At 36.2% G+C, this 108,611-nt stretch overlaps 1 protein-coding gene across 2 annotated transcripts; it reads left to right on the forward strand.

Annotated features, from left to right (window-relative positions):
• The first annotated feature begins 13,745 nt into the window (after positions 1-13,745).
• Positions 13,746-71,829, forward strand: TRIM36 (tripartite motif containing 36). 2 transcript variants are annotated; one of them, XM_027869158.1, is made up of 10 exons: positions 13,746-13,929; positions 16,924-17,161; positions 41,921-42,264; positions 45,005-45,151; positions 48,766-48,861; positions 55,693-55,946; positions 56,277-56,401; positions 62,515-62,808; positions 67,348-67,645; positions 69,406-71,829. In XM_027869158.1, exons 1-10 carry the CDS (start codon positions 13,903-13,905, stop codon positions 69,758-69,760), a joined length of 2,178 nt encoding a protein of 725 aa, XP_027724959.1. In that variant the 5' UTR covers positions 13,746-13,902; the 3' UTR covers positions 69,761-71,829. The 2 variants fall into 2 exon arrangements, with proteins under 2 accessions (XP_027724959.1, XP_027724960.1); XM_027869159.1 differs by having other exon boundaries at positions 41,939-42,264.
• The last annotated feature ends 36,782 nt before the right edge of the window (positions 71,830-108,611 follow it).

Consider the following 108,611-nt stretch of genomic DNA (forward strand, 5'->3'; position numbering starts at 1 on the left):
CGTATATATTTATAATCATTTTGTAATGTTAATAATTAAAAGTCATCTTGAAAAATCTCACAATAGCTACTATTGTATAGCATACTATAAACAATATATTTTGTATGTATAGTAAAAATACCCTAATAAAAAACATCTTCAGACTATGTGCTAAGGCAACATAATTTCTTGCCACTCATCATGATAAAACTGTAAATTAGTCTTCCTCTCAGCAAACTGTGATGAGAAAGTAGTTGCTAAATGAGGCTTTTTTAAAATTTAAATCAACTTTGAGGTAATGTGTGTTGTACAACTAATAAAATACTGGTCTACACTAGGAGTGCTTATAGGCTTGTACACCTTTGGGGTTGATCTGTTCTGTCTTTGATGAGAAAAAGGGTTCAGAAATGTCTCAAAGCTTATCAGAGAGGTATATGTAGCTCCCCACAATTTTGGACCATATTTATTCCTCTTCCTTCCCCAAAGAACCATATTAGAGAACGAGCTATGAGAAATAGTGTGTGCTAATGTGTGCATGAGCACATAATTTTGTTAGTGTGGGAAACTCCTCATGTAGAAAATCATCCAACTAATTCAGATCATTAAAGAGTTGTGTGTGTGTGTGTGTGTGTGTGTGTGTGTATGGTGTGTGTGTGTGTGTTTATGCTTAAGCTTGCATATGGGGAAACTGAACTTTACTTATCTGTGGTCAGAGAAAAGACTTGTGGTCTTTTTATTCTAGGGCTGACCACTTACTAAGCCATTTTGTCCTCTTGTAATTTTAAATAACTTGAATATTGAATACCTCTTTGGGTACTTATTATGTAAATAGTATTTTATTTTTTCCAACTACATGTAAAGATAGTTTTTAACATTCAATTTTTATCAGATTTTGAGTTTCAAATTTTTCTCCCTCCCTCCTCTGCCACCTATTCAAGATGATAGCAATCTGATACAGGTTATACATGTATAATCGTGTTAAATGTATTTCCACATTAGTCATGTTGTGAAAGAAGAATCAGAACAAAAGGGAGAAACCATGAGAAAGAAAAAAACCAAAAACAAAAATAAAGGAGAAAATAGTATGCTTCGATCTGCATTCAAACTCCATAGTTCTTTTTGTGGATAGCACTACTAGGTTTGTATCCCAAAGAGATCATAAAAAAGAAAAAGGACCCACATCAACAAAAATATTTCTGTAGATGTTTTTGTGGTGGCAAAGAATTGTAAATTGAAGGAATGCCATCAATTTGGGAATGACTGAACATGGTATGTTACATGAATGTAATGGAATTCTATTGTGCTATAAGAAATGATGAGCAGCTAGATTTCAGAAAAACCTGGAAAGCCTTACATGAACTGATGCTCAGTGAAGTCAGCTGAACCAGAAGAACATTGTACATGGCAATAGCAACATTGTAGGATGATCAACTATGATAGACTTAGCTCTTCTAAGCAATGCAATTGTCTAAGACAATTCCAAAAGACTCATGATAGAAAATGCTATCCACAAAAAGAACTATCCAACTATTCTGGAAAGCAGTTTGGAACTATGCCAAAGGGCTAAAAACTGTGCATACCCTTTGATCCAGCAATACCACTACTAAGTCTGTACCCTAGTAGCTGGATCAAAGGGTATGCACAGTTTTTAGCCCTTTGGGCATAGTTCCAAACTGCTCTCCAGAATGGTTGGATCAGTTCACAACTCCACCAACAATGTATTAGTAGAACAACACATTATTAAAAAAATAACAATTCTCCCCACCAACTCTGTACAAAAATAAAAAAAAAAATCCTGTCTTAAGAGGCTATGTGAATGATACTACCAGCTTCCACAATAGGATCTAAGACATCTCCAAAAGTCTCATGATGGAAAATGCTATCCACATCCAAGAACTATGGCGTTTGAATGCAGATGGAAGCATACTATTTGCTCTTTTTTTCTTTCTGTTTTGTTGTGTTTCCTCTTTCTTGTGGTTCCTCCTATTGGTTCTAATTCTTCCTTACAACATGACTAATGTGAAAATATGTTTAATAGGAATACAGAGCCTATATCAGATTGTGCCGTCTTGGAGAGGAAGGGGGGAGGAAGGGGGAGAAAAATTTAAAACTCAAAAGCATATGGAAATGATTGTTGAAAACTAAAAATAAATTAATAAAAATAAAGAAATAAAGAAATTCAAAGATTTCCCTCAAAATGCTTACAATTATTAGTCATAATGATTGAATAGCTTCCTTTAGGAAGCCAAAGTGTAGAGTGATGTCTTAGTGTGTGACTAACTTTCAAGAGAAACCAGGAATAAGTCCCAATCAGTCCGATAGCTTCCCTGGCATTTGACTCTGTAATAAAGAGATTCTAAACTAAAATACCAAGCTCTGTGCCCTGCAGGCTCTGTTTTCTTTTCTATGCTGCTTTCCCTTCCCTTCCTTTGCCTAAAGGCATTTGTCTAAATTTGGAATTTTTGTTCCTCCCTGGTCTGGGTTTTATTCACCACCAGAAGTCAGATTCCTCTTGTCCTGACTTCAGATGGAGAATAAACTGAGGGTGGTGAGAAACTCCAAAGGGACAGGTCACCCTGTCTGTCCCAGGGAAACATCCCTAGAAATATGACAAAGAAATAAAACCTGACTGGGATGGGACTAGCAGGATGGCTCTTTGAAGTGACCTTTGCTTGGGGCAGGTATAGGGAGGACAAACTCTGTACAGAATCATGTTGAGGTGATGAGTCATTGTCCAAGCTCCTTTGTTTTGACCAGCATGTATTAATGACTAAAAGAAGCATGCCAGTTGAATCCTAATGTTAATGGCTCTTCTCTTTGTGAGAAATGCCTATGGACTTCCATGGCCTACTGCAGGCCACCATCTCCAGGGGTCCAAGGCTAGCTTTCATTTTGAACTAAACACTCAACTATCTCATTTCCCTTAATACCATCGAAAAAAGAAGAAATTGTGAGGAGGGTCCCTCTGAGGTGGGACCTTCACAACTTCTTGTCCAAATACCCTGCCAACAACTGCACAAACTGGTGCCATCTTGGAAAAGCAGTAGTTGACAAAGTCATCAGGAAGCAGATCAGTGCTCATTCCAAGGGACTTAAGCAGTCAACTGAAGCAACAACCCAGAATCCTCACCATGAGTATGTGACTCAGGATCCTACCTTTTATCTGTATGATATTTCAGAAACACTTGGAGCAGAAAATAATCACAAGTGGTCCTTTTGAAAGCTATCTTGGCCTTGTTGCCGCCCCAGTCCACCTCTACAACCACCTGGAAAGGTCAGAAAACCCTTTCTTTTTGCCTATTGCTTCTTTCCTGACTGGCCAACATGAGACTTCTAAATAGTATTTTTTTTTAGAAAGGAAAAAAAGTTACAACAACTGATTAATATATTGAAAAAAGTCTGAAAATATGTGCTATATGTAACACCTGTGGATGTCTCCCACCTCCATGAAAGGATAGATTGTGGGTGTTTTCTCCTATCTTGTCATTCAAGTCCTATTTGATCTTTATACTCATTATATTTACTTTTGTTTTTTTGGTGTGTCATTTATAACAACTTACATTGTTGTAATTTTTGTTTATATTATTGTTTTCACTCTACTCACTTTACTCTGCGTCAGTTCATGTAGATCTTTCCATGTTTCTCTGTATTCATCACATACCTCATTTATTACAGCTCCTTCCTTCTTTCTTTCTGTCTTTGTCTTTCTTTTTTTCCCTCTGTCCACATAAGGTATCATACCCTTACCTGCAGATGCTCTGCCCAAAAGGAATGTAAATTTTGATCGTTGTAACCTCACAAGATATCTTAGGGTTTGCAGGCTAGGTTTTTTTCTTAAGTACCTTGTCCTGACCCCAGATCACTCTGCCTCTCATTGATTGACCAACAATAGGTCCCAGGTCAAGCCCCACTTTATCATTGTTTAGGCCCTGATTGGTTCAGAGTGAGTATAAATAGTAATTGTTTCAGTTTTGGCCAGAAACCCTGAGGGTCTTTCCGTCCTAGATGGATTTTTATTTTTTGACTAGGAAATACAGACTATTCTCTGCCTCCTTTCTCACCTAGCCTTAATAGCTGAATGGGTGTTATCTCAGTCAAACTGAGACCTGTTAAAGATCAGTGACTTTGCACAACTCTCCCTCACTTAAATCCAATTCACCTGCATGTCATGGTGTCGTGGTTTCATGGTGTGTTGTGAGAGTCATCTTGAAAGAATTCACAGACTTAGACCATCTCCAATCCAAGCAGAGGCATTTATTGAGAATTACACTCTCTAGCAGCTGAGTTCCAAGATGAGCTGGCAACTTCAGTTAGACAAGACAAGCAATTTTATAGTTTAATGATGCTGATTACACAACAAAAATTATGAATATTAAAAATCAGGAGGGGTTTGTCAAGGGATTAGGTAATAGGAGAGGGGTCCCAGCCTGGTGGAACTGTGCATGAGATTACCCACAATGCAAACAGAGAAACCCTTTTTGGGGGGGGCATATATTTATGATAATGATATTATAATAGGCCTCTCTATGTCGGAAGTTTATCTAAAGGACAGCTTTTGCTATTACTGTGCAGGTTCCTATTTAGGGAAAGTCCCTTCTGTTGTTTTGGGGTACATAATCATGCTGGGGCATCCTAGTGGTGCTGCTTTCTGATTGGCTGGATATTGTGGTCCTGTCTGAGATTAGATGGATATGGTTGCGGTTGAGTGCATGGTCATGCCTGCTGTTTCTATGAGAAATATGAGGAATAGAGAAATATGAGGAATGGATCTGGGGGCAGTGGCTAGCCAGAGGCAGTGGCTGGGATTCCACCACATGGATATACCTGCTGTTCTAGGGAGGCAGTGAGGTATATATGAGGAAGTTAGGATATTGAGTGGGAGGGGGCAGTGGCTAGCTAGGGGAAATGGGCCTGCTTTTCAGTGAGGCTCATAGGGAAGTTAGAATATTGGAGCTGGGGGCAGCTTTTTTTTAGTAAACCATCATATCATCAGCAAACAGGGATAGTTTACATATCTTTATTCCCTTAATTTCTTTATCATGTCTTATTCTTTTCTTTTTTTTTTGGCTAGGCAATGGGGTTAAGTGACTTGCCCAGGGTCACACAGCTAGTAAGTGTTATGTGTCCGAGTCTGAATTTGAACTCAGGTCCTCCTGAATCCAGGGACGGTGCTCTATCCACTTTGCCACCCAGCTGCTCCGTATCTTGTCTTATTCTTATTGCTAGCATTTCTAAAACTATGTCAAATAACAGTGGGGATATTGGGCACATTGTTTCACTCCTGTGTTTGTTTGAAGAGGTTCATGTGATGCTTGTTATTTGTTTTAGATAGATGCTTTTTAAGAAATTAAGATATTAAAAAAGTTCCCTCTAAAGGCAGCCAGGTGGCACAGTGGGTAGAATGCCTAGCCTGGATTCAGAAAAACCATCTTCCTGAGTTCAAATCTGGCCGGATACCTTGTTTGCCTCAGTTCCTCATCTCTAAAATGAGCTGGAGAAAGAAAAGAAAAACCACTACAGTATCTTTGCCAAGAAAACCTCAAATGGGGTCATGAAGAATCAAATATGACTGAAACAGCTGAACAACAACTATGCTTATATTTTGTAGATTTTCTAGTGTAAAAGAGTGTTGTACTTTGTCAAAGGATTTTTCTGTGTCCACTGAGATGTGGTTTTGTATAAAGTTTTGGTTTTTAGTATGCTTATGTTGATTGTTTTCCTAATGTTGAACCATCCTTGTATCCTTGGTATAAATCCCAATTGATCATACGAATGATTTCTTGGATAAATCACTGTAGTCCATTTGATAGGATTTTGTTTAATATTTTTGAGTCAATGTTTATTAATGATATTGATTTGGGGTAGCTAGGTGGCATAGTGGACAGAGCTTCTGCCTTGGAGTCAGGACGACCTGAGTTCAAATTCAGTCTCAGACACTTGACACTTACTAGCTGTGTGACCCTGAGCAAGTCACTTAACCCTGAAAAGCAACACACACACACACACGCATACACACAAAAGATATTGATCTATAATTTCTTTCAGTTTTTTCTTTTTCCTTGGTTTAGGTAGTGGGACTATATTCGTCTCATAAAAAGATTCTGGTAGGGTTTCTTAATATCTTAGTATAATTTGTGAAGTATGGGCACTATTTTTAAAAAAATTAATAGAAGTCTGTGACTTTATCAAGACGAAGAGTTTTTTTTCCCCCTTTGGTAGTTCCTTTACAGCTAGATCTGTTTCCTTTTCTGAGATTGTGTTATTTAAGGTCTCTATCTGATCTTGATAGTTTGACTATTTTGTGTTTGAAGGTGTGCCTTTATTTCGTGTTCTCAGTTTTGTTAACAAATAACTGTTTGTTTTGATTATTTTTAAAAATTTCTTCTGTTTTTGCTGTGATTTCACCTTGTTCATTTGCTTTTTTATTGATTTGATTTTCTACTCTCTTTTTAATCAGATTAGCTAAGGATTTAACAATTTTACTTTTTTTTAAACCAGGTTTTAGTTTTATTTATCATTTTATGTGTTTTTTGTTTCTAATTTATCTATTTCCTCTCTAATTTTTATTATTCTCTTATTTTGTGCTTACTTAAGGTTTATTTGTTGATTTAAATTTTAAAAAATTTTAATTCTTTAAAATCCATATTCAGTTAATTAATTCTCTCTTTATCTACTTTGTTAATGTATGATTGTAAGGATATTATTTCCCCACTGAGGACTGCTTTAGCTGCATCCCAGAAATTTTGATATGCTGTTTCATCATTATAATTTTATTTTACATAGCTCTTGTTTCTATGATTATTTTTACCCACTCATTTTAGAAAAAAATGCATTGGTAAGTCTTCATTTTGGCCTGTATCTTTTGTTTTTGGGCCCTGAATCAATTTATGTTCTTATTGCATTATAGTCTCTAAGGGATGTATTAACTATTTCTGCCTTTTTTTACATTGCTTGAAATATCTCTGTGCATGTCCACATGATGTAGAGAAATATGTGTATTCTTTTGCTGTCCCATTAGAAGATGCCATAAGTCTTTTGACTTATTTCTCTAGAAATTTATTCAGTTTCACATTTTCCATTTTCTTTGTTTTTTTGTTAGATTTCCTATATGGTCTGCAGGATAGGTTACCCTAGGCTGCATCCTGAGCTCCATTGCTCTTCAAAACACATTATTCCATTCACTACTCCTTTTTCTATAAGTTGTGAAAGAATCTTGCTGTATTCTAACGTCCTTTCTTTTGTATTTTAATATCATTTTCTTGATGGCTTTCAGAACTTGTCTCTGATTTGTATTGTTAAATTTAACCACTATATGTTTTGGAGTTTGCAGCCTTGAGTTTTTTTGTTTTTTTTTTCTGGAGGCAATCTGAATTCTTTCAATTGGAATTTCATTTTCTATATTCAAAGTTCTGGGCATTTACTTCATTATGATGTTAAGGTTTTTTGCCCTTTTGTGTTCTTCTGGGAGACCTATCATCCTTAGGTGGTCTGTATGCATCCTGCCTTTGAAATCAGTATGATTTGCTTGCATAGTGAGCATAGTTTCTTTTAATGTTATTGTTTTTTGCTTCTCTTATTCTAGGTTGTCCTTTACTTTTATTTGCATTCCCACTTAATCTGTTCTCTCTTGTTTTCCGGTGAGTCTTACCATTACAGATTCAAGTTTTTCTATTCTGCTCATATTTTTGTTGTGCAGGACATAAATTCTGCTCTCATAATTTTCATTTCTTTTACACCACTCAGGAATAGCATGTTGTATTTCCACATTCTCCTCAAAATTCCACAATATCCTCTGTCTCTTCAGGTGTTGGATCATTTTCCTTTTATTTTACAGTATTTATTCATAGATGCCTGAACTCACTAGATCTGGAGGCCATATTTCCTTCAGTTGTTATTGTTTCTCCAGTTGATTTATCTGTTTATGTTCCAGGTCTTAACATCCCCCCCCCCATTTCCATTATCATTTTCTGATTCCCTCCCTTCTGTGGTTTCTTTGGGGGCTGGATCTCAAAGTGTCTCAGCCTCCTCCCACAATGGTATTTCACAGTTCACCAGCCTGGGGTCTCTACCCCAAGTGACTTTTGAGTGGTCAAAACTAGCTACACCTGGGTGCTATGCTTTTTCCCTCAGGTTTAGTAGAGCGAGCCCCTCCTCCACATGGTGTCCTGTTCTGGTGATTTATCCCACTCCCTCTGTACCTTAGTTCTCTGGCCTGGCACTGAAGTTCAGAGGTCATATTTGTCAGCACTGGCAGTTCAGAGCTTTGCAGCACACTTATTCTGATTTTCAGTCCCTGGCAGGCTTTTGTCTCTGAAGGACTTTGGCCAAGCTGGCTGTCAAGGCCTTAGCCAACTTCCTTAGCCTGCAGCTGGGATCTCCACATCACTGGAAATAGAGAGGGTTTACTGAGGTATAGCAATGGGTTTTGATGTAAACATGTGTCTGCTAGTGCAGCCTTGTTGCTGGTAGTGGGGGAGGTAGGGGAGGGCTGCTGAGAGCTCAGAGTCAATGAGCATCAGTTACTGGGTTTGTTTTGTTTTTTTTTTAAATTTTACTTTCTTTCGGATTCTGGGTATCCTAAACCATGGGAACATCTGAAGTTGCTTTATCTTTGGCACATAATTTCTGTTTTGGACAGACCTGGGAGATCATGGGAATCAGAGAAAATGTAGTCTTCTATCTTGTTGCCCACAGACATTCTATCTTGTTGTGACCCAGAAATCTCTTTCCATAAACTTTAAAAATTTATTAATTTTTGGCTACATTTTGAGTTCCAAGTTTTCTCTCCCCCTCCCAACTCTGTATTAGAGGCCAACATTTGATATAGATATATATGTGGAACCATACAATACATACTTTGATATATCAGTTCTTTCTCTGGAGGTGGATAGCATTTTCCTTCCTCAGTCCTTTGCAGTTGATTTCAATGATCATGTTATTCAGAATAGCTTAGTCATTCATAGTTAATCTTTGAACAGTATTACTGTTATTATATACCACTTTTTCTTGGTTCTGTTTATTTCACTCTGAGTTATTTCATTCAAGTTTTTCCATGTTTTTCTAAAACCAACCTGCTTGTTATTTCTTTTAGCACAATAGTGTTTCATCACAATCATATACCACAACTTATGCAGCCATTCCCCAATGGATGGGCATCTCCTCACTTTTTAGTTTTGTCACCACAAAGAGTGCTGCTGTAAATATTTTAGAACATATCAGTTCTTTTCCTTTTGCCCTGATCACCCTGGAAAACAGACCTAACAGTGGTATTGCTGGGTAAAAAGGTATACAGTTTTTATGACTCTTTGGGCATAATTCCAGATTGCTCCCCAAAATGGTTGAATCAGTTCACAATTCTACCAACTATTAGTGTATTAGTGTCCCAATTTTTCCACATACCCACCAACATTTGTCATTTTCCCCTTCTATCATTTTAGCCAATCTGAGAAGTATGAGATGAGACCACAGAGTTGTTTTAATTATCATTTCTCTAATCAACAATGATTTACAGCATTTTTATAAGGCCATATATAGCTTTGATTTCTTCTCCCTCAAACTGTCTATTCATTTCCTTTGACCATTTATCAATTGAATGACTCATATTCTCATAAATTCTACTCATTTGTATATTTGAGATGAAGCTTTTATCTAAGAGACTGGCTATAAAATTTTTTCCTCCAATTTTCTGCCTTCCTTCTAATTTTGGGTACACTGTTTTTATTTGTACAAAACCTTTTTGACCTTAATCAAAATTATCCACTTTTTATCCCACAATGCTCTCTACCTCTTTTTTATTCACAAATTCTTTTCTCATCCATAATTCTTATAGGTAATATGTTCCATGCTCAACTAAGTTACTAATATCTTCCTTTATGTCTAAGGTATATATCCATTTTGACATTCTCTTGGTAATTGGTGTAAGATACTGATCTATACTTAGTTTCTGTCAGACTGCTTTCCAGTTTTCCCAGCAATTTTACAAAATAGTGAGTTCTTATCTCCAAATCTTAGATCTTTGTGCTCATCAAACACAAAGTTACTACTACAGGTCATTTACTACTTCAAATTGTATACTTACTCCATTCCACTGATCCAATGTTCTATTTCTTAGCCAACACCAGATAGTTTTGATAAGTACTGCCTTATAAAAGATCTGGTATTGCTAGACTTCCTTTATATTTTCCCCCATTAATTCCTTTGATATTCTTGACTTTTTGTTCTTCCAAATGAATTTTTTTTTCTAGCTCAATAAAATTTTTTTGGTAGTTTAATTGGGACAGCACTAAATAAATAATTTAAATGGAATTGTCATTTGTATTGTATTGGCTTGGCCCATGAACAATTAATATTTCACCAATTATTTAAATCTTACTTTATTTGCATAAAGTGTTTTATAATTATGTTCAGATAGTTCCTGGGTTTATCTTGGCAGGTATCCATAAACTGTTAAGAATAATCCATATCATCTAAACTATACAGTTCAAGCTCATTTGTTAACCTAGGATGTTTGGGGATTTATTAGATCAGCTCATTAACCCTTCTTCTACAAGCTATATAATAATTCCTATCCTTCACAAATCCTGCTTTCAAATTTTTTCACCAAAGAGATAAGAAAAGGTGGATTAGACAATTGGGTGGAGACATAACAGAATTCTGGTTAGGTGTCTCTTTAAAAATTTAATTTTTACATAACTCCTACTTTTATTTTTATTTTGAAAATCCTGGGAATATGATCAGGCAGAAGTGTGCTTTTGGTAGTAGAAATACTTGGATGTTTTGAGCAATTCTTATGAACAAGAGGAATGACTTCCCTTGATTAAGAGATGGAAACAGGGCAAATAACAGCGTTGGTAATAGTCACTATCTAATTTACAGAGTGAAAGCTGAAAGATATCATGGAGGTCATCTTGAGCAACCTTCTCATTTTACAGATGAGAAAACTGAAGCCTAGAGATGATTTGTCCAAGGTCACACAGGCAGTTATTGGTAGCTCCAGCACTAGAGGACCCAGGTCATCAGGACTGCTAGTCCAGTGTTCTTTACAATACTCACATCCCTAATTGCACCTGTTTCAGAGGCCTTACCTTTGGGGGGGGAGCAAGAAATGAGTGGCACATTAAACTCCCATAGCATTTAGCCAACCTAAGTAAGATAGTAGTACATAGGTTAGCTATATGTTAAATTGCTGTATTGTAGGCCAGGTTCTTCTGTAGTTCGGTTTTGATATTGGGATGAAATGGATCACTTGTAGAACGTGACATTTAACAAAAGGGAATTTACTTAACCATAGCAAGGGAAGACTATTCAATTGATACATGATTGATTTATGTTGCAGCCCTGAATTTCTCTGTTGGTCATTTTTGTCTGCCACTCAGAAGCTTGAGAGAGCAGGTTTTTTTTTTTAAATTTTGTCTTGTTTTAAGGCCATCAGAAAGCCAAGTCAATACCAAGTCTTAGTATCCTGAACCAATTAAGTCTCAAGAACAGGTACAGTACATTTTAAAGTAAAATTAGTCTAACTTAGCTGACAGGTATTGCCCCTACCACATCAGGTATGTTAAAAAAGCATATGAAAAATGAAAAAGTGTAATAAGTGGGGAAATTTTACTTGTATTTTATGTTGATTGATTAGGTTAAATAGTTCCCACTGTCTGTGCCTCAACAAGACAAACTTGATAAGGGCTGTGAAAACCAGAAAACAAAACTAGAGGTAAATAAATGCAAAGAAAGTATCTATTTACATGAACTAAAACAAATAATAAAATGAACACAGACAGTACTGGAGTCAAATACACTTAAGTACTTCAAATAGATCTGTGATCTCATAGATGTTGGTACTCTTCCTACTAGTACAGATCATAACTGCATCCAAACCTTCTGAGAAATTTCTAGTTTCTCAGGTTCAAAATCCTAGAATTAATGTTTTTTTTTTGTTGTTGTTGTTTATGGTATTTAAAAGTTCTTTGTTTTTCCCTTGACCTATCACTGTAGCCCCTGATCCTGCTTTTTCTTTCCAATTGTTCCTAATTTCCACAATGTCTCTATTTCCATAGCTTTTTGACCCTTATTTAGAAATCTAATGTTCATAGAACTAGAGCTGATTTGGTCCAACCCCCTATTTCATAGAGGAGGTAATGGAGGGCCAAAGAGGTATGGTGATTTACCAAGGTATGGTGACTTACCAAGGTCACACAGGTAATAAATGTCATTAGAATTTGAACTCAGGGTCCTAGAGCCTGTGTTTTTTCCACTGTCATGCCTGAATTAGTGTAATGAGTATCCAAAAATACTTCTTGAGCACTTTCCACATACCTGGAACAGTGCATAGGAATAAGCAGTTTGGGAGACAAAATATACACATGTGAATCAATTGGTGAAGAATATATATCAAAGAGTCTTCCCTGACTTATCATTTTGCCTCAATGCTGATATCAATCAGTTGTCAAAATTTTACCTTCACAATTATCTTTTGCCTTTGAATCTTTCTCTCCATTCACACAACCAACAGGCCCACATTATCTCTCACCTGGATTGTTACAATAGCCTCTTAATTGGACTCTTTGCCTTACCTTTCCAACTAATACTTCACACAGCTCCTAGGAGTCCTCAAGGAGGGTATTAGTAGAGAACAACAAACACCTTTTCATAATTGAAATTCAATGATCGAATTTCGAATTTCAATGACCAGTTGAAAAATGAATTGAAATGGAGAATGGAAAGGTCACATTAAGCCCAGGGTTCCTAGGAAGACCAATGACAGCCCCCCCCCCCCCAAAAAAGAGAAGTAAGCTCCTCCACCCAATCTAGAACTTCGGAAAAAATCAGTGCAGAAGGGTCGAACATAAAGGCGACGTTAAAAAGTGAAAAAATACCAGAAACAGAAAATGGGGGTCTGTTCTTGGTGAGGAAAGGAGGGTCTGAAGATGGTGGTGGTGCTGTTTTCTCTGGTTTGATCTACTAGTCTACCTGACTCTTCCCTATGCATTGAAGAAGCATTGGGGACCCTTGGGGGAGGGGGGCAGTAGACTTGGAATAAGAAGGGGGTTTCGGAGAGACCGAGGAAGGGCTGTCCGGGAGGGGGCGGGGAGGCGTAGCGCTTTGTGGATGTAACACAGACTAAGGTCTAGCGCTCCTATTAGTCCTGATGGACAGCTCCAAGCTCCGGGAAAGATCCATATTGCCAATAGAAAGGACATTGGAGAGGGGGAAATCCCGAGTTGCCGAACCTTCCTTTCTTCCCTCTTTTGGCTTTGCCCGGGGAAGGGGGAAATGCCCTATAATACTCTTGGGGGGGAAAGGAGGGAGAAACTAAGCCAGACTTCCCTCGGGTCCTCCTTCCCCCAGGTCCCCTTACGTGGAGGGCAATCCCCTCCGGGGACTTAACAAGGCTTCGGGCGGCCCCGCCCTCATTATGCGGTGGGGTGCCGGTCGCCTAGGCGACCGGATCGCTTGCCCCACCCCCTCGCGCAGCCCCTCCCCCGTCGGCCATGCCAGGCTCCTTCTCCCTCGCCCCCGCCCCCCTCGGCCGCAGGAATAGCAGTTAGCAAGCAGCTGCAGCCCTCGCCGGGGAGCTGGGGCTCTCCCCGGGAGCCAGACCCACGGAGCTCGGCCTCGAGCTCTGCGCTCCGAGGCGGCTCCACTTCCCTTTCTTCCCCGCTGCCCTCCCCCCCGGCCCCCGCCCCTCGCCCCTCCCTGCGTCACTCCGGACTCATCCACTCCCCAGCCTGCCCCGCCCCCCACACCTTGGACTGACCGACCACGAGCTCGCTCCCGGGCCTCGCCCTCTTCCCCCGGCCCCGGCTTCGGCTCTTCTTGGTCCACGCGTGTTTAGCTTCGCGCTCCGGGCTTCGACCTCTCCCCATCTGGCGCCGCTCCCACAGCCCGGCGCGACCTCCCTTCATGACACCCGGCTGAGGGTCGGCGATGGAGGGAGATTGTGCCGAGTCTCTGGTGAGTACGCTCTTGTGGAGGAGCCGCCGCGGCCGCTCTCGGGGGAAGCCATGGCCGCCCGCTCTCCTAGCTCGGCGGGGCGGCCTCAGCGGGGCTGTGGCTCCTGCTCCGGTGCCCGCGAGTCCGCGCTCGGCCGCCGCGCCACACCCTGGGGCGGGGGCGGCCGCACCTCCCGCTGCGGTGCCGGAGCCCCAGGTTCCCCCTTCCCGGCCCGGCGGGGGGTGGGGCCGCCTCGGGGCCCCGGGGCGCCTCGAAATAAAGAAATCAGTGATGGTTCGTTTGGTTTGACTTTGTGTGAGCCTCGGGAGCCGGCGAGCGGGGTCGGAGCGCACCTGCCGGGGCTGGGCCGGGGCCGGCAGCGCTTCGTGGCGCTTTGGGGAGACTCGTGCGGCCCCCTTCCCCCGCCCGCCCCGGCCTGGGGCTCCCCCGAGCCGCCGCAGCCTCCTCCCTGGCCGGGCCGAAGGCTTTCATTACTGCCCTAGTTCTGGCAGGAGTGCCGGCATTTATAAACAATAATGACAATAGCTAACAATTTTCTGACTCGGCCGGTGTGGCGGGCTGAGCCCCGCAGTTAGTATCCCGGTGGGGCGTCACGACAGCTCTGGGAGATAGGAGCTGTTATTCCCATTTTTCAGACGAGGAAACAGACGAAGTAGAAGAAATGCAGGGCCTGGAGTCGGGAAGAGTCATCTTCCTGAATTAAAATCTGGCCTCAGATACCTGATAGCTGTGTGACCCTGGGCCAGTCACTTAACCCTGTCTGTCTCAGTTTCCTCTTCTGTAAAATGAGCTAGCAAAGGAAATGGCAAATCATCTGTTTCTTTGTTCAGAAAACCCCAAAATGGGGTTCGACTTAGGAAGAGTCAGACGCGACTGGAAAATAACAGCAACAGATGAGGAAACTAAGGCAAACAGGCTAATTGACTTGTTCAGGCCCAGGGCTCCATCCACTGCCCCGCCTAGCTGCCTATTGGGGAATGTCAGATTGAGTCAAACAGGAAATTAAACAAATTGAGGTAATAACTAAACCGCATTTCTTTCTTTCTTTCTTTCTTTCTTTTTTTTGACAAACCACATTTCTTGTCACTTAAGCAGCAGGTTGCATTATAACAGTAATTTGTTCTTTCAGATCTCTAATTGGGAAAAGACTTTTACCCTTGGATAAGATTGTTTTGTCACTTGGGATAAGTTACTTAACCTCTTTGGGTCTCAGTTTCCTCATCTGTAAAATGAGGGTGTTGGACAATGCCCTGATTTTTGTAAGGTAAATAAGCTAAGAATGGTTTTTACTTTTTTAAATAAAGTTTTATTGTATTTAAAATTTAAAAACCATTCTTAGCTCACAGGCCTTAGAAATAAAAAGGCAGTAGCTGCATTTTGCCTTTGGCCTATAGTTTGCCTCCTCTTGGACTAGATGGACTTTAAATTTCCTTCCTGCTTTAAATGTAGGATCGTCTGACCATCATGATAAAGAATTCAAATTCACATCATTGACTATCCATTAGAAAAAATGAAGTGAGTTGAAATACATTTGTATGATATGTATGATGTATGATAAACTGTATGTATTTGGGGTTTTAAAGCATAAAGCAAACATTTCAAAGTACATTTGAAATTATTAATCAAATCCTTTCTGAGACCTAATTATTCCTCCACACCCCATATTCAATGGGGATGGATTTTATTTAACATCCAGATGATATAAAAATTCAATAAATACATTGAAAATTTCTGTTGAAAACCAGGATCCAAGTGATTGTGCTATTTATTAGATAGTGAATTATTTGTTTTAATACTATCCTGTTCCAGAAGGGTGGCATGTTTTCTTGAAAACAAATGTGTGCATTAAAATTTTGGGGGTACATCATTAAAAATCAAATACTAAGAAGGTTACTAGTGTTAATATTTTAATGTTTGACTGTTACTGACTTTCTGGTCTATTGAATCTTAGAATTTTAGAGCCAGAAAGGACCTCAGTGATTAGTCCATCGTCATTTTACAAGTGAGAAAACTGACTCAGAAAGGTTAGTTATATCCCCAAACCAGTTAATGACAGACAGAACAGAAAATATCAGATAGAACATAGAATCATAGTGTTTGATATTTGAGTTCCTCATTCTACATATAGATGAAACATAAGGACAGAATACTTGTGTAAGGTCACCAAACATCTTGTACTAATAAAGACTTAAACTTACTAATTGTTCTAATGAAAATATCATTATACTTATGAATCTTTCTAATTTTTGTTGCTCTTCCTTTTTTATAGAATACTTTTAAAATATAGTAATTTTTATTTAACCTAGGAATATACAATATATGTAAAACAGTGGACATAGTTCTAGGTCTCAAAGATGTGTAATTACAGAATTCAGCCATATAAATATTCAGCCATATGAACAGATTTAAAATAAAGATTCTTAAATATTTTAATGGATCCAGAAAATTGTCATGTTAAGTGTTTGGCGGTCATAGAAAGGCTGAATCTAGTGTAAAGAAGAATAGTTTATTCATAGTGCTGTTCATTTTGCATAGGTTTATAATCTCAAGTTTTCTGCAAAAATTTTTTACCTGTTTTTCCTAAAGTCATGCAAATCAGCATTAGTTTTATAGTTTATTGGCAATTTATTGAATTTAGATTGTGGTATAATCTACCCTTCCCAGTAAATTCCTGATGATGTTGCTGATTTATTTTGCCATTGTGTACTCAGTCCTTCAATATTACCTGCTTTTGCCTCATTTACCATATTGTGTGCCCTTAGACCATGAGTCTTGAGGATGGTAAGTTGCTCATGATAGAGAGGAAGATTCAGATTTATTTTTTAAAATTATGTTCCTTGGTGACTTTTCTGGAAAGATATCGGAAATAGGTGTGTAACATGCATGTATGTACACATAAGCACATGTGTGTATTTGTAAACGTGTTATATGTAAGCACCTATCTACAGCTAAGTGCCTTTTTGTCTCTGACTTCTTTTTCTTCCTTCATTTAAGGTTACTATTAAGAATATTGAACGAGAGCTCATCTGCCCAGCATGCAAGGAGCTGTTTACCCATCCGTTGATCCTTCCCTGTCAACACAGTATCTGTCATAAATGTGTTAAAGAACTTCTTTTACTGACACTTGATGATTCATTTAATGATGTGGCATCAGAGAGCTCCTGTCAAAGTAGCCCTAGACTTCGGGTCCAGTCTCCTAGTATGGATAAAATTGACAGAATTAACAGAGCAGGTATGTGCCAGGATATCTGGACATTTAGCTTCTGTTCTGACATATGTTGAATGCTAACAGATAGGAAATTTTCATTTCATCATATTCAACTATTGTAGCCAAATGAGTAAGTAGTTATCAAGGTATTTTTTTTCCTTTCGAATGTAAGTTTATACTTGATGAAATGGCAGTTTATTAGAATGCTGTCCATTCATTTAACTCATATTGAACACCACTTTTTCCAGAGCACTCTACTAAGGTCTTTGGGACAGGTGGTTTATAAAGTTAGGGGTAAATAAATGTATTTTTTATTTTTTTTTTCTTTGTAGGCAGTGGGGTTAAGTGACTTGCCCAAGGTCACACAGCTAGTAAGTGTCAAGTGTCTGAGGCTGGATTTGAACTCGGGTTCTCCAGACTCCAGGGCTGGTGGTCTATCCACTGCGCCACCTAGCTGTCCCTAGTAAATAGATATATTTATGAGATTTGATCTTTTATAGTATTTTTGGAAATGAAGATAAATATGAACAGGAGCTTTTACAAGAGAAAATTATAACTTTTTAGATCTTTAAATAAATGCTGAGGAATAAATAGAATCAATTACATAGTTGGGTTATTGCTAGTTTTGAAGGCTGTAAATCTTTAGTATCATCAATTCCCACTGATTGCTTTCTCCTTAACTTAATCACATTTTATTTTTGTGTAGGTATAGAGACTTGACTTCTGATTTCATTGGCATAGGGAATATCTGTGTCACTAAACTCTCTCTATTAATACAGGTTGGTGACATATTTGCCTCATATAGTTTTAGAGTTGCATAGAGCGCTAAGTACTTAAATGAATTGCTCAAGATCACACAGACTGTACGTAACAGAGCTAAGACTTGAGCAGAGATCTACCTATCTTCCAGGAAGGTCAGCTCCATCTGCTACTGCACTGTGCTGCCTTGCTATATTGTTGCAAGAAAAGCAGTTTGAAAACTTTTGCCATAAATTTGATCTGTGTATCACTTATGCATTGATACAGACATAAAATTTTATATCTGGATATTGTCAAAACTGTGATGAATGAGGAAAAATATATTAGCTACTTTCAATATGCAAACTACAGTAGAAAAGGCCCATTGAACTGTAATGCAATAATTGGTTCCTGTCAGGAGGTAGACTAACCTTTCTTAGGCTAATTTGGGTCAGGCCTACAGTCACGAAATGTAGAAGTCCAAAAAGAAGTGATTGCTCTTTTCGGGAAAAATATGAGATTCCTGCAAAAATGAAATCAGTATCAGATTACCTAGCACAGAGGTAAGGATTTGTGAGGAAGAGGGTGCTAAAGGTTCTACATAGGCTTGGCAGATCACCAGTGAATAGAATCCTTTGGGGTAATTGGCTATAGTGCTTTTCCTTTGAACCTTGCTTCAAGGTTAAGTAGTCAGGATACTATTACAGTCAGTTCCAACTGCTCTTTGAAGGTTGTTTAGATGAAAATTCTTCACTCCAAACAAAAATTTTAGCAAGGGGGTGCTAATTACCTTTTGTTAATTGCAAAATAAACAGATTTCCAGTAGAGAGTAGTAGCTCTCCTCTTTTGTGTGTCTCCCTGTCACATAGGGCTTTTATATGAAGTATTTTTATGCTTATATTCTTCACCTGAGGCAGCTAGGTGTGGCAGTGGATAGAGTATTGGCCTGGAGTCAGGATGACTCATCATCTGGAGTTCAAATGTGGCCTTAGACACTTACTAGCCATGTGACCTTGGGCAAGTCTCTTAACCCTGTTTGCCTTAGTTTCCTCATCTGTAAAATGAGCTGGGGAAGGAAATGGCAAACCATTCCAGTATCTTTGCCAAGAAAACCCCAAATCAGGTCATGAAGAGTCAGATATGACTGAAACAACTCAACAACAACAACAACAACGACAGTAATCTTCACCTACAACAGCAACAACAACCATCATGTACCCACTGACCATGGGTGGCTTGTAAGTGTGCTCTTATACTATTATAAAAGAAAGCGAAGGGTATGTTAAAATTTATTAAAGGTTTGAATGCCAACTGGCTTGCTGAATATATTCTGCATATTTTTTAAGCCACCAAACAATAAATGTGTACAATACGCAGTGTGCTGTGCTAATTGCTAAGAGTTATAAGGACAAATAAGGAACGTTTACTGCCCTCAGAGTATTTATGACCTAGCAGGGAGTTTAATATTTACACAGGCAAGTATAATGCATAAAAGGAAGATAGCACCAGAGTAGTACAGTATATCATGGGCAGTTAGATGTTTTAGTGGATTGAGTCAGCCTTGGATACTTTACTAGATGTGACCTTGGGCAGATCATTTAATCCCTGTTTGTCTCAGTTTCTTCACCTGTAAAATAGGGATAATAATACTACCTCCGAAGATTGTTGTGAGGATCAAATGAGATAATGTTTGTAAAGTGTTTAGCACAGTGCTGGCACATATTGGGCACTATGTAGTAGCCACTACAGGTACTGTGATAGTCATTATTAGTATTACATCAGACAAAGTAATCATTCCTTCAAACATTCGAAACAATCAAGATTTCAAGAAAAATAGTACTTGAACTAGATATCCATTGTACACTTATTTTATCTTTAAAACTCTTGTAATGTGAAGTATATATATAGTAGAGTAGTAAATAGCTATGCTAACATTCTTTTTAGTGTATCGCTACATCATTACCAACTTTTTTTGCAAGAAAAAGCTACTTAAATACTTAAGGTAAATTGTAGACAGTAAGAAAGACTTTGTTGACATCAAAACTATTGAGTTAGTACTATACTACTGTGCTAATTCTGCTGGGAATTCTTAGAAAAAGTAGAGAAGAGCAGCAGTAGCATCAACTAATTTGGAGATCTATTAGGCATGACTTAGATCGCTACTGGTAAATCTTGATAGACTGGTTAGAGGCCCTTGATTTTCTATGACTAAGGAAGTTGGACCATCTTTAGAGGCTGAAGGAACAGGTTATTGAGATATTCAAATTTTTTAGTTTATGCTACCAGTTATGATTCTAGTTAGATATTAATTCTTCATTTCCTACCTAGATTTATTTTATGTAGACCTCTCTTCAGCATATTTAACTTAGCTCTTCAGTTTTAAGTTTGTCAACTTTCATTTGTGATTAACATGAAATAACTTAATCATATCTGTCTTAATAGCTTTGCTATTTTTCAGAATCTACCCACTACTGTTATGAATGTTTTTGAATAAAGGGTATATAATTTGGGTTAAACAGGAAAATTCCAATCACTTAGTGACATAAGTATAAGTTATTTTAGGCCAGAAATGATTATTTTTTTATCTTTGAGGTGCCTAGAATGTTGCTTTATATATATTACACACTTAAGAAATGCTTAACTGAAATAATGAATGTCTCCCATGTGCAGAGGATTGTAAGTACCAAAGGTAACTTTGCTTTAAATGAATGGTGCCATCTCTGTCATCAAGGGAATTGTTTGGAAGATAGCACATAACATTTGTAAAGCAGTATTTCAACAAATATTACAAATATAATACATCACATTTATTTAACAAATATCTTGTTCTTAGAAGGTTTCAGGTGGTCTAGTTGTCCAGTGGTGTACCAGCCATGAACGTTTAATTATATAAACTTAGCAGCTTCTTGCAATAGATATTAGAGAGTCTGTTAAAGTGCTCACTATAATGTAGCCTAAGTATCAATATTGCTACTAAACTTATAAAATCTTAGAGCTTGAATAGAATATAGAATAAATAGCTTATAGGATCATAACCTTGACGATTATCTAGTCTAATATTTTCCAAATTGATTTGTTCACAGAACATGTTTGGGCCTAAAATATGTTGATATAACTCATAAATGCTGGTCTAGGGGATGTGGAGGTAGATATGAAATAATCCCAGGAAAAGAGGAATTAGGAATATTTTAGAATGTATTAGAGGAAATTATAAATATTGTAATTATGTAATTATTTTATGTATTATTTATATTCAGTATATTAAAGGAGGAAATTGATTAGCCTTAGATTTTTTTCTTATGAAACCTCATTTCACATCATGTGGAATATCAAAATTCTGTGGAATGTATTTTAGGAAATAAACTGATCTAGTTTTTGTCCATTGATCTTATGATGGGAGATTTGAAACCTTTTTCAAGGAGATGAGTGCATTGAACAATGTCTTTGATAGGTCTGGAAAAATTACTTGTAGAATTGTGTTCTTAGATGATGGAGTGGGGAACAAAGGCAAAAGTATTGAGAATTTATTTGTTTAACTTTCAAAGTCTAGTTTTTCTCATGATGATTTACTAAAAGATCTGGGTTTAAGTCCTGCCTGTGGCAAACTGGCAAACAGCTAAACTGGTTATATGCCCTGGTCAAGCCATTTAACCAATCACTGTTCTAGACAACTCTCTAAAACTGTAAGTCGCAGAGAAGATGCTGACCTAGATTAGTAGTGGGGTTTCCTCATTAGGAAATTTCCTGTGACATTTTAAATCACAAATCCATTTCCTATGCCTTAGATTGTTTTATTTCATAGTTTTAGATCTGTATTAATCATTCAACAGGTATATATTAAGCACTTGCTTTTTGCCAGGCACAGTGTCAAGTACTGGAAATACAAAGACCAAAAAAAAAAAAAAAAGGAAATATTCCTTGCCCTTAACAAGGTTAAATTCTGTCAAGGGAGTTACCATGTACATATAAAGTAATATATAGAATATATGCAAAATAAATATAAAGGTCTTTTTTGAGGGGCACTAGTGGTAGGGGAGTGATCAACAAAATATTTACTTACCCATTATCAGTAGGGCATATACTTCAAATTGTCTTTTTTTTTCTTTTCTAGCATAGGGTTAGATTCACAAGGATCTTTCATCTCTTCCCATCTCCTTCATTTCTCTAGTATCATACAGGCACACATTATACCATTTAGAAAAATAAATGCATATAGGAGTTCTGTCACTGCTTATAAGAATATTCAACGTGTACAATTTAGTTTACATAGAATCTTTTTAGTATTTCTTTTACTGCATAAAGCAAAGTTTATGGGAATGGTGGAGGGTGAGTAGAACACAGGTCTCGATACAGTATTGGAGGGAGGGTGGTATATGTTTGTGTATTAGACAGGAACCTTATAATGGGTTTTCTCTGGGATTAATGAGAACAATAGACCATTTCTCTGAGCAGAGGGTTGCATCCAGTTCATAAGAGGGTATATGTGGGTTTCCAGTGTCAGTCTAGAGTGGTAGTGGGGAAGGGATAGACATAGAAACAAAGGTAGGAAATAATACGATGTGACTTAGTGGTGTAAAAACTTTAGTTTTCGTTTATGAGGGAGAGAGAAAATAAAGCAGTAAGAAATGTATGACCTTTGGAAAATAAAGCAAAGTTATGACCTTTGGAAAAGGAAAAGAGAAATCAGACTCCACTAGAAGAGGATAGAAATAAGGAGTAAAAAGTAAATGAAAACATCAAAAAAAAAAAAAAGGTTTGCAACAAGCATATTACTTAAGAGTTTGGGGAAGAGTGGGAAGATTTTGAACCACATACCTTACTTGGCCAGTGAAAAGGAAGGCTGTAAAAGGGGGTAGAGAAATAAAAAGAAAAGTTAATAACTCGGCATTTTTCAAAGAACTGGGGATAGGGCAAGTAAATGGAAGTGGGGGAATACATGGGAGATAGAGTTCTATATTAATAGACCATCATCTAGGTATCATGAACCAAATTGATCATGGACACAGTGCTTATTTAAAAGAGGAAGGGGACAGCAATCAATACACAAGAAATAAATGGAGGAAAACACAAACCCGACAATATTAACTTTATGTGGGAATGGATTAAACATTCAAATAAAAAAAAAATAATGGCAGAATAGTTGAAACCCAGCAATGTACTGCATACAAGAAGCATAAAAAAAGAAATACAGAATGAAATTATGTTTGGAACAGCATTTACTACGTATCCGATAACAGCAAAAAAGCAGGAATTGTAATTATGAAATGAGACTACAGCGGAAACAGGGAAATTACATTGTGCTTAAGGCTACCATAGTCAATGAAACAACGTCAATCTTAAATTTGAATGTACCAAATAATATAGTATCTAAATTCATAAAGGAAAATTTAACTAAATTGCAAAGAGAAATAGCTAGTAACATAATTATAGAAAACTTTAATGTTCTTCTTAGAACTGGAAAAATCTAACATATAAAAAGGAAAATATATAACTGAATAGACTCTAGGAAAAGTTGGATTTTAGATTTGAGAGACTTATTTGAAAGACTGATATGAATAGATACAGATAGAATCCATGTTCTCAGCATCAAATGGTATTTTTACCGATCAGAACATTGAAAAATTATGAATATAAAAAGCCAGAAATATTAAATATATTCTTTATGGGTATGATAATAAAACTAGTAATAAAGGGAACACAAATCAAATATATACATCATTAGTGGAGACATAATTACATTCTAAATAACAAACAAGTTAAAATACAAATAATAGAAATAAACATGAAGAATGATTATGATAACATAACAGACTTTAGCTAAGGGCGGAAAAATTATGTGTCTGAAGACATAATTAGCAAAATAAAGAGATTCATAAGCTGAGAATGCAATTAAAATCTATAGTTAACACATTAAAAAACTGAAAAGAAACAAAAGAAATGTTTAAATTTAGAAGAGAAACAGATAAAATAGAAGACAAAAAGACTATCCAAATGATTAAAAAATAAAAGCTAGTGTATGCAAAAACTTTTTTTAAATAATCAGTAAATCTTAAGTAATCTTAAAAAAGAGGAAAATCATTTCCAAAGTGAACAAGATAAATTCATAGCGAATCAAGAAATAAAGTGATCAAGAATTTATGACCTACAATTACATGCTAGCTAAATTGAGATTTTGAAGGAAATGGAAGATTACCTAGAATAATATAAATTATGCAGATTAACAGAATGTAGCATAGAAATGTTAATCAACCCAATCTGAGAGAATGAAAATGAATAAGAAAATTGTTGGTCCAAGTGGATTTACAGAAAAGTGCTACACAAATTATTGTCAGTAGTTTAAAAAAGACCCTATTGAACTCATTTTAATGACACAAATTATAGTCCCAATACCTAAATTCAGAAAGGATAAAGCAGAGAAAGAGAAACACTAGCTAATATCAATAATGAATACTTATGTAAAAATTTTAAATTAGCAAAAAAAGCAATGTTTTAAAATTATTCACTATAACTAAATTGAAATTATACCAGGAATGAAGTGAAGTTCAACATTAGGAATAAAATTAAATATAATTTATTATATTAAAATGTGAGGCTTTTAAAAAATTTAATGCTTATTCTAAAAAAATTAAAAAGTATAGTTATAGGCCATTTTCAATATGATAAAAAGTATATATCTAAAAAAACTAGAATAATTAATTATACACCAGAAGCTTTCTCAATAAATATAGGGAAAGCAAGGATGTGTCCCTTCCCCATTTTTATTTGACAGTTATAGATGTGCTGATAATGGCAGTAAGCAAAAAAAAAAGAAGAAATTAAAGACATGGATGATGGTAAAGAGGGACAGCATTGTCCCTAGTTGTAGATGTCTTTCTTAGAAAACTAAAGATCATCATTAATTAAGTTGGGACATCATTTCAATAAAGTGTGATACAAAATGAACACACAAAATGGTCAGCATGTGTGTATAACATTAACAAAACCAGGAAAAAATCATAAAAAAGGAATTCCTATTCAAAATAACTATAAAATGCCTAAAATACGTGGCAGTCAATCTAACAATTTATACTGGAGACTTACACAATTACAAGACATTCTTTTAAGAAGTAATTAGAAGAATATTAATTGCTTATGCTTGGGTGCCACCCATTCAATTAAAATGATGCTACTATCTAAATTGATTTAATGACTTCTGAGGTATTACCTTGCAGAGCTAGATAAAATAATAGCCATATTCATTTGGAGGAACGAAAGGCCTAGAGAACCTGAAGTATTGGTGCTAATGGAAAAAAGGAGGAATGAGGTGCAAACTGAACTCACAGCACTTAACTTCTATTACCAAGTATTAGTCATTAACAATTTGGTGCTGGTTAAAAAATAGGAAACTAGATCAGTTTAACAGACTAGATAATCAAGAACCAGAAACAATTAAACACATAATCCAGTATTCTCTAAACTCAAGAATATAAGCTACTTGAGGAAGAATCCCCCATTTAAATCACTAGGAAAAAACTAGAAAGAAATGTCTCCAAATAGGTTTACACCAGCATTTTATGTCATGTACTGTAGTACCTTCAAAATGTATAAGCAATCTAGAGATATAAAAAGTTACATTATTTTTTAAAATGGAAGGAAAATGGATGATGGCATCTTTTATAACTGCCTAAGAGAAGAATTATTAACCAAATAAGACACAGAGAGGATTACAAAAGATGTACTATATAATTTTGATTAAATGAAGCTGTAAAGCTTTTGTAGGAATATAATCAATACAGCTAAGAAATCAGAAGGGAATCTGTCATTAAGGAAACAGTCTGATATCCAAGATAGAACGGAAATTAACCAAAACATGTTAGAGCAAGAACCATTTCCAAATGGATAAATGTTCAAAGTATAGGAATAGTTTTCGAAAGCATTACACACTGTTAACAGCCACGTGAAGAACTTTTGCCATATAAAAGAAATGAAAATTTAAACAGTTGTAAAAGTTTGATCTGACTAACCAGCAAATTGGTAAGGATTGTAACAGATGGAAATTGTAATATGGGAGGGCCTTTGGGACAAGACTGAGGTGTCTGACTCTACAAACAATGACTATTTCTGAAACATAAGATAGCTTGTTAAGTGGTCAGGAGCAGTGTAACTACTATTTGTACAAAGAAATAACACATTTCTTGCTGTTAAATAAAAAATTGCCATTGTGCATAGGGTATAATTACGGCTTTGTCTTTTGTAAACCAGTTGTGAATCTTCTCTTTGAAATTAAATTCTAAACCAAGCTTCCTTTCTGCTCACTGTTTAGCATTACAATGGAAGCCTTTGAGTTGGAGAGGTAGAAAAGTGATATTATTGCTTTATGTGGCTAAGATAGCCTAGTATGTAGATATAAATTAAAATTCCTTTCTTAGTCCAAAGTTCTAAATATCAGTCCTTTAATCTTCAAAACTATTTAGAAAGTGGACAAAATTAATTTAAAATTTAAAGATCAGTGATGCTAAATTTTTCACATGAATTCTAACTTTTTTTCATAGATTTAATTTTTCTTGTGATAGCAGGCACATATATAATGAGTATATCCTGTGGTAAAGAAGACAATACATTTTTCATTTTTTTGTGTTAAAAAAGTAACTTTATACCATAAACCTTCTTTAATTTTAAGCGTTAAATGTAACAATCATTCAGTTGCTTTAGGGTAAAAATATGGGTCAATACTTAGGTCTGTTTTCAATTCACTTAAATAATTTTTTTAATTTTAAATTTTTGTAGTAATAACCTAACTTGTTTTATGTTGAGATAAAAATTATCTGAGGATAACATTGGTCAGGTACTTTTGTCAGTCACCATATCAGTGATACAGAGATAATTAACTACCTGTTTATTATTATACTTAGAGTGCAAGCTCAGCTGATTGTGTACAAGAGTCAGTGAGCCCAGAGCATCAGCTTCGATACCCTTACATAGAATATGAACACGTAAGTAGTAGAGAAAAATGGAATTTTACAGGAAGCAGGAGGGAAAGATAAGGGTATACACGTATACATGTCTGGAAACAAGTAACAGGAGAAAGACAAAAATGCCTGCCAGCTGGTCAGAACCAAAGGTGTGACTTGTTTCCCAATTTTGATTCTGCAGGTGTTTTGACCTTCTAGCTTCCCAGAACAATGTTGGAAGCTCAAAATGGAGAGTTGGCAGTGTCTTCTGCTTCTCATAGTGGTGGGAAGAAGCGTGAACTAAAGTTTCTTTCCCATCACAGTCTTTCTCTTATCACAGTGGCAGCAAGAAGCCTGAGTCAGAAATTTTCTTGTCACAGACCTCCCTTCTTTGTTTGAACATCACATATGTGCATCTCTGGCTACAGTTTTATACATCCTATCACTTTTTTTTTTCATGATAACCTTTTATAAGTTTTCTGGAAGGCATTTCCACAGGCGGCTACAAGTATTGGGAAGCACTGAATTCCATGATAAAGCAAAATTAATATAACAATTATTAGTATTATAAGACATTTTATAAACTTCCTAAATCCAGCGTGACCCTAGCAACCAGTGTCAAATGTCCCAGTCAAATATTTCTTCATATTTAATCTCCTCTAGACCTTTCCCTAACTCCCCAATGCAATTCCAGTTCCAGGTAAAATTAAGGGTTTGGTTGAACATATATAGGCACCATTCAGTTAATATTCATTTAAACAACAAATTTCTTATTCTGTCATCTTGGGATGAACTGTCTACTTCATGAAGTCATCTGCTTCTGGGAAATGTTTTTCCTTGGAAATTTGATGTCAGAGGGGTCTGTCGTTGACCACTGTCCAAAAATTGTCCAGTTACATCACTGATTCAGAGACGTGTATCTCTGAATCAGCCATCTCAGTCTTTAACTTAAATGTGTAAAGTTTAACTAAACTTTAAATAATTTTAAAGACTTAAAGTCTTTAACTTTAATTTAAATAAAAAACTAAGTCTTTAACTGGGATCTCAGTTAAAAAGTTCCAGTTCCAGATACTGATAACAGTATCTGGAATGGGTCTTGTTTTCAGTGAAGATTTGCAGAATTGTTTCTTCTAGGAGCCTGATTTACTAGGTTCTAAACCGCTTTTAATGCTGCTTAAACCAGCTAGTGCTAAGATTTAGTATGACTTAGGGCTTCACCTAATCACATTGGCCTTCCAGTAATTAGTTCATATGGTGAAAGCCAGTTCAAATTTTATATCGTTAATCTTATAAATGTCAGAAGTATAGAAGATCAAATTTAGCTGTAACTCATCTGAAAGTTTGGAATGTTTTAGTCTTTACATACCATTTATTCTTTCGTTATTTACCTGAAACCTGCATGTAGTAGAGGTAGCGCTAGCTATAGCACTGGCATAGATAATGCTGGCTGTAGATGACAAAAAGAATCATAAAAAAGGATCACTGAGGATATGTCTCTGTAAAATAAGTCCTTTTGTCTCTTGTGTTTTTTTACATTTATATAAATGTATGCATGTGTGTATATGTGTATATATATATGTGTATATATATACATACACACATGTAGATATATGTATATTGAGAGAGAGAGAGAGAGATGTCAATCTCCCATTGAAGAAGAGCTCCCAAAGGGAGATGCAACTGGAAAAAAGTTTTAGTGAAAGTTCAGCTGCAATATTAAAACCCAGTCTTCAGTACTGGTAATTTTCAAGTGATATCCTAATTTGAAAACTGGATTTTAATCAATCAATTAGGCTACATTGAAGACTTTTAAAAAATTTTACATCCTTTTAACCATCTTAGATATACTGAAGTGCTTTGGGCAGCCAGTCCATTTAATGTGTGTGTTTGGAAAAATTGAGACAAACGTTTTTCTAAAGCTAAGTGATTTAGGATTTTGTGACTATAAAAACCTATTGTTTTTAATAATATAGATCTGATTGGATTGTTCAGTATAGATCCAACAATTTTGTATGCAGTATAGCTACATGTACTAAGAGGAGGAGGGGAAGTGATCTTTGGCCATTTACTTGGGGCAAGCAGCAATTTCTAATGAGAGATAAACAGAGAATTTACTTGTATGTATATCCCCTTAGACTGGTAAACTACTGAATTTTTTGTTTTTATTTGTAAAATCATAAAAATATATTCCTTGCAGAGAATGATAGTATTTGATTGAAACATCCTTTGTTTTTCCAGAATGTCAAGTTAATGCTTTAAAAGTCTCATTGAACTCTTTCTGTTATGTTATGATATTATGTTATGATAAATGGCTCTGTTACTGGTCATCCTGGAGACAAGAAGTATTTCCCTTCTCTTTTCCCAAAGTATATACATATATTTATTGTGTGTACCTCCAAGTATTATAGTATAAGTTGTTTTGTGGAGGAGAATGGGTAACATTTTTTTCTCTTTTCTCTTTTCCTTCGTAAAAAATCTTGATTTAAAAGTTTCTTGACAACTAATGAAAACAATTCTATATGTGAAAGCCTAAATCCAACTTGTGACATTATAAGCAATTACTAAAACGTATCCAAAGCCTGTATATTTAGGTAATTGTATGGATAAGCATTTGTGGATATTCAAATGAACCTGAAAGAAGTTCATTAGTTCCCTATTACCTGCAATATAAGATCTGAAATATATTTTTAGAACCGTCGTCTTTACTTGGCCTTTTCCATTGTTTTTTACCGGCATAACAGCTGCAGCTCCCAGGCTACTAATACAATTACTTTTGTCATGAGTTCTTTAAGTATATTCCTTTACCCATTGGAAGACACTTGAAAGCCAATCACATACATCCTAGATCTCAAGTGGAAGCAGTCTAATCTTGTTGCCTCCCCCAAAGTGAAGTTTACTTAATCCATTAAAAATGAAAACTTTTATATCTTTATCATGTCACATCTTTATTATATCACCCTTTGAGGATATATGTTATCCTCACATTGTTTAGAATGGATGTGATACTGTATGGACCTAATCTTATATATTAATATGTAACTATTAAACCAATAAGTAAGGAGACAGCAAATCTAAAAACTGATCTTTCTCTAGTCACCTAGATAAGGAAGTTTAGACAGTAATGGTAAGAACAGTACAATCAGAACAGTAAATACAGAACAGTAGAATCAAAGCAATAGAGTCCTTTATACTTGCATCCCATGATAGTGATTCAGAGATACTTGATCAATGCAGACAATAAGATCCATTATCAAACATTGCAGATTTCTTCCTTTGGTCAGAGAAATTTCCTATAAATCCAGGAAGGACCTGGTTATAACAAAATCCAGACTGTTTCCTCAGGCCTAAGCCTAAAGTCACAGACTGACCTATGATTGGCATGCCAGGACAAAATTCCCTTAACTTTTTGATTTCAGGTAAACATTATAGATATTCTTTGAAATCACCAGTCATGAAACAAGAGTTCCACAGGCTCAGAAACAACCAGGTAGGAAACATTCCTGTTCAGAAAGAAAGAAAATACCACAGTAGAGAAACTGAGTCAAGAGAATCCTGCCATTACCTTTGTTAGGCTGTCTCCTCAACCTTCCCATATACTTAACAGCTGTCTGTAGCATTTCTTAGATCACACTCCTTTTGAGTAGCTTATGGCATCTCCCTTGAATGATGGGTTACTGGCTCAACAATAATTCAAATAATTATACCTGAAATCAAAACTCAGAGCAAATAAAATTACAGTTTTTCCTCATGTAGTAAATTATTCTTACAGTTTAGAGCAGGGTATAGTTGATTTTCTTGTTGTAGTAACAGTACATAATAAATAATAAACATTTATCTTCAGTACTTACTAAGTACATATAATGAGTTTCCAAAAGAATTCAGTCATCATTTTACTTCTTTAAACACCCTCTGATATAAAAATTAATCATCTGAAATTAAGAAAAAAATCACATTCTTGAGTTTTATATATGAAGTTCACTCATATCCCTGAAAGATACTAGCTTCTGTTAGCCTGTATATTTTAAAGCATTTCACAGCAACCCCAGGGTAAAAAGAAGCAAAATCCTTTAAACTGGAGTTTGTTGATTCAAAGATGTAATTTTAACATACTATTCTAGGTGCAGTTATATGATTTTCATAATCCGTAGTCAGACAGTTCATCATATAAATCACTTTTATACTACAAGCAAATATAGAAGTTATCTGACATTTTGGCTCTGTTTGTGTTGAGGGATGGGAATCTCAGTTTCTTTATGAACAGATTCACTATTTTAGAATTTACGTGACTTACCTTAGTCACATATATTCTTGTAGCTCCTTCTTTCACAAGTCTTATAAAATTGTATGACCTTGCCAAGACAGAAGATCTAGAGAACCTGGGAAATCCCTAAAGAACTTTGCAGATAATGAGAATTTATAAGATCTTTTGTACTTTCCCCAACTTTAGTTGTTATTACTCATTTTAAGGCAAAATATGCCCAAGTAAATATTTAATACAGTATTTTTAACCATAAATCTAGTGATAGCTCAGATTCTATATTTCCCAACATTCAGATCAAAACAGGAATTAATCTTCTAATGTTATATGTCACACTATTAACAGCATTTCTTATACCATGGTTTCCCAAAAATCAAAATGCAAGAGATTATAAGCATAATACTAATACAAAACTATCATGGATTTTTAAAAGCATAGACACAGTAGTCACTAACAGTCAAATAACATTAATCTAGTTGAATATATATATGTCTGAATTCTTTTTAAAAAATAATTTCATTTTCTATCAGTTGGATCAGGGAAAAGTAAAAGTTTTCCATTTAATTGGTATTAAGAAAACTTGTGCTAATTTGCAAAGGAGAGATTCAGTGAAGGAAAGCAGTTCTAAGGATAGGTTTGGGATATATATAGGAAAAATCACGAGAGACTGAGGAAGTAGTGAAGGTTAGTGAAGGTAAGTGAAGACCAGCAGAAAGTAATATTGATCCAATTACCTCTATAATCTTATTTTTATGGTCTCTAAATGTTTAGCCTCAATGCCAAATTTTAAGTGTATTTTCCATCAAAGTCTTATTTACTTAAAGAGGGTCAAATATTACAATTGTCATAATAGGAAAAACACATCTCACTTTAAATGAGGCTGCATTACAGTTTTGTTTAGGATAAACTCAAATCAAATCTGGATCTATAGTTCCAGATGGTACTTTACAGAATCCCAATTTTACCAAGGTCCATTCACTGCTAGCATTTCAAATTATAGACCTTATTGCTACCTTCAGTAAAGTCTGCCACAAAAACTTAACAGGGTAGTGTTGTATTGTCATCGCCCTGTGTGTGTGTGTGTGTGTGTGTGTGTGTGTGTGTGGGGGGGGGGGGGGGAGTCCGTTTGGCCCTTCTGAAACTTGGATATTGTAAAATAACCTCTGTTACATAGTAATGAAATTGTATGAATGTGTATTTCAAGGACAGAATTTTTAGCATGCTATACTCAAATAATTTCATGCTGCAAATTTATTTCTATATTCTTCCCTTGGTAAATGTTGTATCTAGAAAAATACTGTGAATTTAAAATGTACTACATGATTCCAACTATTTTTCCACAACAAGAATATCTGAATTGATGAAATAAATGTCATCTAACAGGCATTTCTTCAAATAGTTCACAAATTTATAGGCATGGAAATCCTCCCACACTGCTCTTATCTGTATGAAGTCTAACACCTCCTCAAATCAGTCTTTCTACACTCTTAACACTTCACTTACCTTTACTACTTCCTTGGTGCCTCATGATTTTTCCCAATCATATCCCAAGCCTATGCTGAGAACTGATTTCCTTCACTGAATCTCCCTTTTGCAAATTAGCATAGATTTTCTTATGTAGTATCAAGTAATTGCAAAACTTTTTACTTTTCCCTGATGAAAATTGAAAATTCACGGTTTACAGATAGCTTCCTATTTTGTCAGGTAAAACTTTTCCAATTTCAGTCTTTAAGAGCTTGCAAATGCACAGTCTGTTTATTTCCTTTTAGGTGACTTTGCTTCTGATTTATCCAGGCAATCAATTTCTGTTAAATCATTCACAGAAGAAAAAGAGATATAGTAGAACATTCTTAAAACTAAATTTTACTTAATCTAGAACATTTGCTTCCTGATTTAAACAAGCAACTTTCTCACATAGAAGAGTTAGTAACAGGTGGTTCTTAAGTGCCAAATAAGGCTTAAAAGCTGCAAAATAATGTTTCTTCTCTGTTTTTGGACTTCATTAGAGATACAGTTTTTAATTGGCATCAGTTTTGTTTATTCTCTAGTTGGTGAAATCACTCCCTTTCAAGAGTGATAGAGAGGTGTGCTATTGATATGAGAAAGTCCTGAGTGCTTTTGCAAATTGAAAAAGCTGACAGGATATTTTAGCATTTATTAAAAGAATTCAGATCACATTTCCATCATAGTTTGGAGATATGCACCAAATATGTATTTAACAAATTCAGTCTAATTTAGAATGCTATACATTTCTTCAAATTGGAAAAGGATCTCCTTCTTCCCATTCCCAATGTGGTTGGAATTAGGAACACAAAAGATGAGATCATTTCTTTTGAAAGCTTTGAAACTCTTTAAAAATTATGTAATTTTACATTCTTTTCAAATTTTGAGTTCCAAATTCTTTCCTTCCCTCTCACCACTCCTTCACACACTAAGAAGGCAAGCAATGTGATATCAGCTATACATGTGAAATCATGTAAAACATATTTCTGTATTAGCCATATTTTAAAAAAAAAGCAGGAAGAATAAAGAAAGTGAGAAAGTTATACTTGAGTTTGCACTCAGAGTTCATCAGTTCTCTCTGGAGGAGGACAGCATTTTTTCATCATGAGTCCTTCGGAATTGTCTTGAATCATTGTATTGATTAGAGTAGCCAAGTCTTTCACAGTTGATCATCACAGTTCAGCTTTATTGTTACTGTGCACAATGGTCACCTGGTTTTTCTCACTTCACTTTGCATCACTTCGTATACATCTTGCCATATTATTCTGAGACCATTTCCCTTGTCCTTTCTCACAGCACAATAGTTCTGTATTACAATCATATGCCACAAGTTGTTTAGTTCTTCCTCAATTGATGAGCATCCTCTCAATTTCCAGTTCTTTGCCACCACAAAAAGAGCTGCTCTAAATGTTTTTGTACATATACAATGTATATGTACATGGAGGGGAAGGGGTTGCAGGTAATGTTTGAACCTTACTCTCTTTGGAATTGGTTTGAAGAAGGAAGAATATGTATACACACACACACACACACACACACATACTCAGTTGTGTATAGAAATACAACTGTTTCCTTTTTCTTTGATCTTGTTGGGGTACAGACTCAGTAGTGCTGGGTCAAAGGGAAGGCACAGTTTTATAGCCCTTTGGGCTTAGCTCTAAATTGTTCCCCAGAGTGGTTGGACCAGTTCACTACTCCTCTAACAGTTCATTAGTGTACTTATTTATCCCTCATCCATTCTAGCATTTGTAATTTATGAAAGGTGTGAGGTGGTAACCTAGAGTTGTCTTAATTTACTTTTCTCTCATCAATTGTGATTGAGAGCATTTTTTCATATGACTACAGATAACTTTGTTTTTTTCCTTCTGAAAGCCGCCTGTTTATGTCCTTTGACCATTTATCAATTGAGGAATGGCTCTTATTTTTATAATTTTGACTCAGTTCTGTACTCAGTATTTATTTGAGAAATGAAACCTTTATTAGAGAAACTTGTAAAAATGTTTGACATTACTTCATTGTTTATATCTTTTAGTAAAATGCAGTTTCCCTGATTATCCCTTTTAATTAGGTCTATTTTTGCTTTTGATTTGTCTGAAATAATGATTGCTACCACTGCCTCCCCTCCCCCCCCCTTTTTTAACTTCAGCTGAAGCTTATTAGATTCTACTCCAGCCCTTTGTTTGAAATCTATATATGTGTGTCTTTCTGTTACAAGTGTGTCTCTTGTAAACAACGTATTTCCGGTTTCTAATCCATTATGCTATCTGCTTCTGTTTGGTGTTTTATGTATCTGATTTTTTGTTTTTTAAGCTCATCCCATTTACATTCACAGTTGTGATTACTAACTGTGTATTTCCCTGAACCATGCTATTTTATTCTATTTCTTGTTCGTCTTTCTTTTTATCCCGTCCCAACTCAAAGATCTATTTTGCTTGTAACCACTGCATCCATTAATTTGTCCTCACTTTTATCACCCTCACTTTTATCACCCTCACCTCCTCTTTGTCTTATCCCCTTCCCCTTCCTGTTTCCATATTGGGTAAGTTACATTTCTACACACAACTGAGTGTGTATATATATTCTTCCTTCTTTAAGAGTAAGGTTCAAACATTACCTGCCAACCCTCCCCATTTTCCCCTCCACTGTAAAAACTCTTCCTTGTGTGCCTTTTTTATGTTAGAAAATTTTCCCCATTCTACTCTCTCCTTTCCCACCTCTCCTAGTGAATCCCTCTTTCTCAACTCTTCATTTTTTTTTTTTTGAGATCATGCCAACATAGTTGATTCACATCCATGGCCTCTATATAAACTCGGCCTCTATATAAACTCCTTTTAACTGCCCCAATACTGATAAAGTTCTTAGGAATTACATGTAATGTCTTCCCATTTAACTTTATTGAGATACTTTGGATTACTCTTTCATGTTTACCTTTTTATGCTTCTCTTGAGTCTTGTATTTGAAAATTTTCTCTTTAGCTCTGGTCTTTTCATCACGAATGCCTGAAGGGGCAGCTAGGTGGTGTAGTGGATAGAGCACTAGCTCTGGAATCAGGAGGACCTGAATTCGAATTTGGCCTCAGACACATAATATTTGCTAGCCGTGTGACTCTGGGCAAGTCATTTAACCCCTATTGCCTCTCAAAAAAAAAAAAAGAATGCCTGAAAGTCCTCTATTTCATTAAATATCCATTTTTTTCCCCTGAAGAATCATATTCATTTTTGCTGGGTAGGTAAGTCTTCGTTGTAATCTTAGCGAGCGCCTTTGCCTTCTTGAATATCATATTCTAAGCCCTCTACTCCTTTAACATGGAAGACACTAAATCTTGTGTAATCTTGATTGTGGCTCCACAGTATTTGAATTGTTTCTTTCTGGCTACTTGACATGTTTTCTCTTTTGACCTGGAAGCACTGGAATTTGGCTATAATGTTCCTGGGAATTTTAATTTTGGGATCTCTTTCAGGAAGTGATTGATGGATTCTTTCAATTTCTATTTTACCTTCTGGATCTAATGTGTTGGGGCAGTTTTCCTTGGTAATTTCTTGAAATATGATGTATTTTGATCATGGCTTTCAGGTAGTCCAGTAATTCTTAAATTATCTCTCCTCGGTCTGTTTTCCAGATGTGTTGTTTTTCTGATGAGATATTTCACATTTTCTTCTATTTTTTCATTCTTTTAACTTTATTTTATTGTTTCTTGATGTCTCATTAGCTTCTACTTGCCCAGTTCTAGTTTTGAAGGAATTAATTTTCTTCAGTGAGCTTTTGTACCTCTTTTATCATTTGGCCTGTTTTGTGTTTTTTTAAGGAGTTCTTTTGTTTAGTGATTTTTTTTTTTTTGCCATTAAGCTAATTCTGCTTTGTTACATTTTAAGTTTTGAACTGTCTCCTTTTCTCCCTTCCCACCCTGTAGTAGAGAAGGCCACCATTTGAGATATATATGTATATACACACATACATATGTACATATGTGTGTGTGTGTATGTAAAACCTTACTATGCATACTTCTATTTATAAATTCTTTCTCTGGAGGTGGATGCCATCTTCCTTCATAGGTCCTTTGTAGTTGATTTGAATATTTATAACACTCAGCTTAGTTATTCACAGTTATTCTTGAAGTAGTATTGCTGTTATTGTATACAACATTTTCTTGGTTCTATTCATTTAACTCTTTATTGTATCATGCAAAACTTTCATTGTTTTTCTTTTTTTTTTTTCTTTTTGGTGAGGCAATTAGGGTTAAGTGACTTGCCCAGGGTCACACAGCTAATGTTATCTGTCTGAGGTCAGATTTGAACTCAGGTCCACCTGACTCCAAGGTTGGAGCTCTATCTACTGTGCCATCTAGCTGCCCCCGTTGTTTTTCTAAAATCAACTTGCTCATCGTTTCTTATCTCATTTCTTTTCCAAATTTTTCCTCTATCATTCTTCTCTCTTTCTTTAACTCTTCCAGAGATTATTGTTGTGCTTGTGTCCCATTAGCATTTTTCTTCGAGACTTTTTTGGTATTTGTTTTCATATTGTTGTCTTCTGAGTTTGTGTTTTGATCTTTCCTGTCACTGTAGTAATTTTTTAAGGTCATGTTCTCTTTTTTTGCTCATTTTTTAGCCCATTTCTTGACTTACAATTTTATGTTAAGTTGAGTTCTGCTCACCTAGGGTTGGTTAGGCACTGTCCCAAGTTTCAGGCTTTTTTCATGCTGTAGTTTTCAGGACTAGTTCTAGGGTTCTTCAAGTTTGGGGTGCTTCCAGGATGGTGTGTGATCCTGGGAGAGGTACGGTCACTGCTCTCCTGGTGTCTACCAAGGAAGGCTGCTAGTTCCTGCTGCTTCACATGTGAATGCTCATGTTTGTCTTAGAGCTGCAACCAGGGCTCCTGCTTCCTTGCGATCAACCCCTAGTGCCATGGAACTGTGACCCAGAACTGCGTGTGGGCAATAAAGTTGCCAGTCATTGCCTGCTGTACTCAGTGCCAGCAAAGGGTCCCCTGTAATTTCTTTCTGATCCATTGTCTGACCCCCTTACAGTCTCTGGACTAAGAGCCCCCAGAGCTGCTCCTGTGACCGCTATTAGCACCACCATATGTGTGTGGGCTCTGGATAGGCCTCCACTCTGGTGACACAGACTTCTGCTGATCTTTCAGATTTTCTTGGGACAGAAAACTACCTTACCCTGAGTTTTTGTTGACTCTGCTATTCCAAAATTTTTTGAGGCATCATTTTAAAGTTATTTGGAGGGGAATATCGGGATAATTTCAGCAGAGTAGCAGTCGCTAGTCCTCCATCTTCAGCTTTGAAACTCTTGGCAAAAAAGATTCCCACTTTTTTCCTGCCTGTTTTAAAAATGTATCTTCCATTGAAAGTTTAATGAAAGGGTCAGTAGAAGTCCCTGTTTATTGAGAAGCATCAGTATTACAACAATTACAGATGTTAGGGAGAGCTTATTTGGTATAAAGCTTCAACAGTTAATCTAAGCATATACAGTATTTCAAAATCGGAAGATCCTCCCTGAGGTCAAGGATGATGTATTTCAGCCATTACTACAATCCAAACAGTTTTTTTTTTTAACAGCTTGACTAGACCAGAGTTCCCATATAGGAAATATATTCAACCAGGAATAATTTTGTACTCCAATCTATAGGCAGTTGCCACAGACTAGACCAGAATTATTGGAATTTGAGGATTCCATAATGATATCCAACTACTCAGGGTGGAATTGAAGTTTATGTCAGATTTATATCCTCAATGATAGGTACTCTCCCCACTGCTGGCTGATTTTTCTCAGTTCTAAACCATACCAGATGGGGAGGGTAGTTAAAACAGTACAGTAATTATAAATAATAAAGAACCAAATGTTCAAAATACTAACCTTTATCTGCAATTTTTCCTTTTTATCTCAAGATAAAATCTACCTTGTGGAGGGTTACTGGTCTGGAAAACTTGATCTTGATTGACCTAGTTTCTCCTATCTGGGATCGATAATAAATAAAAATTATTCAGGTGTCCATTGATTAGTTACTTTTGTCAATCACCAATTAACAATGCAGAGATAGTAAATTGCAGTTTTATTATTATGCTCACAATGTAAGCTCAACTGATCGTATACAGGAGTCAGTGAGCCCAGAGTATCAGCTTCAGCAACCTTATCTAGAATGTGAATGTGTAAACAACATAGAAAAATGGAATTTTGCAAAAAGTAGGAGGGAAAGATAAGGGTATACATGTCTGGAAACAAGTAACAGAAGGGGAAAGATAAGGTGGTCAAAACTGGAAGTGTGACTTGTTTCCCAACTTTGAAAAGTTCTGCAGGTATTATGACCTAGCTTCCAGGAGCAATGTCTAGAAGCTTAAAATAGAGAATAGGGCAGTGTCCTCTTCTTATAATGGTGGGAAGAAGTATGAACCAGAATTTCTTTATCATCACAATCTATCTCATATCATAGGGCCAGCAAGAAGCCTGAGCCAGAAATTCTCTTTTTACTATGTATATAATGTACAATAAAATATAATAATATTAGACCTAGAATCTCCAATATAGTTAGACATTTAATTTGTTTTAAATTGAATTAATTTCTTAGTGTCCAGATTATTGTTTTATGTGTTAAAATTGGGCGAAAGAGTATTGCATGTCTTAATTTCAACAAAATTTTATTGTGTGTTTTGTATCTTGTTAACTTATTTGTGCAATGTGCACAAATGAAAATGAAAAATGAATAGTCATTGCGCTTAAAGGACTTAATCTAGTGGAAGGGATTAATAAACTCACTTTTATAATATTGCTTTAAGGTATATTATGAAGAATATCAAATGAAGTGTATGTTGCCATCTTGTTTAAAGTACCATAATAATTTCTAAAAGGAAATAATAGTGGAAATTTCTATAGTAGAATTATTGCTCTTTTGCTTCTTCCATATTCTTTTTAGTCTAGACGTCATTACTTTTGTTGTTCACTATATCATTAGTACAAGATATTATAGGTATTTATAGTAAAACAGATGGAATTCTCCCAGAAGTCAGTCCATCCCTTTAAAGCCAGATTAGGAAAGAAAGTTAGAATGTATGTGTGTCTCTCTATGTGTATATAATTTCTTGATTGACATATTGCCTAATTTTATTGGAGCTTTTTCCTCAATGCTTTTAGATCAACTCTGCTGCTTTGAGGGTCCTGAAAACATGATTTGGTATGCTTATTTTTATTCCTGAATTATTAAATATATAGTATAAAATAAATTATTATAGTGGAAATTATTTTTAAAAAATTTTAAGTGATATTCAGAAAGCTACTAAAAATGTTTCAAAGTCACTATATCTTGATCAAATATATTTTTCACTTATAGACTGATGCTTCAAACATTATGCCATCCTATTATGCCATCTCAACTATACCATCTTATTTTATAAAATGTTAGTTTTGTGCTATAATCTTTAATTTTGGGTGACAAAAAATTAGGCACAGTAGGAGAGGCTTATGGAAAAGGAATGATACACATTTATAATAAATTCTGACTTTTTTGAACATGGAGTGAAATAAAAGCATGGTGTGCTGCATGCACATGTTGTTTAAAGTATGATTTCATTATATTTTTTCTAATTTTTTAATAAAACTTTGAGCTTTAACAAGTAATTATTTTAAAGCTATTTATTTTGCACAATTATCCATTTCATTTTCATGTGTGATCTATTCTACATGGTGAAACTGTGAAACTAAAAATACATTTCTTGTTTCATTTCTTGAAACTGAACCACTGCACCATAAATTATATTTTCACTGTTGTGTTGTGTTTTAAAGCTTGCATTTATCATTTGTTTTATTAATCTGATGTTATGAAGCATGTTTGAATGAATGCCTTTCTCTGCCTTTAACTTTTTAGATTTTTTCCCCACATTTTAAAAAAGTTGCCACCACTTTGAAATAAGGTTAATCTCCTCAAATTATTATGTATTTATATATTTATATAGTTTTATTTATGTAAACTATTCCAATACAGTTTGTTTCCTTTATAATTGTATATATTTTATTTTATGTACTTGAAAACATTATTCTGAGAAAGAGTCTATAGCTTCATCAAATTGCCAGAAGGGTCCATGGCACAAAAAAGGTTTAGATACTCTGACTTTAGAACAATCCTTCTCCTGCTCCCTCATTTTACAGATGAGGGAACCAAAACCCAGACATGTCAAGTATCTTGCTCAGTGTCAAAGCTCAGAAAAGCTAGAATTCAAAGCCAAGTTCTCTGACTCCAAATCTAGAGCTCTTTCCATTAATATTGTTCCTAAATGTTGGGAACCAGAAGGTGCTATTCCATGTATTCTATATTTTATGACATTTTAAAATTTTCGTTTGTAAAATCCTTTTTTTTTAACGCTCATAGGAAAATGTTTTGTGGCCTTGTTAAAATTATTAACTTTTATGATTGTGAATGTGTTATACAACCTTCAGTAGATTGTACTTTAAAAATAGCACGCTACCTACTGAAATTTTATAAATATTTTATTGGCTAATGAATGGGAGTCAGTACTTACTGTATAATATTAGGAATTCTGAACTAGCGTAGGGCTATTTTAGGATGTTTTGAGGATCAGTACAATGACCATTAATGAGTACTCCTTTGATACCTGAATTCCTTTCAAAGCCAAAACTAGTGGGATTCTGGGCAAATAGGGGAATATGCATTAGGAGTGCTGCAACTACTTTCTAGAATTTTCTGTTATGGGGCTGCATATGCAACCAAGTAAGGCTCTATTTTACATGGCTATATATTTATGTGGTAGATTTAGTTTGTGTGTGTGTGTGTGTGTGTGTGTGTGTGAGAGAGAGAGAGAGAGAGAGTGTGTGAATGAGTGTGAGTGAGCTGAGGACTTCAGTGAATCATTAAACATTTATTAACTGCCTACTTTGTGCCAGGCACTGTGCTAAATGCTGGGGATACAAAAAGTGGCAAAAGACAGTCCTTGCCCTCAAGGAGCTTACAATCCAATTGGAAACTATGCAAACAAGTATATACAAAGCAAGCTATATACAGTATATACAATGTGTGCAGGGCTTGTAAAGTTTATTCAGCATCATCAAAAATATTTATCAAGATCCTTCTGTGAGGATATTTCAGGTGCTCTTCCTTGACTCGAAGTGTTTTGGAAAATACAGGTGTTTTTTGTATTTGATCTTTTGCATAGAAGGAAAGTTCAATAGAAAGCTATTTTTTAAAATGTTTGCATAATTTGCATTGACTTATATATGTTATTCCTTTCAGTATTTTGTATTTGGTGTACGCAGTGTACACACATTTTTCTCTTGCAACCTTTTTCATTCTGTGTTTTGTCATTCTAATCATCTTCCCACTACTATAACTAAACATTAGGAATGATCAATTATTCAGGCTGGAAACGCAACTCATTGACTCCTAGGACGACCACTTTTCCTTGTCCTGGTTGTGAGCATGATATTGACCTGGGAGAGCGTGGAATCAATGGTTTGTTTCGAAATTTCACTTTGGAAACGATTGTGGAAAGATACCGACAGGCAGCTAGGGCAGCTACGGCCATTATGTGTGACCTCTGCAAACCTCCACCTCAAGAATCCACTAAAAGTTGCATGGACTGCAGTGCAAGCTACTGTAATGAATGCTTCAAAATATATCATCCTTGGGGCACTGTAAAAGCTCAGCATGAGTATGTAGGCCCAACCACTAATTTTAGACCTAAGGTAAGTGGGATTTTGATAAAGGTGGGAAGGATAACATAATAAATTGCAGTGTTAATCAGTTTTTTTGTCTATATTTTAACAAGGACATGACATATCCTAAGTGTAGGGATTGGGATTTGGGACTGGAAATATTTAGAGACTTTTTTGGGGTACAGTTGCATGCCCAGTCACTACAGAGGAATTAAGAGTTAGTCATAATTCTTAGTTTATTTGCATGGCTCATAGGTGCATACATAATAGGTTTAGAATTGACAGGGATGGATGAGGAAACTGAGTCACAGACAGGTTAAAAGACTTGTTCATTGTCATACAGCTAGTAGTATAGTAGATACGATTTGAACCCGGGTCTTCCCAACTCCAAGTCCAGCTCTTTAATCACAACACACTGTTCGATTTCAAGTGCTTGACATAAAGCTTCATTTCCCTCTGTAAGCCTATAGGTGATCTATCATCATTATAATAATAGCTGAAAATTGTATAATACTTTAAAACATTATTTAACTTGATCTTTAGAACAGCCCTCTGACTAGGTAGTATAGTATAAGGATTATATACCCATTTACAAAGAAAAAAGAAGCTTAGTCAGCACCACATTCTTTCCTGCTCTTCTCAACTGTTCCCTTTCTAACTACCTTGTATTTATTTGGAATTATTCTTTTTATATTCTGTATATACTTATTATATACTTATTTTTTTCCCTCAGAATTCCTTGAGAATAGGGATTATTTCATTCTTTGTATTTATGTCCCCAATACCCAGCACAGTACCTGACACAGAGCAGGTGCTTAATAAATGTTTGTTTGTTGATTGATTGATATGTGCAAAAAATTTAGTAAGTGATAGAGTCTGGGTTAGAATCCAGGTAGTCTCTCAAATCCAGTGCTTTTTATATCTAAACTTATTGGCTTTATCAGTATAATTATTGCTAAAGTATTTAGGGGTGTGTATACATGCATACATATGTATATGTGAGTATATATGTATATGTGTGTATGTATGTATATATATATATGTGTGTGTTCATTTATAATGGTGTATATATGTATAATTAAAGTAATATACTTAGAACCTGACAGAGGTACTGAAATTGTCCCTTAAATTATGGGGCATATGAAAAATTTACTTTGAGTAATGTAGGGTGAAAAAAAAACCTGACAAGCTTTGCTTTCAAATTAATCAAGCTATTTTATTTAAAAACAATATCCCCACCCCCACCCCAAACTTGGGCAATAATAGATCGGTTAGCACTTTGTACTAAATCAGGTAAAACTAATTTGTCCTTCAGTCAATTGACAAGCATTTGTTAAGCCTTTAATGCTTAAGAAAGCACTGTCGCAGGTGTTTGGGATACAAATGCAAAGAATGAAACAGACATACTATTGGTCTGGGCCTTCACCTTAAAACGGAGGTTCTAGGAAAAATGAGCCAATCAGAGGTAGAAGCCACAGGGGTGAAGGATACTTTCAGTATGTAAAGTCCAGGTGTGGACAGAGCTTTCAAGATGAAGTTTCTCGGGGATTGAAGACGAAATCTGGAAGAATCAGGAGTATAGTAAATATGTTGACTTCTCTGCAAGTTCTTTTCCTCAAGTATTTTAACATTATATGGCTAAGAGGTTCCCATTTTAAAAGCTTTATTGTATGTCAAGCTGAAATTTTAATTGTTGCCCATTTATTCATAATTTTAGATTTTCTTGGTTCTGTTAAAAAAAAAAAAAAGGTTCACCTTATATTTTGAAAGTGAAGGTTGTTTTTGTTTTTGGCCAGGCAGTTGGGGTTAAGTGACTTGCCCATAGTCACACAGCAAGTAAGTGTTATGTATCTGAGTTCAAATCTCAGGTCTTCCTGATTCCAGGGCTGGTGCTCTATCCACTGTGTCACCTAGCGGCCCCAAAAGTGAAGTTTTAATTCTTAGCAATACTTAGGGAGGAACTTTGGAATGCTGAGGACTTTCTAATTAGATATATTCTTTTCTTCCTAATTTTAACTTCACAACTTTAAATTTGAGTAGTTTATTATGATTGTGTCTATTTAAAAAATAAAAAGGTCTGGTAGTTAAGGTTGACAATCCTAGATTATATTAAATTATTTCTATTATATTTTAAACTATGAATGTTTTAACTTGTTGGAAATATGCTGATCAAGTACAATTTGGGTCTGTTAACTGGTTTATTTAAATAAGACTTTTTTTTTCTAAGAAAGAATACAAATATTTATGTAGAAAACACACCTGTGGCTGAACTTCTTTCATCTACCTCTCTTAATTTCAAGTACCTTCTAAATAATCTGTTCATTTATTTACATGAATTATTTTATTATTGTAAAAGAATTATTCTCAGTTATTAATGATTGTCTGCTTTTTGTGAGAGGTAATATGGAATAGTAGATAAGAATGCTAGTCTTGGAACCAGGAGAAATCTGGGTTCAAGCACCCCCTCTGACACATATTGTTTGTGTTAGCTTGTGCAAGTCAGTGAACCTTTCAGCGCAGAGAAGGTATTTACTTGCATTGGTAGAGAGAATCTCCTCATTTGGGAGTTCCTTATATCAAGGAAATCATAGGTCCACGTATAGGTTTTGTGAGGATCAAATAAAATAATATATAAAATGCTTTTTAAAACTTAAAGCAATGTGTGTAAATAGCTACAATTTTGCTTGGGTTTTATAATGTTTTTGCTTCTTTTAATTTAGGTAATTTTAGACAACCTTTCTTCATGTTTATGCTTCATTTTTCTCAACAGATTTTAATGTGCCCAGAACATGAAATGGAGAGAGTAAACATGTACTGTGAATTATGTAGAAGACCAGTTTGCCATCTCTGTAAGTTAGGTGGTAATCATTCAAACCATCGGGTAACCACCATTAGCAGTGCCTATAAAACCTTAAAGGTAGGTCTTGACTCTTGAATGAATGGAAAAAAAAACATTCAGTGCCAGTCACTGTGCTAAACGCTGCGGATACAAATAGTCACAGCCCCAGCTATTTTGCTCTTGAAAATACAGTGTTCCAAGACTTATGGTCTTTTAGTATAGAACCTGCTAGATCTTATGTTATTCTGATTGTAGCTGCACAGTATTTAATTTTTCTTCCTTATTGCTTAAAATATTTTCTCCTTAACCTGGGAGTTGTGAAACTTTGCTATGATATTCCTGTAAGTTTTCATCATGGGATCTCTTTCAGGTGGTGATCAGTGGATTTTTTCTATTTACATTTTATTCTTTTGTTCTAAAATTTAAGGGAATTTTCCTTAATAATTTTTTGTAATATTGTATCGACTCTTTTTTTAATTATAACTGTCAGGTGGTCCAACGGTTCTTATGTTGTCTGTCCTTGATCTGTTCTCCAGATCAGTTGTTTTTCTAAGGAGATGTTTCACATTCTCTTCTATTTTTTCATTCTTTGGATTATGTTTTATTATTTCTTATATTTCTTATTTATTATTTCTTATATTTATATAATATATATTATATAATATATATATTTATATAATATATATATTTATATATTTATATATTTCTTATATTATCTTATGATGTCATTAGCTTCCCCTTGCCCAGTTTTTGTTTTCAAGAAGTTATTTTCTTCCTTATGTGTTTTTTGATCTCTTTTTCCAGTTGGTTGGCTTTTTTTCATAGTTTTCTTGATTTTCTAGGATTGTTTTTATTTTTTCCCTAATTTTTCCTCAGTCTTTTTTATTTGATTTTTGAAGTCCTTTTAAAGTTCTTCCAAGAACTCTTTTTGGGCTTGTGACCATTTGACATTTCTTTTTAAAGTTGAAGTCACTTTTTTAACTTCACTGTCTTCCTCTGAATAAGAACCCAGATCTTCTCTATCCCCATAGCACCTGTCTATGATTGGGTTCTTTCTCCTTTGCTTACTCATCTTTATTTTTATTTTGTTTTATTTTATTTTTAGCAGTTTCTTATTGTAATCAGATTCTAGTCCAGAGATGTGGGGAACGGGGCCGCAGGCCTCAGGTCCTTCTTACTGTTATTTTCTGAGCTCTGTCTGAGGCCTAACCTTAGGCACTCCTCTCCGCCCTTAAGCCATGGCTAGGTCCCACAGCCATACTGGTTCACAAATGTTCTTGTTCCATGTAGTCCCTCCCTCGGGTGCAAACTTCAGCTCTCCCCTCTACCCTGGAAATGAAACAACAGGAATTCTGCTTTCCTACAAGTGCCCAATTCCAGCAGGGTCCCTGCCCCTCTGCTACCTCGTTAACTGGGTGTGTGCTTGCTCCTCCTCACCCACAGCTATTGCCCAGGACCGGTCAGCACATCTGGGCCTGGTGTCCAGTGATAGTGGATGGTCCTCCCGTCTTCCCCTGTTCAGCTGTGTAACCCTTCACCCTGTCCATGAAATGAGAGTTCCTGAGGCAGAGGCTGCCTCCTAGACCCAGCTGCCCTGAGGCTTGTTGTTCTTTATTCAGTGGAGTCTTCCCGGAGGTTTTTGCACTTTAGTATGGACAAACTTATGCCCCTGGAGGTCCAATCTTTCCTTAGGTCCTCTTAAGTTATCTTAGGAGGACAGCTGCTTTACCCTGATTTTAGTTTGTTTTTGCCACTTTAGCCTGGGTATTTTCTGATGTACTCCACCATCTTCAGACACTGCATACTCTTTCTGGGTTTTTATGACATTACTTTCTCTTCCTGTCACTTTTAGCTTCCTTTAGTGGCTTGTCATCCATTGGCCACCTGATTGTGGTGTTTTCCAGCACCATCCAATAGGTGAGATCATTAGCTGTCATAGGTTATCCCTATGGAACTGACTTCTTGGTATAACCAGGCCATTTCTCTCCTGAGCTTCAGTCCCATGTCACTAGTTGCCGTTTCAAACTGTATGTCCCATAGATATTTCAAAATCAGTATGTCTATAACACAACTCATTATCACTTACCTGAAATTTATCCCTCTTCCTTAATTTTCCTGTTTCTGTCAAGGACAACACTCTCCTAGGTTTACAAACTTGGTGTTCTCAAATCCTTATTTTCACTTACTCCACATATCCATTCCATTGCCAAATCTTGCCCAGTTTACCTCTGTAACATCTCTTGTATTCATTCTCTTCTCATTCATCACAAAACCACCACCTCAGAATGCCCTTGGACTATAACAATAGGCTCCTCATTGATCTCCCTGCCTCAAATCTCTCCCCACTCTAGTCCATCCTTTACGTAGCTGCCAAAGTGATTGTCTGTGGGAAGAGTGAGCTATATAAGGTATACTGGTAGTGAGGCAATGTGTAGGGAACAAGGACCAAGGCAGTTCACAGCTCCAGCGTGCTAGGGTCCCAATTTCCTTTACATTTTCTTGATGTGTCCTCATTTTTCATAGCTAGATTCTTCTGTCAGGGCTCATTGTGTCTTGAATCCATAGGTAGCTATCTTCATTTCTTCCAGAGACACTCTCCTCCATGGTGCCTCTGCTGACTTTCTGTCTTTAGAGACTGTATCCTTTTCTTTTTGACCATCAGGGATGTTACTTGTCCTAAATTCTTCACACTTCACAAAAGGGTAACAAAATTAGAACCTTTCTTTGCACATTCTTTAAAACATTAGCACCTTGTTATTTTTGTTTCCTGTCCCTTTTGTTCCAACTGCGACAGGAGGTGAAATCAGTTGCTTAATGGGTGAGGACTGCGGCCTTGAGGCCACATGTGGCCTTCTAGGTCCTTGGGTATAGTCTTTTGACTGAGTTGAGTACAAGTTTTACAGAACAAATCCTTTTATTAAGGGGATTTGTTCTGTAAAGTTTGGATTCAGTCAAAGGGCTGCCTTTGAGGACCTCGAGGGCCACTTGTGGCCTTTAGGCTGCAGGTTCCCCACCCCTGGCTTATGAATATCCTGATCAGCTCCTTCCCCTGTATATATATATATATATATATAGTGTGTGTGTGTGTGTGTGTGTGTGTGTGTGTGTGTCTCCACGAGCTAGATTGCAAGTTCCTTGAAATCAGGAGCTGTTTTTGATTTTATTTTTTTAACCCCAGAGCCTAGAACAGTGCCTGGCATTGTGGTGCTTAGTAAATGCTTGTTTATTGATTGGTTAATAATTCAACTTTAAAAATGTATCATAGGCTGAGGTTAACTCTGGGATGCCAGCAAACCTGGTTTTATAGAAAAGAAATATGTTTTTTTTTTTTTTCCTTCACTTAAAAGTCTTAGAAGGTAGAGCTAAGGAATTAATAATTGATTCTTAGTAAACTGAGACCTCTAATAAAATGCACAGTGCCTGGCACATAGTAGGTGCTTAATAAATATTTATTGAATTGAATTGATTTGAACATTTATTTTTTACTACGTTTGTTTTTTTAAACATCTATGACCCTGTGTATTCAGGGCAGTGATAGATTTTAATAGGTGAGTAGTTGATTTTTATTAGCCATGTAATACAGACTTCTAGGGGAAGGTAAATAGATTATCACCTGTTTTCTTTTATCTCTAAGACCTTTTAATTATACTTTTAAAATTTTGTTAATTTGCAGGGTATTTATATTTTAACAGGAAAAGCTTTCAAAGGACATTGATTACCTTATTGGCAAGGAGAGCCAAGTTAAAAGCCAGATATCAGAATTGAACTTGCTAATGAAAGAAACAGAGGTAAGTTTTAAACTACTTTTGGCATCTTATTTGGGAAATGGATTTTGATTGTACCCCTTTCGTAAAAAAACTCCACCACAGATGGCATTTTGAAATATAATAGAAGTGATCAGTACAGTTTATTTACAAAACTATAAATGTTGTTTTTGCATCTATTGTACACTCTACTTCCTTTTAAAAATGTGATTTCTCCTTTGAGATGTGAAAACTCTATACTGATCTCTGCCTGTTAAGAATAGGCTGGATATAGGGGTAGGGTTTTTTTTAATAGAATAGAATCTTATCTCATAGGATAGAGTAACAGGTAGTTGTATGGGGTGATGATTGACATGATACCATAATGAATACTGTACTTACCCTACCTATCTCAGTTCATACTTGTCATGAATTATTTAAAAAAAAAACTTTTAAGTATAATTTTAATTTTCATGTATTTATCTGATTTCCCAAACTAGATTTATAAATCCATGAGGGCACATATTGTATTATAATTTTTGTATGCACCAAACACCTAGTATTGTGGTCTGAGAGGTTCAGACACCCCCTCAAAGACCGGAGTATAGGACAGGATTGTCTGGAATGAATTCACAGACTCAAGCATTTTTTAAGTTAAGGTGGCAAAGATTTATTTTTATGCTATATAGTGGGTAAGGATTCTCAAGGAACTGCCATGGTGGGCAGAGCTTCTTAGGGAATTCTGCAACCTAACAGGAATGATGCTAAAGCTTATGTAGGAAAAGCAGTGGATTATGTGTCAAGTATGCTAATTAGGTGATAACATACAACCTTGGTCACAGGCATCATTCACTACTGGAAATGGGGGGAGGGCAGAACAGTGGGCAAGAGGGGGTTCCTAAAGGGTATATTTTTGATCTGTTATGTCTGTAACAAAATAGTTTCAGGAATTGATGTCTATAACTTGACCTCTGGATCATACATGATAATAGGAAGTCAGTACATGATAGTTTTATTGATACAAGATAGTACAAGGGAAATTCTATAGAAGCCAGCTTGTTCTTGTAACAGGGAGAGATAGTTTGCCTCACTGGGTCCTCTCATGGATTATTAATAGCCAGAGATAGGGTCCTTGGGCTGGAGGGAAACTGCCAGGGATAGTGTTTCTGAGGCCAGGGAGGAATTGGGGTCCAAGCACAGACACTCACGCACCCCATCACTAGCATATTGCTTTTTAAGCGCCATGTATATATTCCCTTGTTTCACGTTTAAACCCTTTCAAGTATTTCCACCTCCACATTGGACATTTTAGACTGGATATACTGCAGTCATGTCAGGTCCAATATGTCCCAAACTGAACTAATTATATTTCCCTTAAATCTACCCCTTTTCTAGACTTTCTTGTTTCTGGCCCAAAAGTACCTCCCTTTTTCTAGATTTGTAAGTTAGGAGTTAAATTTGACTCCTTACTCCTCCTCCCCACCATATGTTTAATCTGTTGACACATTTTCCCCATTTCTAAACTCTTGCATCATTCTCTTCTTCTCTCTACTCACATGACCACTATACTTTAATTCACGTCTTCAGTACCTTTTGCTTGGACTATCGCAATAGTTTCATAATTGGTCTCCTTGCAGTTTATCTTTCCTCTCCACAATCTATTCTTCACATACCTGCCAAAGTGATTTTCCTGAAATGTAGATCTGATTATGTCACTCCTCTATTCAGTATGTGCCTTTGGATTTTAAAGCCCTTCACAACCTGTTGCTAACCTATCTTTCCAACTTTAATTATACATTATATATTATTTTTTAGAACTCCATGGTTCAGTAAAATTGTTCTACTTGCCATTCCCCCTCATTATACTTCATCTTCTATGTCTACAACTTTGCATTAACTGATCTCCATGCCCTTCTCACTTCTGCCTTTTAGAATCCTTTATTTCTTTTAAAACTATGTTCATGCATCACCTTCTACATGAAGTCTTTCCTAATTCCACCAGCTGCTCATACCCTTTCTCTGCCACAAACCTCTTTTTACAGTGTATTTATCTTGTGTGTTTTGTAAGTGCTTATTTATGTACAAGTTATCTCCTTAAATAGAATGTAAGATGCCTGGGAGAAAAGATTATTATCATTTTTGTCTTAGTATTTTTAGGCTCTTTGCCTGGAAGATAGCTGTCAGTCCATGAGCATGTATTAAGTATCTGCTATATGCCATGCACAGTAATAATCAATGTGTGTACCAAAAGACAAAAGACAGTACCTGCCTTCGAGGAGCTCACAATCTAATGGGGAAAAAAACTAGCAAATATATACAAACAAGCTACATATAGGATAAATAGGAAATATTTAACAAAAAGAAGGCACTAGAGTTAAGAGAGATTGAGAAAGACTTCCTGTAGGAAGTGAAAATTTAGCTGGGACTTGAAGGAAGGCAGGAAAGTCAAAAGGCAGAGATGAGGAGGGAGAGCACTCCAGGCATGGGTGACAGCTACAGAAAAATGCCTGGAGCCAAGAGTTGGAAGTGTCTTGTTCAAGGAATCGTTAAGGAGGCCAGTGTCACTGGATTGAAGAGTATGTTGAGGGAGGAGGGAGGGTAAAATATAAGAAGACTGGAAAGGGGTGGGGCACTCTAGGCTGTGAAAGGCTTTGAGTGCCAAGCAGAGAATTTTGTATTTGAAACTACAGTTGACAGGAAGCCATTGGAGTTTCTTGAGTTAGGAGGGTGACATGGTTGGACTTGTGCTTTAGGTAAATATTTTGGCAGCTAAATGGAGGATGGACGGAAGTGGGGAGAGACTTGTGACAGGCAGATCCCCCAGCAGACTAGTGCAATAGTCCAGTTGTGAGGAGATAGGAACCTGTGTCAGAGTGTGGCAGTGTGCGAGGAGAGAAGGCAGTATATTCGAGAGGTATTCCATGAGAAACAACAAGACTTGGCAAATGATTGGATATTGGGAGGGGTGATGGGAGAGAGTGAAGATTTCAGAATGACACTTAGGTTGAGAGCCTGGGTGATGGAGGATGGTGTTGGTGGCCATAGTAATAGGAAAATTATGAAGAGGAGAATGCTTATGTGTGGGAATAATGAGTTCAGTTTTAGACATGATGAGTTTAGGATGTCTGTGGGACATCCAGTTCAAGATGTCCAATAGGCAGCTGGAGATGCAAGACTGGAGGCCAGCAGAGAAGTTAGGGCTGGATAAGTACATTTGGGAATCATCAGCATAGAGGTGGTAATTGAGTTTGTAGGAGCTGGTAAGGTCCTCAAGTGAAGTAGTACAGAGAGAGAAAAGAAGAGGACCCAGTACAGAGCCCTGTGGGATATCTGTAGTTAGTGGGCAGTTAGTGGGATAAAGATCCAGCAAAGGAGATAGAGAAGGAGGAGTCAACATGTAGGAGGAGAACCATGCAGCAGTAGAGTCCCAAAAACCTAGAGAGAAGTATCAAAGAGAAGAAGGTAATCCATAGTGTCAAAGAGAGGTTAAAAAAAAAAAAAGAATAAAGATGGGGAAAAGAACATTTGATTTGGCAATTAAGAGATCACTTTGGAGACAGCAATTTCAGTTGAATGGTATGGTTAGAAACCAGATTGTAAAGAATTAAGAGAAGAGCAAAGGGAAAGAAATAGTGGCACCAATGTAGACAGCCTTTTCAAGGAGTTCAGTCACAAAAGGCAGAGGAGATATGGGATGATAGCTGTTGGAGAAAAATGATCAAATGAGAATTTTTTGAAGATGGAGGAGACATGGGCCTCCAGTAGTTAGCAGCCCATCTACTGAGAAGTAGATAGGAAGAGATTGAAGATAAGTGAGAGAGTGAGGATGATAGAGGTGACAATCTGTTGGAGTAGAAGGGATAGAATGAGATCATTTGTGCAGGTAGAGGGGTTTGCCCTGGCAAAGAGAAGGGCCAATTGTTCATGTGAGACAGAGATGAAAGAGGTGATAGTGGCAAAACGTATCTGAATGATGAAATGAGGGGGTGGGGAGAAGAGGGAGTTTTTGGCAAATGCTTCAGTTTTTTCAGTAAGATATAAGGCAAGGTTTTCAGTTGAGAGGGTGGGAGCATGGGTGGACCTGGGAGGTTTGAGGAAGGATGTAAAGGTTTGTAAGAACAGCTATGATTGGGATAGTGAGTTAATTAGGGAGATGTGAAAGGATTGCCAAGTAATGGTGAGGGCCCAGTTGAGTTTATATACATAAATTTGCAGTGGATCCAATTAGAATGGTTGTGTGATTTTCTCCTTCAATCAGCAGCACATGTAGGAGCACAGACAGCAGATGATAGGAATTATCCAAATATGAGACTTGGTAGGGCATAATTGGCGATATGATAAAGAGGCAAGGGACTTGATAGAAGAGGATAGTATAAATTTGAAGTGGTTCATCAAAGGGCCAAGATGGGGAAAGCAGGAGAATGAGATAGTGAAGACAGAGGTGATGATGGCCTGGGAGAGAACTGAGGAGTCAAAGGGATTGGATGAAAACCAGGATTTGGTATTGGAAGGCAGAGAGGCCAATAGATGACACATTAAATGCTTAATAATTGATTGTATATATCAAATATTCAATAAGCATTTCATTAAATGATCTTTTATCATAAAACTTTTTTGTTTTTGTTTTTGGTTACAGTGGGTTAGTTCTACTTGCATGCTGTGTTCTACTTTAGAGAAATTCATCAACCAAGAGATTGAAATCCAGAGAATTTGTTTTGATTCTCTACAAATTATTTAACCTCTCTGTACCTTTGACTTAACTGCTTTTGTAGGTTATATTAGTAAGGATTGTTTCCCATTTTATATAAGAAAAAAAATTATTTTCTAACCCTGATTAGTAATTATAAAAGAGTCCCACCAGGGCTCTGTCCTAGGCCTTCTCCCTCTATGCTTCTTCACTTGGTCATCTCATTAGCTTCCATGGTTTAAATGATCATATCTATATTGATTTGCAAATTGATTTATCCAACCTTAACCTTTCTTCTAACTTCCAGTCTCACATCTCCAGCTGCCAATTAGAAATCTCAAACTGGATGTCCTGTAGACATCTTAAACTCAACATGTCCAAAAATGAACTCATTTCCTTTCCCCCTAAAGCCTCTCCCCTTCCAAATTTCCTTATTACTGTTTAGGGCACCACTATCCTAGTCCTCCTGCTTGGTATCATCTTACTAGCTGTGAGACCTTGGGTGAGTCATTTTATTATAGTTAATTTTGGCAGCTGCTAAGATTTATTGATCTGGGAATGGCTGAACAAATTGTGGTATATGATTGTGATGGGATGCTATTGTGCTATAAGAAATGACAAGCAGGATACTTTCGGAAAAACCTGGCCTTATATGAACTGATGCAAAGTGAAGTGAACAGAACCAGGAGACTGTACACAGTAATAGCAATATTGTGGGATGATCAAATGTGAATGACTTAGCTATCCTCAGTAATACAATGATGCAAGACAATTCCAAAGAACTTAAGATGAAAAATGCTGTCCACCTCTAGAGAAAGAACTGATAGAGTATGAATGCAGATTGAAGCATAATTTTTTTATATTATTTTTCTTGGTTTTGTTTTGTTTTTTAGTTTGTGTTTTCTTTCACAACATGACTAATATGGAAATGTATTTTATATGATTGCACATGTATAACCTATATCAAATTGCTTGCCTTCTCATTAAGGGGGGAGAACGTGGAGAGTGGGAGAGAATTTGGAGCTCAAAATGAATGTTAAAATTATTATTTTTTTTTTTTTTGGTGAGGCAATTGGGGTTCAGTGACCTGCCCAGGGTCACACAGCTAGTATGTGTCAAGTGTCTGAGGCCAGATTTGAACTCAGGTCCTTCTGACTCCAAGGCTGGAGCTCTATCCGCTGCGCCACCTAGCTGCCCCCCCCTTTTTAAAAAAATTTATTTTTATTTATTTATTTTAGGCAGTTAGGGTTAAGTGACTTGCCCAGGGTCACACAGCTAGTAAGTGTTAAGTGTTTAGTCTGAGGCCAGATTTGAACTCAGGTCCTTCTGACCCCAAGGCTGGAGCTCTATCCACTGCACCACCTAGCTGCCCCCCTTTTTTTTTATTTTTATTTTTTTTTAGGCAGTTGGGGTTAAGTGACCTGCCCAGGGTCACACAGCTAGTAAGTGTCAAGTGTTTGGTCTGAGGCTGGATTTGAACTCAGGTCCTCCTGACTTCAGGGCCGGTGCTCTATCTACTGCACTGCCTAGCTGCCCCCTGGTAAAATTATTTTTACATGTAATTGGAAAAAAGTAAAATATTTGGGAAAAAAGACTAATTGATCTGCTCATCAATAGGTTGTTGACTTTGCATAGGTCCTCTCCCTCTCCTCCCCCACCCCAACCTCCTGTCCCCCCATTAAGGGAAGTATCAGGTCAAGGGTCTAAATCAAAAAGTTAATTGTGGTGTTAAAGAAAAGTTTGCAGTGTGAATTTGGATTAAAGGAATGTTCATGACACACTGTTCAAAGCAAAATATAATTTTCTCATCATATACATCATTTATAAAGAATGTATTGTCTTGTTAGATTTTGATTATGGAAAATTCAGAGATGGCAATAGAGAATTCAAAATTATATATAGTAAAAACTAAGCAGCAGTGTCACCTTTGCTTTCTTGTTGACTTTACATATCCTACTTCTGTATGATGCCGAAATACTAGTTATTTTAAAAATCATAAAGTGTATTATATTGCTTTTTTCTCTGCCAAAGAAACTTCTTAGTTTGATCTCCTCTCCCTCTGTAATGTTAATTCTTTTGAAAATAGTATCATCTGAATTAACTAGTACTTTTTTTGACATTGTAGACCAACTGTAATTTAATTCTTTAGGATCTTTGCAGTGTTTTAATAAAGTTTTGCTTTCAAACAGTGCAACGGAGAGAGGGCTAAAGAAGAAGCAACTTCACATTTTGACAAACTCTTTGAAGTTCTGGAGGAGAAGAAATCTTCTATTATCAAAGCAATTGATGTTTCAAAGAAATTAAGATTAGACAAGTTACAGACGCAAATGGAAGAGTATCAGGGACTTTTGGAAAATAATGGGCTTGTAGGATATGCTCAAGAAGTGCTTAAAGAGACAGATCAGTCTTGCTTTGTTCAAACGGCAAAACAACTGCACCTCAGGTATCATTTTTACATTTAACTTTAAAAGCTTTTGATGAAGGTTTCAAAGTAAGTGTTTCCTTCAACATTAGCATTGACATATTTTATCATGTTGAAGGAGCAAGTCATTTAATTTCCATCAGTCTTAATTTCTTGATCTATAAGATAGGTGTGATACTTTGCCTTTCTCTTTCATAGTTATGTTTATATTTTTGAAATGTTGTACACTTAATTTTAATTGTTCAGAGGTTGAAAAGGGGCCTTTCTTATCAAAGATCCTAAGCAAACTTCAAAAAATATACTTAGTTTTAAAACATTTTGATATTAAATTATTTCTGAACATTTCTGTAGAATCCAAAAAGCTACTGAGTCTTTAAAGACCTTCAGGCCAGCAGCTCAGACATCTTTTGAAGACTATGTTGTTGATGCATCTAAACAAGAAGAGCTTCTTGGAGAATTAGCTTTTTTCTCTAATGGTAAGTTTTTTTTTATATTTTAATGTATTTTTATTTGTTTTGTTAAACATTTCTCAATTATATTTTGCTGGCAGTACTGGGGAGTGTTGCTACATGGTTTTCCTACATATGTGCTTCACTACCATTCAAGCTTACTTTTCCTGCTCCCATCCCAAGAACTCTGTGTGTGTGTATTTGGAGAAGAACATACCTCAGATATTTTGGGAAAATGTTATGTAACTATTGTTTTTGCTATACCATTTGAGTAAATGTCTTTTTTAAAGAGCTAGTAGAGTCTACTACTGATTGTTAATGGGAAGCACACCTTTGTGGGCATGTAAGCTCCAGTGTTAGGAGTAAGCCACCTACAGGATTCTTGAATTTGGTTTTACAGCTTGTATTTCTCAGTTTTTTTTTTTAACGTTGAAGTTGTTTTCTGTAGTATCTAGCTTAGTGTATAGTCATAGGCAGTTTTAGCACTGCCATTTCTGTTCAGTTCAAAATCTTTTTCATTGGATTTGCTCTGGTTGAATATCCTTCCCAGCCCTTGTTAGAAGTAGTTTACTTCAAAAATCTGGGCTGGAATTCTGTGATAGCCAAAGTATAATCCAAAGCTGCTTACCTAAAGCCTTTTGACTGAAAAAAATAAAAATAAAACGCCACTGTCACAGAGTTGAAATATTAATCAAAAGTTATGAAGTTAAGTGACATGGGGGGGATGAACATACTATCCAAAGTCTTAGGTATATATACATATACATATATGTGTGTGTGTGTGTGTATAAATATGTATGTATGTGTATTTATATGTATGTATATAATAGGTATATTAAAATTAATTAGGTTACAGGCCTAAATTGACTAAAATTCATGTAACCCATCACACCCCAACCCTACATCTTGACAGATACTGTTAATGAAACTTAGTTGCCATTTAAATATATTGTAGTGTTTATTGTTAATAAGACATATGATTCCATTCTTATATTCCAGCAGTTACTTTTTATATGTTAATGAGAAATACTTATTTTCTAGATAAAAGACTTAGTTCATATGCTTTCTAGCTAAAGAGTTATGGGTTAATTCCCATAGAATTTTGTCTAAGACATATATAGACATTTTAAAAACTAATTATTGCTAAGAAAAATATTTTCAGTAGTACATGAGAAAAAAATCACAATTTATTTTATATAATATGTAAGCCTTTTACTAGTTTCCTAAACTACTAAGTAGTTTTTCCTTCCTTTTTCCCCTAGATAAGTCTTTAGTAAAATAATATCTTTTGTATAGTAATGTTTACCATATTAAAGGATCCTTGCATTTGCTATATGTAAAACTAATATCTCTGGTATTGTATTGTATAGACTATTTGACTTCTAGTTCAGAGTTGAGAAGTACATTTAACTGTCATTCTATTGTTCTTCCTCCACCTTTTTCATTAGTAGGCACTATTTATAATTGAGCTGTATGGCAAAAGTTCCTTGTGTACAGAGGCCTGGGACCTCTAGGACACAAACAGGAAGTCTAACTGTCTGTCTAGCCATATCATGCTTGTCTTACAATCCTCGTCCCTATGTAATTACTTAATGCTTTGAAAAAGTATGAGCCACCTCCTGTGTAGCTTCTGATATCATGGAAAGCTATCTTTTATATTCTTTTTTTTTTTAAGCTTTAGAGAAGTAGAAATGGTTGAGGAGCAAGAGAAGGAATAGCGTAGGGGGAGAGAGAGATCAGAAGGGAAAAAGACAAGAAAAGATTATAAAGAAGCTCGTTTTCTGTTTATTTTTTTGTTACTTGCATCTTTCTTCCCATTTCCAGTCATTGTAGGCATTAATTTTAGAACAGCTTTAGCAAGTAGTATTTTGCTAAAACTATGTATAAGATAGCATAAAGAGACGGAGGATCTTAAATCAAGAACACATCTTTAAAGGTCATTAATCCCTTTATTTTACTGAAGAAACTGAGACTAAGAGGTAGAATGATTTGCTTTCTGGATCTTAGCTAATTATGGGCAGAGTCCAGATAGTAATTCAGAACTTTGCACTCACAGTCTCATTAACTTTGCTCTTTACATTATTCATGTGGCCTCATCATTATCTCATACTTTGCCCCAGAACCAATACTGTTTACTTTTTAATTATTCTGCATTTAAACACCAAAAGGGAAAAATGCAGCATTTTTTTTTTTTTTTTTTTTTTAGACAGGGTTAAGTGACTTGCCCAGGGTCATACAGCTAGAGTCAAGTATTTGGTCTGAGGCCGAATTTGCACTCAGGTCTCCTGACTTCAGGACCGGTGCTGTATCCACTGCAGCACCTAGCTGCCCCCAAAAATGTAGTATTTTAATATAAGTAGTGGAACCTAAAAAGGTGATTGTATATGAATCTGTGGAAACTCTTACATATGACCTTTTTTTTTTTTAAACAAATTCAGCCAGTTACTTTCAAAACTCCTCATTGTTATACTTTTGAACTTTTCACTTGCTCTTCTGTACATTTCCTTTAAATGCCTTAATGGCTTTCTTGGGGGGGGTGATTATTACAAACCCCACCTTCTGAAATTTCCTACTCCCACTTAGAAAAATGAGAAACCCTTATAACAAATAAGCATAATTACATAAAATTAATCCATAATTGGTTGTGTTTGCTTCTTGAATCCATCACCTTTGTCAGCAGGTAAATAACCTGCTTTATTATTGTTGGTCCCCTGGAGATGTGAGTGTTCTTTCAATTGTTCAGCATTCTTAAGTCTTTAAAAATTTTTTTTAACAATGTTGTTATTGTATTATTTGTTTGCCTGGTTCTGTTCACTTTATTCTCTATTGGTTCTTACAAGTTTTCCTAGGTTTTCTGAAACTCTACCTTTCGTTATTTCTTATAGCACAATAATATTCTAATATATCCATATGTCATAGTTTGTTTATCCATTCCCCAATTGATGGCAATTTCTTTTAAGTTCTTTGCTATGACAGAAAGATTTCCTATAAATATTTTTGTACATACAAGATTTTTTCCTCTCCTGATCTTTTTTGAGGCATAAGTGATATTGCTGAGGCAGAGCGGTATGCATAGATTAGACATGTTGGGAACAGTGTCAAATTGCTTTACAGGATGGCTGGACCAATTTATAACTGCATCAGTAAGTACACAAATGCCTGTTTTTCCTCTGTCCCTCCAACATTTGCCATTTTTTCTTTTGTTATTTCTATATTTTTGCCAATCTCATAAGTGTGAGGTAAGACCTCAGAGTGATGTAATTTAAATTTATCTTATTACTTATTTAGAGCATCTTTTCATATATGTGTTGATCACATGGATTTTTCTTCCTTTGAAAACTCCCTGTTAATATCCTTTGACCTGTTAATATCTATTGGGGAATGGCTGTTATATATTTGAGTGAATTCTCTGCATGTATCTTAAATATCAGATATTTATCAGAGAAATTTACTGCAAAGATATTTTCTCAGTTAACTTTTTTCCCTTCTAATTTTCCCTTCACTTCAAAAATTTTTCAGTTTTATGTAAAGAAAAATTGTTCATTTTATCTTCTGTGAACTTTTATCTCTTGTTTGGTCATAAATTCTTTATAATTACTAAAGATATTTTCTTTATTGCTCTTTTAATTTTTGAATGTATCCAGTTGGAGATTATATTGGTTTATGGTCTAAGACATTGGTTTGTACTTCATTTCATTCAGGTTGCTTTCCAAATTTCTAAGAAGTTTTTGCTGAATAGTGAGTCCTAGTAACTGGGTTCTTTGGCTTTATTGAAAACTGTGCTACTGTATTAATTTGCTTTCTAGCAAATTAGTTTTGTAGCTCATCTGTTCTATTGACGAACTTATTTTTTAACCAGTATGAATGTAGTATAGTCTGATATATATGGCACTACTAGTAAGTCCCCTTTCCTTTGCAAAACTTTTTTCCTTTGAAATATTTGAAGATGTTTAGTTCTTCTAGATGATTCCCCCCCCCCCCAGCTCTTTGTCTTTTGGTAGTTTGATTGGTATGGCCCTGAATAAATGAATTAATTTAGGCAGCATTTTCATTTTTGTCATATTGGCATGTCCAAATCATAAGGAATTTATTATATCCAACTTTTCTGAAATTTTATTTGGGTCCCTCACTGCTTTCTTGTTTATCTTTTTATTACATTTGTCTAGGTGGTATATTAAGATGTTTTATCTTTATCATTGTTAATTTGTTCACTTTTCCTTTAAGTAGTTATATGCTATGCCATTTGGTGCTTATATATTGTATTATATTAATTTATTGTCTGAGATGCCTTTAAGCATTATATAGTTAACCTTTTTATCTCTTTTACTCAAGTATTTTTACTGTTGGTCTTGTGTAAGATCATGATTGGTATACTTACTTTTTTGGAAACATAGATTTAGTTCTAGTCTCTCAATGTTTGTATGACTCTTTCTGTTTAAAGTGTGTGTCTTTTAAACAGCATATTGTTGGATTCTGCTTTCTAATTTGTTCTACTTTCCTCCTCCCTTTTATGGATGAATTCATCCCATTCATGTTCATGGTTATGATTGTTAATAGCGTGTTTCCTTCTATTCTATTCTCTCATTTATACCTCTCTTTAATTGCCCCTACCACCTCAGTAGTAATCTATAATTAATACACACTGCTTCTCTTTCACTGCCTGTTTTCTGTTTCCATTCCCCATTCCCCAATCACAGGTTCTTACTTTTTCTTTCTTTCCTTTTAATCCCCACTTTATACTCCACTCTCCACATTTGGAGGGTTGTGTGTGTTCAGCTCTCCCTTATCCAGTTCAGATAAAAGTGAATTTTTCATGTGATTCCTGCTTCTCCTGCCCCTCCTCCATAGTCTTCTCTTTCACTGTGATTATTTGAGATAAAGTTTTACACCCATTTCTCCCCTAGGATAGTCTTTTTTTCCTTCCTTTTTCTCCTTTTAAGATAATGAATATATTAAAAAAAAACTCAGATTTACTTTATATTTCTGATCCTTAAAGATATTAGGGGTACTAAGGGGAAACTTGTTTCGCTTGTTAGTAATTCAACATTATATCGTCCTTTAAACGTTTCTATGTTTCTCTTGACACTTCTGTTTGCATTTCAGAGTTTCTATTCAGCTCTGGTCCCTCCATTAGGAATGCTTGGAAGTCCTCTATTTCATTAAAGGGATATTTTCCCCTGTAGTATTATACTCTGTTTTGATTGATTGATTGATTGCACTTAATGTTGTATCAGGATTTTTCTTTCCAAGAATTAAACAAATTCAAGATATCAAGCCAAAAAAAGAAAACTCTATAAATATAACATCAATATTTCCTCCTCTCTTGAAAGTAAATGTTGATTTTTATATTTCCTGATTAAATGATTTTTTAAGAAATTAAATTTATTGAAACATTTTATTTGGCCAAAAACAGACTTCTCTTCATTATTCATATACAACTCCACCTACAAAATAAATGCTCCCAGTTTATCAGTTATTAATTGAAAAGAGGGATACATCCTTTACCTTTGGTAGCAAAATATTAACAGATTATCCTTTTTTTTCTAAAAGCGAGTCACTTTTCATGCTTATTTGTATGTCTTTCTCAAAAGCCCAAATTAAAATTTTTTTCTAAGTATGTTTATCCTAAGTTGAAACGCTTTTAATTTTTATTTAAGAAGAAAATGAATGGAAATTATGCAATTGTTGTTAAAACTTTTATTTTGAATTTATTCAATATGTTCTGGTGATTTTATTTTCATTTTTTAAAAGTCAAATCCCCAAGGTTTGGTCTTTGAATTGATTAAAATATATTTAAAGAAACAACACACAAATTAAAAATTATCTCTAACCAAGAAAAAATAGAGTAGATGGTATTCAGAGATTATTATATGTATATCATTATAAGTATGATATATGGTCTTTTTTACTTCAGTCTCTCATTTCCCAGATATTTCTTTCATTTCTTTGTTTTTTGTTCTTTTAATTGTAATAATAAATATACATATTTGTTTTCTCTAATGTCAAAAACTCAAACAGTTTTTAATGGCAATGCAGGAAACCATGGAGAAGCATGATAGTATGTATAGTTGCTTTTGAAGAAAAAAAAAAACTTGGGCCCAAAATGTATGTATTTAATATTCCTTTCTGTTTCATTCTAGGTGTAGATATACCAGAGATCAACGAAGAACAAAGCAAAATATATAATAAAGCCTTGATATGCTGGCATCATCCCGAAAAGAAGAATAAAGCTGATAGTTATATTCTTGAATATCGAAAGATTAGTAGAGAAGAAGAAATGTTAACATGGAATGAGATAGAGGTCCATAGCACCAACAAAGTAATTTCTGATCTTGAAAGTAACAGTAGCTATGCCTTCAGAGTGAGAGGATATAAAGGTTCTGTCTGTAGTCCTTGCAGCAGAGAAGTTACTTTCCATACTCCTCCAGCACCAGGTATTATGAAGTTTCAATCAAAAGAAACACAGAATTAAAAAGGGTCTTGATAAATAATCTAATTACAAATTCTCCCACTAGTTAAGACTTACCTGAAACGATTCTAGTGTGATGATATCTATCTTTTTTTGGGCAGCATACTGATTTAGAATTGACAAAAATTACCTGAGAACTAAATGTATCAACATTTTTGTTTGAGGACTACATCTGAAATTGAGGAATGAAACTAGATGTTTGAAGATAGCTTATTCACTTAGATCAGAAAGACATAAATCCTTTCTTAAATGAGTTTTATGTTCTTAAAAGTACCCTGTTTCTATGATTTATTGGTAAGCCTAAAGAAAATTTATTGGACTTGGTTATCAGAACTACCATTTGTATATCCAAATGGTATTTCTCCCTTCCTCTTTTGTCTCGTGTCTTGAAGTAAAACTTGTGTCTGATACTGGTTTGCATGGCCTTTATAGATATTTATTTAGCTAAGTAATTAAAATTATTTTGGTTTTCTTGGAGATTAAAAAGGTATAGTTATAGAAAAGGAGTGAGCATTTATTAAGTACTTACTGTATGTCAGGTACTGAGCTTAGTGCCTTACAAGTATCATTTCATTTAATCTTCACAACAACCTATATTCTAAGACTAAATTTAGGCAGACAGATTAAATGACTTGCCCAGGGTCACAAAGCAAAAAGTGTCTGAAGGCAAATTTGAAGTCTGGTCTTCCTGACTCTAGGCCGAGCCCTCTAAGAAGAGATGTAAAGAGTTTGGGACAGATTTGCAAATCTGAAATGCACTTTACCCTCCTACCATTTTAACTTTTGTTCAGTTAATTAATGAAAATTGCTTTGTCCAAATAGTCTAGTTGACCTAATCATTTACCAAGCCTTTCTTAATCAATCAGAAATGATCTCTTTCTTCTGAGGTTGAATGCCACCTAACTACTTTGTAATGTTGTTTTGGAGGTACATAGTCATATCTCCTTTACTAGACTGGAAACTTGTTGATAACAGGGACTTGTCTTTTGTGTGTCAGTGTTTCTCAGAGTAGCACCTGGTACAGTGAATGCTTTACTCATGAATACTCAATAAGTGATTGTTGAATGAAAGAAATAAACATTTTAAAATCCATCTTTCTGTTTTGACCTCGCTGGTTTGAAGGGGAGAATATAAAAGTAGAAGTTGGTCATAGATGGATGGGGAGGGAACATTTGGGGAATGGGTATAGAAAGAACACAGAGAGAAAAAGGAATCTTATAGTAAGAAAGGAAGGCTCTTACTACTTGGCAGTATAATATAGAGAATGTTAGATTTGGAGTCAGAACAGTTAGGCCATTCCTTATTCTATCACTTGACCTTGGGCAAATTTGGGCAAATCTCAGTTTCCCCATCTATCAAATGAGGTTAGACTAGATAGCTAAGGTCCCTTCCTCAGCTATAAACTAGGATTGTGAAAGTTGGTCAGTTCTACCATATTTTAATCTGTTAATATTGGTAAGGAAAAATTTGTAATTCTTAATTTAAAGTTTTCAAAATCACAATTATGAAATTTCTTAAGATTTCTTTTTTAAACATGTAGATGAGGGATAAACAAAGTACTCTAAAATAATTCAAATTGAACTATCAGTTCTTCAGGTCTGGGCTTAAATTAATTGGTAGATTCACTTATTTATTGTCATATAAGGTAGAAAACTATCTTCTTCTATGCTTTGTGAATTTATATTAACTCCTTTTTTTCCCCTCTCCCCGCTTCAAACCTGGGTTTCTTAGAATTGACATCTAAGTGTCACTAAATAGGTCAGATACCTTCATTTCAGTGTCTTTAAAAAAAAACCTTTATTGTGCCACTTATATTTTGTCTCATTTTGTTTTTTTTAATTTAAATTTTATTTTTATTTTCAGTTTCACATTCTTTCTTCTTTTACCCCTCCCCCACCCATTGAGAAAGCAAGAAATATGATAATCACTATACATATGCAATCATGTAAAACATTTCCCAAATTAGCCATGTTCTGAAAAAAAAAAGCAAGAAAAAAATGCTTCAATCTCTACTCTGAGTCCATCAGTTCTCTATCTAGAGGTGGATAGCGTTTTATATCATGAGTACTTTGAAGTTGTGGTGGATCATCGTATTGATTATAGTTACGAAATCTTTCACAGTTGCTTTCCCTTACCATATTGCTATTACTATATAGATTGTTCTGGTTTTGCTTACTTTACTTTGCATCAGTTCATATAGATCTTTTCAGATTTTTCTGAAACCATCTGCTTTGTCAGTTCTTTGGGCATAGTAGTATTCCATCTATGTTAGTCAAGTACCACAGTTTGTTTAACTGTTCCCCAGTTGATGGACATCCCCTCAGATTCCGATTCCTTATGACAACAGAAAGCTGCTATAAATATTTTTGTATGTATGGGTTCTTTCCTTTTCCTTTCATCTACCTAATAGCAGTATTGCTGGGTCAAAGAGTATGCACAATTTTATAGCCCTCTGGGAATAATTCTAAATTGTTCTCCAGAATGGTCGTTAGACTAATTCACAGCTCCACTATTAGTGCATCGATGTTACCCATTTTCCACACATCTCCTCCAGTATCTGTCATTTCTGATAGGTGTGAGGTAGTACTTCAAAGTTGTTTTAATTTGCTTTCTCTAATTATTAGTAATTTAGAGCATTTTTTCATGTGATTAGCATTACTTTGGTTTCTTCATCTGAAAATTGTATTTTTATTCATTCCCATTCATCAGTTGGGAATGACTCATATTTTAAAAATAAATTTAGCTTAGTTCTCTATATATTTGAGAAATGAGATGTTTATCAGAGAAACTTGCAAATCCCCCCCCTACACTTTCCTACTTTACTTATTTTAGCTTCATTGGTTTTGTTTGTGCAAAAACTTTTTAATTTTACGTAGTTGAAATTACCCATTTTAATTCTTGTGAACCTATCTCATTTGGTCATGAACTCCTTCCCTGTCCATGAATCTGACAGGCAATTTTTTTCCATGCTCCCCTGATTTTCTTATATTACACTTTATGTATAAATCATGTGCCCATTTTGACCTTATCTTGGTGTATATCATGTGAGATTTTGGTCTATGCATAGTTTCGGCCAGACTACTCTCCAGTTTTCCCTGAAATTTTTGTCAAATAATGAATTCTTGTTGTGATAGCTGGAATCTTTGGGTTTATCAAGCACTAGATTATTGTGCTTACTTGTTTCTGTATGTTGTGTACCTGATCTATTCCATTCATCAAACCGGTCTATTTCTTGTTTTGATGATTACTGCTTTGTAGTGTAGTGTGAGATCTGGTACTGCAAGGCCTTCTTCCTTTACATTTCTTTTTTCATCGATTCTCTTGATAGTTGACCTTTTGTTCCTCCAGATGAATTTTGCTATTATTTTTTCTACCTTTATAAAATAATTCTTTGATTGCTATAGTACTGAATAAGTAAATTTGAGTAGTATTGGCCTTTTTGTTATATTAGCTTGAATTACCCACAAACAATTACTATTTCTCCAATCATTTAGATATACCTTTAATTGTATAAATAGTGTTTTGTAGTTGTGTTTATGTAATTCCAGTGTGTGTCTTGGTAAGTGGATTCCCATGAGAGTATTTTATACTTTCTGTGGTTATTTTAAATGGAATTTCTCCAGCTTCCTGCTGGGTATTGATGATTTGTGTGGGTTTATTTTAATAACTTTGCTAAAGTTGTTAATTGTTTCAGCTAGTTTTTTAGTTGACTATGGGGGGGGGGTCTCCAAATATACCATCATATCAATCTGCCAAAAATGATAGCTTTGTTTCTTTGTCACCTGTGCTTATTCCTTAATTTTTTGTCTTACTTTTTTCAAGTGCCTTAATCTAGTTTTTAGATTTGCTTAGGTCTCAATTTCTACTCAGCACTCAGTCCTCCCCATAAACATCATAATAGATAGTTGAAATAGTTTTGGCTTACACATTTGTGAAATTTTTCCTTTGTGTTTTGAGGTACTTTGATCAAGGGATATATGATCAATACAATGTAGTCTTGGGGATATGAAGAAAACATTTGTAGCTCCTTAAATCTTTACAATCCGAATTACATATTTTAAAAGGGAAGTCTGTTGCAGCGTTGTATTGTTCTAACTCCCCCATTATGAATTAGATATTGAGCATAGTGGTCATCTTGTTTTGAAGGTAGTTAGAGAGTTGTGAAATTAGCTAATAAGATTTTGGTTCCACTCAAAGCCAGCTCTTCTGTTTTTTTAGATGACTAGGGAAGCATATAGGTTTATTTTTTTTGTGGCATTTTGTCTTTTAAAAATACATTTTAAAAAATTTTCAGTTGTCATCACAAGTGGTTTTAGGTATCAACCTTCATATAGTTTTGTGCTGTAGGTGTACAAAGAAGTTGAAATTTAATTTAATTTTATACTTTATTAGATAGATATGGATTTTTAACAGTAAAATCTATTTAGAATTTTACTCCAATTGATATATTACAATTTTGAAATGTTAATAAGCTTCAAGCTAATTTTAGTTGTTTATTTTTAAGTTTTTAGTTTTCTCTTTGATGAAAAATGTGGATATAACAATGAACATCTGTTGCTGAATCTAAAAAGAGACCGTGTGGATAGTAGAGCTGGATTTTCTCTTCTGCTTGCTGCTGAACGTATCCAAGTGGGTTGTTACACAAGCTTAGATTATATTTTCGGAGACACTGGAATCACCAAAGGAAAACACTTTTGGGCCTTACGTGTGGAACCATATTCATACATGGTTAAAGTGGGAGTTGCTTCCAATGATAAACTACAAGAATGGCTCCATAATCCTCGTGATATAAGTAGCCCGAGGTAGATTCTTCTTTACTCTCTTAGAATGTGGTCACTTTGGGCCAGTTTAAGGTTTATTTTGCACTTCATGGTAGGTCTAAAAAGATTCAGTATCTTCATTTATAGAGCTTTTATGTGTTACTGTTGTATTGTTACTAAATATGTTTCTTATTGGATGAGATACCACTGAATTATTGTACTCTAGTTGCCTTACCTCAGGGCTGCTAGGTGGTACAGTGGATAAAGTTCCAAGCTTGGAGTCAGGAAGACTCATCTTCTGGAGTTCAAATCTGGCCTTAAACATGTTATTAGCTGTATGACCCTGAGCAAGTTACTTAACCCTGTTTGCCTCTGTTTTCCTCATCTGTAAAGTGACTTGAAGGAAATGGCAAACCATTTCAATATATTTGCCAAGAAAACTCCAAATGGGGTCGTGACAAAAAACGACTGAAAAATGGCCAACCAATGGCCTTACAAGTAATTATGGTAACATGTGCTTTTCTGTGGTGAATACAAATTTTTTTTAAACTTCCCTTTAATATGATTTTATATAATAGTGCTGAAATGGACATATGATCAAAGCTAGGATTTTCTTTCTATTCTTAAATCTGCTAAATCTCCTTAGGAGGGTGACCAGTATCATTTACTCATTTGTAATTGTAGTTACATTGTATGAGGATCGGTGGAAATAGCTTAGACATATAGCCCTTGTGCACCTTGTAGTCCCAACCTCCAAACAAGGGAATTCTGTTCTGGCCCTGGGAATCCAAAAAAAAGTTGCTGATTTTTCTGAATTAAAAAATCCATGCCCAAGAGTTTACCTTAGCCTATTAATTTAAATTTTTGTTCGGTCATTTTAGTCATATTCTACTCTTTGTGACCCCATTTGGGGTTTTCTTGGCAAAGATATTGAAGTGGTTTGCCATTTCCTTCTCCAGATCATTTTGTAGCTGAGGAAACTGAAGCTGTTTCCTTCTCTAGCTCATTTTACAGATGAGGAACAGGGTTAAATGACCAGGGTCACACAGCTAGTAAGTGTCTGAGGCTGATTTTGAAGTCATGAAGATGAGTCTTTCTGATTCCAAGCCCAGTGCTCTATCCACTGTGCCACCTAACTGCTCCTATTAAATTAAATAGAATCCTATTATCTACTCTTCTCAAAATAAATAAAGAGTGGCAAAGATTTTCATGCTTTTCAATGAGGAATGGTGATATCTTTCCTTTAATCCCATAATTCTTAAAAGGTAAAGTATGTATTTCTTGATAAAATAGATGAGAAATTATTATAGGAAAAAAGTGAAACATGAATGTAGTGCTAATGGAGATTTGTTTAGAACATAAAAGAACAGAGGTGGAAATGGAGACAATGATAGAAAATAGGTGATTTTGATGGTTGTTGTAATGCTTTTGTTTCAAATGATTTTCTTGATAGGTGTCTTAAGTGTGGCTTACTGGGGAGAAGGCTAAACTTGAGGGACCTGGGTTCAAATCCCAGCTATTAAGGCAAGTAAGGAGTCATTAGGAAGAAAGTGCTTTGTAAACATTAAAGTACTATACAAACGTAAGCTATTATTAACTTGCTTGCCTATTACCTTTTACATTAATTATTGTTTGTTCGTTGCCTATTTAAAAAGTTTAAATGTTTAGCTATACTTCAGTAGAGAGGTTTGTTTAGACCAGAGTGTGATATTTGAATGTGTATGTGAAAATACAGTAGGTCTCATGATACAGATAAAATTGTTTGTTATAATTTGTGCATTACAGTTATTTTCTCATTTTAGATATGAGCAAGATAGCGGTCATGACAGTGGAAGTGAAGATACCTGCTTTGACTCAGCACAACCCTTTACATTAGTTACTGTAGGCATGAAGAAATTTTTTGTTCCCAAGTCACCTACTTCTTCCAGTGAACCTGAAAACAGAGTTCTTCCCATGCCAACATGTATAGGAATTTTCCTCGACTATGATAAAGGCAAAGTTGGGTTCTATGATGCAGATCACATGAAATGCCTTTATGAGCGCCAAGTGGACTGCTCAGGTGCAATGTATCCTGCATTTGCATTAATGGGAAGTGGAGGAATTCAGCTTGAAGAGCCCATCGCGGCAAAGTATCTGGAATACCAAAATGACATGTAGTACAGAGATCTACTGATGCTGCTTAGGATGAGAAATGTGAGCATAAGGATGCCTTAGCATTAACTCATTATAATTACATAATCTCCTAAATGCTTTTGCCATGCTTGTTTTGTGTGTATGTGTGTTTTCCTTAAAACACAGAAAAAACCAAAATAGTTTTTTCTCCCATCTTAATTATTCTGCATTTCTTTGTGATGGAGTTAAGGGCATTTTTTCCTCAAGTTACTACTGAACTAGTTGGTTAGCAACTGAATTTTCTTTGATGAGTGTCTTTGTGAGTTGGAAATATGTAATTTGTCAACTAGCAATTTCATCTAAATTTTTTATTCAAGAGAGATCCCATTTTATGGAATACTTTTGTTTGTTCTTCCTATTTTAAATCATGTCTGTGTCCTAAGAAAGATTATTTTAAAAAATAATTTATGGAGAGAAATGAGTGTTAAACAGTATCTCATATTTGTTTTTAATAGGAAAATAAAATTTACAGACATAATGGACAAGGAGAATAAAAATGATGGTAACATACACAAATAGGAAAGAATGAATTTTAAAATGTTTTCTAAGCTATTAATAATATAGGATGATAGTGCTTGTTGTATGTTCTTACTATAGCTGATTTTTTTTGAAAACCAAATCCTCTATATTACATATAAAATAATAATATTTTAAAGGCTTTTCCTCCCTGGAAACAGAAGTATTGTTTCCTAAACACTCTCACATATGGAATTGTAATAAACTTGGTTTCTTACTGATGTTAAAATTAATTCAAAGGTGGATGTTTTTCAGTCTCTGTAATCCTTTAAAGTAATTTAAAATAGCTCTAATTTATGTTCTCTTTTAGGCAAACATTGTAGTCTTGGGAGAAGAGGTTGAATTTGTCTTCAGTAAATAGTTTTAGCATATCTTAATTCCAAGTGCACTGATTTAAATGAGATATTTGTTCTTTTTCCCTTATGATATTTTGAGTATTTAATTTCATTTAGTATGGCTATTACATTTCAGTTTTTACTGGTTTATGTGTTTGAAAGATTCATGCACAAGTGTATTTTATAAGTTTATCTTTTAAAGCATTAAAAATATTCTAAAACATGTAATAATAGCTAATGATTTAATTGTTTGGCATTATCTGTGTGTTGTTACTTGGTGTGGATAATAAATCTTTTGCAAAGTAAGCAAGTAGAAGCAAATGTTTGAAATTGCAACTGAAATGTAGCATATTTACTATATTTATGTACTTTTATTAATAGTTGAAGGAAATTAATTGTAGGTAAGTTTAAACCACAAAACAATTGTATGCCCGAACTTGATGTTCAATTTTAAAGGATGTGTCTACATTATTATATAAGGATGATACAGATATGGCATTGGACCTTCAGTTTCATTGATATAGGAAGCCCCCAGATAAGAAAGCCTCCTCAACCATATAAGTGGGTACCCTCCCTACAACTTACTGTTTTAAGAGAGTTAGAAGTCTAGAGCACTGAGAAGTTAAGTGACTTGCTCAGAGTCACACAGCCAAAAAAAGTCAGTTAGGAATTGAACCCAGTTCTTCCTAGCTTCAAAGACTGTCTCTTTATCTACTATGCCATGCTGGCTTATCATCTTTATTATATGGTTTCTATAAATAATTGTGGCTTCTTTATTAAGATTAGGTAATTATGGATGTCTAAATTCTTGTCCCTTTATTGAGATGGATGACATTACAATACTTTTTTGGCTCATTTAATAGAATAGTTCCTCAAGCTTATTACTCTTTCCGGTTTTAAACCGAAAAACCAGGTTAAAGTGTTTTTACAAATACAGTTTATTGTTCAATTATAGTACACTGTGGCCTGCAAGAAATTCAGTATTTGGGAGCATTTGCTTACTTTCATCTGATAACAGCACTTTAAAACTTAGGCTAAGGTAAAAAATGTATGGTGGTGTGTGGATTGTTGTACAATAAAATTATTAAAGTATCGTGTTGTTGATTACAAATTGAATCACTCAAACCTTTGTATGAGTATAAATCATGTAGATATTCTTAAACTTAGAGATTTTGACCAAAGTAGGAAAGTTTTATTTGAAAGTGTACAGCTGTAAATAACTGTTCATTTGATTTTTAGAAAAAAAAAATAAAAATGAGAAGTAACAAAGTTTGTTTATTTACAAATTTAAATTCTAAGAATTTTTAAAAATTACTTTGAAAGTTTCATATTGTACTGAAATAACTATTCATTGAACATCTGTCCTTCAAATACATTAAATTAATTATGAGAGGATATTCCACACGTGTGTGGTTCGGTACAAATCTGTCATTGCATCTTAAAAGAATGATATCTGGGATAGGTTCTAGAGCAAGGCAGGAAGCATTTATTAAGCTCTTAGTATGTGCCAGGCCCTTAGAGCAGAAATTCTTAATCTTTTTGAGTATTATTTTGGTAGTTTAGTGAGGTCTCTAGACCCCTTCTCAGAATGTTTTTAAATAATTGAAGGAAATGCTAAATTTCAAGAGGTAAGTGAAAATAAAGATGTAATGTTTTTTTCAGTCCAAGTTTATGACCTCAGAAATCTATTTAAGATGTCAGTGGATTCCAGGCTAAGAAACCCTGTTCTAAAGGCTTATCTCTGTACTTATCTTTGATATAGCTACTTCTAATGTTATAGGAAATTGGAACACTTGTATATGGCTTCTTTATTTTCTTTGAAGACCTCCGCATGAGACCAAACATTGCTATCTAGTTTGTACAAAGAAGCAGGAGAAATGGTAGAAAGAGCACTGGACATTAGAATTCCTAAGTTCTAATTTACTAGTGATCTTGGGCAAGGTACTAACTTCTTTGGACTGTTATCTGATGTATAAAAATAAGGAGTGTGGATGAGATTATGTCTTAAAAGTCACTTCCATTTCTAAAATTCTATGATTTTCAAAATCCCTCTGCATTCTTCCCCCTACTCTATCAAACCTTTCCTGTTAGCTTTTCCCCTTTCAGGGTAACAGACCAATCTAAGCAAGTTATCTCTCAGTAAGCATGCTGTCTGTGGATCACATCCTAATTGAGGAGCACAGGAAGATTAATATTATTGTTTAAAGGCCAGGCTTTAGGTTATATATAGGAAAAAAAATGAAGATGATCATAAAAAAAAACAAACTAGAAGAAACTTTAGAGGTCATCCAGTCCAACCATACCTGAACCAGAATTCCATCATGAGCAAATAGTCTTATTTATGACATGATATCATGGAAGACCCCCAGTGATGGGCAACTCACTGATTCCCAAGGTGCAATTCATTCCATTTTTATTCCTAGGTGTTAGTTTTTCTTTATGTTGAGTTGAAGGATGCCTTCCTCCATCCTTTAGTCCTATTTCAACTTCTTTGGTAAAACAAAACATATCAAATCTTTCTTCGATATGACAGCACTTCAGACATTTAAAGCGGCAAATAGTCTTGTTTCCCCAAGTTTCCTGTAGGCAAAATATGTAAGTTTCTTCAGGTGATGCTCTTATGGCATGACTTTGAGTCTACTCACCATTATAGATGCACTTGGGATTGTTTACTAAATTTTTTTTTACTAAATTGTGTACTAAAATGGGGCACCTAGAACTTTTTATCCAGAGTTTGGGTTTGCCCAGGGTAGAGTATAATGGGGATTGTAGCTTCTTGTTGTTCCGTAGTTTCAGTTGTATCTGACTCTCTGTGACCCAATTTGGGTTTTCTTGGCAAAGATACTGAAATGGTTTGTCATTTCCTTCTCCAGCTCATTTTGCAGATAAAGAAACTTAGGCAAACAGGGTTAAGTAATGACTTTCCCAGGATCACACAGCTGTTAAGTGTCTGAGGTTGGATTTAAACTCAGTTCTTCATGATTCTATGCCTGGTGCTCTATCCACTGTATCACCTAGCTGCCCCTCTATGTTTTTTATATGTTATAACTTCTATATTCTATATATTGGTTTTTGGTTACTGCAACCTTCAGTCATGTAAGCTTTTCTAGTTACCAAGTCACATTTGATTCGTTGAGCTTTCATTTCATTAAAATCTTTCTCACAGAAACTGTCATCTAGCTGTCTTTCTTCATTATGTACTTAGGCAGATTTTTTCTTTAATCCAAATGCTACATTTGTCCTTTTAAATTTCATCTAATTCTATTTGACCCTTCATTCTAATATTTTGAGATATTATTGGACCTTTATAATTATGCCAATGTCTACATATGTTATCTGCCAATTTGAAAAGCATACCATCTCTGTTTGCATCCATATCCCCAATAGAAGCCTTATATTAGAGAGCTCCCCCAAATTTAATACCAATTGGTACCAAAGAATCTTAATTTTTTGAGTCTAATTCTTCTGAAAACATCTAGTCAAAACAGCACACATTGATGTCTCCTGCACAGACTGTCAGAGGCCTTGTTGAAATCCAGTATATTCTGTCAATAGTATTTTAGTTACCAGTCTAGAGACCTTTTCTAAAAGAAATGAAGTTAGTCCAGCATGATTTTTATTTGATGAACCTCAATGCTGACTCAAAATTGCCATTTTCTTTTATTTCACTTTTTAAAAATAGGTTTTGTTAATAATGCCTTTTGGTTTTACATCACAGTCATTTCTGGATATCTCCCTAGCATCCTTGCAATTGTAACAAATCTTCCTTTAAATCAGAACAAAACCAAAAGACAGTTAATCAAATAATCTGATATCCCATTCTCTTAATGTCTTTCCTACTGAGAATAGAAAGGTATATTTCATTTCTTCTCCAGGAACATTATTGATTTTTCAGTTATTCAGAGTTTTATCTTCCTTTTAGTTATTTTTTCACTTGTAGTTATTTTGGATGTTGTATAGAAATATAGTAAGTTCTGCCTGTGTCACTCTGCATTAGTTCTTACAAAAATTTTGCCATGTTTAATTCCTACTTATCATTTCTTCATCATGATATTCCATATATTCACATAGTAGTTTGTTTACCTGTTGCCCAATTGATGGTAGTATAGCACTGTTTCTAATTTTAACAGACACAAAAGGTATTTTAGTGAATGTTTTAGTATATATTGGACTGTCTCTCTTTGATCTCCTTGGGTTATATGACTATAAGATCCCAGAGTTAAAAGGTATGGACAGTTTAGTTACTTTTCTTACGTAGTTACAAATTGTTTTCCAGAACAGTTGGGCCAATTCTGAGCTTTAATTATTATTAATAGACCTGTCTTCTCATATCTCTTCCAACATTGACTTCCTCTGCCAATTTGCGGAGTGTGAGGTAACAGCTCAGAGTTGTTTTAATTTGTTTTTCTCTTATTGATTGAAACATTTTCATGTTATTCATAGGTTGTATTTCTAATTTGGAGAACTTTGTTCACATTCTTAGACCACTTTTAATCTATCTACTTGTTATTTTTTTTTTATCTTTATTTCTGGCTTCTATCAGTAATATATATTACAAAGGTTTTTTTTTAATACTTTCTCTTATAACTATATCTGCCTTGATTATATTCTTACAAAAACTTTAATTGTATGTATCAAAATGCTATGTTTTGTCTTATGATCACCTATATCCCTTGCTTAGTTATGAATTCTTCCTCTAGCCATAGTTGTAAAAGTATTCCTGTCATTTGAATTAAAAAAAAGACTTTAAGTCTTACTAAGTTTATTAAGTCCTCTATTAAGTACTTATTATTTATGCAAATTAGAAATGGGGAAGACAACATATTTGGAAGGTTTCAGTTGCAAGAGATAGAAAAGTCCCATGATCCTTAAGGGAGAGAAGCAAAGTAATTTATACTTTAATGTCATTTCCACTGATAAAATCTTATCAGTTTATGATATTGAACCACTTGACAGTGTTAAGGACTTTAGTGGCAAAAACCATATTTTCTGGGTCTTTAGTAGTTGTGTCAGTATCTTCTGCAGGAACAGTCACCAGGCTGCATCTCCACAGAGTTTGCTTCTCAGGATAATGGCTGGGGATACTGGACTGGAAGCTATTATACGTAAGTTTCTTAGTTTTAGGGTCTTGGGCTGCTTTCATTTGGGTCTGAGAGGAGATGGTGGTCAAGGTGGTAGTGGCGGTGATTTGACTTACCTGGTACATTTTGCCTTATGTCTCTCCCTAAGGGTACTTTTTATTTTTGTTTTGTATGGACCACCATCTATCATCCAGCACTAACCCCCTTCTAGCATGAAGCCCAGACTTTGCCACACATTGGCCTCCCCTCTTGGACATTGTTGTGAATTTTGGGGTTTGCTCTTCCTTTCCACTTTGGTGCTGCCTGTCATCTCCATTCCCTTTTGACTTCAGATAGGCTAGCTAGCCTGCCCTATGAGTGGTGTTTGATAGTTGGTGGAGTTGGCTGGCCCCTTCTCCACAGGAACCACTTCCATTAATGATGATGACTGTGAGGGCAGGGGTGGAAGCAGGACTAGGGTGGGGTAGGAGAGGAGGATACTGTTACTCTCAGGGCTTTTGTACTTAGAAGTCTCTTGGAGGCAAAGTTAGTCAACAGTTGTTGCTAGTGGTGGTAAGGAAGGGGGATTCCTCCACAATGATTTCTCCTCTCAGTGAGAGCTATGGGAGATGGGCTAGAAGCCGGTCTGATGTTTTGGGAGGCATTGCTATCTCAAAAGCTCTTGGGTTTGGGGTCCTGGGATGGCTCCATCAAGATCCGAGGGAAAATGGTGATCAAGGTGGTGATGGTGGCTTAACCTGCCTGGCATACATCATCTCTTTCTTCCCCAATGTGCCTTGTCATTTCTCCTTTATTTTCTTTAAATACAGTAATGTAACCTATTATATTCAAATTATATAAGTATTTTTAAGCTTGTTTTTATACATATGATTTAAGAATCCTCATCTGAACCTAATTTCTACCAAGATACTCTCCATTTTTTCTAGAAGCTCTCACTCTAGTCAAGAAGTTCACTTTTTGGAATAAGGTTCCAAAAAGATCTGATATGTAAAGGATGGAGTTTCCTTTCCCACTTGAGTTGGTTTCATCAAAGTCCAGAATGTCATCAGTGTAAGGGAGGGAGTAACAGAGTTTCCCTTTGCAATAGGCCCAGAATATAATCACAAAGTATAAAGAATGTTTTAAATAATTTTCCCATTTGTTATTCAGTAGATTTAGTCGTGCCTGGCTCTTTGTGACCTTGTAGATCATACTAAGTGTGGGGTTTTCTTGGCAAGATATTGGAGTAGTTTGCCATTTTCTTTTCCAGTGGATTAAGGCAAACAGAAGTTAAGTGACTTGCCCAGGGTCACACAGCTAGTAAGTGACTGAGGCTAGATTTGAACTCAGGTCTTTCTGATTCAGCCTATCCCTCTATCCAGTGAACCATCTGACTGCCCCATTGTTTTTCCCCTTAGCTCCTCAATAACTCTGAATAAGTACTTAATCAACTTGAGAGTATGTGCCTTAGCCATTGGATGAAGGCATCTTCTGCCCTACAAGAAATCTTTTGTAATTGGTTGAAAGAATCAGTCACACCTCTTGGGCTTATATGTGAAACCTGATTCAGCAATAGAGTTTGCAGGCATTGAAGTGTTTTGTTTTATTTAAAAAATACTAGTAATAACAAAATAAAATCTTCATCACTCATCAAGGGAAGAATCTAGAAAACATTAGCTATGAGGGACAGTTGTACTAAAGAGTATCATTAGTCTGGGACAATACTAGCTTTGAAGAGTCAGGAGGAGGAGAAAAACATTTCTAGACATAATTATATTCTCATTTAACAAGAGTTGATCGGGAGAACCACCCTGAACAGTGGGACTGGAGTGAAACTTCCTGGGAGCTGACATGCACGTTCTGACAGGGAAAATACCCTTTGTTCAGGACTTTGTGGTGACACAACTATGCTTTATTTGTGTCATGACTACAGGTGTGTGTCGAAGTTAACTGGCAACTGAGGCAGGAAGAGCTACCTACTCAGTAGGCTATAAGAGGAAAGGAAGACTAATAACTTCATTTCTGTTCTTCCCTTTTTGGAGCATCACCTTGGACTTCTTGGGGGTAGGGAGGGGATAGTCTCCTCACTCCTCTCCACTGTGAGCAGCTAGCATAGCTACGCACGGTTTTAAACAATGTACTCTAAATGGAGGAGAAGAGAAAATAGTTTCTAAGTTCTGTTATTGCTTACTGAGTGGGTGGCTCCTCCTGCCTCAACGACCAATCCATCTGTGCCAGCCACACTCCATATTTGTATATTAAGTATTTTTTTAACTTCCTCTCTTTTAGGAAGGAAACTCATGTCATGGGGACAAATAAAGGATTGCTGTGTCCTAAGAACTTTGTCCTTTACCCCTCTCATTCACAAATCTGTTGCTAAGTCTTGTCCATTCTAGCTTGACCACATCTCTCATATACATTCCTTTCTTTTCGCTTACTATTTCCACTCTAGTTCCATCCCCCATCACCTCTTCCTTATACCATTTAATAGACTTCCCTCTTAAGAACTTTGGAATTGATTGTGTGACGTGGGAGACACAGGGACAGAATCGCCCAACCTGGCTTGCCCTCACCAGAGAAGGTGCTGTGCTTTTTAAGCAAAGCGCAATTGAAGTAGCTCAAAAGAAACATGAGATGCACAAATTGAGAGAATCCACTCCAGTTGTTCACCTGGACCCTTTGTGCCCAGCCTGTGGTAGAGCATTCCAAGCTTACATTGGTCTAATCTGCCAAAGTCGGACTCACTGTAACATGATTCTAATGTGGTGATGTCATTTTGGTCCTCTTCAAGAACAAAAGACATCCAACAGGTGTCTGATTGGTCTCCCTATCTCATATTCCTCTCACACAGTTGTCAAAGTGATATTTCTAAAATGCTGGTCTGACTATGTCACTTAACATTTTCCTCTTCTTAGTAAATTCCAGTGGCCTCATATCACTTTGAGGATCAAATATAAAGTCCTTTTGTGGGGGGGAGGGGGAAGGACTCTAAACTCTTCACAGCCTGATCCCTTTCCAGCTTTCTTACTCTTTACTTCTAAGTACATCTTGAAATCTGTGATATAATTAATCAGTAAACGTTTATTAAGAGCCTACTGTATACCAAGCACTGTGTTAAGCACTGGAAATAGCTACTACCCTACTGTTCGTTATACACAATTCTCATCTCCCAACTTCTGTCTCATCTCCATGTCTTTGCACTAGTTGTATGTCCATGCCTGGAATGCTGTCCTCTGTCACATCTACTTCTTAGGATCCCTGGCTTCCTTCAAGATTCAATTCAAAAGCCTCTGTAAGCTTATCTTCTCTCTATCTTGTATCTTATATGTACCTAATTATTTGCATGTCTCCTCTGTTAGAATGTGAGCTCCTTGAAAGCAGGTATAGTTTTTTGGGGTGTGTGTGTTTTGTATCTCTAACTCTTAACACAGTGGCTGGCCCATACTAAGCACTTGATAAATATTTGATTGATGTTGACTTCTTTTGGTTATTGGGAACTTATCTTTCCCATTCAACCCTTGCTGTTTAGTGTTTATTCCCCTGGGAAAGATTGCTACCTGTAGATAACTCATTGAATCATACATCTTGAGTTGGAAGGAACCCTAGAGGTCTTCTAATCCAACTCCTTCATTTTATATATGAGGAAAGGTTAAATTGTTTGCTCAAGGTCACGCTGGCTTTAAGTGGCAGAAGAGGATTCAAACTTAGGTCCTATGACTCCAAGTTCAGTGCTCTAGTTCTGCTTTCTTGTTATATATATATCCTCAGTCAAATTCTTCCTCATCTCTAACAATTGAAATTATGCCCCATGGGGGTGCTTCTTTTCAACCCCCCCAAAAACCATGATATCAATATGATTACCATGCAAGTGCAGATTAGTTGCAATTATTTCACAATAGCAATTATATTTCATTATTAGCATTGAATTGGATGCCATATGATCTCTGCAGCAAGAAAGTGTCATCATTCAGGACTAATAAATGCTTATTGTAGCTCTTCATGGTTACACAATATTATCTTTCTATTTTCATACTTGCCTTGTGGTTACTTGTTCCATCGAACTTCCTCTTTCCCTGCATGGTGCATATAATCTCAGCAAATGGTTATCATACTTCCCATCTGCATATTCTAGAACCAGTGCTTCCTTTGTTAAGCAACCAGTAAACAAACACTAAATGCCTACTGTGTGCTAGCACAGTGCCTAGGCTTTGGGGATTCAGACACAAGTTAAAATATTTCCTGTCCTCAAAGAGCTTATAATCTAGCTGAAGGAGGTAATGTGTACATATATAGATAAATAAAAGGTGGAAAGACACAAGCAGCTGGAGAGATCAGGAAGGACCTCATGTAGAAGATGGCTCTTGATACCTTTTCTTCCAGATGTCTCTACAGGCTGGCTCTCTGGTTCACTGTAAAATAGATAAATAAAGATGTAGAAGGCTTTAGATGTGATAACACCAAAGGACAGTTTGACTTCTGTTAGTGTGAAGTTTGTCATTTGTGTAGGCAGGTTAATAAAATACTTATTTAGATGAAAAAAGGGAGAAGAGACTAAGCATTTATATTACACTATGTTCCGAGTACTGTGCTAAGTGCTTTATGCAAATACTATTTCATTTTATTCTAACAACTCTGAGAAGTAGTTGGTGTTATTATCCCTGTTTTACAGTTGTAGAACCTGAGGCAAATAGAGGTTAAGTGACTTGCCAGAGTCACAAAGCTAGTAAGTGTCAAAGGTCAGATTTGAGCTCAAGTTTTCTTTACTCCAGGCCCAGCAACGTAACTGAAATGAGGTGATTATTACCCAAGACTGTATTGGGTCTTTTTTTTTTCTTGTATAGCTTATCCATATAGCTTTTCCATAGGTTCAATTATCTCTTTGTACATAATTCTAAAATCTATGTATCTATTTACAGTCAAGGCATCTCAGACTTGCTGAGTGACTAAGAACAGGACGGTCATCATACCTTGCTCTGATGATCTACTGCCTGGACATGTTTCCATAAGATATAATCTACCTTTATAACTTTTCTGAATTTTAGTTCTATACCATAAAGACCCTAGGATATTTTCACTCAGATATGCCATCCACATCTCAAACTCCACACGTCCAGAATAGAACTCATATCTTCTCTTCCCCATCCCACCAAATCCATCTCTCCTCCAAAGATCCTTGGATCTATTGAAGGCATCACTTCTTGTGACTAACATCTACTACAGGTACTACTATCTACCATTGTTTCCCCATAACATAGATTAGCTCAGTCCTCCTTCCCTCCTGTAACACTGGTTAGTTTTTCCTAACGGATACAAAATTCTCCCTAGGACCTTACTGGATGCAGCTTTCCTGACGCAACTTCCTGGGGGTGTAAAGGTATAAAAAGTCTCAGTTGGAGTCTACGTGTCTCTTTAGACTTATTGGGTGACTGAGAACAGGAGAGTTATCATACCCTGCACTAATGTCCTACTGGCTGGACATGTTTCCATAAGGAAGTGATGGTTAGTGCCACTGTATCTTTGCTGTATATCCTTTCTGTGTTTGGCCAAAGGAAACCTCCTTTTTGTTAACTTTTCAATGTCACTAGAGTGCCTCATTTCATCCCAAAATAGAGAGTGCTGGTGTTAGGCTTCTAGTTAGTCACATTTCCAACCTCAGTCATCCTTGAATCTTCTTTACCTTTCATTTAGTCCTCATCAGCTGCCAAATCTGATTAATCTGCATATCTCTTGCATCTGTACCCTGCAATCCATTTATACAACCCTACATACCACCATCCCCAGTTCAGGCCCTTATCGTCTTGACTATTGCAAAAACCTCCTAATTGTTGTCTCTGCTTCTGATCTTTCCTCTTGCCATTTTTTCCCTGTGATGCAGGAGATACTAGGGAGCCATTCTCCAGAAGTTGTCCAAAATGAAAAATTAACTTAAAGCCTGGATTTAAGCATATGTTGTGGGTGGGAACAAGTTCATTCTGTTTGGTTAAAATAAAGCACTCGGTATTGGAAATCAGGTGATTTATTAAAAGTCCCAAAATTCACAAGTAAGGCTCTCAATGGCCATGATAATTGATAGCCTTTGTCAATAACTCTTGATAGAAGTGTTTGGCACAGTTATTCTGTTGGATCAGAAGACCTCCTGCCTATTCAGTGGATTTGAGAAGCCCTTATTCTCTCAATGTGTCTTAAAATAACCACAAGGAATAGGTAGGGTAATCTTTGTACCTTCTTGAGTGAGGCCTTTCCCTAATTGGTTGTTGCTTGTCCAGGAGCCCAGGACATCTGCCTGAAGTGAACTGCTTGATCTATACCATGGCCTACTGTTTCTGACCTACCAGAGCATGTCACTCCCCTATTCAAGAATCTTCAGTAACTCCCAAAAGCTTCTACAATAAAATACAAACTTCTTAGGTTAGCATTTAAAATGCTGCCCGTTCTGGCCCTTCTTCTCACTACCTCCCTTCTTCATAGTACTCCTTTCACACACTGTTTAAGCCTGACTTACTTGTTCTGTGAATTCAGTATTCCATCTCCTACATGTGTGCCTTTGCAAAGGCTTGGAATACACTTTTTCCTCCCCTCTTCCTTCAAGATTTACTTCAGGAAGCCAAACCTGACCCTCCTAAGATTATCTCGTCTTTACTTTTCTGTCCACATATTGCATTCCTCAGTAGAATGTAAGCTTCTTGGAGTTTAGGACTGTTTGAATTTTGCCTTTGTTATCTATAGTACCTAGCATAGTACTTTGCACATTGTGGATATTTAATAAATGTTTGTTGAATTGGGAATTCAGAAGTAATCTCCTGCAATTTATATCTAAATGTGATGGGGGCAATATCTTTTCCCATGAAAGGAGACAAAACCGTCCCAGAAACTTGATTTGGCACAGGGGACTAAGGCTCAAGTCAACAAAAACCAATAAACATTTATTTAAGTCCTATCGTGCCAGGCACTCTGCTGAAAACTGGGGATACAAAGAAAGACAAAAGACAGTCTGGCTTTCAAGGAGCTACTCTTGCCTGATGGGGGAGACAACACCCAGTAACTGTATAAACAAGACATACAGTAGAAATTGGGGTAATCAACAGAAGAAGGCACTAGCATTAAGGGACATCTAGAAAGTTTACTTGTAGAGGTGGAGTTTTAGCTGAGACTTGAAAAAAGCCAGAGAACGAGGAAGCAGAAATGAGGAGAGTATTCTAGGCATGGGGTGTAGCTATTAAAAATGCCTGGAATAAAAAAAAAAATTTAAAAATGCCTGGAATAGGGAGGTGGGAGAACAGCAAGGAGGCCAGGGTCAGTGGATCACAGATTACATGGGTGGGAGGTGGGAGAGAAAAATGTATGAGAAGATTGTAAAAGTCAGAAAGCGTCAGGTTATGGGGGGGCTTTAAAAGCCTTTCAGGATTTTCCATTTGATGCAGGAGGTGCTAGGGAACCACTGAAGTCGATTGAACGGACGTGACTCGGTCAGACTTACACTTAACAAAGATTGCTTAAAGAGGTGAGCGGAGCGTGAACTGAAGTGGGCGGAGACTTGAGGCAGACAGACCTACAGACACGCTTTTGCAGTGGTCCAGGTGTGAGGTGATGAGGCTTTGCACCAGAGTGGTGGCAGCGTCAGACAAGGGAAGGGGACACATACTAGGACAGAGCTTGACAACTGACTGACTATGGGAAGTGAGAGAGAATGAGTCCAGGATGACTGAGTTTGACGTTAATTCTAGCGGCTTCACGCATTCAGCGATAAGTAGTACTGCCCACTGGGTACCCAACTGGCCAGTTCCAGTTGGGCAGTGCAGCTTCTTCCTTCCTTCCTTCCTTCCTTCCTTCCTTCTTTCCTTCCTGTAGGTACTCTGCCCAAAGGAATATAAATTTTGTGGAGAGCAAACAGAGAATTTTTCAAGCCAATATCTTAATATGATGTACCTACAACTATCAATAGTTGAATGTGATCATTCAGACATAAGGTGTATCAAGGGTAGAAATGGTTATGTAGTTTGATGTATATGCTGACTTGGCACATGTAACATTAAGTGTTATTGTTGAACATGAGAAACCCACTGCTCTTAGTGAGTCAGGCACCCTAGTGGAGTTACACAACATATGAATAGCTCATCATTATGCCCTAATTTAGAGAGGAAGAGATTCTAACAATAGACTGGAGTTGGCATACCAGGTCTATGCCAGGAAAGGTCTTTATAACCTGTGTGGTCCCTAGAACTTCACTGTATGTTGGTATTCAATGGATATAAGGAAATATGCCCATGCCTGGGTCAACCACAGATATTTAACACAGTTCATAACAGAATAATGGAACATTCTTAGGGACAAGCTCTTCTTATAAACAGCTGAAGAGGTGGGAAATAGGAGTTCTGTTCTTGATCAACCACCCTCCACCTCAGCAGTCTACACCTATTTGGCCATACCCACTCATCTTTCTTCCCTTCCCCAGGAAGGGAAAAACTATATCTTTCACTGCTGCTAAATCTGTGGTACCAGTTCCTGATCCTCTAGGCCACAGTATATAGCCCTCAGAAATCTTTTCTTCTCTTTCCTTGGCCGCTGGGGTAAGTGCTGGCCCCATTTGTCTTCTAGGTAAGTTCTCCCTCCTTTCTTATGAGTTACCCTTTTAGTCCCCCTACCCTAGTACTAAATCAAACAATATTTCCTTGCATCAAGAGATGAATGAAAAAATCCAAATTCTAGTGATCCTCCCTTTTGGAGGAGGTTTCACACATTAAATAAACATTGATTGGTCAGCATCATTAATTATCATATTTGTATTCAGAATATATTTGTGACAACACACCCATTTTTCTTGAAATTTAAATGTGACTTAGGAAGTTACTGGAGTGTTTTGATTATTGGAAAGACTTTGAGTATGTAAAATTTTGCTTGCGGTGGATGTACAAAAAAAAATATTCAGAAACTGAAGGCAAATTGTGTTAAGTGAATTTGGAATCTAGTCATGGTTTCTTTCTATCAACTATCTGTAATTTGTCCTGTAAATATCTTGTTCATACATAATGTCTCCTCCATTAAATTATGAGCCCTCTGAGCAAAAAAAAAAAAAATTCTAGCAGCTTCTTGGCTTGTACTTCATATTCTTTCTTGACCATAGTCACATCCATGTCAGAGAAGTGTAAAATGAAGCTGGCATTCTTTCCAAAAATATTTCTAGCTTTTCCTTTGCACGCTTCAGGGTTGAGAAGAACAGTTGCTTTCTTTACTTTTACATTGGACGGAATGAGTTGATTTCCAAATACCTGGGCTTCTTGACAGGCCTCAGTTACAAGCCTCAGTGACTGGGAGGATGGAGGTACTCTCAACAGTAATAAGGATTATAGACAGTCCTTCTCAAGGAGTTCAACTAGAAAAAGGAGAAGAGATACAGGATAATAGCTAGCAGGGACGGATAGAGCAAATGAGGGTCTTTTTGAGGATGGAGAGACAGAAGCACATTGTAAGTCATAGAGGAGCAGCCAGTAGATAGGGAGAGATTGAAGATAAGTGAGAGAGTGGGGAAGATAGAGGGGACAATTTGTGAGAGAAAATGGGATGGAACGGAGTCACTTGTGCATATAGAGGGGTTAGCCTTGGCAAGGAGAAGAGACATCACTTTATGTGAGACAGTTGAAAGAGAAAATGTCAGAAGGCTTCTAGGTGATGTAAGATTATGAAAAGAGGAGAGTGAAGATCCCATTGAGAATGGCTCCAATTTTTTTCAATGTGGTATGAGTCAAAGTTCTGGGCTTAGAGGGTGGGAGAGGGGGGTGGGGAAGTTATGGAATGTGGTGGGGAGGGACAAGAGAAGTTTGGAAAAGTCACTTTGGTGAGTGAGATAGTGAGTCAGGGAGGTGTAAAAATATTGCCTTGACCAGTTGAGGTTATGTACCATCTTTGTTGAATATCCCTTCCTAGCTAAAGCTGGGTAAGCATCTTTTTGTTAACTCTTGAATGACCAAAAGTGCTTCATTTTGTTTTGACATCAAACCTGATGGGAGTTAGGGCAACCCTTAACAGTAGATGTAGTTGGAAATGGAATTGGGATGAGATGGTATTGTGTCATTTCAGGTCCTGCAAATACCAAGTGTAAGATGATCAGATAGCCAGATATGACATTCTGGCACCCTCTGCCAAGGGCCCCTCTGATGGATTTTGGAGGATCCTCACAGTACAACAGAGTAGACTTCCATAGACCCAGAGCAATTAGCTTAGTGAATGCTAGAGGAGGCTGACAGGAAGGGTAAAGAAAATTATAGGTCCAGCATTCCCTGGTTGTTTACTGTCCTGCAGAAGCTGGACTGCCGCTAAGTAAGAATGAAAGTAAACTGACTCAGCACATTAAGCAACAATTCAGACAGAGCTCTTAGCTTTTAAGGACAGTGCAAGGAGTGCCCAGGGGAAGTTAAGGGAGCTGGTAATAGCCCTAGGGAAGGAAGCTCTGTTGATGGGATGGGGACCAGCAGACTGAACCAGGAAGTGACTAGCCTCCAGGTAAGTACAGTCTCCAATCCAAATGTCTTTGCATTGCATTTCGATCAGAACCAGAAGACAGAAGAATGAAAGCACTTGAGAGCCTGTGATAGGAAAGCCCCAAGCCCCTTGTTACTGCTTCTTTTCTTGTTACTCTTGTTAACTTTTCTTATTACTGCTTCCAGGAGGAAGGTGATTTCTTCCACAGATTGAGCTGGCAAACCTTCACTACTATAGAACTAGGGAAGTTATAAGAGAAGTTCAAGATAGTCAGTGGAGCAGTGGCTGTTAAGAGAGGGTGGTCTAATGGAGCCAATGGAGAAGCCTTCCAAAGCAAAGCTGAATAGGCTGGAGGAGATCACTGAGGACTTAACTATTGAAAGACCGGTTGGATCAGTTACATGTTCCACATAGAAATAGCCCTTGGTCTCTTTTTTTTCAGATTGCTAAAATGGGGAGTTTTTCCAACCTGGCCTCATACATATGAATTCCTATTGAAGCAGGCTCCCAAGTGGGGCTCTGCAAATAAGGAGGTAAAATCTCTTAAGGAAATGGGTTTAATTAGATTGGCTCTATGACCCACCTCCCACAGCCTGCCTCATAGGTAATTAGGTCCCACTTGCTGGGTGGAGCCCTATCATAATGGTTTCAGACTTTAGATATGGGTCTCTCCTGCCACACAAGTCTAGGTGTAGGCTGATTGTGAAATTTGAGATTAGATTAGATAGATAGATAGATCAGGACTTCTGTGGCCTAGGCAAAATGACTATCAGTTCAAATACACAGTCTATGAAAAGGAGGAGGAGGTTCAGAGCCCCCTGCTTCTTATTTCTAGGTCATCAGAGGGTGATAACACCCTCTACTAGATGGAGATTTGGATGTGGCTCCTATAGATTGATAAGAAACCTATTGATAGCCAGTTTATAGGAGTGCTGGTAAAACTGTAAGAGAAATTCAGCACTAGGGCATTAATGGCCCTTCAGCCCCAACTAGCCCTAAGGTCCCTGATGTGTCTGGATCATTTGGGAAGATTACACAGGGCATAGGGAAGAGGCACAGTATCTGTGCAGGTCCTTTTGAAACCTCTATGCAGGTTATTATGGGGAGGGACAAATGGAAAACTTGGTGTTGTTTGGACCATCTTATGCAGTTAACACTAAATGATATCAGGTCCCAGTGTGGGGTGGGGGTGGGGGTTGTCAAAAGGATATTTCTTCTCACTGATGGAGATGAAGGAAGCTAGAGTACTTTGTTTATACCAGTTTCTCTTAAAACAATCATGTTTTGCCCATGAGGAAGGCAGATGCACCTGGAAGCTATGGTATACTACAAGGATCTAAACGAAGTCACCATACCCATCACTGCAGATATACCTGATCTTAATGTTGTAGACCAACCGGTCCAGGCCCAGGGTAAGTGGTAGGGAGTAAATGACCTTACCAATGTTTGTTTGTTTTCTTTATTTCTATGGCTGACACTAGTCAGGAACAGTTTGTTTTCACCTTGGAAGGAGTCCGGTGTATTTTCACTCTTTCCCTAGGGCTACTTGAACTCTCACTATACTACCACATTATGGTGGGCAAAGACCTGAAAAAGGTTTCCCTTCCTGAGATCACTAATGTACACCACTATATGGATAACATAATTTTAACCATCATCAGATGATGATGACTGACATCCTACATTGAATGGTTGCCCATATGAGATGTAAGGGGTGAGAAATCAACTCTAAGAAAATCTAGGGTTCAGCCTGCTCAGTCTATGCTTGGGAAATAGAGTGGGTAGAGAAACCCAGAAAATTTCAGGCACAATCTTGAATAAGCTACAGACAATTGCTTCCCCAAAATCTAAGAAGAAATCCCAGAGATTTATTGGATTCTTTGGATTTTGGAGAACCCATGCCTGGGTATCCTGATGGCTCCCATTTCCCAAGTCACCTTCAAGTCTGCCTTTTTCAAGTGTGGCCCAGAACAGGCACCCCCAAGGTCACAGTTTTCCAAAAATGACCGTAAGTCATTTAAGTAGTCAGAGATCCTCTAAGAGAACTTTAGGAGCAACATCCACATGTTGACCTTACATATTGACGCCTTACATGTTGACAAGGCTAGTTTTCCACTAAAAGGTAAGGAAGCCATCCTTGATTGGTAGAAGTAGACTAACACTATAGATTTTGACATAGTTTCCTGTTTGCCTAAGTATACAAACAAAGTACATGAGGAGTTGGAGTCCCCTCAGCTTTGACATAAATTACTGACCAGGTTGTGCTACTGTGGAAAATGAATTAGCAGGGAACCTCTGTCAAACTGAATCCATGCTATAGCCCTACTGAATATCCTTTCCATTCTGTTGTTAAGTCAGCTCCATTTTATGAACTGTTAGATGGTCTACTAGAGTCAGTTAACAAGCATTTATTAAACCCCAGTTATGTGCCAGGTTCTGTGCTAAGTGTCTTGTCTTTTACCAGTCTTGAACCTGAACCAGCAGGCTGGACACAGTAGCCTGGCTCACAACAGTAAGAAATGAAGAAGAGGAAGGAACTTGTTATTTTTTATAACTAGGTACATGAGGAGAAGAGTATGCAAATACAGAGGAAAGGGTGAAGGGAGTAGGCATCTCATGAACAGAGGAAGGTTAAATACACACAACTCAACAGGAAAATAGACAGTGATAGGAAGAGGAGAGAAGTGAGCATTAGAAGAAAGGTAGAGTCAGGGAGATAACAAGTAAAACAAATTTCAACTTCAACGGGTGACTCAAAGGGCAGGAGATTAAAAAGAGATAAAAATAAAAGGTGTAAGAAGCAGAGATCAGGGTGTTGTCTTGTTGAAAAGAGGAAGGGGGAGAAGGAACAGAACTCAAATACAGATTACTGCCATGATAAGATTCCTACTCTCTCTCCTAAGAGGATACGATGGAAGGAAATATATTTGACTATTAAAATATTAATAATTATAACAAGGAACATTAAGGGGATAAATTCACCCATAAAAAAGCAGAAAAGGTAGCAGAATGGATTAGAAAGCAGAATCCAGCAATCTGCGCATGTGAATTTGTGTGTGTGTATATGTATGTGTATGTGTATATACATATGTATATATAAATTTGTATATTATGTTTATTGTTTTCCCTATTTTGAATCATACCTGAAACTTTGGTATAAATCTAACCTCATCATAGTGTTTAATATTTTTAAGGCATTATTATATTATTATTGATGTCTTTTTTTTTATATCACTATAGTTCTCTCAGGATCCTTCCTCTTTCTCTCCTAGAGAGCCATCCAATATAGTATTATTTTAAAGACAAAAAAAGAGGAAAAAAATCAGCATAACTGAGTAAACAGACCTTTAAAAAGTCCAAAAATACGTACAATATGCTACACTTGTGGACCGTCTACCTCTGCAAAAGAATGGGGTGGTGGTATCTTCTCATATTTCTTCTTTTGAATCAAGCTTCTTATTTATAATTTTGCAACAGTTATTTATGATTTTTTTTCTGTGTGTGTAGCAGTTCTTTCTGTTTATATTGTAATCACTGGATATTGTTTTATTGGCTTTGCTTGCTTCACTCTGCATCAGTAAATGTAGATCTTCCCATACTTCTCTATATTTATCACAGCATCATTTCTTACAGTAAAGTAATATTCAATTACATTCTCATACCACAGTTTATTTAGCCATCCTCCAGTTGACAGGAATCTACTTTGTTTCCAATTTTTTGCTATCACAAAAAGTACTGCTATAACTATTTTGTTGTATTTGGAGACTTTATTCTTATCAATGGTCTCTTTGGGATATTAAGCCCAGTAATGGAATCTCTAGATCAAAAAATATGGACATTTTAGTCACTGTATTTGCATAATTCCAAATTGTTTTCCAAAATGGTTGTACTGATTCGCAGCTCCACCAACATATGCAGAAGTGTGCCTGTCTTCCCACAACAGTTCCCTGTAATAGTCCAACATTGACTATTCTCATCTTTTGTCAACTTTGCCAATTTGCTAGGTAGGAGGAAAAACTTCAGAGCTGCTTTGATTTGCATTTCTCTTATCATTAACTTCAGAGCTGCTTTGATTTGCATTTCTCTTATCATTAGTGATTTGGATTATCTTTCTTGTGGTTGCTAATATTTTGCAATTCTTTTAAGAACTGTTTTCATATTCTTTGACCATTTATCTTTTGGGTGGTGGCTTTAAGTATTAGATATAGCTGTTTATATATCTTGGATGTCAGACACTTATCAGAGAAATGTGATATGTTTTTTGACCAACTCATTATGATTTCATTGTTAAGTCTTCGTTTGGGTCTGTGACTTTTGTTTGTGGTCCCTAAACTGATTGCTATTTTTATTGTGTTTATGTTTGTAAAGGATGCATTCACTAGTCTTGTCTTTTTATATTTGTTTTTAATACAATGTATGGTCAGTCCATGTAAAAGAGTCATGCAGTGCAGTGAAATATGTATAAGCTTTTGCAGTCCCATTTAGAAGATGCCATATGTTTTTTAGCTCTAGTTTCTCCAACAGTCTCTCCATATTTTCCCTTTTGTTTATCTTTTTGTTATACTCTTCCAAAATGAGAGGGACTTTTGAAATCTCCTGTCAGTATTGCATTGTTGTCTATCTCCTTGTAGTTCAGTTAATATTTCCTTTATTAATTTAGATGTAGAGGCAAGGTAATTTCCTTATTTATCTCTTTTTATATTTTGAGTGTCTGTTTTTGTTTTTATTCTGATAGCATGATTTTCCTGCAGTTTTGAATTCCCTTGAAACTTTTTTCCAATTCTTCATTTTTATTCTACCTATATATTTATTTTTTAAATGTGTTCCCTATAAGCAACAGATTTTGTAACATTTTGTTTTCTTATCCAGTCTGTCACTTTTTAAAAAATGTATTTTAAAAAAATCCATTCACATTTAAAGTTATGATATTTAGGCTTGTATTTTTCTCCATTTATTTCTGATAGTTTTTGTTTTTTTTACCAATTAAGATCTCGCCCCCCACCTTCCCCTTACTCTGCACACATAGTACTATTTCTCTTCAGTTATTTTAGCTTGATTTATTTTAACGCAATCTTTTCCTGCTGGGTCTTTTCCCCTCACTCTCAATGCCCTCCCCTCCAATTTGTTACACCTTTGCTTATTCTCTTTTCATCTAGTTATTTAACTCTTTCTCTCTCTTTTCTCCTTTCAGTTAAGCAGTCAACTAGAATTCCCCTTCCTTTCTTCCTTTTCAATTTATTTTGTTCATTAGTTTTTACAATTTCATTTTTTGTGCCTTTTTCTAGAAAGTCTTTTTTCTCTCAGTCTCTTTATTATTTATTTTCCCTTTCTGTCTATTCTAGACTTTTTTTTTGTGGCCCTTACACTTATTTAGTCCTTCTATATTCTCACCATTCTTCATGGAATTAAAACTATTCCTAACCCAAATGGCCCTCCACTTATCCCCAACTAGCAAATGGTACTCTGTCATCTCAGAGTAAGAAGATTGTCCCGACAAAAGAAGAGTTGTATCATTATTCATCTGATTGCCCACATATGATGTCCAATCTTCCAGAAACCATATTCAGGACAGATTTGTGCTACCCTAGAAAAGGGGAAAGAGTGAGAGGAAAGGGTGAACATTTAGTCTCTTTCTTAGTAGCCCATTCTCAATGTCCATTTCATCAGCATATCATATCTTAGGGTTCAGACATCTCATGCAATTTTCTGGTTTTTGAAGATTTCTCCTCTTGGGCACTCTGGAATGGGCATGTTCTCACAGAGATTCTTAGATGTTTATGTTAAAATCTTTAGCAAAACAGATCTCAATACAATTTAATACAGTTACTTAAATTCTGCTTTGCTAGGACATGTGGTGAAAACTAGCTCAAACCTTATGGCTTTAATCCTATTAACCCATGATTCACTCAAAACTTTGAAGAATTTAGGTTTTTACTTGCTGTTTCTGTCTTTACCTAGATTTAGACACTGCCAACTGCAGGCTGAAGGAAGAATTAAAAAAAAAATCTATGAAGATCTGACTTGTAAAGTATGAACCCTTCTGGTTAAAGATTTAATATTTATTGAAGTACACCTATAAGCTAAAGTTGAATGCTTTTTAGAAATTGGCATTAACTCCACTATTATTTCACTTTTTAAGACTGCTGGTTCATTTATTTCATTCTTCACCATAGATTCAAGCCCCACAAAGGAAAATCTTCAGTTTTGTTACCTATAACTGTCCTGTGATATAAGTTAGTAAATTGTTATGTTGATATATTTAGGAAATTCAAATAACAACTGAGAAATCAGAACCTAACTAATCCTTTTAAACTTCCTGGTTTGTTTCGTTAAGGGGTCCCCTGACTCGTATTTTTGAGTTGCCATATTTTCCAGAAACACTGGACCCAGAGCATGCAGGAGGCCTTGTATGTGTCAAGGATGAAGCTCCCCCTGAGCTGACATAATTTGTTGTTTCATTCCAAGCTGGACTCCTTGCCCTTTGGAGGCAAGACAGGCACCAACCAGACTATGTCAAGCTGGGATAATGCTTGTACAGCTGGCGTCCTTTGCAGATAAGTGGGCCCTCCTATCTTTATAGTTTAATTCCCAAGGGAAAAGAATGAGGCTTTTGCCGTCACCTTACTCCTCCCCATGGGGAGTGGTCTTGTCTTTTTTCTCACCTTTGCTGCACCATTCTCCCTCCCATGTCATGCCCCTTCCTGGTATCCCCTCTTCCCTTTGTCCTGCTATTATAAAAATGTAAACTTCTGCAAAGACTAGGAACCCTTTGGGTTCCACGTACATGTTTATTTCTCTTGTAATAAACCTGGTTTTCACAGAAGTCTTGTGATGTTGTGATTGCCTGTTGACAGTTTAGAGGACAAACAATACAATTGTATATGTAAAATTCTGAACCCCAATTTTAAAGATCTTGTTGCTTTCTCAAAAATTTCCACTCCATTTAATCCCCCCCCTCAGGAGGATGAACAATACTCTTTGTAAATTAATGACTTCTATACCTTGGTGCAATGGCTATGCAAATGAATTTACCTAAAAGATGCTTATTTTTTACTCTAGTTGTAACAAGAAGATGTGCAAGTATACGTAATTAATTCTAAATTGTATACAGAGAACAGTGTATATCAATTGAGTTGTCTATAGTAAAACATGTTCAGCTATTAACCATGTTCAAATGGTAGAGATATTATACAAATTTAGATCCCTGCTCTTAAATACTTTCTAAAACATGAAGACATATTTAAGGTTGACACTTGTGTAATTTATTTGCATTTTGGAGTGTTTTATATGCTGGTTTATTTCCAGGACCTAATTTGACACATGAATACATAACTACTAGCAGGCAGATGACAAGCCCACATACTCATCCGCTTAGTTGTTTAGGATATGGGAATGACTATATTTAAATTGAGTAACTGTAAGATCTTACTTGCATCCCATTATAGTAACTGAAATGTGTTTCAGTATTAGTCTATTAAATAATTTAATAAGTATTGTACTAGTAATATCTACTACTGACCAACTTCCATGATTATAGAAACTTGATATAAAAGGAAAAAGAGGGATATAGTTGTAGCAAGGGGAAGATGCTCCCCTAATTCAGTGTTAATTCCAGGCAAGAATCATATAGGTAGCCAATTGTATTGATACGATGTTATAGCCAGGTTCAGAATTAACCAGGTGGGAAATTTTTTGTGTGGGAAACCAAGTCAAGAGGGTCCTACGTTAGTCTTCCGAAGGTCACCCCACCCCCCAACTATTCCCCAGGAATAAATATCTACTGGTAGCAGTTCACAGATGTCACTCTCATTGGGTTTCTGGCATTATGGACTCAATGACATTTCCAATGATCATACCTAGAATCAAACTCAGAATATTATCAATTACAGTCCCACAAGATTTGACCTGAAACAGCAAAGTTTCACTAATCATAGATTAGGGCTGGATTCAGTTATTATTACTCTTACGTTGTTGAGAATAAGTATTCTATATTGACCCCTTAAGCAAAATTACGTCCCTAATACTGGTGTCTGTTAAGAATAGGTTGATTCAAGAAGTAACTTCAATATATACCATTCCAGGTGCAATTACCTAACTTTTATAATCAAAAATCATCACATAAAATTGCTACTATCAACTTTGTCGAGGACTATTAGTAATGCAAGAGGAGATCTCATTTTCTCAGTAACCACATTCTTGGGTTTCACAAGATATGGGGAAACCGCTGCAGCAGCAGAGTCACTTCAGGCGGAGCAGTAAGCCAGGGGGTGGGTAGAGGGACTACAGGGCTGGGTCAAAATGCCTTTGTTTTCAAAATGGAAGGCTTAATATAGTCAGTATAGACAAGTGTTGGGAACTTTTTAGGTGCTTGTGATGGTTACATTCCAACCCTCCAGAGTCTTTGCTACTAAATTAAAATGTGACTTTAATACAGCTAAATAAGTTTAGTTGGAAATTATTTTTTAACGTAAGCTAACTTATAAATTTCCCCATTCTAGCTGGGTATGAAGCTAGTTCTTCAAATTCTGAAGGTTGACAAGATTCTAGTTCCAGTACTGTTTCTTAGGTTTGAGCATCATAAAACATTACACCATCTCACCAGCAGAGCTGCTATTACCTCGTAACTATGCCTAAAGAGGAAGTCTCAAACAATTTATCAGATAAAACAACCTAAGAAATTCTTTTAACTATTATTATAATCTTAATGAAATAGAATACATCCATTGAAATAAATAACTCTTCATTAACTGAATTTATAACCGAACAGTGTCTGAATTACAAGAAAGGTCATTTTCCTAACAGTGTTGATGTTATCAAATTGTACAATATAAGGCTCCACTGGTTTAAATTCACAACTGTCATTGCTAAGTCAGCTTGAAGTATACTGGACTAAATGTTATAAGTCACTGTTGTCAAAATTTCTTACTCTAATATTTTAGGTGGAGAGCTGGTAGGGTACTAGGATTTTTGGCCCAGGCAAGAAGCTCTAAGAAGCCTGGTCTCATTCTGATGAGGCATGGCTCTTGTTTCTTAGGCTGAAGTCCTTGATGATTTTCACAGAAGTTTTGTCCGCACGGAGACAATGAGCCCAGAGAACACAAAGAGATTTAATACAGTGATTTCTGATTTGCACGATATAAGGAAACACTTAAGTTATTATGTAGTAGTCATATCTAAACCCTGTTACATAATTATCTAGAATGGAGCACTGAAAATTAAGTAATCACAATAACCAACATTTATAGTGCTTGATGTAGGGCTGAAAGGTAGTTGGGCTGTACTGCCAGACATTTACCTAACTTCATTTGTAAAAAGCTAGGAAGTTAAGGCTTCATGATTCTTAGGACAGTGAGGTATAATGGATGGAGATATGAGTTGAAACTTTCTGCTTTATAATTTTCAGTTCTCAAATAATATTGAATTATTGCATTCTAGCCTGGGTGTGAGGTTAAATTTTAAAATCTTAAAGTGTTGAAGCCATGCCCAATTGTTGCAGGACTTCAGTACTATTTCTTTTCTTCTTCTTTTTTTATATATATTTTCTTTTTAATTTATGGAATTAAACAAGTATTTCTATTACATAGTACAATAAAAACTATGATTACACATGAAACTACAAATCTACTATGCATAACTTGCTATTCCTTTCAAATATACAACAAAACTGTCATGTAAATTTCTTTTTTTTCCTTTTTCCTTCTCTCCCCCCCATCCTAGAGATGGCTACCATTAGACACAAATAGGTGTGCATGTGGGTGTATATATTATAATAATATATACACCCACATACACACATACATATATATTTATGTAAAATTATTCTATACATTTATTAGTTTTTTTCTGGTTGCTGATAGCATCTTTCTTCATATGTTCTTTATAGTTAATTTGGGTATTTATAATAGACAAAATAACTTATTCACTCAAAGTTGTTCTTAAAACAATATTGCTGTTACTGCATACAATGTTCTCATGGTTCTGTGTGTTTTGCTCTTTGTTATTTCATGAAAGTCTTTCCATGTTTTTCTGAGATCACTGAGCTCATCATTTCTTGTAGCACAGTAGTATGCCATCACAATCATATATCACAACTTGTCCAGTCATTCCCCAGTTGATGGTCATCCCTGAAATTTCCAGTTCTTTGCCACCCCAAAGAGAGCTGCTATAAATATTTTAGAATATATAGGTTCTTTTCCTTTTTCCATAATCATCTTTGAAAATAGAGCAAGTATGCTGGGTCAGAGGGCATAAGTGGTTTAATAACTCTTTGGGCTTAATTCCAGATTGCTCTCCAAAATGGTTGGATCAGTTCACAATTCCACCAACAATTCATTAGTGTCCCAATTTTTCCACATCCCCTCCAATATTTGTCACTTTCCCCTTCTATCATTTTAGACAATCTGGTAGGTATAAAATGATTTCTCAAGGTTGTTTTAATCTACATTTCTCTAATCAATAATAATTTAGGGCATTTTTTCATATGACACTAAATTGTTTTGATTTCTTCATTGGAAAACTGCCTGTTTATATCCTTTGACCATTTCTCAATTGGGGAATGACATGTATTCTTAAAGATTTGACAAAGTTCTTTATTATATAATTCAGATATTAGACCTTTATCTGATAAACTGTCTATAAAATTCCCCCCATTTTCTGTTTTCCTTCTGAGCTTAGCTACATTTATTTTATTTGTACAAAATCTTTTTAATTTAATGCAATTGAAATTATCCATTTTATACCTAACTTTGCCCTCTGTCTCTTGTTTATCCATAAAATGTTTGCCTATCCATAAGTCTGATAAGTAATATGTAATATACTCTTCTCTGTTTTAGGAAATGGGATAACATTTACCCAGTCTTATAGCACCTCTTTCAGAATCAGAAACACTGATTTCAGAATTGGGAGATACCTCAGAGTCCATGTGATTGAACCCCATACCTGAATGGGAATCCTCTCTACAATTTACCTGGAAAGTGTTCTTCAAATACTTGATGGTAGCTATTATTTTTCCCTTTTCTATTTTAACATCTGTGGTTTCTTCAACTAATGTTAATATGGAGTGGTCTTGAGTTTCTTCATCATCATGATGTCTCTCTTCTGAAGAAGACATGCTTCCCAGTATCTCACTCTCAGGTGAGCATGGACAACTGGTAAATAGTTGGGGGAAGTCTGCTTTATATGGACATTTTCTCATTATGAATCAAAGTAGCTATTTCCTTGATTTAAGGTCATCCTTCCATGTGACAAAGACTTCTTTTCGTGCATTGTCTTCTTAATATGTTCATTTATTCATTAATTTTTCATTCATTCAGTAAACAAACACTTAATTAGCCTAGCCTTTAACTACTGAATGGGTATTGCCTCAGACAAAATGGGACCTGGGAAAGACCTTGGGTTAAAAAGGCCAAGGTCTCCCACTGCATCCAGGGCCATTGCTGGTTGTCCTGACCTGTGTCTTGCCATTGGGCCTTGATGACTCTGGAGGAGAGAGTGAGGCTAATGACTTTGTACAGCTGTGCCTCATTTAAATCCAATTCACATGCAAATCAAGACATCACCCACCTGATGTCATTGGTCCTCTTCGGGAACAAAATAACAATACTTATTAGGCATCTACTACAGGAAGGACACTCTATTAGGTGCTGCTCAGGTATTCTTTCTCTTGCTTTCTTCCTGTCTCTTGCATGTATTTTGAGACTCAAGTTCATTAATAGACTCGATACAGAAACATGCATTTGAAACTGTGAAATTATATTAAAAAACCAATAGGAACTTAAACTACATTAATTGTCCATATTGTCCAGAACAAGGAAGGTAAGAGTACATTCTCTCACTTGGTCAGACCACATCTAGAGCACCACGTTCATTTCTGCATGCCATATTGTAGGAGGGATAGTGATAGCCCAGATGTGTAATTTGTGACCTATTTTGGGTAAGTTACTTTACCTTGTGCTTCACTTGCCTCATTTGTAAATAAGCTATTTGAACTCAATAATCTCCAAGACTCCTTCCAGCTCTAAAAAATCTAATGTAAACCCAGACACAGAGTTCATGGAGTTCTGTCCTCGTTGATAGAGATGAATGCTCTGCCTTGTGTGAGAGGTGAAGAAGAGTTGGTGAGATAGGGAGAGCTCAAGATTCTTCAGTCCTTCTGGAGACAGTCTTGAAGGCTTTGAGATCTCTTCAAACTTTGAGTTATTTCAGGCCCTGTAGTTGCTCTGGGCATTCCTGGTTTCCAGCTTTAAGTCCAATTCCTTCAGTCTATAGGTAAATTGTTAAAGTGATATCCTTTTTGTCTAACATGGATGCCATGTATGGATGCCAGGTTTCCTGGTGCTTTCTGTTTTTCAGCAACATTGACTCTGTTCAAAATGTGATCTCACCCAGCTCCTGATGCTTAGAATCACATTTCCACCTTGCTCCATTCTCCTTAACCTTACCACGAAACTGAAAATTTTCTCCCTCCTGTTTGGAAGTAGTTAGGAATTTCCCATAGATGCCTTCTATCCTCTCAGTGTCACCAAACTATCATCAAAAAAGGAAAATTCTTTGGGCTTTCACTGTTAAGCTGTTTGCCACTGTTAAGGAGGCGGAAGTCAAGACAAACAGAATTAAAAGTACTTCAAGGTAGCAACACTGAGGATCAGCCTTCAGCACTGCTTTTTTAAGCTTAGAACTGTTAGCAGGGCTTGTAAGGTCTTAAGATGAAGATATCTTAGATCTTTGCTGTATCAAATTTACAGAAAATTATTATGATTACCTATTATATTTCTACATAAATAGTTTTTGAACATATTTACACCAGTCTTATAACAACTGAATTTACATCCCAGGAGAGTACAAATTAAAAAAAAAAAACTTTTCCAACAATGCCTTCAATACAGTGTAGTACCAGAGCCACACTAGGTAAAATCCCCATCTTACCTCATAGATTAGCACCTGAGGCAGCACTCACCTTCCCATCCCCCTGCATTGGGACCCAGGAACTTCAAGCTGCTAAATCTTATTACAATTGTCTCATGTAAAAAAGAATAAACACATGAAGTTTCTCATATCCTTATTTCAATGAAACCCCAAACTTCCCTTAGGCCTTTCCTTCCAACATGCTTAACTGTAGGCCTTCCTTCTTTTCTTTAAAATACCCCTCCAGTGGCCTTCAAAACCAAATGTTTTTATTATCTTCATATTCTTCTCCTAAATGTTCTTTTACTTGCTCTACTTCTGAAATGTCTAGATTTCAGTAGTATCCCAGACTGTCTATAGAATTGAATTTTTCCTTTAACACAAAATGTTTTAGTCAAAAGCAATGTCTTATTTCTTAGCTGCGTAGTTAATTTCGACTCAGATGACTTTTGTCACTAATTTATCTGTAACAATTAAACTATGTTGAAACATTGCTGGATAGTTGAGATTCTGCCATTCTCCTGGAAATGGAAGATATTCTTAGGAATTTCAAAAACTTTTGAACCATAACATTCCAAAGCAGGAGCCCTGCAATGGTTTCATTCCTGTTGAGGCACAGGAGATGGGAATTCTGAGTTCTCCCAGCCCTAGTTACTAAACAGCTTACAAAAAAGCCTGGTCTATTCAAACAACAAGCAACACAGAACATTTTCCCAGATTAAATTGTACTTCCTTTTTTCTCTTTTTTGTTTACTTATTCTTCACTTTTCAGAATCTGGATAGTGTTAATATTCTGTAATTTTCAAATCAAGAGAGTTAGATTTTTCGATTCTTAACATTTCTTATACAATGGCATTGCAATAGTGGCATATATCTCAGACATTAATTGTTGACATTCTAAATTGATTGTAAATACAATCATAAATTGTAAATACAATTGGCCTTAAATAAAGCCAGTATAGAGAAATCTTAATCAAAGTATGCCTTAAAGGCCAAACTTTGTTGCCATCATGTCAAACATTGGGTAGGCAGCTATAGGGACAGAGTACATTGGAGAAGCAGGAAACAGTGACCCTAAGTTTGCACGGGAGATATTGTCCCTATGGAGATGACTTAGCAGGGAATTAGGCATAAATAGAAAGAAATGTTCCACAGAAAGTGGACTCATGGAAACTGTGTCAGGGAACAATTTAGGAGTAAACTTAGGCTTCCCTGAAATCCCAATAACATTTAAAGACCTGAAAGAGGCACAGTTGGGATCAGGTTTACTTAGTAGAGTTGGTAGAGAGGGTCCAGTATATAGTAAACAATCATAGTTTGTGTCCTCAACCTTAGAGGTGGTGTATGGGCTTCACCGTTTTGGGGACTGGGATAATTGAGGCTAGGACATCAGGTTCTGAGGACACTCAAAGGTCCTTCTTTGAGATCCACAGCCCTCCTCTGCACCTTCATGCATTTCTGTTCCTCTGAGAACCAACACGACTATTTCTCTTTTTATTTCTGGGCTCCTGTTTTTTTCTTTCTACAATCTTTGGCAATATGACCCTTCCTCCTACAAGAAAAACACGTGAATTGCAAGGTTTTGAGACTGACCCTGACACTGCCTGTTTGTGGGCTTCTGAGACAGTTGATAAGAGAGTAAGAATGGTTTGAACTGAAGCTGCCCGCACTTGGGTAATGACAGCTTGTTCCTTCTCTTTTTTTCTTGTTTTTCCTTCTTAGGCTTTTCCTTTTCTTGTTTTTCTTTCTTCATGCTTTCATAAACAAATAGGACAGTGCTTTTAAGATGACCTATAGGCATTTCATGCCATCCATGGCATCTTTTATGGAAATAGTTTTTATTTCAAGCAATGATTGATTTAAAAAGTGTGTGCTAATAACACATTCATCTCATGGATTGATGGGGTCTAGTCTTGCATATAGTTTAGTGATTTTGCATAGCCTATCATAAAATGATTATGATTCTCACCCTCCTCTTGTACTAACTCCTGAAATTTACTCTAGTTCTTTGGAAATGCTGCATAATTATTGATATCCTTAAACAGAGATTGCTTGGCCTGCTGTAATCATACAGACTGTTGGGGTCCCAATGTGGGTCTTATAAAGGCCAACTGGGGAGGCCCTTGGGATTGGGGATCTCCCTCCACCAGAGCCAACCTAAATGTTGCTTCTATGATGGCTCATTTTTCTCCCATGAAGAGTAGGGTTACCATTAAGTCAGGTACATTTACCCAAGTAGGATTATAACCTCTAATTATCCTTTGATAGTGGTCTATAACTGCCCAGGGTCCTCATCAAATCTAGGAATGTTACTTCTCCAAGTGGAGGGGCTGAAAGTCTTATGTTGTGTAATAAAAACTATGTTGCCCCTATGATCATGACTAACAGCTTCTTGAAGAAGGAAGGTAATATCAGATGACTTAAATTTACTTAAAGCGTTAGTTCATTTCCTCTATAAATACCAGTATTCTAACTGCTATGGGTTTTTATCTGCTAAGACGAATACTAAATCTTTCAGCTTATGAATATCAAAATAATTCACTGGCTGAATTTTTCCCTGTTTTAAACCAGATATCACAAAACCTAATTACTTGTTTTTTAGTCATCTCTGGCTCAAGAGTTTTCCCTTATTTTGATAAGTTTAGCTCCCATTATAAAAAAATTCTTAAATGTGACCAAAGAAAATTCATGGGACACACACAGATAAATAAACAAATACAGTGCTGATGAAGTTTAGGGAAGGAATATCCCCACAAGTCTCAGTTAAGACAATGAATACAAGGTTTCCTCACTGGTTTTAGTTTGATGTTTCTGAATTTTACTTCTTGTCAGGTAAAGTACCTCTTTTGTTTGGAGAAGTTAAAAAGATCTTTTACTACTCTGATTTCCAATTTAGATACTTGGATGGTTAAATAGAGGTAGGGTCACAGACAGTGCCCAGTTAAATTTTTAATCATTTCAGAAATCCCTCCTGAGGGGTCATATGGCTAAGCTTAACAGCTTTGCCACAGGCCTGGTGCTCAGTTTATGAATCTAATAAAGTTTCAGGAATTGCTAGCAGGAATCCCTCTCGACTTTTCAAAGTGTTAAAAAACTGGATGCCAGTTGTTAGCACCAGAACTGGTGGTCAGTTAATGGTTAAGGAAAAACCCACGAGTTATTCAGAAATGTCAATGCTTTTGGTACAAATCAAACCTCCCAGGGAGACATAGGTTTCATCCCTGTTGGCTCTTGTTTTGTATAATTGGGTTCACAGTGCCATACTCTACCACTGTAGTTGTGGCTGTCAATAGGTTCAGTCCTTTGTCCAGGGACCTAGCTTATAAGTGAATTAGGGCCAAACTTAGAGACTTTCTTCCTAAACATATTAAAGGGCCGTTGTCGCTAAGTGTCACTCCTACATTTAAACAAACCCTGAGCATGTTGCTCTTCTCAGTTTGGTCACTAGATGTCTTCAGAGATCATGGTACCACACTCCCCAGACTGATCAGGCTGTGGGAGAAAAATGACCTGTTTTACACTCACACATTTAAGAAAAGTCCCTTTTCACACCCAAAGTGTAATATAAATTAATTTACTCTATATTTTAGTTATTCCTCACATGACAAAGGGAAGACTAGGCCCCTTCAATTCTCTAGGCTCTGAAGAATGCTGATGGTGGCAAATTATGCCTATTTCTCTGGCTAGGAATATAGGACTTCTTTAATTCTTCAGGCTCTGAAGAATGTTGAAAAATGGTACAAACACTTTTGATTACCCACAATATTGGAGGGGTCTTCCTTGAGGGAAAAGAGAAAATTCCTTCATGGGATTATATGTTGCTCCCTCAATCCTATTTGGGGGAATTTTTTCTTGAGAGAAACAAAGTTTCCTTCAAGGTATAATCCTCAGGGAACGTACCCACGTTATATATTGCCAATTATTTACACAAAGACAGAAACCCCGAGAAAAGTGTAGAAGACGAAGTTGCGACCTTTACTTACAAGACAGATAAAATTGTCCCCAGGAGGGTACTTACTTTCTTACCTGTAGAAGATTTGGGGGGTTGGAGGGAGAGGGAAGGAAGAGTCTATTCATAGCCTAAGAAGAAATCCTCCATTGGGTGGAATTCACCAGGGGCCCAAAATAAAAGTAAGAAGTTCTGCTAAGGGAGTCTGGGGGACCAGGCTCCCTCTTCCAGTCTCGCTAGGACCTGTGGTGAATAAAATTCAATAACAGGGAAATTGAGGCATGTTTCTCCAAGCAAAATTAGTTTATTAATAGTGCCATGTATAGCTGTTAATAAAGTGGGTCAGACTGGTCCCCTTAGTCAAACCAGTAACTCTCATGAGGAGGAAAAGACCATTTTTTATTGAGATACAGGTAAGGAGGGGAGTCATGGTAGTTGGGGAATCTTATGATTGGCTGCAGCCAGGGTAAGTGGGTGATCATACCGCTCTCTGATAATTAAGGAATGCTAATTGCTTTATGGAATTCACCTGCCTCTTGTAATCTTGGCTAGAAGACCAGAATCACCCAGTTTGATCTCCACCAAGGAGAGAGGATCAAAACTCCCATAATTTCACAAGGAGAGACAAGGGCAGCGTAATTGTCTTTTGGGGAGAGACTCCAGCCTAAGATGGTTCTTGTTTACAGGCATCAGAGGTCCTAGGTTAAACTGGTTAGCAAGCAGCTGTCCAGGGTCTAGTTGCAAGAGTGATCACATCATTTCCTTTCAACCATGCCTTTAAACCAATTCAAAGTGGGGGAGAATGCATTTCTGAGCAGGGTAAGTTCAGGCAGGTTATAATTGCTAACAATTATAAAAATCAATTCAGCATCAAATCAATCATATTGTAAAATCAATAGAGTGGAAATCAGGGGAAATATTTTTGTCTTTTCACAGAGAGAATCAAAAGAAGATAAAAGTCAATTTTGGTTACATGAAATTGAAAAGGTTTTGCACAAACAAAATCAATGCCATTAAAAGTAGAAGGGAAAACTTTGAAAAAAAACTTTGCCACACATTTCTCTGAAAAAACTGTTATTTCCAGGATATATAAGGGAATGATTTAAAAATATAAGAATGATAGCTTTCCCCCAATAGATAAATATTCAAAGGAAGAAATCCAAACAATCAATTATATGAATAAAATACTCCAAATCATTAATAATTAGATAAATGCAAATTAAAACAATTCTGGTGGTGTTAAATTGTTAAAATGCAAATTAAAACCTCACACCTAAGGCAAAGATGACAACAACAACAAAAAAGGAAAATGACAGTTGTTAAAAAGGGCTATAGGATAATGGGTATTCTGTTGTACTGTTGAATGAGTTCTGAATTGGTATAACCAATCTTGAAAGCAATTTAAAACTATTACCAAAATATCCCTAAACTTTGCCTACCTTTTGATCCAGCATTATACTCCAAACAGATCAGAGAAAAATGAACAATTTGGATACATGCAAAAAATATTTATAGCACAAATTTTTATTGTGGAAAATAAGTGGAAACAAATAGAGTATCTATCAATTGGGGAAGGAGTGAATAAATTATGGCACATATGGATTATTCTTCATGAAAAATGACAAAAGTTTCCATTTCTGACAAATTTGGGAAAATTTATATGAACTAATACAGATTGAAGCAAGCAAAACCAGGAGAACATTTTATAAAATAACAACATTATATATGAAAACAGTTCTGAAAGATTTACGAACTCTGATCAATGCAATGATCAACAACAATGATCAGTCATGATTCCAGATGATCAGTGATGGAACTTGCTACTAAAACTCCTCCTGAGAGAAAGGTGTAGTGGATTCAATGAGAAGAATGAAACATACATTTTCTGATCCACCCAAAGTGGTTGGTTGTTTTCCTTAACTAGACACATTTAAGAGTTTTCAATGTTTTTTTCTTAATGGAGTAGGGAGGAGAGGGATGCTGGTAATGGGGTTGCCTCCACTCTTACCCCCAAAAAAAGAAGGGAAGAAAAGATCATTGAAGCAGAACAGGAGGAAGGCCAGAAAGAAACACAAACATAAACTGACACAAAGCAGAACTGCTTTGAAAGTTATGTGATAAATTTATTATATACATAAAAAGCTGTACATGATGGAGATTTGCAGTTTTGGATGCAATTCTCCTTTTTTGTTCTACTTTGTATATGAAAGTGCTCATTTTAAGTACTTTGTTAGGCTTTTAAAGTTTAAAGTAAAAAAAAATGCTGCAAATAAAAAGCCATGACCCAATACTTGCATGCTTTGACCATCCATGTGACCTGTGCAGAATTGTAAAGACTGAGTAAAGTGACGATAATGAACATTATATGAGCAATAGTTCTCATTATGGATGAGAAGTGGATTTTGAGAAATTTGGCCTTGAAGACTCATTGATAATAGAATAAAGGAAGAGTTGAAGCAGAAACTCAGCAAGAGGATAGATCTATTCTCATTGCATGAATGGGATGTGGTATATGTCAGAGAAGCAAATTGCAAAATCCATAAACCAACTCATGCCAAATCTAGAAACAATCCAGAAAAATTCCTTTGTGATGGATGGTCTCAGAAGACAAACTCAAAAATCTGCTAGTTAGAGGCATCATCTTAGGGTCCAACAGCCCATAATCATCACCTACAGAGATGGTACTAAAGAATGTATGTGTGTGTGTGTGTGTGTGTGTGTGTAGACTGCTGGACCATGAACAAAAGAAGGAAAATATACCATGTCAAGTATGCTGTATGTTCTGTTAGGGAGCCAGTGGTTCTTGATAATAGACTTTCACAGTGGCTATTATCAGATTCCTAAAGTAGAGAAGGACAGCTAGGTGGTGCAGTGGATAGAGTGCTGTCCTGGAGTCAGGAAGACTCATCTTCATGAGTTCAAATCTGGCCTCAGACACTTCTTAGTTGTGTGACCCTGGGAAAGTCACTTAACCCTGTTTGCTTCAGTTTTCTCATCTGTAAAATGAGCTGGAGAAGGAAATGACAAGCCATTCCAGTATCTTTGCCAAGAAAACCCCACATGGGATCATGAAGAGTTGGGCATGACTGAAAATGACTGACCAACATAATGGAGCAAGACAAGGAAAAGGAAAGATAAAAGGCATCTTTCCAGGTAGATTTTACCAATTTGAGCAAATGTTCCAAGGCATCAGAGGAGCACCTGCCACTTTTCAAAGAGTGATGGAGAAAGTCATTGTTGATATGAACAATTTATATGAGATGGTATTCCTTGATGACATCATTGTCTTTAGGAAGACTCCTGAAAAACATGAGGAAAAAACTGATGAAAATTTGGAATCAGTTAGAGGAAAATGGCCTAAAACTATCATTTAAGGACCAGTTTTGCAGAATTTTTGTCTAGGATGTGGGTCACATAGTAGTGAAATGGTATGTGAACCCTGACTCAGAGAGGATAAAAGTGCTCCTTACTTGTCTATGTTCAAAGAACAACAGCAATATTTAAAAGATTAACAACTCTGAAAGACATAGGAACACCAATAAGGGTAATGACCCACTGTGATTCCATGGGGCTAATGAAGAAATACGTTACCCACTTCCTGATAGGTGAAGGACTCAGAGTGCCGAATGAGACATATACACATGCACATTTTGAGAATAAGACTACATGAGATATATGTATACACATACACATAATACATATATAAACATATACACACGTACATACACATATGTGTGTATATACATGATATAGTATATATTGAACAGTGGTGAAACTTGTTATTCCATACAAAATATTATATATAATATGTGCATATTACATATGATATATGGTGTCTCATTCTATATTTGAATTATCGATCAGGAAGTAGGTAGCATATTTTTTTCATTAGTCCTCTGGAATCATAATTGATCATTATGTTCATTGAGTTTCTAAGCCTGTATATATGTATATTTCCTTTTGGACATGTCCAATGTGGAAAATTTTGCCTGTTTGTAACAGGAGTTTTGTTTTTCTTTGATTTTCAATGGGGGTGTGATGAGAAGAAGAAAAGGCAGATTTTGCTGATTGAAAAAAATAATTTTTAAAATGGAAGTATAGCTGAAAGTTTGGGACTTTCACCAAACAGCATGCCAGCAATGTATTAATAAAACCATTAATTCATTAAGCCCACATTCTCTGTTTCAGTTATCTGTTGATGACTGAGTGGTGGTGAGAGCAGATGGCTGAAGAGCTGCCAGAAATGATGCAGGCCAAGAAATGAAGTGTTGATACCAAGGAACTCAAGTGCTGGTCCCTTGAAGGTGCCCTGCTTTTGAGACAATGACAGAAGCTAAAATTGTGTAATGGGGTATTGTACCAGATTGTCACTGATCCCACACATAGTACCAGGAAGTAGATGATGCCTAGTGCATATATTTCTGTGAATATGAAAGCTTAACATGGCTTTGGACACATAAGTTGCATAAAGAAAGGACATGGAAGAAAAGTATTCTAAAGGCTCTATGTGATCGCAGGTATCATCAAAAAGTGTGAAAATTGTATTTACTGTGTGCATGGAAAAATATTTCTAACTTAAGATGCATATCTGAAGACCATGAGCATAAACCCTTAAAACTTGTCTGTGTAACTAACAGTAATTCTCCACACCCCCTCCTCCCACTGTCTGAAGGCCAGATTCTTTACATCTTACCCCTTGTCCAGCATTCTCTCATGCCCTTAGGAACTTCAGGGGTCTCTTTTCTCTACCACTGACTCTAGCCATAACTTAATTATGTCTCCCCATTTTAGGAGTCTTAGTACCCCAGTTTCATTTAACCACTTAAAATTTGGATTAGATTTTACAAAGGAATACACTTCAAAAGTATAATCAGAACAAACATATTATCATTCGTCTTCAATACCTCAGGTGCATAATTTTCTTTCTTTTCCCCTTCTCCCCCCATCACCTAGGATGGGAATGGTAGGCTAGCATCTTAGGCCAGTTTCTACATAACATCAGCCCCACTAAATTAAAAGTCCAGAGCCACCATCTCATACTATATACCAAGATAAGGTCAAAATAGGTACATGATTTCGACATAAAGGGTGATACCATGGACAAAATAGGGAAGCGTAGCATAGTTTACCTATCAGATCTATTGAAAAGGGAAGAATTTATGAGCAAACGAGACAAAGAGCATTACAAGATGTAAAATGGATAATTTTGATTATATTGAATTAAATAGATTTTACACAAAACCAATACAGCCAAGATTAGAAGGAAACCAGAAAGCCGGGAAAAATTTTATAGCAAGTATCTCTGATGAAGGCCTCATTTCTCAACTAGAAAACAGAGTCAAATTTATAATAATATGAGTCATTCCTCAATTGACAAATGGTCAAAGGATATGAACACACATTTTTCTTTTTCTTTTTTTTTTTTAGGCAATTGGGGTTAAGTGACTTGCCCAGAGTCACACAGCTAGTAAATGTCAAGTGTTTGGTCTGAGGCTGGATTTGAACTCAGGTCCTCCTGACTTCAGGGCTGGTGCTCTATCCACTGCGCCACCTAGCTGCTCCGCTTTTTTTTTTTTTTTTACATTTTTCAAATGAAT

The sequence above is a fragment of the Vombatus ursinus genome, unplaced genomic scaffold (genome assembly GCF_900497805.2).
Source record: "Vombatus ursinus unplaced genomic scaffold, bare-nosed wombat genome assembly UNPS02014792.1, whole genome shotgun sequence".
Classification (NCBI taxonomy): Eukaryota; Metazoa; Chordata; class Mammalia; order Diprotodontia; family Vombatidae; genus Vombatus; species Vombatus ursinus.

What these genes read in the sequence shown, in the direction of transcription:
- TRIM36 (XM_027869158.1), top strand. Translation starts at nt 13,903, where the DNA reads ATGGAGGGAGATTGTGCCGAGTCTCTG. An exon ending in TGACAGAATTAACAGAGCAG is followed by an intron (nt 17,162 to 41,920) that starts GTATGTGCCAGG and finishes ACTAAACATTAG; the next exon opens with GAATGATCAATTATTCAGGC. An exon ending in GTGCCTATAAAACCTTAAAG is followed by an intron (nt 45,152 to 48,765) that starts GTAGGTCTTGAC and finishes ATATTTTAACAG; the next exon opens with GAAAAGCTTTCAAAGGACAT.